Consider the following 103,168-nt stretch of genomic DNA (forward strand, 5'->3'; position numbering starts at 1 on the left):
AGCACACTGCAGTTTCTCTCATCATATGCCGCTCTAATAATGCGGCGGAAATCTGAACTCGGCGCACTGTCCAAAATGATCCGCAAGGTTTGATGTTGTCAATACAGAAGGATCCAGAGCGGAAACCAGCCTGCTATCTGTTGACAAAGCTTTCGAGATAGTCCCTGATGCTTTCCAAAATTATTTTAGCTATTATCTTTGCGACGGCAAGGAATTCGCAAATACCCTTCCAATCATCACACTGAAAACAGATGACCTTCTTCGGAATCTTAACAATAATCTTCTTCTACTCTTTGCATAAGGTCTCGGATTCCCAGAATTTCCGTATAAATGGAAGTAGCAGGCCTGTGAAAGCAGGCAGCAATGAATAGCTCTGGGGAGAAGAATTATGTACATCTTTAGAGATTGATTTATCAACAGTAGGAAAATGTCTCATATGAGAATGATCTAGGAGGAAAGTCACTGGGTTTAATATAAATTGAAGTGGCGGAGTATTGAGAAGCGTTTTTGACCTGTGAACTCTTGCCTCAATGGAAAAACAAAAAGGACTTTTAGATTGGATTGCCCCTGCTGATTAAAAATGGATTGTATATCAAGACTAAGCTTTCTAAACGAATTGTATGTCAAGACTAAGTTTACTTCCACTGGCTCTATCGATTTTGATAGATAAATCAAATCAATAAACGGAATCTTCTGCTACAAGGCGATTCAAATTAATCAAGTTACTGCATCACCCATTTATTCGCGGCTTCTAATCGCATCCAACAGGATGTTGTCAATCCTTTACATTTCAAAACCTGCAAAGTGAGTCTCTAGAGGCATTTTTAAGGCTTCCTTTTCAGTTTTTACGTATGCGGTTTTACCAATTTACGAATGACTTCTTGATTAGTACCCCAAACTGTTGCAACGGAAGGTTGTGATTCAAGTTTCACTCGTGACTAAGGCGTCGGTATTATAAGGAGGAGGACGTCAATCTGCTCATCTATGAATAAGTACCTACATTAAATCAAGGAACCAATGAAGGAACCGGAGCACGCAACCATCAAGCCAAGTTGGTTATAGGAAGTTTTAGAAAAATCACGGCTGTAGCACAGCGAAAAAAAGAATCTGAAAACCAACGCTGACATAAACTACATATTTTTTTCCACCATTTTATTATTTCTTTCAATTACAAAAGCTCCTGCACAACATGTAATAAACAATAAAATGCATGTTTGTTCCTTTTTGGCAATATGTGTTTATAAGAAAATATATATACAAAACCCTACATCATACAAATCAACTAAAATTTAATAAAATCATCAAAATTTGACGAAAGTGATCTATCATCATAAATTGATTTGTGTTATAAAATTGTTTTAATTTTTTTTTCATCATTTTGATTGCAGGCTTTTTTTATGCGAAAATGAACTTGTAAATGTTAAATTATTTCATTTTCTTTTAACTATCCCTAATTGTATGATATAAAAAAGCATTCACAGGATATATTTGCAATTAATGTTTAATATAATGTATTGTGTTGTATTTTTTCTATCAAATTATGTTTAGAAAGGAGGAAGATTCTGACTTAAAAAGTAGCTTCAAATTTTCAATCATATTTTTCTTGTTGATAATTTAATGTGAACTCTCATTCGGTGCGAAATTGACTTAATACAATAAAATAGTGCCACCTTGAATGATTTAATAGTTCATTGGTCATTTTGAATTTATTATTATAGTTTATATGCAATATATTGATAGAAATTCAAGTCTCTCATCTGCAAAACAATGGATTTTGTTATGCAAAACAGTATTAAATTTATTTATAAGTTTAATTTATAAGTATGAACAACATAAGGATGAAATCATTGGTTTACACAACTCGAAATAAAATTTCAACATTTTCCTGAGCATATCAATGGGAAGAATGTAAATAAAAGCGTTGCCAAAACCATTTTGAAGCCATATTTCACAAGGCCAAATTATGATTCATTTAATAATAATTTTCGAATTTAATTGTAACGTTCTCATCCCTAACGAATTTACAATCACCTGAAATCTTGCATTTGAAAAAAAACTCGCAGCAATTCAAAATAAATATCACTTCGGAAAACGGGACGAAAATAAAATTAATCTTTACATTTTTCTATGTACAGTTCAGTGCCAGCGAATTATGGACACCACTGATTCCAACGCAACTATGGAATTTAGGGTTTGCAGTTTTATAATCATAACAAGCCTGACGTACTGTTAGTACTTCTGCGCGCGTATGTCCGCGTATATTATTGATGTTGCTATCCCATAATAGCAACATTGAACGGAAATACGTGGAGAAGAAGGTGAACTATGAGCCATTGGCTCGGGAAATCAAAGAAATTTTTCGTCTCGAGGTTGTAGTTCCCATAATACTGTCCTCTACAGGTGTTGCACCTAAATCCCTCATGGCTTCCATTGATGTCCTGGGACTTTCGCACAGTCTGGTTCAAACCATGCAGAAGTACACCATTCTGCATACGTGCTCGATATTGCGGGGAGTTCTCGACGGATTCTCCCATTATCCTACCACCGGCCACCACCACCAGCGCCCCTTTAGTTTTTAAGTAGGTAGGATCGTCCGAGCCTAAATGCTTGGCACTTAGTGCTAGTATTAGGTAAATTCGGCATCTGCCGAGATTGTGATAACTCAGATAATAATAATCGTTAACGCAACAATTCATGTTGAATCAGGGCTTTGAAGTGTGTTAGAGCACTTTATTCAAGACCGTACCGGTACACTGTAGGAGGCAATGTGGTTTTGGCTCAGGTACTCATTTACAGCTGAGTGGGCTAGTATCCGACGTCAAATCACGATACAAATCCATCTGCCACCAGTGGAATTTGAACCGCGACCTTCCGTATGACTGCCTTGTGCTCTAACCACTCAGCTATCCAGGAGTTTTATAATAGGTAAACTTTTTTAATATGCATCAGCTTCTTATCATTTGCCCACTTCAGTACTCTCTGCTGACACTAGAAAAACATTGTTGCGTGCCGCGGTTTGTAGCATTATCATACATTAGAGCGACCAGTCAAGTCTGCCACCGAACTATAAGGGCAAACGCAAAATCCCGCAGAGAAAGAACCGGACAGTGGCTCGAAAATTGTTGGAGAACCTCAGAGCACCTTCTAAGACAGTCCAAAAAAATCGGAAACTGCTGGGATCTTTTTGTTCTTTCGAACTTTGAAGCGTCAAAGTATTGAAACTGCTCTAAAATCATATCATCCCACAAAAACGGCTAAAATTCACCAACGACGATGAAAGAGATTCATTTGAATTTCACATAGCGGTAGAAAACTTTTACTGCAGCTGACTGGCAAAAGGTACGTCTTAAATTAAAAGTAATTTCAAAGAATTTTCTATTACAAAAACTAGCTGCCACGAATTTTGGTTTTTTACCCGTTGTTTAGTGTCGAACCCACTTTGAAGGCATTGACAGACCATTTTATTTCCATTCGACGACGATCACGAGAAGTACTAACCCTCCTGCATTCAAGCAACTGTTAAATGCCTTCCTTCAGTGATGGTTTAGGAAGTGGTAGTGAAGGAAATCCTGGTCCCTTGAGCTTTGTGGAAGGCAACATAAATCAAAAACAATATTTAAAAGCCTTAAACGATGTTCTTCTGCAACTTAAACAACGAATGGAAGCAAATGGAGAGAGATTCTACATATACCGGATTACTATCAGACCTGTATTACTGTTCTGCTGTGAAACTTAGACCATCACAAAATAATCTAAAAAAAAACAGTTATTATCTTTGAGCGTCAAATCCTGCAAACCATATATGGTTCGATACAGGACTAATCAGGCTGGCGAATCAGGCACAGCGTGATGTTGTACGAAATCTGAGAGCATGCGGGGCATATGGACGACACAAAAATCCACAAACGCAACCTGAAGGGTGAAGCTGAAATTTTAATCTAAAAGTATTCTCGAATGAGCGCAACCGAAGTAAAATCGTCCTATCTGAGGCAGGGTCCCGTTTTATTTTTCTATCATAGATACTGCCTTTATATACTTTCCAGGTTGGACCTTCTTCAACCATACGGATTAGATTACCCACCCACCGCAGTCTATTGAAGCATAACACCGTTCATAGATTTTTTCTTTACATATGCACGGAATCGTTCATTCTCCTACGGGGGGCCAAAAATTCTTCGAAAGATTCTCCTCTTGAATACAGCTAATGACTCGCAAATTTTCTTGCTAAGAAACCAAGACTCAAAAAGGAGTGGCAATAAAACAATGGTTTTATACAGTAAATCATTTCAAAAAGATATATTTGAACATTTTGACAATCTTGTGTGCGCTCTTCGTAGAGACATAAAAAATAGTGGTTTACAAAAGGTGTTTAAATCGACATATCCCACTATAGGGTCAGGGTTGTGAGCTCACACAAGATTATGGAAATGTTTAAATATATCTTTTTGAAATAGTAGTTCCTCGACGAAATGGTTCGAAAATAAGGATGACAGTAAATGGAGGCAAGTAATCGAGAAATCTGGAAAAAAATATAGCAACGCGTTCATATAAGAGCTGGAAATAAGGGCTATTATAAAACTGTATTAACTCAAGTAAATCCTACTTTTATTAACGCTAGCAAAAAAAACAAAACAATGGTAAATTCCTTCGTCTTAAAACAGCATAAAATAACCGTATTACGCAATGTGGACGCAAAAAAATCTCACATAATTATACCTAGTAGTGGAAAACATTCCTGCAAAAGTTGCTATATATAAAATGCAAAACCTTCCTTGAAATGTGAAGAAATTTGTTAGCCAACATTCAAAAGTTGGATGAAAAATTAAAAGAATTTTCCGTTTTTACCTAAATTTTACTTTATTATGCAAAAGCCGTATTTCGGGAGCCCGCTCCCACCTTCAAAATGTTTGTCGAAAACAAAGTTTTTTTCCAAGAAAATCTTCCTTTTCAAGAGCTTTCAACTTTCCTTGTTTTATTTATATAAATAAATTTATATAAATACTTTGAGCGAATACGGCATGTCATCATCTTCAGATTCTCCCTTTAAACACTTTTTCAGGTTGATACCGATTACAATTTATGATTCGTAAGTTTTGACCTCTCAATCTTCTGAATTAAAATTCTGTTAAAACAGCCCTTCAACTGCTCTAAAGGGCTGTTCAGGCCACTTCAGGTAAAAGAAATCAAGACCTTTCATCTGAATTCCTAAAACGCAAGGCACTCGAACGCAAATTCAAACCCTTTGCGCATGCGTGAATACATCATGTCAAATCGATTTTCATGCACAGGATTTTAAGGACAGAAAAACTATGGAATTGCTGAATGAATAGGGCCCACTTTCAGTTTTCCACAGGTACTGATATTTCGGGGAGAGCAAAAAAAGCACATGTACATCTGAGCGATTTGTTACTGCCGACAGCGGCATTGAACTTGATGCCATTCGATGCATTAACAACCTAAATTTGCCGAAACTATTACTCGAAAGCTGCGAAATCTCGTCCACAACTGTGTGTATCGTATCATAGGGATACTCTGATCCGACACATTATCCAACGAAGAACTTCGTCGGCATTCGGGACAGATACCTATAGAGATACATTAACAAGCCTAACGCGAGTAATGAAGGGGATGGTTCCTCAGAAATTTTCTCGAGGTCCAAAATAGAGATTTCAACCAAATTATTGTAGCTAATATTTCGCTAACATACCAGGGGCTATATTCGTTCTCCGTTCGAACTTTGTCCCTACGCTCCTGCTCGTGTTTGAATACTTCGCGAAGGCATGTCAAGAGTAACACCGTCTCCGTTGCTATTAGTGATTATTTTATTAAGCAAATATCAATATTTCAGGAACAACTTGTTCCCTTCTTCAGTGCACGGGTATACATACATACATACATACTAGCGACGGATACGGTGTTACGTTTTATTTTCCTTAAACCTGTTCGCTAGAAACACCGCGAATCACACATTGAATGTAAAGAGTACTTATCGGTCCACACAATGTACACGTTGTGAGGATATATCAATTCCAACTTGCGCAAAGGATACGGGGTTTGCATAGTTGATACTGGCCCCTAATAATGACCTTTTCGACAGATGTTCACTGGAACTGAAAAATAAAATTAATTCGATCTGACCCTTTGAAGAATCACTCAGGATTTCCATTTCCGAACTACTTCTAAGGCGAACCTTGCAGGAATTTTCGCAATGACGTATGGATCACGGCAACTTTGTATTAACCATGGTGGGAGGGACATATGTATGTACGTTTCTCCAAGTTTTAATTTGGCAGAGTTCCAGAACATATTCTCCTACACGCTGACAATTCACACACACACCTAAGAAACAACAGTTCATGGTTACTTTTGTTCAGTTGGAAATAGTGCTGGCCAACGAAAATCATATGAATAAGAACCTAAAACCTGGGGTTGGTTCATTTGTAAGATTGGTCTTTATTAGCGGTGTGAAGAGGCAGAAAATCTTACCACTTTTTGGAGGATTTTCAGTAGAGTGTCCATTAGGCAATTTTATCCCAACTAGGGACAGAAGGGCCCGAAAGAGAAAGACATGCTATTCAGCAAAAACGTTGAGCCAAGAAATTTTTGCAGAAGGTCGTTCAATTAGATAATCTTAGAAATAGAGCTTTCTATAGAACAAAATGCGATTCAATATCAAAACGATATACATTCCCAGCAAAAAAACGAACTATCGATAGAATAGTGAATTGGCTGACTCTCGTTTGGGTCATCGTCGAACTGAACTGAACAGACGGGAGTAGGTAAAAACAAACCTATTAAGAAGCCTGAAGAAACTTAGGTTAGTCGTGTAGCGAAGTGAGGAGCCTCTTAAAAGAGCTCTATTCAGAGACGAATATAAATTCGTGGTAGACCTCTAAAGGTGTGCCTGTTCAATTAAAAGCTATACGAGAAAACAAGTGCCCTAATTTGGATGGATTGTGATTGCTATAAAAAATACTAGTATTAACCGCAGTCTTCTTTTTCTTCAGCCTTTGTCCCGTTCACAAGCGGGGTCGAATCGACTAGTATTAACCGCAGTAATAAGAGAAAAATCACTACAGATCATCATCACAATCACACTAGATATATACCCTAGAAGCGAAACTTATACAGCCTTCAAGCTTGCGGTAGAAACGAGGCTGGACACGTTCACAAAGTTGTGCGGAATATACATTGTAAAGATCTTACCTTCAAGAACCTGAGCCATTTACCGTCCCAAACAAATTTTAAACACTATAGGGAAAGTGCTGAAGCAAATAATTACTGTTCTGAGTAGCTGATGACCTCCAACATTTTTGTGAAGCGATCTGACTATTAAAATCATAAAATTAATTATCAGCTTCGTTGAAAATGTTTGAAAATGAGGAATGCATCAAATTTGGCTAACACTAATATTCACAGTTATCTTGCTTTTATCGATAGCTACTCGAAGAAAAGACAGCTCTGGTGCGACACTAATGAAGGACACAAGGAGTATACTGTATCCGCGGGCATCAAATAGAAATATATATTGCAGTAGTGTGGATCGTGTTAAACGATGAGACCAATCGTCAACAAGCCACGGTAGTGGATAACGCCAAAGACAGCATTGGGTATAGTTACAAAATATTTTAAGAATTAGATGAATTGCCTGAGTGTAATTACGCGGTGTTTCTAGCGATTAATTATGTGAAATAATAAAACTTGGTTTTCCTATTCGGGAACCACTTGTTCCCTTCATCAGTGCTAACAAGTGGTTCCCGAAATATCGGTATTTGCAAAATAAAAATCAACACTAGCGAATAGGAAAAACAAGTTTTATTATTTCAAAGAGATGAATTGCGTCCAGGGCAGAGGTAACACATCAGACGCTACCTAACATTTGTCCTAAGAGCAGCGCGACTTATGACGCCTCAGTCTTAGGCTACCGCTCAATTTGCAGAATTAGACGAGTTGCGATCTTCGTGAATCACAAATAGTATAAGTAAGTTGCTTACCAACTTTTCCTATCCGCCATAAAATGGATGGTGGACTCAGAACTCCCTCAATTTCCTAAACAAATGTTAAGGTTGTTTAGTTGTAACCATGTACAGACAAGCTCCTGGAGAAAAAAAAGGAAACAGTATTCATCATCACAAAGTACTGTAAGCGAAATTGTTTTCATTAACGTTGAGAATCACATTGTCACTTTAAGCTGATATGTGGGAGTGGTAATAAGCGTAACGCTAAGTTTCAATTAGTTCCTGCACTACGCTCGTTACAAAACCTACATCGACAGTGTAATCCAGGCGAAGATGATGCCGAAAAGGTATGTGGTAGACTATTAGGTTGCTCTTACCTGAGGAGAGGAGATAGGAAAAGGTAATCTTTTACAGATCCATAATTTACTGACGATCCGGAATAGGAACACACAACAATATAGTGAAACTTAAAGGATAATAAAGGGCCCCGCATGGTTGGATTTCTTTTTAGCCGAGATGAGTGTCGATGCGAACGAAAGTGCTGATGAAGATGTAGTCTCTGCTAGTCTCCAGTTCAGTCGGTTTCCTGAAGTTATAAATCGCATCAGGTGTAACCAATCAATATTGTAGTACCTTCCAGCGGCCTACGGATACGATATGTGTTGGTCCGTCGCCACAAAAAATAAGACCAGAGATTAGAAGCTGAAATTTTAAGCAAGCACGCCTAACATACTACCTTGATCAAAAAGTTCCCGGAATGATCGCCGTGTGGCGCTCTTGGCACTCGGCTGTCCTTCTTTTTGTATGTGTGTGTTCCGTTGGAGTTCCGCTCTCTTGGCAAATTTTTATTTATTTTGGTCTGCCCTTCAAGCATCCGCTTCGGAGGTTTCTCTTTTCTCTTTTGTACGGGCATTTAGGGGTGCGGTCTGCCGTCGTCAAATTAGGGTCTGCTGAAATTCGTAACAGCCGCGTCCTCGACCCAACTCGCGTCGTAAAAACTTAGCTTTTGTCATGTCGCTAGGCAACAAAGACGCGGCAGACTCATCGAACCCTCAGGTGACCGCCATCGCTGTGCGCGTCCCGCGTTTTGGAGAAGAAACCCAAAGCTGAGGTTCGTCCATCTGGAGGCGCAATTTCAGATGTCCAGAATCACAGCGGATGCGAAAAAATTCAACTACGCCATTGTGGGCCTGGATGAGGAGTCCATCCTCTTGGTAGCGGACATCGTAAAGTCGGCCTTCTACACCGTATTGAAAACGGAGTTGATCAACCGCCTGTCGGGAAGTGAGTCAGTTAAGCTGGATCACTTCCTGGCAGGTTTGACGTTGGGCGATCGAACTCCCACCCAATTGCTTCGCGAAATGAGGCAATTGCGTAGGAGCAAGATCGACGACGACCTGATGAAATCGGTCTGACTGCGACGACTTCCGGAAAGCACTCAGGCGGTCCTCGCGTGCTGCTCAGTGGCGAGTTTGAAACTTTTAATTCGATTGTTAAATTATACATTAAATGAATGAGACCAGTTTTTGGGTAAAGAAAACATTCGCCACACAGGAACGGTTGTGAACTAACTTTGAGATAGGCGTGAATTTACATGGGAGCGTACATCTGGTACCTTTATCGCCGAATCTACGATGGTACCAACAAATGCTTCAGCGTCACCCTCATCTCTGTCATTCTGGCCACAACAGCGGTCACGCTTCAGCCCGCCTAATTCATCTTAAGGCTTCTGAACGGCCGCTATCGTGGGACGCGCGTGGCCCTCATGTCCCTTGTCAGCCGCAGCTGCCAGCGCCTCCAAGAAACCGGAGACGCACGCTCTGGAATTGCACCTCCAGATAGACGAACCATAACTCCGGGTTCCTTCTCCAAAAACGAGGGACGCGCACAGCGAGGGTGGCCACCTGAGGGTCCGATGAGTCTGCCGCGTCTTTGTTGCCTAGCGACATGAGAAAAGCTAAGTTTAACGACGTCAGTTAAGTCGTGGACGCGACTGTAACGAATTTCAGCAGACCCTAATTTGACGACGGCAGACCGCACCCCCACTTCGGAGCGGGTGCTTGAAGCGCAGACCAAAATAAATAAAAACTTGCCAAGAGAGCGGAACTCCAACGATGAGTTTTTTTTTAAGAATATCGTCGCCGTCTCTTGCGGCGGTTTTATTATGATTATTAAGGTTAACCCTGCTGCGCCACAAGATCAAATTAAGCTTCCCTGCATTCGTCAGATACACAACATAAAACAAATAAAAAGCCAAACATTTCCATTTGATATGCTGATCGAAGCAAAAGCGTTGACTTAACTACATACAAAATAAACCATAACAACATTACAATTTGTGTTTGTTTTTCTCTCACATTTATACTTATTGAATATATAAAAAGTTATTCACTATTTATAAATTTGATTCATTTCTTTTCGTTTTAATAAAATCGCATATAAATTGTAAACTAGAAAACAAATAAACAATGGTATTATGTTTTTAATATACAAAGTAGAATATGATTATAGAAAAGTTCGAGCCAAAGACAGGAGGACAGAAATATGTAATTGCAATCGACTTTTCTACAGGTTATTTCCTCTATAATACAATACTAAACGAAACTGCTATTCTAGCTAGTATGTCTGACCTATCTTTGAATTGAAATCATATAATTAGCCTTGGGACTTTCATAAATAGCTTGTAACTGTTCAATTTTGCTTTTCATGTATTGGCATTCCGAAAATGGTTCTTTTCGATTATTTCATTGTTTTTTTTTCTTCTTAATCATTTTTTTTTTGTTTCAGTTATAAAAAATATTTAACAATTGCTTTCATTTTTCTAGTGTTTTATCTTTGTTTTGAGTTTGTGTAATGTCAGTCGTTCCTATGCGCAAAATAAATATACATTTAGTTAAACAAACATTAAAATGATTACAATATGTGACTACGTTTTGCTTGTTCCATTCTAATTATAAAAAACATGAAAATCATTAAAATTTATTTTATGACATGAAAAATTTAGAGATGACGACTTATAAAAACACTTTTCAGTAAAAAATGTAGAACGTGAGTTATCCTTGCTTCTGTTTTCTTTTGCACTGTTACGTGCAGATGTGGAACAAAAAGTTTTATACAGATGACGAGGAGGGATTTCAAGGATCACTTTTCCATCATTTATATTTTTAGATATTTATTGACGGTTGATGTCTTTACACCAGAATCATATGGTTTGGTTTATTCTGGCTGACTTAATTGGTTTGTTGGCTTTGTATTGTTGAAGCTACTTATAATTTAAAAAAAAGTGATGAGTATTAAATCGACTCCAATGTAATGTTTAGGAACAGCAACGTGAATATGCGGGTGCCTTCTCTTGTCCCTGACGATGTACAACGACTCGCTCTAAGTTCTCATTCACTTCTTTACCTGATGTCTTATCTAAAATTGCTTCGGCTAATTCGCAGAATGCACGATCTATATTGATATTTGATTTTGCCGAGGTTTCCATGAAGCGGATGCCATGTTCACGGGCTATCTGCAGTTTCAATTAATTTGAAAAATATTAGTAAGGGCCCTAAGTATAATGGGGGAGTAAAAATCTTACAGCTTCGCCACGCTCTCTGCTCACAACACGTTTGTCTGTCATGTCACATTTGTTGCCCAGAATCATTTTCTCCACGTCTTCATTTGCATGCTAGAGGGAAAGGTAATCATTATCAATTTCAAATTTATTAGGGATATAATAAGAAAATAATAAGTAAACAAGTCGGGAAACCGGATGCTTGATGCTTCGCTGAGCGATTTAAATATCCCGAATTAAAGCTATCGCCAATAGAGAACTGCGTAATGAAATTGGTTCACACATTAACGCAACCTGGTTGAAGTGGCATTCCACAACTGGTGTTCTTTGTGATCGACGTATCAGCGCCCGTCTCAAATCTAAAATTTACCGGAATGTCGTCCGTCCTCTCTATGGTTCTGAATGTTGGCCGGCTATAAAAGACAATAAACCGCGTCTTACAGACGACTAAGAGGAGAACCTCGAGACACGCTGTAGCGCATTAGCTTGCCGGCCGTGATGCACTAGGCGAATGCCCCAAGGCTTAATTAATGCGATCAGACCCGAGTCTGCACGGGGACTCATCTGAAGTGGCAATAGTCACGAAACCTTACCAGGGGTATACTGGTACCATGGGAACCGGGATAACCCTTGGATCCACATACTTCAGGAGAGTTCCTGTTGTATGTGCGTTCAGCTCGGTTGTTTGCGGTTGATCCCTTAGTGGGAGCTTCATGGGGGTTGTGGTTGCGTTCAAGCGAACAGAGACCTTCGGGTCCCAGCGTGATGTCTTTCAACACGGGTGCCGTACTCCTTAGTTCGGTAGAGATTTTGGTAGGTCTTGCATCCACCAGTATGAATGTTGAGCCATGCACTCGGCATTGACTGGTACCGTTGTTGCTGATCACAGCGGAGCTCTGATTGTAGTCACAAAATCAATCCGTGTCTTAAAAAGACCGTGGGATTAAGTCCACGAGACAGGTACTCACGTAAAACCCCCCAAAGACTCACATCCGAAATGAGAATATCCACGATCGATATGGGCTTGCACCGATCGTCGAAAAACTATGACTGAGGCGTTTTGGATGATTTGGTCACGTTATTCGCGCTAACGAGAATTCACTTACCAATATTAGTCTGATCATCGAAGTCAATGCTAAACAACCAAAAGGCCGGCCGAAACAACGGTGGCTTGATACGCTGGATGGAGATTTAAACCCCTCGCGATTACATCCAGATCGGGCATTTGATGAAATAAAATAACGAAACCGACCCCGATTGTGAATCGAACAAAGACTAAAGAAAAAGGAGATGTGAGGAGCGACGAGTGCATGAGAGCTCCGTGTTACATAGCTAAAAATTCCATTGCCCTCTGTTTTTTAAAAAGCGATTTAAATAAATCCTTTGCCCTATATTGTTGATAGTCAAACTCATACGCTTTACACTCTTTAATATTATTAGTGAAGAATTTAACCTAAATCAGATATAAACAAGTCGAGAAACTGGAAGCTGGACGCTTCAGGTACGAAAGATTTTGTGTATTTTTTAGTACGTAGCACGTAATATATGCATATAAAGGGGATAACCTTTCGGGTGATATTGACATTCATAGTCTTGAATTTTCAAAGAAGCAGCAACTTTGATGTATTACAACTTTGTTAGTAATGGTGCGATTTCCACTAAACTTGGCAAAATCTTGCTCTATATTATAGCCTACATCACTGCAATTTCGTAATGCTAGGATGATCTTAAGGGGGATTTTGCTGCCAATTACTAAAAATTATACTAATATACTATTATTATCTTTATTTGAACAGGTATCGATATGAAAAGTATTTCGGAGGCCAGGCACTCTATAGTAGCAGCCTCCTGATTTTTTTCATATTTTTCGGTTGGGTAGTTTTTGAGATTGGCCCCTTTAAAGAAAGTATCACTTTCAACCCCCGCACCTTTCCAACAAATGTCAAAACTAAGACCGGCCTCGAAAAGTATTAACCGAGACCTTTAATTTGATACCCCTCTTCTGCATGTATGGGGACCGCCCCTTAAATTCGATGTAAAAGAATGGAACTCATTGTATGGGTGAGCGTTCGCAGTCTCCGCCTTTCTACAAAATGGTGGTGTCAATCGCTATAACCGTCTCAGAGAAAAATGCGTGTGACGGACAGACAGACAGACAGACAGGCAGTTTTGTTTTACACAAAACCTTAAAAAGGGCTGGGGGGAACGAGATTCTTCAGGCATGAAATTTTAATATTTCACTCGAATGTCAATTATTCTCGTTGATTATGACGTCAGCATCAAGCTTAAGATGCTGTTAATTCGCACGAAATTGATAAGTTTGAACTGCTATAACTTTGACACTAATAGTCGGTTTTTCATGCCCTCATGCCCTCTATGCCGTTACTCCTAGGATGTACTTAAGGGTAATTTTTCAGTCAATTTCCAAAAATTTGGCAATAGACTATTAGTAAGTTTATTTGAACAGATCTCGGAATGGGACATATTTTGACGCCTAAATTTCAAGCGCACCACCCGAATTTTTTTCGAACTTTTGGGTTGGCTAGTTTCCGAAAATGAGTCCTGTCTCACTTTAAGTGTGTACATTTTGACTCCTTACTCGCACACTTTACAATTCATGTCAAAACTAATATCAGTTTCGGTACTAACCGAGACCTTTCATTTGATACCCCACACGACTATATCCAGTGAAAAAAAAATTTAAATCCCCTTTTGTTTGTATTTGTATCAAGAGCCCCCCTTTAAACTGCATGCAAATTTATGTCACACACTGTATGCGTGGGATTTCATAGTTCCCATATATTCACCAAATTCCGTTCGGAAAAGTGAGTCTAACAGACAGACAGACAGTGAATCGATTTTAATAAGGTCACAAAACCTTAAAAAGGTTAATTTTCTCGGAAAAGAATTACGCCCTCTTTTCTGAGGCGACAAAGTTTCTCAAAAACAGGTTCTATTCTCGAAAAAATTCCCTATTTCATGAATAAATATTTCTTAGGAGTCTATCAGTAATTTTACCTTTACTTTGACATCATCAACAACGAATCATGAATATTTTTTGGAATTTAATCTAATTTAATAAGAAATGAAATAACGCAAGATTATTCGCTTACCTCGTCTATATTTCGTAACCACTTTACAATATTCTCGAAACTTTTCTCATTTGTTATATCGTAGACTAACATTATACCCATGGCACCACGATAGTATGAAGTTGTAATTGTGTGGAAACGTTCCTGTCCGGCTGTGTCCCATATCTGAAGTTTGATCTTTTTACCGCGCAATTCAACGGTTTTTATTTTGAAGTCAATTCCTGCAAAATTAAACATTACATCAGACTATATTTCATGAAAATGAAGGGTGATATCAAAATCTTCTGAATCAGTTTATAGTCAAAGTGGGAAACTTAACAGAATCACATCAAAGTTAAACGTCTCGGATTAGTGAAATTTACTCAATAAACCACAATAAATTTTAGTAGACAGACGCAGAATATTGACCTGGCATTTAGTTAGCAAACTCATCGCAGAGCTCAGGATTCATCCTGCCCTAAGGTAGGTTTTTTTCGCTTTTTCGTATTTTTGCCGATGACCTTACGATGATTGTAGACGTAAAGCACACCGAAAGTATGGAAACAATGCATGCCACCTAATTATGGTCGCGAATATTCAAACTTTTAATTTAGTTCTAATATTTTCATCTTATATGAATTGTGTCTGATTGGACCCAATTCGTTACATACACAAGATATCTCTCTTTTTCAATTTCTTTTACCCACTGGGCGAACGCAAGCGACAGGAAGATCGCAGGAGTTTTGTCGATCGCTCTTGAATTCAGGTGGTAAAGAGCGTTTTCCAGAGAGGAGCGCCCGTGCTGTGTGTGCGAATTTTCCAAAAACAATAGTTCTGCCGTTATAGCGCGGCAAAAATTTTATAATTTTTATCAAATGCGTCGCATTAAAAAAGGAACAAGTACTCAACTCATTAAAACATGAGTACGAAAATTTGAAAAAACTGGATCAACCGTAAGCAAATCTCGGACGGAGCGACTAAGATCATTTTAAAGTGAACAAAAAATGTATAGAGGCTACCTCAGTCCATTAAAGCGAATCCCTTGCAAAGGGGCAAGTGTCTTAAATTTTCCCAAAAGTTGCATACATTGCATAATGCATAGAAACTTGCGTCTCCACCCTTACAAGATACAATTGGTCCAAAAATTAAAGTACACAGATGGTGCTGATAAGCTTATCTTCGCTAACAAAGTGGTTGATCGATTATCGTCCTTCAACATTTTATTTTCGGATTATTTTCACCTTAACGGCCACATTAACAAGCAGAACTGCCATTACTGCAGTTCAAAACATCAACATGAAAAAAAACACAGAAGGCAATTGCCAATAAGGTCAAAAGAATTCTGACCATTTCTCGACAACTTATTGTAAAATTAGATTTTTGTTCTTATTGTTTCTCTTCTTTGCCTATAAACCGTTATCAAAAAAATTTGAAACCCTACAGTGGCCATTAGATTTAAGTGTGATGTCGGTACCAGTATTAATTGGCCTGTAATTTTTCGCTGACCAAAAAAATCGTACAGTAACTCCTGCATTCAAAGCTATCTGTAAGATATTGTTGGTAATTCCAATAGGATAAAGTCGTTTTTCTTGGAAAATTAATATCCAGGGAAAGTGGCATAAACTGGCGTCCATGCAGCCCTGTTTCGGCAACAAAGGATCTTTTTCTTTCAACTAAAACAGAATATCCGCGAAAAATGGCAGCGATCAGGGAGAACACGTGCCGAATAGTTTTCCGTTCAGGTGGGGTCACTACCTGGAGGAGTATGAGGAGTGGAGGTTGAGTATTGACTCTTCCTTGTGTTTAGACGAAGTAGATACCCCAAGCGCCATATAACAGAAACTCGAAACTATTGTACTAGTATCAAATTCCCAGTTGATATGCAAGCCATTGATGTTATGAGAGAGCTGACGCTATAACTATAACTCCGCCATGCTATTAACATAGTATGCTGGTCCCAAGCCCAGGTAAAGGAGGAGGGTTTGAGGCAACGTACTTTGTACTATCCTCAGTAAAACAAAAATAAAATGCTGAGATCAGGCAAAGAGATAAATAGAGTATAGTTGGAGTTATTCTACTATGCTAAATCCTACCTGATTTCTCTTGGTGACAGGTCCCGCGACAGGTCGACCAAGAAAATGCATACAATGTCGTTACAAACATAATGATCGGATTGAGTCACAAGCCTCGGAGAAATACTAGGGCGTCCACCTCAGTCGATGCGGCAGGACGTAAATAAATTAGTCCGAACAAAACAAATACTCAATATGGTGTTAGCATTGCCATCTCAGAGGGTTTCTGTGATGCCATTAAAGAAGTCGAATGATTTGATGATCGGCAGATGAAGCTCATCATTATATCAGCTGATCGCACTATTTACTTCTTCATCGCGTACGCACCACAGACAGGTCGACCTGATGCCGAGAAAGATCTGGCAACTTCTCGATGAAAAGACTTGTCACGTGCCTGCTGACGACTCTATCATCATTGCCGGCAACCTTAATGGTCATGTGGGTAAAAAGGCAGATGGTAACAGATGCCAAAGGAAAGGGGCTCGGAGCGCTGCCGTTCTGCGAATTAAGCCACCGATAAAACTGCGTGATTAACGCAGTGACCCGCCGGACATTAAATGGTGGCCATTTCGTGAGAAAAAAGAAAAAACGATCTCATGAGATTACCAACCATTACGGATGTGGAAGAACCGTGGAACCAAATGAAACAGATTCACAAAGCGGCCTCGGCAACCCTCGGAGTCACATGGCCAGGTAAAGGGTACATCAACCGAGATACTTGGCTCTGGAATAAGGATCTCTAAATGAAAGTCCGTGAAAAGAAATGCCTCTACCGCAAGTTTCTCGACGATAAAACCCTGGCCAATTGGCAAATTTTACAAATTCTTATAGAATGCCAACCGGGAAGCAAAGAAAGCGATCACTATCACCCGAGCGGTCCATTACAAAGATCTTTACGATAAACTGGACACTCGGAATGGCGAGAAAGAACTGTATCAACTTGCCAGAAGCCGACACGACGGCACACAGGATATCGAACACTTCTTCCAACCGTCGAGCCACGACGGATCACAGATGGCGAGAATATCTCGAGCAGATTTCAACTGAAGAATTTGCTGATCCTCCACTTCGACAATCATTGCCGACATTTGAAGCAGCTCTCCTCCTCTCAGCCCAATGAAGTCAGGCAACAAAAGGAATGAAACCGGGGAAAGCCATAAAATCTGACGACATCGCATTTCAACTCTAGAAAGGGAAGAGCTGAGACCCAACACTGTGGCTCTAGTCGAGTTACTCAAGAAGGTGGAACACCATCTGGACTGGCAAGAAAGTACCACAGTTTTAATAAGGAAAAAGAATGTTTAAATTACCGTCCAATCCGAAGATTTTTTAACGCATTCTTGACAACCATATTCACGGAATCGTTGAAATAACCGTGCATTAAGCTGGAACTACTAACGCAATACACGCTGCGCGGTTATTCATGGAAGAACACCGTGAGAAGCATCGCCCTCTTTACATTGCATTTCTGGATCTGGCGAAAGTATTTGACCGTGTGTCCCACGAACTCATCTGGTATGCACTACCACAACACTTTGTGCGAGAAGAACTTGTGCGTTGGGTTCAAATGCTCTACCACGATCCGGAAAGTAAAGTGTGGAGGATGTATCAAACCGATCCGTGTCTCTGTTGGGTGTTCATTCAGGAAGCGCCCTCTCACCACTCCTCTTTGTTTTTATTATGGACACCGTCACACGGAACATTCAACGTCCAGCGCCCTATACACTGCTTTATGTTCCTAGCGTCTAATAGCAAAAATTATCTCGAGCAACTTGTCCAAAAATGGAATGATCACTACATGTAACACGGTCTCAGTTTGAATCTGAATAAAATTGAGTTTTGGATGACCGATCCCCATGAAACGGGCACAATCACTGTCAGCGGCAGTGACCTGCCTAGAGCTGAGCGATTTAAATATCTCGGCTCAATGCTATCAGCCAATGGAAAACTGTCAACCAACATCTCAAATCTAAAATTTACCGCAATATCGTCCGTTCTGTCGCTCTCTATGGTTCTGAGTGTTAGCCGAATATAAAAGACAATGAAAGGCGTCTTACGGGAATGAAGACGAAGATGTTGCGTTGGACTAATGGCGGGTTGCCGTTGTATAATGCGTTCTTTATGGTCTCTTGTTGTTATGTTGTGTTATGTTTTGGTTAGGGCTTTTGATCTCTTTTTTCGGAACACCATTCTCCATTAGTAAAAGAGGGACAAAGACGGCTACGGTTTCGTACCAGGGTAGAGGCAACTAATCAGACGCTCTGCACTGGGAGCAGCGTGATCGAAGCGGCTCGCAGATGTTATACGCTCCCATTTATAATTCGCAAAACACGACAACGTAGATCCGTTCACAATTCAGACCAAAGCTTGACCGGAGCCAGACTTTTTTTTAGGAATTTGGGAGTCCTAAGTCCTCATCCACTTGATGCCGGACCGGACCAAATGAAGAGCAACTTGCTCCCAATCTTTATGGTCCCCGGACTCCTCCTTTTGAGTTTAACACCGAAGGTTCAAAAAGTAACTTTAAAACTAACTAAGTAAAGTCCGTTGACCATAAAGAGTGGGAACAAATTGCTCTTCATTTGGTCCGGTCCGGCATCAAGTGGATGCGGACTTAGCACATCCAAATTCCTAAAAAAAGATTCTCCATTAGAATTCGTAATAGCCTGCCTTTACTATCGACAACACCACGCCACTCACTGTGAGTGCTCTGAGTACTAGATTGTAAGCAACTTTGATTCTATTAGCAGAAAAAGGTCATAGTTCAAATCTCACTGGTGGCAAAAGGATTTGTTATCGTGGCTGGATGTCGGATACCAGTCGACTCAGCTGTGAATGAGTTTCTGAGTCGAATCTGGTTAATAAACTCTGGCGAACGCAATGTTGTTCACATTGCCTCCTACAATGTACTGTAATGCACCGCTCTAAAACACTTCAAGGTCCTGATCCAATTGGATTGTTGCGCCAATGATTATTATTGATTCTGTAGGTAATCCATTACGATATCGGCAACCAAACTTGAGCCTGTGCTGCTATTGAAATTTCGAATAATCACTTGTACGCCACATTGATACAATGGGTAAGCGGATGGATGAAAAACCGAATTAGTCATTCTAAGTACCTCGGATTAAAGATTGACTGGAAGATGAGCTTTTTCGAGCAAATAAAAGCAGGCTGGAGCAAGAGTTTCGACATTAAGTCAGCTAATAGCGAGCGTTGGGTATTCTATATCTACCAGGAGGCGTCTTCTTATAAATGCAATACAGTCCGTTCTACACTACAACCCGTTGTCGTTTTTGTTGCGAAGAAGATGAAGCTCGATCAGTGGAGAGGCTGAATGGCACGGAGTTCCTTGAACTAAAAATTCTCCTGTCGTTGTTAACAAGAAATCCCTAACCTGAAGACTCCCTAGCGCGTTTCAGATTAGTTCTCTGATAACACAAAGTGTTTAGTAGTTCAACGGCTGTAGCAATCCAACATTCTATGCTTACTTGCTTACTCTACCCAAAAAATACTCGTTTATACATATTCCCATAAATTCCGGGAATTACGTTGTGGTGGAGAGGGAGAGTGGGGGCACCTATTGTTTGACCACATGTCCGTTAGTGTTGCGCCACCTGTGTCAGTGTGCGAAGTTGCGTCGCTGTGAGTGCATCGGTTCGCCTGTGAGATTTTTTTAGTAAAACAACTTTTTACATTTCGGCGAAAACGTAATAGCAGATTGTCGAAAACAACGCGCGGCTGTGAAATTTTTTTTCCTGTTGGGAAAATCGGCCACGGAAACTATTGTAATGCTTAAGACTGCTTATGGGGATGCTGCCTTAAGTAAAACCAGAGTTTACGATTGGTTTTCACGTTTTAAAAATGGAGAAATGTCTATTGAAGAATAAACTTCGTTCAGAACGCCCCTCAGCGGCAAGAACTGATGAAAACGTCGACACCATTGATCAACTCCGTGAGATGTCAGGAATGTCATGGAGTTCAATTCAGAGAATTTTATCCGAAGATTTGCACATGAGAAGAGTTGCATTGAATTGTGGTGCTATGAATACGACCCCGAAAAGAAGCAGCAATCAAGCCAGTGGAAGACAGCTGGCTCTCCTCGTCCCAAAAAAGCTTGCCAAGTGAAGTCAAACATCAAGACAATGCTCATTTGTTTCTTCGATTGCAGAGATGTTGTGCACGCGTAGTTCGTTCCTTAGGGTCAAACTGTCAACCAGAAGTTCTACCTGGAGGTTTTGAAAAGATTGAGGGAGAGTATCCGGAAGAAAATGGAAGATCTTTGGTGCACAGGCGACTGGTTCTTGCATCATGACAAGCGCTGGCCCACACCGTCCTTTTCGTGAAGCAATTTTTGACAAAACCCCCATACTCACCGGATCTAGCCCCCTGTGACTTCTTTTTATTCCCTAGACACAAAAGGAATATGAAAGGAAAGCGTTTTGCCACTGTGGAGGAGGTGAAACAAAAATCGCTGGAGGGCTTAAGTGACATCCCGACGAGTGAATTTCAAATATGTTTTGAACAGTGGAAGAATCGTTTGGAGAAGTGCGTTCTAGTCAAAGGCGAATACTTTGAAGGTGATCAGAATTTGGTGTAAAAATATTGAAGTTCTGGCGAAATTCAAAATGAACCGCTATTCAAAATGAACCGTTGATACTCGGACGTTTTGGATGGCATAAACTGACATTCTAGATGGAGGGCGAAAAATCGTAAGTCACCTGATAAAGTAAGTAATAAAGTGCCTCAAAAAACGATTCAGAAAAGAAAAAGGGGCATAGCTCTCTCGCTGACACCAAAGCTCCCAAAGTGCGACAAAAAGAAATCAACGATATATACAACTTATGTAGTTTCATTCATTGCAGATTTACAGAATAAAAGCAAGCATTGCCTTCTTATTTGGGCCAACAAGATAAAGCCAGAAACCCCAATATAAGATGGGATTTCGGAGCTGATATGAAATTTTTTAAACACCCATTGAGACGTAGTATTCAACTTACATGTCATTTCCTAGCGACAAACGATATACAGACCGCATTTTTCACAATTTCCGGTAGAGTAAAAAAGAAATAGAATTTCAATTGATGATAAGAACCCAAGCCTTCATAAATTTGTGTACTTTGTTCGCTCTATCCCATCAAAGGCGAACATGCAACGCTGCCAAACGATAAGCGCACGGGGAAAGAAGAGTTGAATCATCGCCACTTCAGGTATAAATAAATTAGATAAATTATAATTCCCAATCTTATCAGAAAAAAAAATGCGAAACGACAGCCAGCCATGCATTCGTGCACTTGGGCATGGGCCGCTAGTGGGAGGTATGAAGAGAGTGCTGTGGGTTAATATACCGGCATTCTCATGAATGATGCACAGCAACAAAAAACACACCTAGGAACTGACGCAGCTATTTTTCTGAAAGCGTTGCTCTGGGGAAATGCAAAGTATTCTCTCTGGCAATCAGCCGACACCGCCAACCAAAACAACGTTCTGTCTAGTCATTCGACGAGCCTTTTTTCGAGACATTATGCAGCGACAACTATTATGTTACGCAAAAACTAAGATACAGAGGAAGAGACGAAACCCGAGATTTAACAAGCGAAAAAACCGTTCCAACTGCACATTTGCCTCATGACTAATCTCGATTCATTCACCACACTCGAGGCTCACTTGTTACGCCTTTCTAACTCTGTTTCGAGTCAGTCGAAACAGGTAAATAAATTCCAAGCACTGGGGGAGAAAATACGCCCAAAGAACCATTATCCCGGCACTTGGACAAATTACGGCTGCACCCTCCCCGAAACACTTCCACTTCGAAGACATTCTGTTCGTTCTTGACGACGACTCACCTATCGTTGAAATAAACGTTGACGTAAACGCATCGTCCGAGAATCGAAACAATATGCATGTTTTTCCAACGCCCGAATCACCGATCAGCAACAGCTTGAAGAGTAGATCGTATGTTTTCTTTGCCATTGTCCCGCACAAAAGGTATATCGAAAAGACTTGTAAGAATCGTTCTCCTTGTTTCTACACCGAAAAAATTACGATTGGAATTGTCAAATTGGAGAGCTCAGAGCTGAACTGGACTATGAGTTGAGAGACAGTTGGTGTTTGCGCGGTTGGTAGGCTTGGAGGGTGGTATACGAAGAGTTGTCCGGTGCTACGCTGGACCGTGCAACCTTCGCAAAGGCAAGTGCAGCTGGTTCTCAAAACGTTTGGTGAAGTTCCGAATCACTGCTAAAAGGGATTCACGAGCCCAGGCCAATACTTATTATATAAGTAAGTTTCAGATGTGGCCAACGAAAAGTGGCTGTAAATTCTGGCGGAGTCTGTTGATAAAAATGTAATTATGAGTGGATGTTTGAGAACTACTGCAATTGCCTTCCAGCCATAACAGACTTCTGATGAATTATTCAAATTCATTGTTAATTTATTTAATATCACTCAGATTGTCTCTAAGATTTAATAATAATAATAATCGTTGGCGCAACAATCCAATTTGGATCAGGGACTTGAAGTGTGTTTGAATACTTCATTGAAGACCGTAACGGTACACTACAGTAGACTGTAGAAGGCAATGTGGTCAGCATTGCGCTCGCCCGAGATTATTACCCTGATTTCATCCAGGTACTCATTCACAACTAAGTCGACTGGTACCCGACGGCAAATCACAATACAAATTCCATTGCCACCAGTGAGATTTGAAGCGTGACCTTCCGTACGGCAGCCTTGTGCTATCAGCTATCCGGACAGATTTATTCACGTTTATTATATCAAAGTGCTGTATCAGTTCCTATGGGTTTGCAGAATCCATTATCCAAGGCAAGTCAATTTGAGAAATGCTTTTTGCTGGGGAACGCTTCAGCTCTGCAATAGTTGTTCTAATAAACTCGTCCCCAAAAAGGCTTCATTTTGGACTTTCGTATCCGTAGTTTCGCAACCCTAACCTCATGAGAACATTCATTTGTTTGCATGCAACATTTTTTCCTTTTCCTCCTACCGATCATCCATTTGCACCTCCATTATCCTCTTTGAAATTTCAAAACCCCATCCCGATTTCGCATTACACAAATAAATCGACATATTTCAAATACTCAGTTATATATAAACATTTTAATTCCTCTTCGAAATTCCTATCACAAACCCTTGTGGTCAAAGGGTAGTATAGGCCCCAGGATTAGTACCCACGATGGAGCATAAAACCTGGGGAACGCTTGCTGAACCAACACCAACAGCTCTACTACCAAACCCTGTCTCTTCCTCCACGTGGTGACCGCTGAGACCTTTTTCTTAACGGGAAGCTGCAGACAGAGAAGGATGAAGGCCTGTCTGCCGCGCCTAAAACGGGACAAATTGTACCAACTGGTCCTCCAGGTTAGGGGTTGGGTAGAGCCCTACACGGGAAACTGAAGTAACGAAACCACAACAGGAGCCTCGGACTGGACGGATTACACAACGACGAACCCAGCAACGACAAAGGAATAACAATTTGCGCATTTTCTCATGGAACGTGCGCTCCCTGTACAAAGATGAAGCTGCTGAGCAGCTAACCGATACCCTGTCCCAATATAGGGCTGATGTAACAGCGTTACAGGAGATGCGTTGGACAGGGATTGGTTTCCTGGAGAAGAGTCGCTACACCATATATTATAGTGGCCATCCAGCAAACCATGTGTTCGGAGTAGATTTCTTAATCAGCCAAAAAAATCAAACCTGCTGTTATCGGCTTTGAAAACATAAGCAAACGGCTATGCACTCTGCGCTTGCGAGGCAAATTTAAAAACATAAGCCTCATTAACGGTCACGCCCTTACAGAGGAGACTGCAGAGTCGGAGAAGGATACCTTCTACGAGGCAGTAGAACAAACCCCCAGAACATATAGGGGGGCCAATATAGATTCGGACCACTATCTCGTTGGCATGGCGCTCCGAGCTCGAATGACAACACCACCCAGAATCCCCTCTGACAATCAGGTGAGAGTTAATACTGAATCCATCCACAACACAGCCCTCCGCAACACCTATAAGAGGGAAATGGATGCCGCAATAACAAATGAACTGCACAATCACCTGAAGAACGTTATTATAAATACGGCCACAATCATACTTGGTCCCCCTTCACAGACGGAAAAAGGAGAACCAACAGGTCCGTGAACTAGAAAAGTACAGGGAGCAACCGCACCAGGCGCGGAAGTTTTACCAACAAGTCAGCAGCATGAAGCCTTATAAACCTCGATTCTCATCCTGCCGAGACAAAGAAGTGATTTCCGACAGAATGAGCATATTGGAGCAATGGGTTGAGTACTTTGATGAGCTACTGAACAACCAGAACATCGGCGTTGGAGGTCCCGCCAACTGAAGACGACGGACAAATACTGCCACCACCAAGCATAGAAGAAACAGTCCGTGCAATTCATCGGCTAAAAATCAGTCGCCAGGAGCCGATGGAATTACAGCCGAATTGGTTAAATATGGAGGTGACCAGTTACACCAAGTAGTTCATCAACCTGTGCTCAAGGTATGGGACAGTGAATCAATGCCTGACGACTGGCAAAAAGGCATTATCTGTCTCATACATAAAAAGGGAGATATCACACAGGGCAGTAATTATAGAGGTATCACGTTGCTGAGTACCATCTATAAGATATTCTCCGCTATCTTGCTAGGCCGGATAGCCCCATACGCCCAGAACATCATTAGCCCATACCAAAGAGGCTTCACTCCAGGCAAATCAGCAACAGATCAGATTTTCTCTCTGCGGCAAGCGATGGAAAAACTGTTAGAATATGAACATCAGTTGCACCATCTTTTCATCGACTTTAAAGCCGCCTATGACAGCATAGCCGACATAATTCGGACGCGGCCATGAGAGAATTCGGTATCCCGACGAAATTGATCAGACTGACTAGGCTGACCCTGATCAATGTGCGAGGCCAGATAAAAGCACCAGGATCACTCTCCAGACCATTCGACAACAACAACGGTCTACGACAAGGGGATGCCCTATCATGCGTCCTCTTTAACCTGGCCCTCGAAAAAGTGATCCGTGATACTGAGGTAAATGCAAGAGGTACGATCCTCTTTGAGTCCACCCAACTACTGGCCTATGCTGACGATATCGACATCATTGGAAGAACGACCCGAGATGTACAAACTTCCTTCATCCAGATCGAGCAGGCGGCAATCGGGGTGAGATCTTGGGCTGCACATCAATGAAGGCAAGATAAAATATATGGTGGCAACGTCAGCACCAAAATCCAACCAACCAACAACATCAAACCGCACTGGTCAAACGGGAAGAATCAAGATTGGAGACTACAACTTTGAGACCGTTGATAATTTCTCCTATCTAGGGTCGAAAATCACAGCAGCCAACAGAGCCTATTTCAGCTTACAAAAACTGTTCCGCTCGAAACGTCGCACCATAGGGTCAAAGCTGTTACTGTACAAGGCAAATGATCTTGCCAGTCCTCATGTATTTCTCGGAGATTTGGGTTCTTAGCAAGAAAAATTGTGAACTCTTGGCCGCATTCGAGAGAAGAATCCTCCGAACAATTTTTGGCCCCCTACATCAGGATGGACGATTCCGTAGCATACATAACGACGAAATCTATGAACGATACCATGACCGTCAGGTTGTGGATAAAATCCGGCTTAATAGGTTACGGTGGGCGGGTTACTTAACCCGTATGGATGAGGACGATCATTGTTGACTAAAATGACAGCTAAGCACTGATGAAAGGAGTTCCCGAAATACATATCTGCTAAAACATTATTTTTAAAAAGGAGAAACTACGTGTCTTTAACATTAAAGTTTCTATTTCCAGGCCACTGAAAAGAATCTCTCTGTTCTCCTTCTTGACAGCTATGCCTCTCGTAGCACTGAAGTAGGTTTTCGAACTTAGCATAGAGTTGTACTTCTTTCTCTCCAAGTTTTTTTTTGTCGAAATACTCGTGTCATTTAGAACTTTCCAGTTTCAAGTGAAACGGCATTAATGACAATTTTTCCAGATCTTACGTCCTTTTGAATGTTGGGATTATACCTATGGGTATGTAACAACCAAAACACCCATTTCTCCCTCAAGGCTCACTGATCCAGATATTGTTAAGGATCACTACCTCACATAAAGTCGACTTCAACATTGTTACTGTCACAAAAAAGGTATAATAACTGAAAGGAATTAACGGTGGTTGATTGATTCAGACATGCATTGTGGATGTTTAATGGAAAAACAGGAATCTTCATCATTCCAATTATTTGCTCAGAATATTTTAAATGGCCAAACAAAAAATCTCTCTAAACTATTACAATTTATTAAAGGTAAGAAACACTTGTACACAGTGCATTAACATAATACGCAAAAAATACGTGCGTTTTATTGTGACTTTTTCTCGTCAGCTTTCGGTTTTCCTGCATCCTCCTTGAAATGTAGGAAGACGAACGAGAAAACAAACACTCCGAACATCATTGAGAACGCGCTGACGTAGTATGGATAGGCACTTGCAATGAAGCGCTCATACTGGGTGTGTTGAAGCGGGCGCACAGAAACCTGGAAAACAAATAAATATATCTAGCCGTTTATCGTAGAATAAGATAAATCAATCATACCTGTGTTGTGCTGAAAAGATGTGTATAACCTACACGATTGTAATCAACCTTAAACTGGTAAACACCATACACGTCAGGTATCTTGAATTTAGCCACATACACTCCATCCTTCAAATACGATAACCTCATGCGAACGAACGGATCAATTCGTACAAATTCAAGTTGGATGTCCTTTGCCTCGAATGGAATCCATTTTCGATCCTGATAAATTTCAATGGCGATTTTATATACAACTGGATCCGTAATCGTATAAGCGGTTGGCGGTACAATTTCACCTTCACGATGATGTTCTACGGATTTTACTCTCAATCGACCATTCTCCCCGAATACCCACTTGCTGATGGCTGTTGCAACTTTCTCATTTCCAGATTTCTGATATTTAACTTGTTTGCCACCTTGGGCGTTTTCCAGTGATGAAATGAATGCTTCGTCGGAGAAGAAATACAAAGAACCCGAGAATACAACGCGAGCATTGTTACGAGCTTGCAGGGCAGCAATCAATATTGTTCCGCGTCCAACAGCATGAGGGTACTGTGTCACCGGATCTTCTGGGTTACTGTAGCTGTAGGCGGAACTTTCTGCAGTCAACAGTTGCATAACAAGCGGATTTTCCCGATCGGCAATCAAACCAGTTCCCTTGAATATCAACGGATCCGTATTCTGGGCTTTAGGTCCAACTATTACTTCCGAATCAATGAGATTCTTTGGTCTTGTAAGGATTTTAGTGTGATCTCCTGTATCGGAGACATCATGGTTGAGATGATCGACGACCATAGCATTCTCATCGTCTACTTCGAATCCACATTCTGATGCTAATTCGCGAAGTACAAATCCGGATTTCTCACTAACGGCAACCAACACGTTACCACCTTCGTCGATGAAGTTGACAATCTTGTTGGCACTCAATTCACCACCAAATTCCTCAACCGACGGTGCGAAGAGGATAAGATTTTTGTAGAGATATTCGCCATATTTTGAGATTACCAAATTTGGATCGTCAGCTAGTTTGAAGGTCAGTTTATAGTTGCGCTCTGTAAATATATCAAAGTAATCGTAAGTTTAGAGTAGCAATATTCTCTAAATACTCAATTTCAGTGTCAATAGAAACAACGAAATGTATTCAGTAAAAGGATAAATAGTGTTACAATTATTTGCGCTTTATATATCCTATTATCAGTCATTCAGACTTAACAGCTGCGACGCATGGACGGACCGGCTTACCATTTGCTCTGTTCCCACCTGCGCGTCCTTACTTAGGGTGACTTATTTCTATAGGTTTTAAGGCCGATTTACGCAGACTTATCAACAGATGAATCATTAGAGAAATGCACGGGTGCAAACATTCAAAGTAATAATGAGAGTTTCAACCATTGCGTTTGGCAAATTGCTCTCAAACATATATTCTGCGGGAAACAAATAATATAATTATCGAGACGATAGAAGTAACGATTGCACAGGCAGCGGTGAGTTTCGGCGCGAAATATAATGAAAGGTGCATCGTTGCTAACCGCCGCAGTTCTTTCGATAATGATGCCAGGACAGCTCTGCTAAGTGCAATTTCTATTGATAATGATAAATTCGAGATAGCAGAAGGGATTTTATATGGACTTGAAATGGCTGATTGACGGTAAATTGACAATTTATATTAAAAATTCCTTCTCGAAACTTCAAACGTTTTATTTCGAAATGCCTTTTATTAAAAACGGTACCCACTCTCAGAGGAACAGTTTTCAAGTTATAAGTTTGAGATTTTGACAGAAAATTCTTTGTTTCATTTTTTATGTACTTATGCAAGCTTTTCTTTTCTTCAAAATCTATTTTTCACGCTTAAAAGTAGTTGAAAAAAGTGCTAAATTTTGTACTTTTCATTCAGATCGCTTCCATGCTTTCAAATTTCAAAAAAGAAAAGAAACCTTTCATAGGTATAATACATAGTGGCTTATCTACACATTGATAATCTAATCAATGTCCTACATCTGAAGTGCATTGATCCCAAACTAATAAACTTTATGGCGACGGTCATGGAAGGGCCGCATACACCCTCATCAGTGCGCTTTAGAGCTTATCCGTATACATAGGGACATTTCCCAGGGGGATTTGTTGAGTCCACTTTAGTTCTACAAGAGACTGAATCCCCTTTCATGACTACTGAATGATGCTAGAGGGTTAGATGATTTTGCAATAAAATATGGTTTACGTGCTAAGTGCGAGCTGATACACTTGATGTACTTAGATGACATCAAGTTGAATGCTGGTACTGACGGCACCCATAGAAGACTGATGTGAAAATTAGTCATGTTTAGCTGTGATATTCGAATGGAATTTGGATCAGACAAGTGTCGAATCCAAACCATACGCAAAGATCATCACAAGCCGCATGTCGGATATAGCATTGATAACCTTCACATTCAAACTATGGTCGAGACATACTTCTACAAATGCCTGGGAATTCTGCAAAGGGCCCATGCTGGTGATCTGAAGGATGCTTAGCTATCCGAATTCCTGCGATGTGTAAAGCTGGTACTGAAATCGTATCTCTCGGGGAACAAAAAGATATGCGCATTGAATGTATTCGGAATGTTACCGTGGACGGAAACCGACCCGGAAAACGTCCAGCGGCGGATACGAACTATTTTGTCCAAATTCCGAATGCATCATCCAAACTATGCTGTGGAGCGGACGAACGTGTCTCATCACATTGGAGGTAGAGCCGTGGTTGACATGCCGGCACAACATCACCACCAAATCGACTCGCTACGTACTTATTTTTACAGCAAAGAGCAGGCGAGTCCCTTGCTTGCAGCTGTTTGTAAGACAGACTGTGGGCTGACTGCACTTAACTTGAAGGATCCATCTCTCAATCCTCTGAGTGGGATGAAGTCAGACCAAGAGCGGATCGATAAATAGAAGTCGAAGTGAATTGTCTTTGGCAGCCATTTGCCGATTTTAATTTTTCGAACAGATGGCTCTGTGCTGAGTAGCCAACGCGATCCCAGACCGTTTTTTTTTTCGTTTTGAAACGACAATGGTCAAATGGCTCAAATGACCATTCAATTGTTCAATTGACAATTTATAGAGTTCCAATATCGAATGTACCAATGATTTACCTGGCCGAACTTAATTCGATTGTAGTTTGCAAACAAATCGGGAAACCGGAAGCTGGACGCTTCAGGTATAAAAGGTTTTGTGTTTCCCTATGTGAGGAGCATAACGCAGTTCTCCATTGGCTGATAGCATTGACTCGAGATATTTAAATCGCTCAATTCTATCAATGGCAGTAACCTGTCCAGAACAGAGCGATTTAAATATCTCGGGTCAATGCTATCAGACAATGGTGAACTGCATAATGAAGTTGCTCCACGCATTAACGCAACCTGGATGAAGTGGCATTCCACAACTGGTGTTCTTTGTGATCAACGTATCAGCAAACCTCTCAAATCTAAAATTTACCGCAATGTCGTCCGTTTGCCGCTCTCTATAGTTCTGAGTGTGGCCGACTTTACGACTGATACGTTTTGATCACATCCGAAATGAGCATATCCGCGATCGATATGGGATTGCACCGATGGTGGGAAAACTGCGAGCGATGCGTTTTCGACGTAATTCGCGTTAACGAGAAATCACTTGCTAATATTGGTCTGAACATCGGAGTCAAAGGTAAGCGACCAAAAAGCCGACCGAAACAACGGTGGCTTGATACGCTGGATGGGGATCAGGTAGTTGATAAAATAAAATGGCGAGCCGATCACGACGAACCGACCCCGCTTGTGAACGCTGAAGAAAAAGATGTGCGACGAGTGCATAACAGCTGCGTGACATTTATCAATTAATGGAAATCAATTATAAAACAATGTCACTTTTTTTTTTAATTCAAACGAGAAAAACTTATCTCAAATATTTTTCACCCATCACTAATCAGTGAATTTTCTGTAATCTTCGATTGCTTCTCCAGCCTCGCTACCCACAGGTAGGCGAGCCACTCAGGCGAGACACTCCGTGGTGAATTGCATCTTTCCCGTGCGGAGCCCGAACGAATCCTCGCTAATTAGCGTGTGCCTCCACAAAGGCACGTGATAAAATCTCTGTGTTTTGACAGGGAGATATTTGAAAACCAATAACCCCGGTAAATGCAGGAGACACCATCCTCTTTAAGTCCACCATACTACTGGCCTACGCTGACGATATTGACATTATGGGAACAACCCGAGATGTACAGTCTGCCTTGATCCAAATCGAGCAGGCGGCGCGAGATCTCGGGTAGGACATTAATGATGTGGCAACGTTAGCGCCAAAAACTAAAGAACGAACAACATCGAATCGCACTTGTCAAACGAAAACAATAAAGATAAGAGACTACAATTTCGAGACCGTTGAAAATTTACCCAATCTAGGGTCGAAAATCACAACCGATAACAGCAATGACGATGAAATCCGCGCACGGTTGTTGGCTGCCAACAGAGCCTATTTCAACTTACAAAAACTGTTTCGCTCGAAACGTCTCACCATAGGGTCAAAGCTCTTACTTTAAAAGACTACGATCTTGCCCGGAAACCTGGGTTCTTAGCAAAAAAAATTGCGAACTCTTGGCCGTGTTCGAGAGAAGAATCCTCCGAAGAATTTTCGAGGATAGAAAATTCCGTAGCCTATAGAACGACGAAATCTATGAGCGAAACCACGGCCGTCTGGTTGTGGATAAAATTCGGCTCGACAGGTCGCGGTGGGCGGGTCATTTACTCCGTATGGATGGGGATGATCCAACCCGAACAGTCTATAAGGGTAATATCTATGGTCGAAAAAGGAGACGAGGCACACCATGCCTGAGATGGAGCGATGGCGTAGGTCAGGACGTTAGGCAGCTTTTAGGGATATCGAACTGGTGGACCTCGGCGCAAAACCGGAATGTCTGGAGTTCTTTATTAAGGCAGGCCTAGACCGGATACCGGTGTTGCGCTCTTACCGTTGCGTCGTCATCTCGCTGAACTGCTAGCATTCGGGTTAGCTCCAGTACGTACCGACCGGTTATATACATTATCGCGCGCAGTCGATGTTCACGACTGGCAAACCTGTTAGGGGTGTTTCGTTGGTTGACATCCTAGGTGACCGCGTTGGTGCCACGCTGGACGCTGGAAAAAAATCGGAGTGGTGGTCTCGACTTTATGCAGCCAATGTGAGTAGGGGGAAGATACGGCCTAGCACTTCGTATGCAGCTGTATGGCCTCCTCAGACCTTAGACGAAGATACCAGGTAAGGTTTTCTTCAACGAAAAGTCTGCGCATTTCCTGTCTCTGTAAAATGTTCTCCGATTCGTGAAAGCCTATGAACGCCATAGGCGAGAGGCTGTTGAATAAGCGATCTCCGGGGATAGTACAAGTGCTTGGAGCTGCGCTGAGCTCCCCCATTAAACTAAATTAAATTCTAATAAAGCAGACAATCACCGTAAATGCACATCTTCCCGAAAAACATTAGTTGCTATAGTTATTACAGTGGAAATTGGTCAAGATACTTTCCTTCTTTGGAGTTAATTAAAGGCCATGAATACTTCCTTCGCATTTAATTCAATTGCAAAGGTTTTTTCAAAAGTCTTTCCACCAGTGGTAGCTTAAGCACTGAGGAAGAGAGTAAGTAGCTCTCGAAATAGGTATTTACTAACTATTAAAATATATTGTAGTAGGAGGAAGCTACCTAGTGTTATTTTTATAAAGAGATATCACCTCTGGTTTTGTCTAATTAGAAAGTATCCTTTGCAATCACCAAAAAATCATTTCAGTTTGGATAGACCATATCAAACGTTTACAAACTCTCCTTTCCCCAAATCATCTTAACCCAAGCAAGTTAGTAATTTCTCCATTCTTTACTCTAAAGGAAATTTGGTAAGAAGCTATAAATCCTCAAAAATCAAGGAACATATTTAAGCTGTTGGTTATGTTCAGTCAGTAGTGCCAGCCATTTCTTTGAGTTTTGCTATTATCAAACCAGAACGGCAAAAGTACACGTCGATTATTCAAAACAACGATCACAAATGTACTTCCGCAATTCAGAACGATCGAATCCACCTACAAAACTTTATCAAAAGACACGTCACACAAATCGCTTGCCGGCGTTTTCACGTTCCTCAATGACAGGTTGGCTACCAACATCAAAATTTACCTTGCAGTGATTTGAAAAAAATTGAATGTGTTTCTCGGATGGCCAAGTTGTCCAGCAAAACCAGTGTTTCTTCCGGAGGTTCCGCCGTATAGCAGAAAACCGCCAAAGTTAATAAAATTACAAAACTCTTCCACATTTTCGCCGACCACTGACTACTCCTAGTTGACAAACCCGACACCTCTGCACTACCGCCCTTGACAAATTCCATTGATTGAAACAGTGGCCGACAAAACCGATAAGTCAAAGTGTGGAACTTGTGCAATGCTTGGAAAAGTCGTATTGTTTACAAGTTTTTACTGGGAATTAAGTAATTTTTTCTTCTTTAGCATTTGAAAATAGAGCATCGGATATATAAAAGAAAGAAAAGTCGTTGATTTCAATAATTTATTTAAATATTTTCCTCGCCACAGTTATTCAACCTGTCTGACTTTTGACTAGCGGCCAACTTAAGTTGGATTCCTGTGCGACTTTCCTCTTCTCCTCACGTCGAACGGGGTTTAGGTGTACCGAGTAAAAAAAGAGTATTGAATGAAATTTTGCACATGTGATAAGAATGTCGATAAGACGCCCCATATCAATCAATACGAATCGATAACTGTGCTTGTCCGATAACGTGTTTTGTTTGTAAACGACGGTGCCCGCAAACCGCGGCACGAGTGCAACCCAATTTCCAAAATAATCGTACTATTTGGGAAAAGTGGCATTTGGATGCGTATGTGTGTGTTGCGTGCATGTACAGCATACGGGGTGCGCGAGTGTGTATTGTGTGCAGTTTCGAAGTCAGTAGAGGCTGCCGTGAGTTGTCAATTTCCAATCAATCGCTCCTCTAATCAGAAAATTCGGTTTACACTTGATATAAAATAATCTCGGCTGAAACGATCGGTCTGTGGGTGTGCGCAACTACGGCTGCATGCTGTTATCGCGTCGCTTGAAGCGCGAATAATGCAAATATCACTGCCAGAGCGTTGGAGATTCGGTTTGTCGTGTCCAGTTGCTGCAAGGAACCGCCTTCACATATCCACTGCGGCGGCTGCGGTGTGTCATCATCGATTTTAGTTCGAATTCTGGTTACGAGCAAAAAAAGTAACCGTCGCAGCTGTCTGCAGCCCTCCCGGAACTGTTGTTGCATTTATTGGTAGGTATTGGCTGGTCGCCGGAGCGCCGTACTCGACGCTTTTAAGCCACATTTCACAGGTTAAAATGCCTCCCACACAAATACCCAATTCTGGACAAAATACCCAGAAAACTGACTCAAGTTCGCAACGTCCGTGACTTGCGTTATCTCAAATCGATTAACATAATAATCATCTTTTGTACAAATAGTCGATTATCTGTTGAGCGGGCGAATCGCGCCCAAATTATCGATGATAAAATTAATCGCTCGTTTGCATGTACTGCTCCTAATTCTCGGTTTCCCACATTTGCTGCAGACTCCATTCGCCTGTGCGTAACCGGCAGCCAGTGGTACATTATCGTCTTTCTTATGCAGGCCAATGATAGCTCCTATGTCGCTCGATTCCGAGACAAAACTTTCTCTAAATTTAGAAACGTTTCAAAGTTCTCAATAAAGACACTGAGGCACTAGGCAGAACGAAGCGCGACAGCCGCAGCAGTCGCGAATGTGTGAATTCAGGTTTATTCGGCAGAGAATCTATTTTCTGTGCTTAAGACATATGTAACTGAGCAGCGTAATGCGCACGGATGACGTCGAACAAGGGTTCTATCATTGCTGCTGGGAACGGATTATTTGCAAGTAATAATGCTAGCAATTGCCTTGCCGGCGCTGGATCTGTGCATGTCTTGGGTGGCCGGGCTGATCATATCGCGAGGGAGATGGCAGACAACTCGTCCGTCTTCCCACAAATTAGAGCAAAATGATATATCGCAGCTTTTGCTGCGGGAAAACTGATAGCAAAACTTCCTGTAAAGTCATAGTAACGAAAGTTTTTTCAGAATGCAGCAGATATTTCAGATAAAGGCTACACCAAGCAATCCATCGTATTAAACAAGAGGAATTTACTTCTGAGCATTGTCTAAAGTTGCATTTTCCGTCGAATTTTAGGGGTGATGATAATGAGACTGCGCTTCAGTTTCCTTATCATCCCACTTAATACGGTGCAAGTGACAAGTTCAGAGCACGAAAACGAACACGAACATCTATGATGACCGAGATTCGAGCCCAGGGCAACGAGCTTGATAGGCTAACGTTCTACACCTCAATAATTGCACTGTCAAATGGAAATGGTTTCCAATTAGCTACAAGTAAACCGTGCATGGATCTGTACGCACCAGGCAAGCAACATGAAATCATACGAAAAGCAGAAAGCAGGGGGTTGAACAGGAGGCAAAACGTTTTATTCATAACTCATCATCAATGGCACAACGACCGGTATTCTGTCTAGGCCTGCCTTAGTAAGAAACTGAAGACATCCCGGTTTTACGCCGAGGTCCACATAATTGATATGATTAAAAGCTGTCTGGCGTCCTGGTCTACGCCATCAGTCCATCTCTAGGGTCTGTTACATCTTTTTCTACCATGTAATTTTTAGAATTTCCGGGCGAGATACGGATTAAGTGACTTGTCCACCGCAGCTTATTCAGGTGGACTTTATCCACAATAAGACGGTCTATAAATTTCTTTGTTATATTTGCCACAGTAGCGGTAATCCTCATGTAGCGGGCCAACCATTTTTCGAAGGATTAAACGCATCTAAGAGTTCGCAATTTTTGTTGCTAAGATCTCTAGTATTTGAGGAATATGTGAAGACTGGAAAGATCATTGTCTTGTACAGTAAGAACTTTGACTCCTCGCACAGTGCATCGTCCAGTGGGCGAAATCGAAATACAGTATCTGTCGATTGAATTATGAACGCTAAGAACATGTGCGAAGTTGAGTCCCCTTTGGTTTTGTATGGCACTGAACCCCCTTTCATGCTACTGAATGATGCTAGAGGGCATAGTTTTGCAATTAAATATGACCTACGAGCTAAGTGCGAACTGACACACTTGATGTACTTAGATGACATCAAGCTGTATGCTGGGACTGACATTGGCATTGGTGACCTCCACATCGAAGCTATGGCCGAGACAGACTTCTACAAGTACCTAGGAATTCTGCAAGGAACCCATGCTCGAGTTGGTGATCTGAAGGATGCTCTGCTGTCCGAATTCATGCGAAGTGTAAAGCTGGTACTGAAATCGCATCTTTCGGGGAAGAATAAAGTAAGTGCGTTGAATGTATTCGCTACTTTTTCACTGGCTTATGCATTCGGAATATTGCCGTGGACGAAGACCGATCTGGAAAACGTCCAGTGGCGGATACGGACAACTATGTCTAAATTCCGAATGCATCATCCAAAGTCTGCCTTGGAGGGTTGTGACATTGGAGGTAGGGGCGTGGTTGACGTGGCGGCACAACATCGTCGCCAAGTCGACTCGCTGCACGCTTATTTTTACAGCAAAGAGCAGGCGAGTCCCTTGTATGTGGCTATCTATAAGGCAGACTGTGGGCTGACTCCACTTAACTTGAAGGATCGATCTTTCAATCCTCTGAATGGGGTGAAGTCGGACCAAGAGCGGATCGATGAATGCAAGTCGAAGGCAATGTAAACACGTGAATTGGCAGCCATTTGTCGATTTGCATTTGTCGAACAGATGGCTATGTGCTTGGGAACTCTTTGCTGAGACGGAGGGGTTCATGTGTGCCATTCAGGACGGCGTGGTCGCCACACGAGCTTATAAAAAACTCATCATGAAAGAATGGGTGGAGAACGACCAGTGCAGGCGTTAGAGTCGTTGGACCATATCATTTCTGGCTGTACTGTTATTGCACCGGTGCAATACATTACCAGGCATAATGCTGTATATAAGGTTATCCATCAAAACCTTGCATACAAGCATGGGCTGATCACGGGAACATGCCCGGTTTACCGATATGAGCCGCAAGCAGCACTTGATAGTTCTGCTTACAGCATGTATTGGGATCGGCAAGTTCTGACTGACCGCCACATTCTAAATAACAAGCCTGACGTACTTTTAGTTGACAAGACGGGTCGCTCCGCGTATATAATTGATATTGCTTTTCCCCATAACAGCAACATCGAACGAAAATACGTGGAGAAGAAGGTGAACTATGAGCCACTGGCTCGGGAAATCAAAGAAATTTGGCGTCTCGAGCAGGTGGTTGTAGTTCCCATAATATTCTCAGCTACAGGTATTGTACCTAAATTCCTCACGGCTTCCCTTAATGCCCTGGGACTTTCACACAGTCTGATTCAAACTATGCAGAAGTACACCATTCTGTTTTCGACGAATTCTCCCATTAACCTACCACCGGCCACCACCACCAGCGGCTCTTTAGTTTTTAAGTAGATAGGATCGTCCGAGTCTAAATGCTTAGCACTTAGTGCTAGTATTAGGTAAAATCCGGCATCTGCCGAGATTTTGATAATTCGGAATAATCGTTGGCGCAACAATCCAATTAGGTCAGGCCTTGAAGTGTGTTAGAGCACTTCATTCAAGACCGCAGCGGTACACTACAGGATTATATTACTCTGTAGGAGGCAATGTGATCAGCATTGCGCTCGCCCGGGATTATTATCCTGATTTGGATCAGGTACTCATTTGCAGCTGAGTCGACTGTATCCGACGTCAAATCACGATACAAATTCCACTGCCACCAGTGAGATTTGAACCGCGACCTTCCGTTCGACTTTAGGCAGCGATAAAAACCAATCAAACCAGTTTCAATTTAGATTAAGAAAACATGACTTTATTATTTGAGTGACATCATCATCATTAACGGCGCAACAACCGGTATCCGGTCTAGGCCTGCCTTAATAAGGAACTCCAGACATCCCGGTTTTGCGCCGAGGTCCACCAATTCGATATCCCTAAAAGCTGTCTGGTGTCCTGACCCACGCCATCGCTCCATCTTAGGAAGGGTCTGCCTCGTCTTCTTTTTCTACCATAGATATTGCCCTTATAGACTTTCCGGGCGGGATCATCCTCATCCATACGGATTAAGTGACCCGCCCACCGTAACCTATTGAGCCGGATTTTATCCACAACCGAACGGTCATGGTATCGCTCATAGATTTCGTCATTGTGTAGGCTACGGAATCGTCCATCCTCATGTAGGGGGCCAAAAATTCTTCGGAGGATTCTTCTCTCGAACGCGGCCAAGAGTTCGGAATTTTTCTTGCTAAGAACCCAAGTTTCCGAGGAATACATGAGGACTGGCAAGATCATAGTCTTTACAGTAAGAGCTTTGACCCTATGGTGAGACGTTTCGAGCGGAACAGTCTTTGTAAGCTCTGTTGGCTGACAACAACCGTGCGCGGATTTCATCATCGTAGTTGTTAACGGTTGTGATTTTCGACCCTAGATAGGAGAAATTGTCAACGGTCTCAAAGTTGTATTCTCCTATCCTTATTCTTCTTCGTGTTTGTGTTTGACCAGTGCGGTTTGATGTTGTTGGTTGATTCGTCTTCGGTGCTGACGTTGCCACCATATATTTGGTCTTGCCTTCGTTGATGTGCAGCCCAAGATCTCGCGCCGCCTGCTCGATCTAGATGAATGCAGTTTGTACATCTCGGGTGGTTCTTCCCATGATGTCGATATCGTCAGCATAGGCTAGTAGTTGGGTGGACTTGAAGAGGATCGTACCTCTTGCATTTACCTCAGCATCACATCACTTTCTCGAGGGCCAGGTTAAAGAGGACGCATGATAGCGCATCCCCTTGTCGTAGACCGTTGTTGATGTCGAATGGTCTTGAGAGTGATCCTGCTGCTTTTATCTGGCCTCGCACATTGGTCAGGGTCAGCCTAGTCAGTCTTATTAATTTCGTCGGGATACCGAATTCTCTCATGGCCGTGTACAGTTTTACCCTGGCTATGCTATCATAGGCGGCTTTAAAGTCGATGAACAGATGGTGCAACTGTTGTCCATATTCCAACAGTTTTTCCATCGCTTGCCGCAGAGAGAAAATCTGATCTGTTGCTGATTTGCCTGGAGTGAAGCCTCTTTGGTATGGGCCAATGATGTTCTGGGCGTATGGGGCTATCCGGCCTAGTAAGATAGTGGAGAATATCTTATAGATGGTACTCAGCAACGTAATACCTCTATAATTGCTGCACTGTGTGATATCTCCCTTTTTATGTATGAGACAGATAATGCCTCGTTGCCAATCGTCAGGCATTGATTCGCTGTCCCATACCTTGAGCACAAGTTGATGAACCACTTGGTGTAACTGGTCGCCTCCATATTTAACCAATTCGGCTGTAATTCCATCGGCTTATGAGTGACAGATGTGTGTAATATTGTTGGAACCCAACATCTCCCTACATTTACTACTTTGTAACCCCGCCCCATTTTTAATTGCATCACTCATGCCATCAGGTATACTACGAATACAATTTCTAATAATTGCTTTTAAATCAACGTTATTATACCATACATCCTTAATGTTTTTTTGAAATTTGTTAACGTAGTGTTTCTGTGCTGACAAACCTTGGATTTCAGATAAGCCCAACAATTCTCTATCGGGTCTAAGACCGGAGAATGTCCGGGCCAAGGCAAAGATTCAGTGATCGAGTGAATTTAGATAATTCATGCTAGCCATGGATGTATGGCAAGGTGGTATCCTGCATGAAGGCATATTCTATACGCAAAAGCTGCAGATTGTTGATATATCACACAAAGTCCCTTTGGATTACGTCTATGTACTGCCCAGATCGCATTATAACTTCAAAAGGTCTTTCTTCTTACTGCTGGTGGATATTTAATCCTTTTAAGCAGCAGGTATCAGACAAGTGTTCATCCTTTTTTCTCCAAATATAATTTGTTGTCACCTAAGTCACCGCCTCTAGACGACATTCACATACCTACAAATACTTAAAAAAGGCTAAATTTTAAATTGGAAAAAAATCAGAAAAAAATTTAACCAATGTACCTTGCATTTTAACCAGTTTTCATAGAAACGCCTGCCCTTCTCTACTGTGAACAATTTTGAACCTCGTTTTCCTGATAACGTCCCACTTTCGAAAATTGTGTGAGACTTCTCGCGGCTGAAGGAAATTTTTAAAAGGACCAGTCAGTCAGTTGTTCGTATGCACGGCCTAAGCCTCTTCATTCTGTTGCTGTGGATTGTGTGAGTTTTTATGAATGACGGGTTGTAAGCCTATCGCTCCTCAATCCACAGCTTGGAGTAGTAGTCGGAATATCGTTTTCGTTTTGAATCACGGAAAACTCACCTTTTACTTTTAGGCGCCTTTCACACATATACGGTTCCATTCGGTTCAGTTCGTTTTCTGTTGGAACCCTTTCAAATATGCACGGTTCCCATTCGGTAAACTGCATATTTCACCCGAATAAAACGGGACAAGTTTGTAAGCCTTGATTCCTTTTTGTTCTCTGGATATGAATTCGAATCGTATTGAAACCTGATAAAATCAGTGTTAAACGAGCCTTAGTCAATTGGAAATCGGGAGAGGTCCCAGGGGACACTAAGTCAAAGTTGAATATATAGGGTTTGGTAACAGATCTCTAGGTATTTATTTACAATTTTTTTCCGACTTTTTTTGGGTCAGGAAGCCCTTTTTGGGGTTGAACATCCAACTTTTGGTTGGCCCGATTCATCATCAAAAGGGTGGCCGGCTCAATCCTAAAAAAAAATATTTTATTCGTTTCCAAACTATGACAACTGGCACTAATGTTAATTTTGTGATATTGGGTTATTGGGGGTTATTTTCTCAAAAGGCGCAACTGACGCATCCGATTATCAATTTGTTTATTTGGGGTTTAAAATAGTTAATTACGTTAATTTTGAAAAAAATGATAATTTTTTGTTTATATGAGTCAGATGCACTTTAATCTCGGAAGCATGCAATAAAATAAGCCATTGTATTCCCAAAGTATGGTTGTTGTGTGTTGTGCTTGGGGAGTGGCGTATCGCTATCAGCGAAAATGATAACAACTTAAGGTTACTTTTGAGCGCTTAATTTCCCATCTGAGACTCATCCGATTTATCGGTATGCACTATTATGCAAGCTAGGGATATTCAACCCACCGTAAGCGCGGACATTACAGAAGTATTGCTAATTACCTATTATAAACTTCGACACTCCTTCGAACTCAATTGACTAGAATTTAATTTTAGTCAGGTGGGCATTCCTCTTCATTTTCCTTATGCCAGTTGTATTGAATATGGAGGTTAGGAGAGGCTCAAAGTCGAAATCCGAATGGATTATTGTTAACCACTATTGTAGAGCTAACCAGCAAATCGAAAAAGCTTCGAATTTTCAGAACCTAGGCGCAATTCCACTAAGTGCCCACAAACTAGAGCCTAATCACCACTTTGCCATGCAATTCAAGGAGGTGGGTCAAATTATTCTCACTTCATCACTAGAAATTACGTGTTTTCAATAAGTGTATCTTAATTCGAATAGGTAGTAAGATGCTAAGGAGGGGTGAGGTCCCCATAAACAGCCTGCTTGAGATGTTAGCAAAAAGATGAGGATGCAATTTGTCCTGGATTTTCCATTCTTCAATCACGATGTCCGAATTAGACAAATGTTCGGATCCCAAGCCACTAATTTTTCCGTATCCTTTTATGTATTTCGTGTTGGTCCTATCAAATTTCATCGCGATCGGGTTGAAGAGTTGGATGTTACGATCCACGGCGGTACAAATTCCAGTACCTCGGATTAAAGACAGACAATTTTTGTTAATAACTTCTGAGGATTCTACACACTACCAATGCGGCACGCAAGTGTGTTTCGATGAATGGTACTTCGGTACTTACTTCGGATGCTACTTACTCCCTTCATAAGTGCTTAGCAATGCAGGCGATCATTTTGATGTACCTTGATGGACAGTTTCCTTCGTCGGTTTTTAGTAGTTTTTTTCGGGTCGTTCCCCGTTATTACCAGACTCTCTCGCGCATCCAATACGTAAGCCTTATTTACATATCATACTGGTTCAACGTTGTCCGCTGTTACTGAATGTCCTTTAATAATGTGTCTGGCATGTGTTTTTGAAACTTCGTCGTGATGAGCCGTTTAGTCTGTACTATGTAGATTTTGTCACAGTAATTACAAATTGATTAGTATATGCCGCTTTTCGCTTCCTTTTTTAGTGGATTCTTTTCGCTATCTAGTTTTCCTTTGATCGTGATTTCTCTGCCTGAACCGATCACTTTCACGTTAGATTTTCTCATAAATGTTTTTATCTTATGGAAATTGTTAGACATCGATATGCTTTTCCATTTTATCTCACATCTCATGCTCGCTTCTTCGTACAATGTTGTATGATCTCTCTTCTATATTACCATCAATAATGCCTTCCTGTATCCGTTCTTCTCCGTTGTGCAGAGGATGTTTTTTTTTTAATCAAATTGTATGTTGAGTCAGCGATTATCTTTCTCATTGTGTACGACGACCAAGAGGAGAAAACTATCCCCAAAACCTAACAAGATGACGAAATTGACCGTGAAGGTCGGCCCGCAAATATTGAAGCTGCATCGAAGTGCCCTGTCATATAGTCAAGTCCGATTCTGTCGTTAAGTTCGTATAAATTATTGGATCCGGACATATCGTCAAGTCTATAACAGTTAACATTCCGTCCATCGTCATGTCGGTCTTTTCTATAAGCCACGCGAATTGATGCAGGCTGATGTTTGATGCACTGAGTGTGTATTCGGGTTCGAAGCTCGAATCGCAGCTAACCACACTCGAACCAATCCTTAAACTCAAGAAGCGATAAAAGCGTCCGTCACTCTTGCATCCTGCGTGAAAAAATCAACCCAATCCACAGGTTCTTATGCTACCGTCAGCTCCATTGATCTGGAGGTAAAGTAAGAGAAAGGTGTCGTTGATCGCGTGAAAAATGATCTTATTGTGTCGTGCTTATTATAATATGTCCTGAAATCGAAAATGATGAGAGAAAACAGAAAACTAAACTGAAATTTCAGGTTGAAGATATCGTGTATAAGCGGCGCTTTGACTTAAGCAGTGTAGCCAAGTGGTACAATGTCAAACTGGATCAGAAGTTCCTGAAAGCAAAGGTCATCGTAGGGTCGGAACGGTTCAATACGAGTTGGAAGACATGGACGGTCGTAATCTGAGTGTCGTTCACGCGGAGGACCTCAATGTCTACGCCAAAGCTAATTGCGATTACTTTTTCACTAATTACCCAACTACTTTTGAACTTTTAAACCTGCTAATTACCGCGGCGACTCTTATATAGTTCAGTAGCTTTGTACTGATGAAGGTGATGAGTCGCTCCCAATATATATATTTACATTTAAAACTAAAAATTGTAGTTTGGAAGTCTATCAATTTTAGGCTAGACTACAACAACAAAAATCTAACCTCTTAGAGTCTTATTTGTTTCATGGTGGCTTCCTTATGCTGCGAAGATAGTGTTTTATGGGCATGCCTATTGTGTTGTTTGATTTTCCTTACGATCAGGTTCTCAATAGTATGAGGATTCTGATTCGCTAATCTTAATAGCGGTGTCAATAATGTGCCGTTATTCCATATTGAAACCGTATTCGGAATGAGGGTATGTGACCAGTCGGGTATGTGGTATGGAGTGAAGTTGTTGGTATCGTTCTCTGATTTCGAACTCAAGCTTCCCGCTAGAGGTTGATATTCAGGTCTAGGAAGGGTAGAACACTATCCTTTTCCGCCTCTAGTATAAACTTGATTTTATGATACATCTTGTTTATCGAGGAGATGACTTTGTCGATATCATCTCTTCTAACAATCGGCAATACGTCGTCTACGTACCTAAACCATACTTTAGGCATTATTCTATTATTTCTCTCGAATCAATTTCTTCTTTAATTGACGTCATGAAACTTTCAGTGAGTAACGGCGAGAGGGGGTTCCCCATCGCAATCATTTTTAGTAGCTTTGCATTGAAGAAGAGGATATGTCGCTCCCGAAATATATATATACGTTCAAAATAAAAAATTGTAGTTTGGGGAAAGTTACTTCTTGTCAATTAATTAATTTTACTTATTTTTTTTTTAAAAAAGAAACCTTACAATTGGTCGCTTTCCCCTTAACCTAAGAACCCATTTTTGTCATGACAATTTCGTTACCCTCCTTTTATATTTTCTATTGACATTTGATCGTTGGTAGCTAGTTGTTGTCGAGTGTCTAAACTGCGTTGGCGTTTCCTCAAAAAGTTCCTCCAGCAAATTTTTATTGCCCGTCAAAAATGTCGGCGTACGTACCGAATTTCGAGCATATGCGCCATGCATTGATTTTCATGTTCAATCAAGGAAAAAAAGTATCCGAGAGCCACTGTGCGCTTGTGGAAGTTTATGGCGATCGTGCATTAACACTTCGAACATGTGAAACGTGGTTTCGACAATTCAAAAATGGAGATTTCGACCTGAACGACGCCGCGCGCTCCGGCAAGCGAAAATCGTTTGATGACGCCGAATTGAAAGCATTATTGGATGAAGACAATACGCAAACACGACAGCTTACAGATACGTTGGGAGTTCAATAGCAAGCAATTTCGAAACGATTGCGAGCCATGGAAAAAACTCAGAAGTGTGGAAAGTGGGTGCCGCATGAAATGACCGAGAGACAAATGGAGAACCGAAAAGTGACGAGTGAAATGCTGCTTCAATAGTACAAAAGAAAGTCTTTTCTCCATCGTATTGTTACGGGCGACGAAAAGTGGACTTCCTTGGAAGACCCTAAACGGAACAAATCGTGGGTGAGTCCAGGTGAAGCATCGACATCGACGGTACGTCCAAATCGTTATGGTCTCGGAAGGTCATGCTGTGTGTGTGGTGCGACCAGACCGGTGTGATCTACTTTGAACTGCTGAAACCTGGTGAAACTGTGAACGCCGTTCGCTACAAACAACAAATGAAAGATTTGAATCGACCAGAATATCATGAAAGACAGAAGAAGGTGATTTTGCTCCACGACAATGCACCATCGCATAAGTCGAAAGTCGTTCGCGACACGCTGGGAAAACTCAAGTGGGAGGTGCTTAACCATGCGGCTTACTCACCAGACCTGGCCCCATCGGATTACCACCTCTTTGCTTCTTTGGGCCACGCACTTTCTGAGAAGCGCTTCGACTCCTACGGAAATTTGCGGAAATGGCTCACTGAGTGGTTCACCTCCAAACAGAGTCGATTCTACTGGTGTGGTATTCACAAATTACCAGAAAGGTGAACAAAATGTGTAGAAAGCGGTAGAAAATATTTCGAATAAAATAACTATTACGGTTCCCTTGGAATTATGTGTTTTATTCACAAAAAAAAAACGGAAATTAATTAGGAGTACATCTGGTATATTCCTTAAGTTTTTATCTCTTCTGTTGTGCGTATTCCAGACCCTCAAGAGAACTCCCCTTTCTTTACCTCCCTCCCATCAGGCCCGCTTATTAACTTTCTATTAATCTATTAACTTTGATTTTTATCTGTAAATGTAAATATATAAGATTAATCTACTTGTGGCTTTCAAATCTCCTGAAATCGTGGAGAAATCAACGTGTTCTCATCGTTAGCCGATTGATATGGTTTGTGAAGTGGCGCCGTTATTGACCTATTTTTCTTCGAACATGTACATGACAATGAAACGAAGACCAAAGATATGATAACCAATTCATTAGCGAACTACGACTGTAAAATTTACTAGGTGTTCAAGAATCTATCTTTTACACATTCAATTCAATAATCGTATAATCAACTCTTCTTTTCGTATGGCTTTGATCATTGGAGGTGTTTGTAGAGTGCCGCTCAACTTCGGCATTTAATAAAGAATTCAAAAACAATTCAGTTATTGACCACAATATTGAATGAACTATTTTTGAAGTGTGGTTTTATAACATCATTAATGCACTACTTATTTGGACTGATAGGATAAGATAGTCAAGGCGATAATTTGAATAAAATTACTTTTCGTGAGTGAAAAGGGTGAAGCAAAGAAGAAAGAAAACTGTTCATTTTGTGTGTTTGTTTGCCCTGATCGCAATCAACAATTTTCACTTTCATTTTACATATTTTAGAGTTCAATTTTTTATACACATTGAAACATACAAATATTTCCTGATATCCATTTCCGAATTTCCTTTCCTCAATAAATGTTTGTAGCGTCTTACGTAACTAACTGAGTGTACATTCTTTCTTTATCTTTTCTGTCTTTCTCAGTGTCTCTTAAGAAAACTTCAACAACACGGCTGATAATATCAAAAATACAAAATTACACAACCACAGTGTTGTAGGGACGAAGACATATCTAAATTACACACAATTACCCAATTACAACAACATGGAGAGTCCCGGCGCTGTTGGAAGGCGTCGAGGCAACTCTCGAGTAAATGCCGAAGACCAGGCACTTGATCAAATTGCCAAAGAGGTAAGTACCTGAATGATTCTTTAAGTCTTTTTAAGCAAGTAAGATAAAATATTGGCTTCTTGGCTGTTCGCGAGAAGTTCCTTGTGATAAATTTCACAGGTGAAGCCAACACCTTTTTTAAATCAATTAGTTTTTTTATGAGTCAAATTGTAGGTAGCTCTGCTTTTCAATATGACTTTCCACAAGTGATGCCCTTCCAGAGCAAGATACTAAGACGGATCGATACTCTTTTATTCTCCAAGCAATAATCGTTTAGTTAACAGATGCAAGCTCAAACTATCAATTTTTGGATGTATGCAATTTGAAGCTCCGATATCCAATATCATTAAATTTGAGTAATATGATCCAGCTCTTATGGTTCCTTTGCTCTTTTCCGCTCAATGAGGTGAACATAATAAATGACCGCAGTGCAATATAACTTAAATGAGTCTCCTTCCCAGTCATTAATTTTTTCACACATAGCAGCAAAGGAAAATCTGGAATACCTTTCTAAAAATTATTAACTGCATGGCTTCGTTAAATTAACCGTATATACATACAACTTACCCTCCCTAAACACTCAAGTCCGCCCTCGGGGAAGAGACCCAAAGTCCCCCTTAATTAGCTTCCTCAAGTGTCATCGTATCATTTAAAAATTTCTAGTGAGTGCGATGAATTCGGTGGCGTCATCCAGTGGCCACACTGATGTTTGACGATCAAGGGGACTTTAGAAATACCATTCACGTAGGTAGGGAGAGATAGACTATTATACATGCACACGGTTCTTTTTTTAAATGTAATTCTACCGGATATACAATAAGACAAGATAAGGTACATTTAAATTATTTCCTTCTAAATTTACCAGAAAGAATATGGAGGAAAAAGTTCAAAGTTTTCTGATCTCCCCCTTCGAAAGTTGTACGTGTTGCGCGAACACCTTTTCTTCTTTCGGTACGTTCCTTTCGGAAAAAACGTATTAGTCTAAATGACATTTCGTGATGGATTTCCAAGGCATGTATGGTATTGTATGAATCGGGTATTGGTATCAAAAATAGACATAGGAGGAAACTATTGGTTATTCACGGCTGTGGGGAGAAAGTCTTTTAAATACGTAGAATACTGAAGGTGGAAGGCAAATGTTAGTTAGAATTTCATCAAAGTATAATATAGTACATATATCAAATTATATTGAATTACTTCCATATTGAGGACATGTATTTTCGGTAAAGTGTATATTTTGAGTAAAATTATAATTTTCAGTTGTTTTGTATGAGTTGATATAAAACGGTTGATTGACAATATAAAGTATGAATGCCAATATTCCATTGGAAGCCTAACAATAAAAGAAAATAAGCAAATCTGAGCAAGGGCGAGTACAAAAGATACGGCCTTTGAGGTTGAATACCTTGTTGGAAAGCTGTCCTAGCCAGAGCCCATTTTAGTTTAGGAAATGTAGTAATTAGGGAATTGAGAGCGGTACATCGATTTCAGATGGTAATAGCAAAAGATATCCGGAAGAATATAAAACTTCCACAGTGAACTGTAAAGTACTTCAGGTAATGATACAAACTTATAAATTTGTCGAATTTAGTATCCTGATGACAACTAGGTTTCTAGTAAGTTACGTGATTTCCAATACCACTGGGAATGGTCAATTATGGTTAGTAGGTAGGTATGAGAGACCTCTCCGAGAAATCGAATTAACGCTGTGGTGCGCCGTTTTGATGCCACAAACTCCATAAGACCGTGAATGCTGTGGGAAGAGCAAAAGGAACAAAGGACAGCCGGCTCAGATCTTCAGAGAAAGCGTATAGCATTCACGAAGGATAGCAGCTGCTCTCCTGCCCTAGAGATTTCTTTGAGATCATGAAAAAATTGTTTCCTTAGCTTCCGCAGTTTCACCTCCCCTCTGCAGTTTTACTTCCCCTCCGCAGCTTCAGCAATGCGAATTGTAGTATATGCCGAATCTGGCGGCATAGTCCTCTATAGGGCAGTGGCCCCTACAGACAATCGTCATCTTGTTCGCATTTACGCGTGCTTAGCCCAACAGCTCTCGAGATGGCGTCTTGTTATAGATGGGCCAAACCCTACTTGACTTGGGGCAGATGATGAGCCTTCGCCATCTCAAGTCAGCGGATGTTAAGTAGCGCAAGTAGATTCCAGACTGCGCCCACCGAGGAACTGTCAAGTTCATCAGCCCTCCCATTCCCCTTTATGTTTGTATGACTGTGAATTCAGTAGAGAATTACTCTGAGCGTACCACCCGGATTATTCAGCGGGAGCCTGGAGAATGACGCCACTGAATACATACTCTAATGGCTGCCTCGCTGTCGTTCAGAGTGGCTATATTACGCTTACCCTCAAAGGCAGTACCTGCATATGAATGATATTAAGCTTGGTTTTGTTATACTTCTTGCTCCGCACTTACCACCATACAATAGAACCGCACGTTAAGATGGGACTCAATTTCGTTACAAAGGTCCTCTTGCAATAGAACAGAAGGATATACAGGCTTTCTTAAATCTATGTTAAGGGGACGTGACGGGTTCAAAATTTGATTTTTTTTACTTTTTCAAACGGTTTATTTTCTGAGAAAAAAAAACATATATTTTGATGAAATTTTGCACAGATATCATGATGTTAAAGTTTAAAAAAAAATATTTTTGAAATTTCTTGGGCTGCTTTATGTTTACTACAGATTTTTTAATAAAAGGTAAAAAATTGACCGCGTGGATGATTTCGAGTCACTGAAACGTGTGAAAGAAAACAAAACAACAAAAACAGGGTTAGATATTGTCTTCTATTTCTAGTTAAACCTAAAATTGATAGACCGGTAGCTTACTCCAAACTACAATTTTTATTTTACGGGGTTTTACTCTTTATATAATAAATTAAAAAATTAAAATTGGCAAAAATAACAAAATGGCGGTTATTTTTTAAATTTTTGGTTTTTGGCGTCAAAAAACCTGATTTAAATCAAAATATTTAGCACCTATCTCCGTCTCTGAGGCTCATTCTATTGCTTTGAATGTGTACAATGACACATTAAAGTTTCAAAACGAATGATCCAGTGTTTTTTTAATCCTCCCAGCCAACCCAAAAAACCTTTTTGAGTAAAACGCGTTTAAAAATTTATTACAGTATTGACAGTAGTGCCTTTTCAGTACAAAAGCCGAATCATAACCGGCAAAACCAGTTTCCAAAGTGTTCCCTTCTATTTATACAACATGCTAACAAAACGAGAATGTGTAACACACACGTATAAAGCAAACGGTTTGAAGAGAAAGGCTCGATACAAGAAGTAACAGGCTCAAAACGCGGTTTTGACCCGCCTAACAGTGCTAACTTGTTAGCACTGATGAAGGGAACAAGTGGTTCCCGAAATATCGGTATTTGCAAGAATAAATATTCACACCAACGAAAAAGAAACAACAAGTTTTTATTATTTCAAATAATTAATCTTTGGAAACACCGCATAATTTCACTCAGATACACATCGGATGTATTGTCAACCAAAATCAATCATAAAAAAAAAATTTTCAAAAATTGGACCCGTCACGTCCCCGTAAGTCTCCAATTTAACTTAGGACCCAATTACTGTACATTGGAGGAAAGAGCCGATCTTTGTGTAATTAGCGGGAGGTGAAATTGGATTTATGCCGAGTTCGCATTTTACATCCCATAGGCATACTTTCTCCCACGCGCTCGCCAAATTTCACTCATAAGCGAGGGAAACATACCTAGCACCAATATCACCAAGTCGTTGGCATAAGCCACCATCTCCAGCCCGCTCCTGCCCAATGCATGTCAAATTTGATTCATCAGTACGGAAGGGATGCTGGGAGCGTATCTCTGTTCACAGCTCTGGTCTAGTGGCTTTCTCCCAGAGCAGATTGGATTGTCCTGACTCTTAGCATGGATACTACCCAATGTCCCGTCAAGAAGCTTTCCGACTTTTTAAAAAATGTTAGGTTGAAAACCTCCATGATCAGCTTGGACACATCTCTATTCCACCACGGTGGTAACGTCGTTTTGTTATATTTTGCAGCACAGCACAGGGCTTTGAACGCGGTTTCAAATAGCATTTCCAGAGCCGCGGTCTTTGACTCCAGTTCGTCCACTGTGCCAATGTTCATAGCAAATTGAATTGAATATCGGGTATATTCAATCTAAATACATTGTGAACTATGTATAACTTAAACCGTCGCGTACCCGAATATTCTTACATAAAAAATCAACCAAATCGTTCATACCTAAAGCGCCGAGAGTCTCCCACTTGTAAAATTCAGAAGATTTGAATGTCTTCAGAGCGTCTTTGTAAAAAAAATTCCTTGTTTTTAAGTGATTATCTAAGAAGCTGAGCAAGTAAAAATCTATAAAGACAACTCGACGGTACTACGGGTGTCGAACCAACTGCTGTCAACCTAGCTCTGTAAGAGTAAGTGCAGCAGTACAAGGAATAGCGCTATCATGGTGAAATATGATGTTACTTTCAATCATCAGAGATGGACATATTTCCTTCAACGTTGCCTCTAGCTGGGCACAGTAGGCTTTCGTTTTTAGGGTTTGGTTGCATTATTGCAATAATTCATGACCAGCGACTAAATAATAGGAGTTTTTAGTGCAATTGTTCAATTGACCTTCCTTGTTCCTGAGGGATAACCCGTGGAGACCCAGGAATCTAATTTCACATGGTGGTACAGTGCACCATAACAGCAACGGTTGATTTATTCTCCAATGCCACTAACAATTCATCACCAGTTTTAAGTCACTATAGTGTTTCGATAAGGTAACGGGTGTATCATGTATTTTGGCACTAACTTCAAAAGCATGTCATTCGAAAACAAACAATCGATTTGAAAAATCCTTTTAATCGTACTTTATTCTGTTCATGATTCGTCGAAAAATACATTTACAGTACACTTAATGGACCATGGTCTTCGATTTTTCGTAGTGTGGAGCGAATGTTCCGAATCAGGTTTTGGCGGACCGATGGATCGATTTCCTTCAACTTTCTCTTGATTCGACCAATCAAATGTTGCTCGTTTCGAGCCTCCCAGCCACCGACGTAGACCATACGCTTGAGAACTGCCCAAAAATTTTCGATTGGACGTGCCTGAGGTACGTTTGGGGGATTGTCCTTTTTCGGCACAAATGGTATATTTTGCTCAGTCAACCAATTCAATGTTTTTTTTTGCATAATGACAGCTTGCAAGGTCCGGCCAAAACATTATTTCGTCACGACCATGATGTTTTTCGATGAATTGCTTCAATTTCGGCAAGCATTGGCCGATATAAATGTCAGCATTGATCGCTTCTGATTTGTTTGATCGAATCAAAGGCTCTGAAACACCCTTCGATGAAATGGCTGCCCACACCAACACCTTTGGTTCAAATTTTGATTTGCCGGCATATTTAACATCATCTGCTGTTGCTTCAATGTTGTCAGTATAAAAACATGTTGGCGACAGATTTCCGTAAATCGAGCTTGTACGGCATTTTGAATGGATCTAACTGCACAATTTGAGTTTGACAGTTCAGTAGGAGTACAGTTAAGGGTGACTAGTGCATTGGTTTACATTTGTGTGTTTGTTTATGCAATCAAATAAACGCTTGAAGTTAGTGCCAAAATACATGATATACCCGTTAGTGGAGGAGGATTTGGTGCCATTGATACATGGAACTAAGTGGTACAGTCAATCGCCCAAAATCCTACCTGAATAGACAAAACCGTTGTTGCCTTTCATGTTTCACGCCCATCAGTGCGAATAATTTGATTTATCATACTTAATTTTCCTTGTTTAGTCAAGCTCTTCGACATTCTTTACTCAAATTATTGAATTTCTCTTCCTTCCTGGTCCGGGGGAAGGGACGGGACTTTGGCCATAGTAGTGGAGAGAAGAATATCCTGGGTCTACCCATTTGGAATATATGTATGTATAAAATCTGGTGATTGGCTCGACCGGCTAACTAACGGATCAAAAATTAAAACCATCACCGTCTGCATCTGTCAACATATCGAGGATCTTTTTAAGATTTATGTAAAACAAAACTTTATTAAAATCGATTCACTGTCTGTCTGTCACACGCATTTTTCTCCAAAACGGCTAAACCGATCCGAACGAAATTTGGTGGACTGATGGGAACTATGAAATCCCACGCATACAGTGAGTGACATAAATTTAGGTGGAATTTAAAGAGGGCTCCCCATACTGTCAAGTACAATGTGCCAACACGGCTTGAGTGCTTAGAAGCTGTACCTTCTCCCCCACCATACACACCCCATACTTGCAAAGGGGGGATTTAAAAAAAAATTTCACCGGAGATAGTCAAATGAAAGGTCTCGATTAGTACTTTTCGAAACTGATATAAGTTTTGACGTGAATTGCAAAGTGTGTGAGTAAGGTGTCAAAATGTACGCACTTAAAGTGAGACAGGACTCATTTTCGGAAACTACCCAAACCAAAAATCCGAAAAAAATCAGGAAAGTGCGCTTAGGTTAAATCTAGGTCTCAAAATATGTCTCATTCCGATATCTGCTCAAATAAACTTACTAATAGTATATTACCAACTTTTAGAAATTGACTGAAAAACTCCTCTTAAGTTCATCCTAGGAGTACTAAATTTTGCACCGATATAGAGGGCAGTATCGTGCATACGCACCCGATAGCATTGACCCAAGATATTTAAATCGTTCAGTTCTGGGCAAGTTACTTGACAGAACTGAGCGATTTAAATGTCTCCAGTCAATGTTATCAGCCAATGGAGAACTGCGTTATGCTCCTCACAGGAGTTTGTATTCTGTCCAAGGTAAAGAGTATTTTCGATGCCAACGTACTCCCTACGGTCCTATATAGGAACATCATGTCAAATGTGACTGTCACTGGGTATCAGTGAAGAACCGACGATCAGTGAAGAAACTGGTTGGGCGTACGAGTTAGATACCTGGGGACAAGTTGTTCAGAAGGTGATAGTGGCAGTGGATAGGTCATATTTTGAGGAAACAGTGTATCTACTACTCTACGATGACCGATGAGTATCCTAAAACTTTACACAATAGTAGAGGAGAAGCGCAAGCTTCCTGGAAAGTCTTGGGAGTATTTTCTCGAATAAATTTGCACGCTCTCTAGTCTAGGAAACTATCAGCAGAAACGTACCTGCGAATAAAGTAATGGGTCTAATACGACATGAGAGTTTGAAATCACCGTTTTATCAATCCAACCACGTCAAGTAAATGTCTTTTTGTCAGAATCTACCTTGAGAGCCTTTTTTATGATTGCATTGAGCCATATTTCCATATCTACTATTATTAGTGGCATTGAGTGTTTCTCATCCATTCAGGCAATAGTAGTTCGTCCCTACCACCTTTCTCACAGGTGTTGACACGCGACCTTTACGGAGTTACTCTTTGTTCCATTAAAACCCTGCATTGTTATAATAATTTCCGGGTTCAACAGATATATAAATTGAATAAGTTCTACATCTTGTGCCAGATTTCACTTCAGATATTTGCTATAGCAATCTACAAATCGTTTAATGAGTTCCTTGCTCCTCGTGAGGAAGCTCTTGGTAATAAGTCAATGAATGAAAATGTAACATAAGAGCTTAAAAGATCGGGGTGAAGCTTATTTTAAAATAGCATCTGAAAAACACACATTCAAATGGCGAGAAATGTATCTGAATTGTTAACAGACTAAAATTTAAATATCCAATTATTTAAGAAAGGAAATTCCTTGAGCTCAAGGGGGGATTGGAAACGCTTCTTAAAATTGTCGAGTAAATTGCACGAACAATCATGATCTATATAAAGGCAAAAGTACACTTGGATACAATTCGCGCGCTGTATTACGACATCTTACAAGTGAGCTCGTTTGCCAAGATTTGCATAGATCATGCCGTTTTCGTCGTCGTAATCATCGTGGACTTTGCACTCGCAAATATCTAGTTGAAGTGGCTTGAACTTCCGTCTAGACAATTTTGACTGCAACATGGGGTGATTTCATTGCTCAGGACTTTGTCTGCGACTGCTCGCATTTTCATTCTCATTCCACAATAAACTTTTATGTACATGTGTATATTTTGCTTTCGCCGGCGCTGGATCTATATCAAAAATACCGTCAGGCCAAAGAACTTTGGCCAACCCACAGCGAGCCATGGGGGGTTCTTGCCTAGAAAACATACAAAACGACATCCCCCTTGCAATACTACCGGCAGCAGAGGATGTGCAGTGCTGGCGCTATTTTCGTAAAATCCTGGCAAGATAGGAAGGAAGTTGTAGGTAATTTTGTCCGCCAACGAGCTAAGAAATGTCGAATACCCATCGGAAAGATGTATTTTAATGACTACAATGCGTGGAAGTTAACCGATCGCGAAGGGAAGTGGCAGTTTGAAAGTAGCTCTCAGTTTTTAGAAGAACTGGGGGCCGCCTTCTAAAATTAGTGCCACGTCCCTTTCTTTTGTTCAATCGTTTTCGTCGTGCTGTTGTTGCTTTTATTGCCATCGTCATCGTCGCCGACAAGAAACTCAAAATTCCATTTGTGTGATACATTCGGCATTTGAGAGAGTAAGAAACCCTAGTGAGGTGTTGATGATTTCGAGGAAAATACACAGGAGATCTTTAGGGAATGCAGAGTGACGAACTGATATTGAATATGTGTACACTTAATGAGAATAAAATAGTCCACGTCTTCCAGATTTTATCTAATATCTTGAAAATTTAAATTTCGCTGGGATTTATTTTGAAAATGGATTTGGGAACGTTCTTTTTCCTATTTTTTGATTCTGGACGGTAAACGAAACCTAAATGAAAATATTTCCCTCTCATTCGTATGTTACTTGAAATCTTTTGGTGCGAAATTTTTAAAAGATTGCTGATGTGTAGAGTGGCCGCATTTATAATAAAGTTTCCCAAACCACATGTTCATTCGTTCCCGTTCAGAATTTCCATCAGAATATTCATCCCACGTACTTTACGCTCCAGCAGAACACATTGACACGTAGGGATCAAAACTAGGCTTTTTGTATAAAAGCGTTTCGTTTGCGTCAATCGTACAATCAGAGCTAAATTTAGAGTTGGAACGTAAGCGCGAAAGATTAGAAAAGACTAGTTAGGGTGGCGACGGAACCACAGGACATTCCATGGGGCTGCCAATATTTGTTTTTATATTCCATAACTTTAGCCCGTAGTGTATACAAATTTAGCGAAACGCCGATCACTATGGTTTATTCGACGCAGAGGTATGAAAATAAATTGAAGCATTTCTGAGTTTGGACTACGAGGGGAGCCTTTCAGATCTGTCCATGGCATTGAAGATGAGATTGGGCCCCCTTTTTGTTCAGTACCTTATCTCGCTTTCCGCTCTTACGCTCGATATGTATCATGTAACGCCGGAAGCAAAAATTTACGAGGAAATCAAGAGTGTCATTAACACACTTTGAAAATGTTTTTATTTTCGATCATTGACACTTAAAGTCGAATGTCATATCGTTCGCGCCCAAGGGAGTATTTGAAAGCTACACAGAAACATAGAGAGGGAAACAGTATGGGGGCTTGTTACGTGGAAAATGTACTTGAAGACTTTTATAGTTTTTTAATTGTTAGCAAGCTGCCATAAGAAATGATAAATGGACCAGGCAGGAAGGAAGAATGCTATGTGCAGTACTGACATCTCTTCATACGGAGGAAATAAAAACAATTTACTCTGACTGACAGGTACAGTTAAAAAGATTCTAAATTCTGAAATGACCTTGTTTTATGTTTGTTTTATTTATATTGCTCATTTATGTGGTAACCATAAACGTTTAGAAACTTGATTTAGTGTGTATAGTTTACACAAATCCGTTTTCAGTTACAGATTTTTAAATCAGTTTAAGGTCGTTTTACAATTGAAATTTCTCGTCCTTCCAATGCGCATCACTTCGACACCCAAACTGTGGTGAAAATTGCTACCTTCGAACATTTGTAGTCTAGTTGTTTTTTAGACCATCCCCACAACAAATCAAATGTGTAAGGAAAAAGTCAACAATTTTAAGTTTTTATTTATGCAAATATCTTTTCTATGCTCAAGGACTAAGTTATTTTCAGTTTCCAGGATTTTCTATAAGACAAAGTCCTTTATACTTCAGTCTAGCTTGCACAAGATCAAATTTCTTACAAAAGGTTGAGTTGTTGACTTTCCGCCTCTATGTGCCGTTTCTAGGTGAATCTTTTATCAAAATGCATTCCCAGGTATTTAACGTCATTTGATTCGGGAATGACGACGTTATTAAGCTTCACTTGAAGACAACTTTCTTTTCGTGAAATATTTACCCATAATACGGCTGATTTACCTTCATTTTCCGCATCTGGAGTCAGTTTTCTACTTACCTGAGATGCCATTGCAATTAGCAAATTTGCCGTTTTTTCTGGACATCTGGAAAGTCAAGTCGTGTTTGGGGTTCGATTTGTCTAAATTCTTCCTTCCTGGAATACTGTGTCAACAATTGGAATTCAAACCTGCTTCAGTCGCACCGTTCTCTTGAATCTTAGTTTGATTTCGTAATAACAATGATGAGAATTCCACCCAAGTCCGGCGTTTTTTCGAGGGATCGAAATAGAAATGTCAATAAAAAAAGGAATAACAGAGAACCCCCATAATTTTCAACCTGGACCTGGTTTTTACGTTTAATCAGCACTTTATTTCATATTTGGTTACGGATTAATTTAAATTCCCTGTTGTATCAGCATTGTATATAATTAACTATATTTTGAGTTAAATACAATTGAAACAATAAATTGCAGGACAACTCTCCGAAAATTGATGGCTTTTAACTAATTAACTATATTTTGAGTTAAATACAAGTAAAGCAATAAATTGCAAGACAACTCTCCGGAAATTGACGACTCTTTTTCTCCTACTGACAAAATACATACTAAATTCATTTTTACAAATTTTATTATTTTTTAAAATCACGGCCTGCTCCGCCACGGAGAACACCGATGGTGGCCACTGTCAATCGAGTTAACAACATTCGAAATAAATTGTTGTTGAATGTTGTTAACCCGCTGCGCCACATCACTTCGCCCCCAGATGAAACCTAGGGGTTTCAGCGACCGAACTCGGAACTGCGTTCTCCATCATACGGCGAAGCGAACGTGACGTTGATTTGGGGTGCAAACGGGCTTCAGCCTGGATAAGGAGACAGCCTTTTTCTGTCCTCCGATCTCAAGCTGGAAGAAATGCTCTCCCCGTTCGAGAACACGGTACGGGCCTTCGTATGGAGGATGCAGTGGCTTCCGGACAGCATACGTCCTGACCAGTACGTGCGTGCACGTGTCCAGCTCCCTGGGCGGGCAGGCAGGTGCGGACGAGTGTCGTGTGGGAGGTGTGGCTTTCATGTGGCGAAGGTTGTCTTTCAGCACGCGCAGCAATTCCGAGTCTGTGAGATCCGATCTCTTGTCAAAGACCGGATCACTTGGGAGTCGTGGGCTCTCCCCGTATACCAGCTCCGTGGGGCTGGCAGCAAACTCCTCTCGGCGGGTTGTTCATAGGCCGAGTAGGACGATAGGCAACACCAGAATCCAGGACGGATCATCGCGTGCCATAATGGCGGCTTTCAGCGCCTGGTGCCAACGTTCTAGCATCCCATTGGATTGCGGGTGGTAAGCCGTAGTTCGCTGACGTTTAAATCCCAGGAGTTTGCTTAACTCCGAGAAAAGGGTGGATTCAAATTGCATTTCCTGGTCAGCGATGATCACTGCAAGGACCCCAAAGCGAGGGATCCACTCTCGCCAGAGGGCTTCGGCACAAGATTACGCCGTAATGTCCTGATTGTAAGGCAATACCTGTAACCGTTGCAAGTCTCGCAAAGGTCCTACGATGTCGAGGTGTATGGTGTGGAACCGCTTGGTAGTGCGGGGAAATGAGCCCACTTCTTTTCTTACATGCCTGATGACCTTACACTTTTGGTATGCGATGCACTCTCTGGCCCAGGAGTTGATGTCCTTACTCATGGAGGGCGAGAAATACTTCTCGGTGATTAACCGATTTGACGTCCTGATGCCTGGATGCGTTACGTCGTGAACCGCGTGGAACACTTCCTTGCGAAAGGTGGCCGGAATGTATGCCCGGGGTCCCTTTTCCGAGTATTCGCAGCAGAGAGAGAGATTCGAGCCGAAAATGGGCAACTCTCGAAATTTATATTTGGGGTTGGATTTGAAGTTTTGAAGTGCTGCGTTATCTACCTGCGCCTTGGCGATAGCCAAGAAGTCAAGTGATGTTAACCTCGGAGACACGTGACAAAGCGTCAGCAACTATGTTGTCCTGCCGGACACGTGCTGTATGTCAGACGTGAACTATAAAGCTCAGGTGTTGAAGCTGACGAGGGGACGCTTTGTCGGGCTTTTGTTTCAAAGCATATGTGAAAGGCTTATGGTCCATGAACACTGTGAACGGCGTGCCTTCAATGGAGAAGTAGAATTTCTTAATGCTCAAATACGCGGCGAGCAGTTCTCGATCGTAAGTGCTGTAGTTCCCTTGAGCGGGGTTTAACTGTCCGAAGAAGAAGCTACCAGACTTGATTCACTTTTTGGTGAAGAGCAGCACCTACTGCGATGTCAGAGGCATCAACAAAAACGGCTAGGGGTGCTTCTTGTCGAGTGTAGCATCAGCCAGTTGCTGTCGGGATTTATTGAACGCGCGGACAGCCTCTTCAGACCACACAATCTCTCGTGTGTCCTTTGTTTTGGGACCAGACAAGCATGCGTTCAAAACGGACTGGTGTTGGGCGGCCTTGGACAGGAAACGACGATAGAAGTTTAGCATGCCCAAGAACCTCCGCAAATCCTTCACGGTTTTCGGATGCAGGAAGCTTGAGATCGCTTGCACCTTGTCTGGGTCAGGGTTGTATTCCGTCAGAGGAAATGAAGTGGCCGAGGAATCTCACCTGTGTCTGAAGGAACTTGCATTTCTCTACGTTTGGGACCAAACCGGCCTCAAGGAGACGTTGAAAAATGCATTCGAAATGGGCTAAGTGTTCAAACTCTGAGGAAGAAGCGACCAAAACATCATCCAAATATGCGAGACAAAAGTTGAGGTTTCGCAACATCGAGTGGATGAACCTTTGAAAGTCATCCGTGTGAACTGAAAGAGTCTAAAGGGTGTGCATATTGCCGTCTTTGGAATGTCTTCTGGAGCTACAGGGATTTGGTGATAGGCCTTGGTTAAATCCAAGGTCGAAAAGATGCGGCAGTTTGTGAGATGATGCGCAAAGTTGGATATCGGTCTTGGACAGTGCGCGTTTAGCCTTATGTATCCCCCACAGAGACACCATATGGCTTAGGGACCATATGGAGTGGGGAAGATCAACAGTTGTCCGAAGATCTCCAGATACCCTGTTGCATAAGTTGTTCAAACTCTTTCCGGGCAATAGCCAGCTTCTGGGGCGGTAGGGGACGTACTTTCGAGAAGATAGGGGAACCAGTGGTGTTAATCTGGTGCTGCACATTGTGCTTCACTGATTTAGAAAGACTACATTCGTAGTAATCTGGCTGAACTTTTGGAGGAGTGTCCGAACACGAGAGTCAGTAATGTTCTCCAAAACTACGGAAAGATTGTTGTTGGGGTGAGATGGGATTCTGCCTGAGAATTAAGGTTGGTCGTGGGATTTGAAAGAGACTTGTTTTGCAAGTCCACCAACAACCCATAGTGACACAAGAAGTCTACGCCTAGTATGGGGAAGCTGACATCCGCCAGGATGAATCGCCACGAATACGTCCTACGCAAGCGAAGACTCACGTCCACTTGCCGTATGGGCTAATTCGGGAGGAATTTGCTGCCGCCAGTTTCAATGGTTGCGGAAATAGTCGATGGTGCTGGGATACGGGAAGAACCGAAATCTTCGCACCAGTATCTACGAGATAACTTCGCCTGCTGAGAGGGTCATATATTGTTAGGCGACGTGGTGCTGCGTTCTGGGTGGCCGTCGCCAGGACCCCCCGCGGATCTAGTTTTTTGAAGTAGGCGCGAATTTACACGGGATCGTACATTTGGTGGCTTTCTCGCCGAATCTGCGATGGTACCAACAAATACTTCGGTCCGTAGGTTGTCCTGACCACCTGCTACCTGATCTTCCTTTTCGACCAGAAAACCGCGAGCGAACTCGCGACCTGGCGCCCGAACGCTGAGCGTCCAGCGTCGCCTACATTTCAGCCATACTGGCCACCAGCCCGGCTATTTCACGCTTCAACTCGCCAAGTTCGTCAGAATGCTGCTGAACGGCCGCTATTTTTGGACGCGCGTGCACGTCGTGCACCTTATCGGCCGCAGTTGCCAGCGCCTCCAAAGAACCGGAGACGGACGCGAGGATCGCATGGGTGCCCCTCGGGAGTGGTCGCAGCCAGAGTGATTTTAACAAGTCGTCGTCGATCTTGCTCCCACCCAATTGCCTCATTTCGCAAAGTAATTGGCTGGGAGTTCGATCACCTAACGACAAACCTGCCAGAAAGTGATCTAGCTTAGCGGACTCATTTACCGATGCACAGAAATCGCCTTTCGAAACTGACAAGTTTACTTGAATACAAGAGCAGAGTTCTGCATGAGGAAGAGGCGCGACTATGCGCTGTGCATATTCTAGAAGAGATTTCAAAATTCGTATCTAAGAAATTCACTCATGAATGAGGCATGGATGGCGCTTCATTGACAGCAAAAACTTAAAATTCGTTGTTTACTGTTCCACAAAATTTTTGTGTGGCTGTGAGTATCTCCTTAATCTTCATAATGTAATTGGGTTTGGAATTTTAACCATTTCCTATATAATCGCAATCCAACTTAAGTTTAGGACTCGAGGTCATTTTTGGTAAAGTTGAGGTTGAATTTTTTTTCCACAATCAGCTTCACATTCGGGTCCTTCATAGTACAATACCCGTTCATAAAGCGGGGTCGGCCACTCTTGATCGGTTGCGCCATTTTGTTCTGGATGGAGTCGAAAGGCTTTCAAATCACCATCTAGCCAACAAACCAGCTTGTTTCGGTTGGCCTTTTAGTCGTTTTCCATCGGCTTTGATGTTTAGATCAATCTTGGCAGGCCAATTTTCATCAACGCAAATTACATTCCCTTACCATCGAAGACGCCTCTCACGCAATTTCTCAACGTCAACGTATGTGGTCATAGCGTGTTATGCCACTGGTTCAACACATCATTTTTGCCTCCATTACTGCGAGGCGACGTTCATTCTTAATTTCTATAATTTGATTATTAAACACTATACATTTCGTGCTTTCATACCAATATTAATTCTCTACTTACAACTCCGAGATCAATTTAATTTGCCTCCAGGGATATTCACTTCAAAATAATTAGATTTGTATAATATATACAATTCAATTTATTTAGCTATTATTCTTGTTGATCTTTCTCTTTTCGTTTGTTGTCTCACATTTTGTGCCACAAATTTTATTATATTATCGAAATCAAATTTAAATCATCGTCGGACAAAATAGCGAATTCAAGGGTTGAAAATTTAATTTTTCCTCCCTTTGTAATCTTTGAACGATCGAATCGTCTGCATAAGTTGCTTGTCAATTAGAATCTCATAATTCACCGACACATTCATTAATTTGTGGCATTAACCCTCAATTCTGCCAGAATATGGTCCCATCACATGGGATCCAGCGCGTGCCGCGTATGTAGAAACCATATGCACCCCCAGCGAAGATCTTCAAAAGAATCTGTATTGCGAGCATATACAGAGTTGGACGAACTGCTGAAGGTGTCAAAGCCATCATAGAACCAGGGGTATTTTTTTACACTCACACCTATCAGACATTCCGACAAAATCCCCAACAACCTATCTTTCGTCGCGGCAGCCGGTTCATCTTCCTTCCTATTTATACTATGTGGGGTCGTCTCCTTGACTATAGTCATAGTCGATTCTATATATGCTCGCATTCGCACGTAGCGGAAAGCACAGATACACTTAGCATCGACTGCATCCCCCTTTCAGGGATTTCTAGTTCTGTCGGTTCTTACATTCGTAGACGAAATTTTGTAGGATTTTAATGATTTTTTATTGTCTACTATAGAAATGTATTTTTGTCGGGTGGGTACCTTGACGAAATGCTTAGATAGATGCACGGGACGCGGTGACACGCGTCGTTTCGGGGCGCATGTGTGCTTATTTCAAGGGACTTCGCCACTTTGAATCGTTCAGTTGCAAGTCGGCTGCAGCATAGAGTGCAGCTAAATATCTGAAAAATTCTTCTAAAATTCCATATGTATCGAAGATACTTCGGTACAGAAATACTTTAAAAATTCCTTGTAAATTTTCGTCTAGTAGTTAGTGTGTAATTTCCTTCCTATCCATGTTAAGTGGTGTGTAAAATTCTTAAAACGTTTTTACATTATTAAAATGCTTAAATTGCAAATTGTTAAAATCGAACGTTAATTCATCAATGACTAACGCTTCCAATCGGAGAGAGAAATAAAGACTTAAACAACGACCAGGATTAGTTTCCTCCTTATCCAAACCAAACGAAAGGGGAATTATTATAATAACATTCTTGTAAAAAGTTCTTACCAATTAATAAACTTTAAAAAAAAAATGGTGCAATTAAAACTCGAAAGTTCGATATTCGGAAAATTTGCACGGCAATGGGGCCCATCGCTCAGTGACTGTCTGGAAATATCAGCGACTTTTCAAAAAGGAGTCGCAAACAAGGGTACATGGAAATGTGTAAGTACTTTTCAGTTTCATAAGTGAATCAGTATTGACGATTGCACAGCATCTCTGTAGATCTGGAAAATCGTATTTCTACATTATTATAAAACGCCGTCTATTTTTTATCTACCGGCAACGAATTTTAACATAATTGAAATCATTTTTTCTGTCTGGTTCGACGACCCCTTTGCCATTTCGGCAAGGAAAAAATCGATATATTGTCTTTGTCTAGGGCAAGGATGCTAGACTGAATGGGTGGAGGCCAACATTTATTTCATTGGGATTCTCCTTAGCCTATGAAAAAGACTGAAATTTGCAAAATAAATGGCACCGATTCATACTCGTTTATGAATATATAAATTGGAAGCAGTTGAAACAAGTTGAATGATTTCGTAATTAGATTTTTTCACAGTACCCTTGGCTTTGCATTTATATCTGTAAGTTACCTAAAATTAAATATAAACCGCAATGGCACCTCAATTTTAAAAGTGATTATCAAGGATTGTCTTTAATTTGAATTGTGAAAGTATCATCACACTTACAATCTATCTTAGACAACAGAAGCATTAAAACTGCAATGCTTTTCAAACACCACATTTTCTTATTCTATAGTTTATTTCGTCCAAAGTTTTATCTAGATAAAATAGACGGAAAATAGATCTTCGGGATAAAAAACTCATAGCTAATCTTGAGTATTCAATGGTCCATTTTCCTAAATCAGCTTATAGCCAAATCGTTCTATTTTATGATGAAGATACATCCCACATAATTTTTTTCCAAACCTTCACTTGATTTTGTTAAAGGAAACGTGGTGAGTGCATTGCATCTAGCTTTAGTCAACACGATGCAACCACATATCAAAATGGAGAAACTTTTCTTTTTGCGGATTTTTTTTTTATGAATGCTAATAAGTTTGTGAAGTGCCTCATGTAACTTAATATTGTTTCATGCATCAGGCCTTTATTTATTATATCTCCTTAAGATTTTGTTTGCAAAGCAAAACCTTGTTAAACTCGGTTCAATGTCTGTCTGTTCGTCTGTATCTTTTTTGCCGATGGAAGCTGGAAAGCTTCAAAAGCTACCGCAGGCTCCTGCCACATGGTTATGTGCGACTCTTACCCGCTAAAACTACCTCCTTCTCCTTCCACTCTCCCCGCGAGACTCCCATTTGGTATTACGTCGCGGGGCTGGATCAGAATTTATTCTGCGCTCATGTTAATATTCGTGTTTCTCTGGCGTTCATTCTTTCGGATGACTACTTAATGCCTAAGCTTCTTTCCGATGGCTGCAATCATCGTCTATATCCCCTTTGCTTTCACCATAAATTCCATTATATTTTCGAGTGTAAAGTGCACCCCGGTTGTAGATTCTAATGCAGCCCTTTGGGCTTCGAATCTGGGGGAATGGAAAAAGACGTGTTCCACGTCCTCTGCAATATTTGGGCAATATGGCGAATCATCACGCCCAAATCGATACAGATATGCTCGATAGCCTCCGTGTCCGCTCAAGAATTGAGTTAGGTCGAAACCTACTTCGCTGTGATCCATTTCCGGATATCCCATATAAGTTTGTGAGTCTAGCGGCATTTTTCTAACTTCTTGCCATTCCGCGACAGTTTCAGCTTATGCGAACTGTCGCCGACGAGCAGGAGATTCTCCGGTGAGATACGTTCGATCGTAAAGTCGTTGTATTTCTTCCACCAAAATTTCAATCGGGACCATCCCTGCTATCACGCAAGCTGCTTGATTGGATATTGTTCTGTAAGCGCGACATGTTCGGAGTACACTTATGTGATGCGCAGCGCCAATCTTTCTCTTATTTGATATATTTTTCAGTGCATCTGCCCATACTGGGGCTGCATACAGTAGGATCGAACTGACTACCTTCGAAATAAGGAATCGACGGGTTGGCCTTGGGCCACCTATATTTGGTAGCATTCTCGCAACCTACCAATCATTACACCTAAGTACTTAAATGCAGGCTTCGAATGAATTGGTTGCTATCCAACTTTGATCTTCATGGAAGTGCAATTTCTCCGCTTGGTGATAAGTACTTCCGTCTTATGCTCTGCGAGCTGTAGACGCATTCTCTAACCAGGATTTAATCTCATAGACTGCTTCATTTGCATAAAGCTCGATTTCTTCGAGAGTGTGTGCAACAACCGTCACACCATTATCCATCGCGAAACCAATGGAGGCCACACCAGTAGGAAGGTTTAGGGTCAGTACTCCGTTATACATAATAATCCACAAGAGTGGCCCTAGGACAGACTCTTGTGGAACTCTGCATGTCGTTTGGTATGATTTCATTCCTTCATCTGATTCGCAGCACAGAATCCTATCGATTACGATACGCACCAGGTACTTCGCCACGCCTAAGTTGATTAGGGACTCAAGTATCTTGCTTCATCTAGCGGAATTGAAGGCATTCTTCACATCAAGTGTAATCACTGTACAACATTTGCCCTCGTCAAGTGCGGTTTTAGCTGTGTTAGATACTAGGACAAGTGCATCCGTTGTAGACGTCCTCTTTCGAAAACCGAACTGATTTTCGGATAGACCGCCATCTTTTTCGGCAATTCGAATTAATCTGTTATAGATTACTCGTTCGAATAGTTTGCCACTATTATTGAGAAGGCATATCGGCCTCTAGGACGAAGCTTCACCCAAAGGTTTGTTTGGCTTGGGGACGAGTATTAATTTCTGCTTCTTCCATTGTGTAGGAAATGCTCCTTCTTTAAGGCATGTGGTGAACGCAAACATATTTGGAGCTATTTTGACTGCTGCTTTGAGAGCTTTATTGGGGATGCTATCCAAGCCAGGTGGTTTATTTCCAACAATTTTATCCGCAGCTTCGAGCACCTCCTTTTCACTTACCATAGGAACTTCGCCGGTGTCTATCTCGACAGTGGGAAGGTTAGCGGTATTCACATTCTGTGGGAAAAGATCCGTTTTATTTCGTCTGCCTGTCTGTCTGTTTGTCACCCGCACTTTTCTCAGAAACGGCTATACCCATTGACACGAAATTTGGTGAGAAGGTGGGCACTGTGGACGCCCAGACACACCGTGAGTGATATCCTTCTACATTGAGATTTAGGGAGGTCCCCATACATGTAAAAGGGGGGTATACAAATTTCTTTCATCGAATATAGTCATGTGGCATATCAAGGTCTCGATTAGTACTTAAAAGGGCGGGGAGTGGGAGAGGTGGAAAGTGATTATTTCTTTAACAGACCCATTCTCAGAAACTACCCAACCGAAAAATCTGAAAAAAAATCATGAAGCTGCCTCTATATGGTGCCCAGGCCTCAAAATACTCTCCATATCCCTTCAAATTAAGTTAATAATAGTATAATACCATATTTTTGGGGAAATTGAGTAAAACCCCCCTTAAGTTTATCTCAGAGTTATAAACGTAGTAGTATAGAACATAACATCAAACCGCACTTAACAAACAGGAAGAATAAGGATAGGAGAATACAACTTTGAGACCGTTGACAATTTCCCCTATCTAGGGTCGAAAATCACAACCGATAACAGCTACGATAATGAAATCCGCGCACGGTTGTTGTCAGCCAACAGAGCTTATTTCAGCTTGCAAAAACTATTCCGCTCGAAACGTCTCACCATAGGGTTAAAGCTCTTACTGTACAAGACTATGATCTTGCCAGTCCTCATGCATTCCTCGGAAACTTGGGTTCTTAGCAAGAAAAATTGCGACCTCTTGGCCGCGTTCGAGAGAAGAATCCCCCGAAGAATTTTTGGCCCCCTAAATGAGGATGGACGATTCCGTAGCCTACACAATGACGAAATCTATGAGCGATATCATGACCGTCCGGTTGTGGATAAAATCCGGCTCAATAGGCTACGGTGGGCGGGTCACTTAATCCGTATGGATGAGGATGATCCCACCCGGAAAATCTATAAGGGCAATATCTATGGTAGAAAAAGAAGACGAGGCAGACCCTGCCTAAGATGGAGCGATGGCGTAGACCAGGACGCCAGACAGCTTTTGGGGATATCGAATTGGTGAACCTCGGCGCAAAACCGGGATGTCTGGAGTTCCTTATTAAGGCAGGCCTAGACCGGATACCGGTTGTTCCGCCGTTGATGATGATGAAACTACTAACACCGTGACTGCTATTATGGGAGCAGGAAGGCAGTGTCTAGCTGGCTCGGATCTTCAGAGCCAGCCCGTAGAATTCACGAAGGAAAGCAGCTCCCACGGGTTACGGTTTCGTATCAGGGCAAAGGCAAATCGTGAGACGCTGTCCAGTCTGACATCAAGTGGATGCAGACTGACGGTCCGACATCAAGTGGATGCGGATGCGGAAACCATAAAGCCGTCATCGCCTAACATTTTGAAAGTTGGGGTGCTAAGCCCTAAACGAGGGGTCCGTGGACCAAAAAGAGGGAGTAAGTTGCTCCCCATTTGGTTCGGTCCACATCAAGTGAATGCGGACTTAGGACCCCGCAATGCTTAAAAAAATATTTTCCAGCACTTGGATGAACTTGGAAAGGAAAGTACCTCTAGCACTCGCTTCGGCTTCACGGATCACTTTTGTCTAGAGCCACGTTGACGATGTAAAAGCGAAGTTGGTTCAGCGTCAACTTCTCAATCCGTCGTCATGGATATTTGCATTCGGCTTTGTATTTTCAGGCTGTTGTTGGCTTATCACATGAACAGAATTGAGTGGTATGATAATAAACTGAAGCACAGTGTTATTGAAAGTTAAAAAATAACAATACGATCTGTGTGAATGTGCATATCCCATAAAAGGGTGAAAAAGAGATATGAAGATTAAAAGGTCGTAGTGGTGGAGGTCCTGTTGCTTCTATCTCGCCTCACACATTGATAAGGATCAGTCTAGTTAGATATCGAATTCTTTTTACTTATTCTTCGTTACTCTGCTATGCTATCATAGGTGAGTTTAAAATCATGTGAAATTGGAATACGAAAACAACAAAAGGGAAGGAACATCTTTTGGGGATGCGTATATTCTGATAGTTTATGTTCTGCGAACATTTGATACTTCTAGATCGCAACAATGGCCCTAAAGTCTTCACCAAGCTGATGAAAAAATACATCGACCGCAATAACAGTCTTGCTTGCATGATCTTCCCTACCAAATATATGTGGTGAAATTCTCTTATTTTCAACTGTGAACGTATAACAAAAATAAAATTGCGTCTCAATAGCATTGTCTTGAAAGAGTTTTGAAAGTCGAGGAAAAAGATACGAAGGCAAAATTTAGTAGGGCTGCAGTTAGCATGTTCACTGATCATTTGATAAAAGGGTCTTGGTAACTGTGCCCCCATGATATCAGGACGAAAAGGGAGGTCAATGTCAAATATTTTCACCCTGAAACTAATTTTTGGTTATGCTTGCTGTATGAATAACCTTATTTAAGTGACAGAAAATCTTAATACAATTCTGTATTTTGAACTGAACCACAAAAAGCAGATATTTGTACTTCTCTGCTATTTATCCGTTGACAAGTGCCATCAAGCCTACACTATTATATCTTCTATTCTGCTGTCCCGCTCACCTAAAAAAAGCTACCACTTCCGTAGATCATAGAAATAATAATGCCTATCCAATAAAAGATGTTTTTCATCAGAAAAGATACCTTCAATTTTGCCCAAACGAAAACTGACTTTGCTTGCAGCGTTGGGTTAACTTAGATTTCTTCTTCAGTTGCAAATGGCGAACTGCTCGCTTTTCTTGTTATTTGTCAAGCTAACCAGGAGAAATCAGAAGCTTCTCTTAAACTATTGCACTGCTCTTTTCTGTTCGTATTTTTTTCCATCCTCACATTTGCTATTTTCTTCATAATTCTCAATAGTCTGTAAGAAATGAAGATTTCCAACTAAGTGTATTCTTCGAAGCTTCCAGCGATTAAATTAATGTAGATAATTGAACGATTTTTTTCGCTAGTCGTTATTTATTTTGGTACACGTATATCGATATGGCGGAAAAAATTTGTTTGCTTCAGTGCTACATCCTACGATGTATATCACTGGAAAACTCGGTGGCGAAATATCGGTATATGCCTACCAGAATAAATAACCACTAGCGAAAAAGAAAAATCGTCTATTCACATTGATGAAGGGTTATGTGCAATTTCTGTTTGAAAAACATTTCGAGTTCAGCGGATGAACCCAGGACCCAGGCGATTCCGCCAATGGTGTTACCAAGCGAACCAGGGGACGCTCCAACAAAGCGTTCACGAAGCGTCAGGTTCACTCGCTAACATTATTAGCGAAATCACGTCCTAGGTTCTTCCGCTCAATCTCCGTGGTTTCACCTGGGGTGGAGTAATGTGACGGTGCAGTGGAGACACGAACTTAACACTGCCTTACCGTCGCACCCATCGTCGATGCACTGAACCATCGCCGACACATCTGGCACGAGGTTCGAGCGGAATCGTGCTTCCTTCTTGCCGCAATCTCTTAGGAGTGAGGATCCGTTATCATTCTTCTTTTATTTAATATTTCTGTTTTTTTTTAAGTATAAATTAAAATAATTATAAGAAAATAAATATATAGACACTCCTATAATCTTTACACATTATTTTCTCCTCTCTATCCTATTTTATTCATTTTTAATATGTTCCTTTTCTCTCCCTTTGTTAGCATATGCGGTATTGGAAGTGGTGTGTTGCCAACCAGTAGGGTCGATTTTGGACATTGGGTGTAAATTTCCAACACCTTCATCACTAGATATCTTAATTTGCTCATTTTTTTCTCTAATCAATCATTTTCTTTTAGTCACTTTAGATGAAAAAAACCCAAGATAACTTGAAATTGAATTTCTATGACTAGAAACTGTTAGCATCGCGATTGAGTGTGGAGTGGACCCCGGTCTCCCGCGATCGCTCAACCCTTAAACAAAAGATTTTCTTCGACAAAGCTTCGGTTTGAACAAGGCATTTTCCCTCTGGTTATATTATAATCTATTTAAAGGAGCGATCGGCACCCGTGATCACATCCGATTATGTTAGCTTCAGCCAGAGGTGAAGCAGCGCCTGATGAGTTTCCAGTGTCCTGAACAAAACTGTCAGTTCTGTTTTTAAATTTAGGGTTCCCAAAAAAAAGCGGTCGATGGACCAAAAAAAAGTGTAAAGTATAGATTAATATGCACTAACCCAATCTTTGTATAGTTAGATTGTTTTTCTTACAAGCCATTCGTTGCAAAAAAAAACAAACAAAAAGTAGGAAGAACCGAGGGGAAATGCATTTATTATAGACACATCCTGGGTATAGGTTACATCAATATTGATCATGATCGTTTCCCACGGAAATTGCAAAATAAATGTTCACAAAGTTACATTCGAGGCCGTTCTCCCAGGGCAAGCCAATAATACTCTCTTTACTCAAACGTAAATATATTAACACTATCTTTGACTTTATATTGAATGAAATTAAGGTTCAAATTATACTTCAATCCACAATAGAGTTCACGAAATTATAGTGAACGGACAAACACTCTTCACCTACTCTGTGTGCAAAGATAATTGTTGGTTTTCAAATCCCGGTAGAATTCACTGTGCTTAAAGAGGTTTTCGAGGAGAACATCAACTATTTCAGATGTCGAGATGATATGATCTAGCTATCTAGATAGGATACATAATTGCAGGAGCTATTAGATTGATTGATCAAATTCAATCAAGGGGAAAGTTAATTGAACACAAAAGAACAAAGAAAAATGTATGCTTTCATATATTTCTCCATTTGTATTCAATTAGAAAAGTAAGGAACATATTTCAAACTATGATCAGGTTTTTGCACTTCTCCATAGCCTCTTTCAAAATAATTTTATACCTTCTTCAGTAGTAGCTTGAAAGCTATTACAATATCCATTTCCTGCCCACATATCGATGACTGATCAGATGGATGCGTATTGTGTTAGTCATAGCACTCAAAATCCGGCAATAAATAATAATCATATGCATGCCTCTTGGCAACATTGAATCTCTTAGTAAGACTCAACTACTTTATCTCGCACACATTATGTCTAGCATGCAAAATTGGTCAATCAATTTAGATACTTTCGAATGTCATTCACATTCGCGGTTTGTAATGTTTTGTGCTAGCCATTCACTAATAAGGTGGATGTTAATATATGTAAAATATGAGCTCATATGTATATGGAACTTAATCTTGAATTGAATTGTTGGAAGGAACGAACTTTTCAGATAAATCTTCGAAATGAAGGCGGCGATTTATTTGACTAACTGAAGGGCTTCTGTCATTCAGTGTCTAGTGAGTTCTCATAAATAACACTGACCGATGATGAACGTGGCCTGAATTTGAGGCAAGATTACCTCAACTTATTCTCCTCCCTCCTAATGAGGCGCATGTCATGTAAGAAGGGAGTCAATTTATCGTTCTACATAAAAGTCAGGTCCAGGGTTCGATACAGGGTTTAGGTTATCAGTGAGTATCAGTTAAATATCAAGCTTATAAAGTTTAGAAATAATACTAGAATACTCAAACGACCAGGTAACAAAATGCCCCTTTCAAAGCAAGAAGTGAAATAGGTTAAACCACATCAACTAACTCTTATCCAGCAGAGACGAACAAACCTTAGTAAGAAAAATTGCGTTCTGAGAAAGAAAATATACACATTTCTATTGAAATAATTCCTAATAGGGAAGAAGATATTAATACCAAAGTTGGAAGCAAACAGTGTCCAACCTTCGGAAAGAATACTTGTTACTCTTGGCCAGCTCGACTAGAAGCTACTTTGCACTTCTTCTCAGTGAAAGCGTTACATCCAGGGGTTGTCACCGCCATGTAACCACGATCAAACAATAAAACGAAAAAGCAACAAGTCATAGATAGCATAGTATCTCTTCTAAAGATATAATTTCATTGATAACACTATTCTATAAGAAAATAGTAAATCGTTATCGACTCGGTAACACTGAATCGAATGTAAATGATAACACGGATTTCTGTGAGGTATCACACTTTCTTAACAATCGACATGCCACCTACTTATCTAGAGCAATGGGCTTTTTGCTTAACTTAACCCTAACTCAAAGATATGCGTGTTCTAGTTGTACACATCACAGCTGCATTACATTCAAGATTGTTGTCTGTCTGCATATTTGTTGCAGTTGGCTGTGCATGATTTGGATTATCACACTTGAACGTTTATTACGAGCTAAAGAAAGAGATTCAATGTTACAATCGGTCGAAGTAAAGTGGGACAATCTGATAGAATTACACTGCTGCTGGCAAGTGTTGAAATCATTTGATATGTTGATTAAACCATTTCAAAATCTTTGGTATTGCTGCATAGTTACAAAAGTTGGAAATGGAAAATTTAATTTTTTTTTCCTTTAACATTAGAGACATTAGTTTTGGGAATGCGAATAATTTTTTGGCCCTTAATAGCAAAAAATAACAACAAAGTTTAAATAATCATAAAGCTGTGGCAGTGAATAGGTCACATATTGAAAAAGGGCGACAACTCCATTCTGTTTTATGCCATACAGTGGACTCACTACTCCAGGATAGCCGCCGAGTCGGTCGTCCTAGAGCTAGGATAGGCGCAGAACCGTAGAGGGATAACGCAAAGTGCTCAGAGACTTGTAGGGTGAATTGAAGCCCACATAGTGATTTATGAGAAACGAATTTATAATGCTATGCAAGTGCTAAGTGCACAACTAAGGGACAGTCAACGACAAATGCAAACATTTAAGACCGAAAGCAGAATTTGAACCAAGAACACGATATTAAGGGTTGATACTCAACTATATCCACTCAACAGTGCAAATATGGTCGCAACAGAGCAATAATGAGGTAGCACACTCTCAAGCACTCTCAACAGACTGCAATATCCTTATCAGCATATTTAGTTATAGATTTTATTGTAGCACAATATCGACCAACATTGGTAGCTGAATCGCCCTAAGTACTGATCCACCTACAGGGTGTATTATGAAAGTAATGCGCAGAGATTGTGGAGGGGGTTCTGCCCTTTCAAATGCTTCAGTTTTCTCTGAACAAAGGGAGTGTTAGGACGTGTCTTTGCGCGAAGTCTTTTTTTCGATTGTGTCACTGCATAATGGAGCGCTCACTGGAATAGCTGTATGCGATCAAGTTTTGTGAGCAGCTTGGGAAGAATGCAACGGAAACTTATCAAATGCTTCAAGAGACTTTTTAAGGAGGGATGTTTTTCGAGATCCCAATGCGGAACGTGGCACAAGGCCTTCAAGAATGGCCCCAAACAGCGCGCATGAGTAAGTCTCACATCAAAACAATGCTAATTGTCTTCTTCGACTTCAGAAGAACCGCCAGTTTTGAGTTTGTATCGCAAGGACAAATTTTCAACGCAGCCTTTTACTTGGAGGTGCTCAAAAGACTGAAACCACGGATTGCACGCGTCAGGCCCGATATCAAAAAAGTTTTCAAGCTCCATCACGGCAATGGCTTCGTCGTTCCTGACCCAGAACAAAACCTCCGTGGTGCCCCAGCATCCTTACAGCCCTGACTTGGCTCCACGTGATTTTTTTTTGTTTCCCCGGCTGAAAAAAGAGCTGAAGGGAAAGTACTGAGAGTTGGTGGAGAACATTCAAGCTCAAGTGACAAGGTTCCTGAGAGGCATTCCAGTCGAGGAGCTTCAGGGTGCTTTCCAGGCGTGGCTGAAACGTCTCCGCACTTTTATCGATGCAGGAGTAGACTATTTTGTAGAATTTTAACCATCTCTCGGATGAATAAATCTATTTTCCCCACTAAAATCACATTACTTTTATAATACACCCTGTATGTGTATGATTGTTCTAATTTTTAGCCTTTATAGAAGCTATCATAGAGCAATAATCCAGTTCAGAGTGGAGGGTGTTTCAAAAATGTCTCCACCAGCTAAAACAACAACACAGAAAATAAAGGAAACGCTATCAAAAGCAAATACTATGATGGATAAGCTATTTGATAATCCTTGCTGCAAAGCTATCAAACCCTTCATTGAGGATTTCAACGCAAGAGTTGGCAATGAGTCCTATCGTATAAACATAACGGGAGGTAATAGTCTCTCTGGTAGTGCAAAGCGCGAGGCTTTACGGTTTATAAGCTTCGGTCACAACAAAAACTTTCCGATAATTTTGACCTGCTTCCCACGTTGCAATATTCGTAAGATGGCATAGGACTTTATCGGGCGATCAAACATGCAATCAAATTAAAGAGGACTTCATTGAGAAAACGGCGCCATTTAGGATCCTAAATCTAAAAACTCAAAGGGAATCAATTGCGACTCAGGCCGATATCTTATACGACGCATGCATCAATACTAGATAGAAACAGAGCCACACAAACTGCATAACAACACGAAAACTTCATACTTGATGACACTCGAGATGCATTTTTACGAAAAGCATTCTACTGTCCGGTGTCCGGATTGCTGAGTGGTTAGAGCACAAGGCTGTCGTACTGAAGATCACGGTCCAAATCCGGATCCCAAGTTTTGGGTTAAGCATTGGTTTTACCGGAAGTATAGACATTTCATCAGATCCCACCTTTATGCTGGGAATAACGTTATGAAAAGCGGTCGTTAGGTGCTAGTGTGGGAGTGCCTCGATAAACAAAATACTCTCTATCTGTACATTAAAACCTGGGAGCATTGGATTCCAGGCAAAAAAAGCAGACGAGCAAGCGAAGAAAGGAGCTGAAATGCCGTTCTTTAGACCCTTTTATGGGATTGGAGTTCTCTAGCTATCAAACTCAAGGAGTAAGAAAAACTATTGAGAGTCATGCTGATCGGGCGATTTTTCAAGTATAACCAAGAAGAGTCTTTGGATTATAGCGGATATACTCAGGACACAGTAAGATAAGTTTCTACCTATCGAAAGTAAGATTATAAGAGGACACCATCATCCACACACGACAATATCCAGCACTCATGAATAGTACGAAAATACTCCTGGAAGCCTATTATATGAACACTCTAAAATTTTTAATCGTTAAAAGACTGAAAGGTACGAGGCACGTTCAGAAAGTAAGTGTACTGTCATGGTTTTTTGACATGTTGGCAATACTGTCGTGTGGCTTGACTCCTCCCATTAAAAATGAGACCAATTCGAGGATAGTATGTTGAAAATTCTCTCTCTCTCTTCATGATCATCTCTTCCTTGCTGTGAAGGGCAAAATCAGTTGGGTTTTTTAATTAGGCTAAAACTGTCCATGCTAGTGAACTGTGGCTACCCACTACGCGCTTGAAACAAAAAAAAATGAGGTTATATCTTTTCACCCTTTGACAAAAAATTATGCCATTCGTGTTTTGGACCATAAAGACATAATTTTGATTGAATATATGGCTCAGAGGGAGATCATCAACGCGGTAAGATAATAATTGAAAATCGCGATTCAGAATAAAAGAGAGGGCATACTGACAAGTTCACACGGCCAAGGCCACAACTCAAATCCTGGAATTTTTTGGATGGAACATTTTGAACTACCCCAATATTCCCTGGACCTTGCGCCTTCAGATTACCATCTGTTCACCTCCCTGAAGAAGTATATGGTTGGAAAAGAATTTCCAATAGATGAAGAAATGAAGGGTGAAGAACTGGGTGGGGGAAACTGGGAAGAAACTTTTTCGAGGAGGTAGGCATCAAAAAATTTATCTCTGGCCTCACAACCTGCATCGAATAGATGGGCTATGTTAAAAAATAACTTACTTATGTAAAAATGTAACCATGCATTTTTTTTAAATAATTTTTTTTTTTTTTAAGTCTACACAAATTGATTACACTTACTTTCTGGTCGTGCCTCCTATATAGTTGTGATCATAAGTGTGCACCCCTTTATCAAGCAATGTTACCTGCAGAGACGGGAGCTTTGCGAGTGGCGTCTGCTCATCGACCTGTCTCAGCACCGGCGGTGATGGTGATCGCGGAAGTGGCCCCCATTGCCCTCCTTGCCAAGGAGCGTAAAACTATCTACCGTCGTAAGGGCGAAAACTTAAGAATGGAAAAATGAGCCAAGGGGCAGATTGCGCGGCTCATCGACAATTTAGACCTGTGGCTGAACTGAACGCATGGTGAGATTGATTGCTTCCTTACCCAAATACTAAGCGGGCATGAAGGTTTTCAGTATTACCTGCACAGGATTGGAAGGGGCCCCATCTTCTAATTCTGCAATGGAGTGGCGGACGACGCTGAACACAGGGGAGCTCTCTCCAAACAACATCGTCAGAAAGGTACTGAAGAGCGCTGGCAGCTGGAGTCGTGTTGCGCATTATGTGCGGGCTCTTCTTATTGCCAAGAAAATTGAACTCGACCGGTAGGGGGACTGGATGGCAAGTGTTTCCCTAGACTAACAACTCTTCCCCCCTCCCTTACTTGAAGGCTTCCGAAGCCTTAATGTGTCAAACGGCTCCAGGCTAGTTCTCTGATGACAGGGAGTTTAGTTGATAGTCCCACAGTTAACTGTTGCGGGAGTCCAACACTCTGCACATTCACCTAGCCTACTCCCAAAAAAAAGTTACCTTACGGAGAGACGCAGTTCATCCAATATTTTTAATTAGCTTTCGTTGTTCAGCAAATAGTCCCTTGTGTTAGAAAGAAAGTTCGAGGTTGATGCAACTTATTCAGAAAACAACTAATACTGTCAAAATACTTTTTCCGTTTAACTGTACACTAAAAACGGTGGCTCTCGTACGAAGAATGACCATGATGACTACATTTTTGTTGTTATAGTTTTCTTGAATGGTGATTGTAGGAGATGGAGACAAGACAAATCACATTACCGACTTAACCGGCATCTTAGAAGCTTCGGGGTGTTGATGCTGTCGTGTTGTTATTATTGTTTTCGTCGTTGGTTCGGCCACTTAGTAGCAACTACAGAGCTTGGATTGGGATTTAAAATGACTTCAAGAGCCAGTCTGTTGAAAACTTGAACGCTGAAATATCATTGACGTAATCTCTGAATACTTGCGCGAATGGGTTAGCAATCGAAGTGACATCATTTTACATTTGGATGGAGTCGACTTTCGCAGTTCAGGGTCCCACAGTAGAGTGCCGGCTAGCTCAATCGCTGTACACTGGAGTGTCGCACTTTGCCAGGCCTGATCAAGTTGTTTTTTTGATCAGAGAAGATCCCAAGGAAGACATTTCTAAGCCGCTACTACTGCATATTTTCATTGGCTTCAATTTTTGTTATTCAACCGTGAATATGTACTTAATCTAGAAAAGTCACTTACGCTCTCTGGGTTCGTGTATGTTTCTCAAAACTTTTGAATAGAATAGCACTCGCGCTGATAAGGCGGTGAGAATCTGGATTCCTTGTGATTCACAGTACCAGCTGGTCCATTAACAACCCAATTGAATAAAATGTTTAGTGCGAACAGCAGTTGCTCCGAGTGCTAACAATTCCATACAATGGTCAAGTGCAAATATTTAACAACAATCGTAACAATAAAGATTTAACTGTGCATTATACGGATCCATTCGTCCGGCAACCAATCAGGGTTCTAATTAAAACATGTTGTGCTTCAACTGAAACATTAATATCGCATTACTGTCCGACCCAACAGAAATCGTGTTTTGAAATGTTTCAGATATGCCCTCAGTAGTCTACAGTTTGTGTTTGGGGCCAATATAATAAACGCGCAACGCAAAAGATAACAAACATTGTGGGCCATACTTTATATCTTATCAAGCCTGAAATTTTTTTGATAACGTGTTTCCCATAATACATCTTATATCATGCCAATGAAATTCTGTGAAATCATTCCAGGGGAAAAGTTCGTTACTTGAAGTATTTGCGGTTAAATGTTTCATTACGTGGCTTTGTTCGGCTCAGATTCTTAAAAAAATTGATTGGAAATTATTCTAAGATGGAGAAAATACAAGATAGAGGTGCACTAAACGACGGTGAAAGTGATGGGAAAGAACCAAAATCGGTATCCGCCCCTGAGCAAAATAATAACATTTTGATAGATTCTAAAAATTCGGTAAAAGAGAAAAGTGAAGGTGGTGAAATAGAAAATAACGAAAGCAACGAAGTGTTCGATTTCGATGATGATGATTTCAATTCAGAAAGCGATGATAATGTCACAATGAATGAATCATCTTCTGATGGTGAAAATAAACCAACCGGTGTTAGTACTGGTGCCAAAAATCCCCAGACCAAAGATCGTTCTGAAACCAATGTAACTGACGCTCAAAATATAACTTTAATAGAAAGTCATGTTGATTGCGAAGAAAAAACAGTTGATTCAACAAACGGAATTTCTATGGCCTCGCGAAACCGAAACGATAACGCCAATGATAATGATGAGTGTAGATTGGATAGGGTTGATAGTTCATTAACAGATCCAAAGAGTGCCGAATGTCTAGATGCATGTGTAACAGATGATGACAGTGTTTTTTACAGTGATGAGGAGCCTGATTTACTAGTGACATTCCTGGATAAATCGAATGAAATTGTAGGTAGTATTAAATTGTTATGAATCTTTATAATAATAATAATAATAATCGTTAGAGCCTTAAAGTGTGTCAGAGCACTTCAGTCAAGACCGTAGAAGCACACTACAGTACACTGTCGGAGGTAATGTGGTCAGCATTGCACTAACCCGAGATTATTACCCTGATTTGACTCAGGTACTCATTCGCAGCTGAGTCGACTGGTATTTGACATCCAGTCATGATTCCAAATCCCTCTGCCACCAGTGAGATTTGAACCGCGACCTTCCGCTACGACAGCCCAGGGCTCTAACCATATCCGGACACTAAGCTACATTCAAATCAAAGAGATTAGCATATGTTCTGGTCTGATTATTAACGCAGTCTGTTTAATATGAAGTAAAACTTTCAGCTGCCCACACCTTTTTAATAACAAAACTTGGAAAAACGTGCGATCCCCGATTGTTGAACTATTTAGTAAGCATTTTCAACAACTTACTCTACCGGCCATTCAGAGCCCAGTTCATTTGACCGTAAATTTGCCTTCAAACATTACCCCAAGAATGATAAGGGGGCCCACTACCAATGTTAGTCACTTAAAATTTGTTTCTCCATCACATGCCCTAGCAAGGAATCAGAAACAAATTCTTAACATGCAGATGTTACGTGAAACCGGCATAAATCTGACCACGCCCATATTGCCAACTTATTACTATTTTTTATATTACAGCTTGTCCGCTTCCAAACATAGCAACACGATGGAAGCAAATTGAAACTCGGATGTAATATAGGTTTTGCTATGTGTTTGGTGGGATTGGAAGGGAATCATCCACTATGAGCTGCTCAACTATGGCCAGATCCTGAATTCGGTCCTCTACTGTGAGCAACTCGACCGTTTGAAGCAGGCGATTGACCAGAAGCGGCCAGAACTGGTCAATAGGAATGGTGTTGTGTTCTACCAGCACAACGCTCGGGCTCACACATCTTTAATGACTCGTCAGAAGCTACGGGAGCTCAGATGGGATGTCCTATCGCATCCACCGTATAGTCCGGACCTGGCACCAAGTGATTATCATCTCTTCCGGTCCATGCAAAACGCTCTTGGTGCAACTAAGTTGGCCTCAAAAGAGGCTTGCGAAAACTGGCTGTGTGAGTTTTTTTGCAAATAAGGAGGGGGATACGATATTTCTTTTGCCCCAACCCAATATATAAGTTGGCCACAGGTTGGCAACATGAGCTTACTAGAATTAACATTCGCTTTGCAATGACTGTGTTCCTTTTTAAGGTTTTGTGTAAAACAAAAATACTCTCCATATCGATATATGTTCAAATAAAGTTAATAATCATATATTACTACAATTTTTAGTATTTGGCTGCAAAACGCCCCTTAAGTTCATCGCACAACCACGAAATGTAGCGCTGTAAGCTATGACATAGAGCATGATTCCAACAAGTTTGGTGGAAATCGCACTATTACTAACAAAGTTGTAATAGATCAAAGTTGTCGCTTCTTTACAAATTCAAGACTTTGAATGTCAACATCACGTGAAAGTGGATATTCTCACATAATGTATGCATATATTACGTGCTAGGTACTAATGGGACAAATGCATACACAAAGGGTTTTATAAGAGAAATACACAAAATCTTTCATAGCTGAAGCGTCCAGTTTCCGGTTTCCCGACTTGTTACTTAGTTTGGTAGTCGACATATCAAAGGCTCTGTCGGAAACCAACTTCTAAGTCATTGACCAGTATCTTAGATAGATAGCTTTCTTAACTTTAGAGGATTACAAAAAAGCAATACCACTGTAAAGAAATGAGTGTCTTCCGAAGCATTCTCGTATTACCTTGCTTTCGTCTAAAATGTTCAACCTGAACTTATATAATCCTCATTCAAACTAATGAGTATTTTTTTAAGAGCTTGTCGCGGCTACGAGTTACATAGTGCATTCGATCAGTCCAATTTTTTAATACTTTTTCCAATAAATCTGGTCGTATTCCGTCAGTGGTGGCTTCAACATTGGCTTTCAATGCTTCAAGAGTTGCTGGTTTGTCGGCATAATCCAATGACTTGACATAATCCCAAAAAAAGTAATCGAGGGGCGTTAAATCGCGTGAACAAGAGGGCCAGTTAACAGGACCACCTCTGGAAACAAAATTATCACCAACTTGATTTTATAATTAACCGATTGTTAACCATGCTCTATGGCACGTTGCGCCGTCTTGTAGAAACCAAATGTCGGCGATGTTTACCTGACTAATTTTTGAAAACAAAAATTTACTCAGCATGGCTTGATAGCGCTCGCCATTCACCGTATCGGCAGCTCCTTCGTCATTGCGAAAGAAATAGGGACCGATGATGCCGCCAGCGTGTTAATCGCACCAAGCAATCAATTTTAATGGATGTAATGATGACTCGTTATTGGTTTGAGGATTGCATTCGCCCCATATGCGGCAATTTTGTTTATTGGCGTAGCCATTTAACCAGAAATGAGCTTCATCACTAAACAAAATTGTTCGATAAAAATGCTCATCTTCGGCCAATTTCAAATGAGCCCAATAAGCAAAAATGCGTCGCAAACGATGTTCATTTGGCTCCAGTTCTTGCACGAGCTGTATTTTATAGGCACGTGAGCTGAGATCCTTACGCGAAGTTTTCCACGTAGTTGAAGGACAAAGTCCAATAAGTCGAGAACAGCGATGAATCGACATTTCGGCGTCTTCTTCAACACTTCGCGCTACAGCGGCAATATTCTGTTCGGTTCGCACATTTCTTTGTCTTGTTGATGGTATTGAGTCAAAAAGAGTAAAATTAGTTCGAAAACGATCAATAACTGCACGAATTGCTTGCTCGCTAAGTCGATTATGTTGATCGCAAAATGGACGAAGTGCTCTATGTTAAAAAGATTGACTGACGGTTTCGACTACGCTACCTCTGCCCTGGAAGCAGCGTGACCGAAAGCGGCGACAGTTGGTAATCACTTCATTTATATATAATCGCAAACACGACATGAGTGCGAATTATATTGAAGTGGAATGTTCAGACCTAAACTAGGCCAAAATGATTTTTTTTTTGTTGAGGATGCAGGGAGTCCTGAGTCTGCGTCCACTTGATGACGGAGCGGACTTCATACTGCTCTATGTTCTTCGCGAACGGATTTATTAAAAGTAAGATTCCACAGTTTGAAGGTCTTGTTCTGGCGTTAAACGATTCATGATGACTTATCAAACCTTACTGAACAGAAATGTCAACACAATTTGGCATTCTCACCTTGGCATCTGACCATAGTTATCGATATTCAAAATTCTTATGCAACTAAAGAAACACTCATTAGTGGATGCCAGCATTTTAATAACTATCCATATCTCCGCTCGATTGTAAACCTACCAAGCCATCGACTTTGGAAAAAAATAATTATAAAAGAAAGCTAAGCTCTATATTTTCTTTTTACTACATTGTATGGCATAAAACGTCCATATCCAAGTTTATCTAAAAACGAAACACCAGTCACAGCGGCATTCATCTTGCCCAAAGGTCTAATATCTAATATTACTTTCATGTCGTTCATTTGCACTCGGATATCAGCTTAGACATCCTACTATGGTTCCGTCATAGTTGGTTTAGAAATCCCATTGAATGATGCCCACCTAAATTTTCAACTTCGAAATCATGCTCTCTCATATTAAAGCTGAACGGAGGAAAGGAACGGATTTCATGAGTTTTGTTCACAGACGTCCTTTCCAGAATCAAAAGCTGATCGCCAAGGGCATAGAGAGAAGATCCAGGAGCGGGGTAGAACAGTTATACAGTTCGCCTTATAAATTTTTGTGCAAAAAACAAAACCTTATTAAAATCGGTTTACTGTCTGTCTGTCTGTCACACACATTTTCTCGGATACAGTTATATCAATTGAGACCAAATTTGGTGCAACGGTCGGAACTGTGAACGCACACGCACGCATACAGCGTGTGACTAGTGGAATTTAAGGGGGAGTCTCAATATATGCAAGAGAGGGGTACACAATTTTATCACCGAATATAGTCATGTGGGATATCAAATGAAAGGTCTCGATTAGTACTTTTCAATTCTTCATTTAATGTACAAGGTGGAAGCCGGAGGCTGAAAAGTGGTCATTTTTATCACAGGCCTATTCTCAGAACCTACCCAACCAAAAAATCTGAAAGAAATCACGTAGTTATAATAGCTCAAAGGTGTCGCTTCAGTTCAAATCCTCAAGCGTTGAATGCCAGTAACACGTGAAAGTGAATATTCTGATATAATATATGCATATACATTACGTGCCAGATACTAATGTGAATACACAAAACCCAGCATACTTGAAACGTCCAGCTTCCGGTTTCCCGACTTGTTTACTGAAATTTATATTCCGGACCCAGAAGGAATCCCCTTCTTTTCTCCTACTTCTAGTCAGGGCTGTCCATATACCATTACATTATCAAGCTTTCCAAATGTAGGTTGTATTTATCAGATTAGTCTCGAAAAATTGATGACATGGGTCGTTCTCTTAACAAAACTTTAAAATGATAACCAAATTATTTATATTGCATTTCCGTTTTATTTTTTGTGTTTTCTGTAACATGATCGATACTTCTATATGTCATTTCAATCGTTTGTTCGTTATGTTTATTGCAATTCTTCATTTTTCTCGCCTGATAACGATAAAATTCAAATGCAAACAAACAGTTGTTTGCATATCATATTGTGAAGCAATTCAATCATGACGAGATACTCTTTTAAAGTTAGTTGCCTTGAAGTTCGATGCCTTGTATTTTGACTGTTTTTTCCTTTATTGAATATATATATATAACATAGAGTTGCTCTTTCTACATAACAATATAATTTGCCGATAACATTTTTCAGCGAAGATATGCTAATATGAAATTCACACAACCCGCCTCACATGATTGCCTAATGAATTTCCTCATGAACATGCTAATGAGGGAATAGTTACGCGATAAGTGTCATCACGTCATCATTATTGAAAATTCCATAGACATGATGGTGGTTTAGTCATTACTAACAAAAGATTAAAATTTCAGATCTTATTTAACTGCTCAGTATGACCTCCATTATTTTTTATTTTCTCGGCGGCTATAAAATTCTTGCAAATTTTTGCTATCTAAATAGCATGAAACTTTGATTTTATGCATAGTATAATTTTCAGCTCCAAGGTCTCTAATATAATGAAAAACCTCAGATTTTTTTTTTGCACCCAGTGACCGCATTCACGCTTATAGATTGAGCTCGATTTTTTGTAGTTTAGTTATCGCCTCTTTCAATGTGAATTTGTTGAATTCAACCCTAGTGCTCACTCAGCATGAACAACTCATTTTTCACGATAGCAAAAGCAAACTGTGGCTCTATTGACAAACAGGCCAACAGATTATTACACCAAATCATGGTCTTCCGTATTTGATGCCAACAACCTTTTTGGTCTAATGGTCGCATTCACAAAATATTCAGTCCTTACCATTAAGCTTTTTCTATTCTCAATATTTTCCGATGAAAAACATATCACCTTAGCATTTTATTAAACATTAAGGGGGTGTCGGATCCGCGGAATCGATTTTTTTTTGGCATCAATTGCATCTAGATATAGTGAATATATGGGTAACGTTATTTTTTGATATTCAGAGTCGTTCGGAAATGATAGTGTTAAACACATGATAAGTCACATGCCAGATTTATGTCGATCGTCGTAATAAAGCTCGTATTTGTCGGTCTGAATGACGTTCAAATGACTTCGCTAAAAGGACAAGAATTGAAGCCGAGGTTGTACATGTGTTTCTTGAAGAAACCTAAGGTTTATGGAGTAGGTAGGTATGGCAGATTAATAGTCAGTTTAGGTTTTATGGCTAAAAATCGCATTCTACTTTTTAAATGCGTTTTTCTCGAAACCGCATGTTGAAAATCGGCTGCCACCATAGCCCAAAAACTATCCAACAAAATTCTTTGACATACTCACGGCTTATTCAGAACATATTTCTACGGTCCGCAAACTAGGATAATTGCGATTCATTCAGCAGTTTATTTTTATTCATTGAAGAAACCGTGAAACACCAAAATTCACACGGCACCAAAAATTGAACTTTTAATATTTTTTTTAATAATCCTAGTTTGCGGACTGTAGTTAAGTCTGTACGTTAAAATGTTGTTTAATTTTTTCCTTAAGATGATTGTAGCGCCCTCTAGCGTGACCGCAGAAAAACACCTTTTTTGGAGATGCTCTGTATTTCAATAATGAACTATGCTATCGGTCTGGAAAAATTATTACGCATGTCCACGATATTAACAAATATATGATGAAAAACTCGTATTTGTATATTTATCCAGTTCTTCACACAAATTGCTAAAAAAAGCGAAAAAACAACTTTCACACGGGATGACCCCTTTAATAATTTTTTTTTGTAAAGTAAAAGTATTTTTTTTTTACTTTTGCTGTGCCTTTATTTTGCACGAGGATCCTACTAGTCTTACAAGACAGGAATGAAAAAAGAGAAATGCTTCAATACCCGAAGCTTCTATCTGCTTTTGGTTTCCACATTCGGGCAGTGGATCAGTTCGTACTTCACTCCAAAGTTACGAATTGCAAACAGAGAACGAAACAACAACAAGCCCCTTATGATCCTAATTTTAAAGGAAAAGATTGGACCAATCAGAATTTAGTGATTCCATTCGAGTCGTGGACTTATCACAGTAGAAGGCGGAGTTTATAACATCAGGTTTTCAGCAATGTAATATTTTTCAATACGGGATTTGTGTTCTGTTTTTTCGAAGAAATCTTATTTTTTGCCCTGATATTAATGGTGTGATGAAAGTGTATTGCTTCAAAAGGGCAACCGTTTTCCTTCCATTCCTATTCGTCATGCAGTTCACATGAAGCAAATAGGGATAAGAAATTTGAAGAAAACAAGCCTGCAGGAAATCTCAACTCTAGTGAGATCTTCGAGCCTCGATTTGAACCGGGCTTAGCTAATAATCATAATCGTTTGGCACGACAGTTAAATTGGATCTGAGCCTTGAAGCCTGTTTGATCTCTTCATTTAACACCGTAACGATACATTACAGGACTTCTATCACTATTTGGGACAATGTGGTCACCATTGTTCTCGTCCGTGATTTTATCCTGATTTGACTCACGTACTCATCCATAGCTGAGTGGACTGCTATCTGACATCCAGTGTCGAAATAAATCCCTTCTCTACCGCTTTAAAAACTTCTGATACTTCAGAGAAAAATTTCATATATTCAGTGATGCAAAAGCCAAGAAAAGGATAATTGTTAGGCCATAACTATATCGTAAAGCATCCTTTGTTGGACCTTGTTTTGGAAAGGAAAGAGAATAATGGCCGAAACAAAATTCTGTTGCGTCCGGCACGCAGATGAGAGAAGTTGCGGCCGGTACGCAGCTTCAATGTACAGTGAAGATTTAAGGTCGGCAAAGATCGCTCCACGTCGGCAAGGTTCGCTCTGAAGACAGATTACAGCCGTTTGCAGTATGGCGGCGCTAATGGGAATAATTAGCATGAATTTGTTTAGCAAACTGTCGTAGGCACTAATTGAATTGCAAGTGCCAATTAGGAATGTCACTAGTATTATTTCCAAATCTTCCATTCATAAAAATTGAATTTAAGCCGGAGGTAAATGCACTCTTGCCGGCATCAAGTACATTTCCCGCGCACAAATTCGCGGCATTGCAAGTAATATTCACGATTATGCTATTACCGAATACATTTTGCTACTACTTTGATTTGCAATTCAATTAGTGCCTACGACAGTTTCCTAAACGAATTCATGCCAAATAAACCCGTTTCAAATGTAACAGCCGAAAACGAAAAGTGCCGCCATATTGCAAATGACGCAATAAACTCTCTCTCACGCAACGCAAGAGTTTGATTTTCCGAACTTTTCTGCGTGTTGCATTGCGCACCGCACTTATTTCATATTGCCTCATACAAGTTCGTGTAATGAACTTCATTTGACGGCTCTCTCACTGCGGAAGAACGCAGTCACTCCGCTGTTGTGTTTAGCCCAGAAAGCTTGGGAGCTCTCAAGGGAGTTATGCGCGGAAGGGAGGGGGAGCAAAAATACAATCAACTCGCATACACCATGTCCTAAAAAACCATTTTCTCTACCCTTATCCCGATTTTTCCCCACCTAGTTGTGGAGCTGTCAATGACAAGTATGAAGAAAGGGTCGATTAGCATATTTTTGCGATAGAACAGAGGTACCAGAACCCTGAAAAGAAGCAATGTTTGCGGATTTCCCCTGGTTTGTGTGTAGATGCTACAGAACTTACAAGTGGAAAGGCAAAAGACAGCGATCCCATGGAGCCCACCAAGTATTGTTTTGTCCTAAGACGGGATTGAGTTTTTTTATAAACAAATTCCGAGCGGCAGCGGTGCTACTTTAACTACTTAGTGTCTGACCACTGATTTTGTGTTTGTCATAATAAATGAATAAATTTTCTTTTTTTCGCGTCAAATCTCTAGGCTGTCTTGTGCACCTAATTTGCTGCTGTTGTTACATTCATTAATTCGATATGATTTATCGTGGTACCATCCATTTCAGGGATGTGCTCTCCTTTTATTTTTCCGGACCGTTTCCGCTTCTATCGCGTAATATCGCTAACGTACCGAAACCAGTCTTTTGGTGTCTGTACAGGTTAATTTATATGTACATATGCGCCACTGGATTCGTGTTTTAATTTTTGGTCTGTGGGGATCCTAGTCTCGTTTTGATGTGGTGTGCCCTACTCGATGACGCCAAGTTGTTTTTCAAGCCTTTCATCAGTTTAGTTTTTTGAGTTTCAACGAAGGATATCAGGACCTGCACCTCTTAGCGTTTCGCTTATAAGGGCCATACCAACCAATAGTTGAAAGCAGCGCTTAACCTCGGTGTCGATGATATATTCTTTTCCTTTTCGAATCTTTCTGCACTGAGGATCCCGTTCTCTATAAGCGGAAGTAGCTTGAGTGGGTTTCTTATAGATGTCAAAGAGAATCCCCTTTTCTTCTCCAAATAAAAACAATTTTTTTCCGGAAATAACATGAAAAAAAATTAAGTATTCGATTTGCATATTGTCAGATTTGTCTAGATAGATTCCAAATACCAAATATGCTTATCATTTGCAATGCAAACTGTTTCTTGGGTAACCAGTTTCTCTACATCTATAAAAGGGGATACTCATTTAAATTTTGTCGATCTATTGACATATTTTCTAATATTTTTTTTTATTGTTTTGATTGGTTTCACATTAACATATAATTTATTATACAATGCTTTCTAGTACTTGTGGGCTGCAGCTCTCTTCAAAACAAAAGTAAAAATCACAAATTGAGAAATATGGACTGCATAATTCATTTTATCGCCTCTAATGGACAGCGTGTGTTGATTTTCGGTGGGAGGGTAGAAATTCCTCGCACGGTATAAGTGTGTCGTTTTGTAGAGGATTTTGAAAAAAACAGAAAAACTTGCAGGGAACGCAATTACTTTTCAATTTGTAACCTCGTTGCATACTTGATGCTTCTGTGAGAATACAACAAAGTATTCGTACATTTTTTTTCATTGCATTGAATGCAGGCATCGCATCTGTTCTTCACATTTTTTTAATCTGGAACTACGTTACAGGAAAACAGGGCGACATTATGCATTTAGAATTTAAATGTTTAAAAGAGACAAATGGGAACTACCTCGATGAAACTGGTTATGGTTTGCTGCTACTTAGAATTCCATTTACTCGGATTTTTGACTCATCCAGTCACATTGAGTTAACTTGAATGCAAACTTTTTATTACTGTTCGTCTCCTATGCTTAACTGTCTGAAATCATTTCCAAAATTAGTGAATGGTTCACTAGTTACCTCGATTTTGGTAAATTCAATGATTTCAATGTCATTTACAATGCAATTTTCATTGTTAACCAAAACAAGTACTGTGAGCGTTGCCCGCTTATCAGTTCATCTACAAACAATCATTTAGCGATCTCTAAGTAATTGCTCTTAGTGGTATCTGTAATTTGCGTGTTGTTTACGCGAAAATATCTCACACCCTTAGTATAATTACACTACAATTTACCGCCCAGCACATATATATATAGGATACTGATAAAAATAATTTTTTTTATCAATTACAGGCCGAGGCGAGATTAGCAGCACGTCGCCAAGCGCGTGCGGAAGCACGCGAAATTCGAATGCGTGAACTGGAGCGGCAACAGAAAGAACAGGAACAAAATGCCGACAGAGTGTTCGATATGCAAACAGCGGCTGGAATTGATCCGTTGTCCCGATCGCGGCACACTCTGTCTGCAAATTCGGCAAGAGGTAGCTCCTCGTTATCATCACGACGAAGTAGCGAAGATTCGCTGGAGGAAGAAGGCCGAAGCTTACGAGATATTCGGCATGAACTGAAGGTATTTACGCTCAAATCTCACATATTTTCTACCTTTCTCCCCCTCCATACTTTAGTGTTTTTGGAAGAAATTCAAAAACATCAGAAAATAACCGACAAGGATAATACCTCCGAACTAATCAAAACAGTATTAAAATCAACTTTAATTTTTTTCATTCACACAGGATGTCGAGGAAAGGTTTCGTAAGGCTATGATTGCTAATGCTCAGCTAGACAATGAACGAGCTTCTCAATCGTATCAAATACAACTTCTCAAGGATAAACTTGAGGAGATGGAAGAGAGTTATGCACAGTTACAGCGTGAATATAAAGAAAAATGCCGCGATCATAATGCTTTAAAACGAAATTTAGATAAGGTTGAAGAAGAATTGAAATTAGTACGTGGACAGTTAGATGAACGAGATACTCTTATAGCCGAACAAGGTTTAGTTATAGTTTTGATAGAAAATGAAGATGGCTCAGATGCCAAACGCGCTCTAGTCACTGTAGATAACGCACAACTATTAGGATCTGTTCAAGGTTCATTAGGTAAGTTAATTTTAGAACTGAGTAGTTACAAGTACTCGCATTCGTCCTTTTGTCCTCATGGCAATATACTTATTTTTCTACTTCCCACCAACTCAGATGTCCGGCTCAAAAAATTCACCGAAGAAAAGCAAGAACTCCAAAAAGAAGTGAATAATCTCCAACAGCAACTTACTGACTTAAAATCACAGCGAAGAGGTGGCTCTATGAATGGACCAGTTGGAAATGATGATGAGTGGGATGCGCAAAGTAATTTATTTTCAAGCAATCCAATTAAGCACATTTTAAACTCAAATTTTCACTTTTATTACAGGAGAAGCAAACAAATTGATATCAGAATATAAATATAAGCTACAGAAAGCTGAACAGGAAATTGCTAGTCTTCAAGCCAGCTTAGCGCGATCCGAAACGCAAGTTATACGTTATAAAAGCACAGCAGAGGCGGCCGAAAAAGCTGAAGCTGAATTGAAAATTGAACGAAGAAAATTACAGCGAGAGGTAAGCGGATTATCCCATCTTGATCCATTTTTTTTTGTCATGAGATATTAAGGAATCTGAAACTGAGTTGGTTTCAATTCATAATTACAGGATTTCTGGCAAAAGTAATTTATTTATTAAATTCTTCAAAATGTTGTCTAGTCATTCCAAATTGACTGGAAGAATTAGTCGACATTTTTCTTATTAAATTTCTCAGATGGTTTTTTATAAAAGAATATATATATATGGGTTTAAAGTGAGAAGTCTTAATAATAAGTCGGTGTTTCAGAAGTAGATATTATCGAGTTTCGTATGACGTCTCTTTTTTATTTCTTTACGCTTTACAGCCTTTAGTTGCTAGTAATTGGGATGAATGCCATTGCCAGTAGGCATTTGGAAGGATAACGAACATTACAGTACGATAAATGTTGTTTATACTTCCCTTGTGTGTCTTTTGACTAATCATATAAGATAATGTTTGAAGTAATGATTACATATCCAACATTCCTCGTAACATATGTTATGGATCGGGTTGAATCCATATATTATGAGTTTTTGCTAACTAAAAACAATATTTCCCTTATCTGTTAAGCACTTTGTCCGGATGGCTTTAACTTTTGCCCCTGCTCATTTTCATCGATTGCTATTTTGTATTATTGCGTGGGTTCATTGTGTATCTGCATTACTAAATGATTTCATTTATATCAACTCCGAAAGCCTAATAGAAGCATGCAGTGGTGCTATATACGCTATTTGCTGATTGTGCTGACTGAAAATAATTCAAGATAAACACAAACGTCGATACCAGTAGGTTAAGTTTGTCCAATATCTTCAGTTAAAAAAGTCTGGCATATATTTTACAACTCCGGGTATTAAACGAAAAAAATGATTATCATTTGGCGTTTTTTGGAGATAGAAGAAGTGGGCCCTAAAGTGCGGATTGGTATTACATTTCCATAATCGTTTCTTGACAAGGCGACAACTTTGTACTCTCTTCCACGTAAACTTTGTCGAGTTGAGCTTGCAGTACGACGTGAATTAAATTGTTGATATTACAATCAGAGCGCAGTTCTCTAAAAAAATATTTCGATCCTTTTTTATTTTGTTGTATACATCATCATCATTAACGTCGCAATAACCGGTTTCTGGTCTAGAGTTGCATTAGCAAAAATATTCAAAAATCTCGGTTTTGTGCCGAAGGCCACCAATTCGATATCCTTTGTAGCTGCCTCGCGTCCTGGCTTTCACTATCGCTTCTCGATTAATGTTTAAATACTCCTAGTTTAGCGTGTGTACTCAGCTATCCTAACCTCGAAGCATTTACAATCTTGAAGCCAAATACGGAGTACAGTCGAAGAGCCGCGTTAATCGAACGTTTTCGCGTTGTGGCCACGTGATGCAGAAATCATTCAATTGCTCGGGTACACGAGATCGACCGTCTAAGATGTCTTTGCAATGTGCAATGAGTCGGAGAAGTAGAACGAAAGTTTTGCGAGGAAAACATACTTAAAGGAGCATATTGCCAGAACATCCGCCATCACTCAACGGGCTCAGGAGCTAATTTTTGAGGATTGAATGCTGTCAATCTGAAAATTGTCATCCGTTGTTAGTGTGAGCGGGGAAAACTATACGGCGAATCGTCGAAAACGATCTTCGCTATAAGTCATACAAAACTGAAGTGAGGCAGATGCTTTCCGGAGCTACCAGCACAAAGCAAGTTGAACGTTGCCACTAGATTTGTGTTCCTTAAGGCGTTTTTTTTTTCTGACGAGAAAATATTTACTTTAGATACAAAAATCAATCACATGAATGAGCGCTGGTTCACCCATGACCCTGAAGACGTGCCTATTGTTGCGACAACGAAATTTCCGGCGAATGTTCACGTACTAGGTATCGTGTTCAGTGAGGATGATGTGATGCTACCACATTTCTGTAGCAAAGAGGAAAAGTCACAAAAAAAAATGTAGTGAAGCGCTTGGATACTGTGCCGTCTTGAAATCCATATGTTTTCCAGCAGGATGGTGCGTTTGCCCACCTCAAGTCATTTGGTTTAAAATTGGTTGTCAACGTTCACAAGTTCTGGTCGAACGGATTCTAACATCTTGACTCCTAGATTTGAGTCCTTTGGACTTTTATATATGCTGAGTAGTTGAAACATTTCTGAGAGCCGCAAGGATCGATATGGACCGATACATGTGCTGCCCGCGCACGCTTTAGACCGAGTTTCAGACAATCATAGAAACTGACGCGGGATATATTGACTCAATGTTTTCTGTATAGCCTTAGAATGCGGTGATTTGCGAAAAAAAAAAACTTTTTCTTTTTTTTAGGTTAAAATTTGTTTGAAGAAAAATATAATTCGTCCAAATTTTGGCTCTCACCTTGGAGATATTGCTTCTAAAGGACTTTCCAGGTTGGGCGATTTTCATCTATACAATTACACAAATCGTCCATGCTATGAGGGACAGCATTTGTCCATCGTTTCCAATTGGCGGGTCCTCCAACTCGCCGGTACTTTGCAAAGTTTTTCTTTTTCTCTTCAAGACCATCTGAGCAACTGTACAGATTGAAGTTATAAGAATAATATTGGAAAAGAACAATCTACCTCCTGTTCAATCAAAAAAAATACTCGAAGAAAAATCTTCTTTTTTTTAAATGCGGAATCTTCTCAGAGTTTCCAAATAGAGGAGCCGAACGGTACTGTCAAGAAATAAGAAGTGGTTCTTGAGGCATAAATGGCGATAGGAAGTAAGCACTGGTCCAAGCCGTGTCTGCACGTTTGTTGCACTCTAAATATTGATTCCCGCACTGCTCAGACGCAGGGACTTGCAAAAGGCGTTCGAAACTACGCATCGACATTTTCGTTCCGCAAGGAACTCGATGGTATGGTAGCAAGAGCTATGACGTGAAATTGGTGTGCCGAGAAAGAAGCTTTCTTTCGACACAAAGACTCAATTTTGTAATGAGAACACTAAACCGCAAATCGAACATATCCTCATATGACGTCATTTTCTCACCGTCGCTAACTGCAAAGCCGTTCCCTATGAGACCGTCACACTTCAACAGCGGACGTCGATTACGGTCCTGCGAATCTAGTCACCGCACTATCCCCTCGCAAATTAAATGGTGGCGTAAGAAAAGTGAAGATATAAGCTCACACGATGATTGACTATTACGAACTTCAAAGAAACGCTAAATTAAGCTAAAAGCGCGAACTACAAAACCTCGAGGTCACCAGGCCTGGCAATCGGTTCACCAACCGATATGCTTGGCTTTGGAATAACGATGCTCAAATGAAGGTGCAGGAGAAAAAAATGCCTCTATCATAACTTGCTCATCATGGAAACACGGGCCAATTGACAAATTTACAAAAATGCCAACCGGGAAGCAAAGGAAGCAATCAGGACGGCGGAGCAGACCTTTATCGGCTTGAAGAAAGCCGAATCCATCGCATATAAGATATCGAACACTTTTGTTGTGTCAACGATAAAACGACATGTTGCCTACCGATGGACGAGCCCAATTATTGAGCAAATGGTAGAAATATTTCGTGCCGATTTTAACGAAAGAATTGCCAAATTGGGACAATTTTTCCCTGTTGGTACCAACCAAATTTGAAGAGGTAATCAAACAATTGATATAGGGGAAAACAACAGGACCTGACAATATCTCAATTGAGCTCTGGAAATCGAAAAGCTGGGACCCAATACTCTGGCTTAGTTAATTCTTCATTTGCGATATTGAAAGTGAAAGAACAATCGGTTCAATATGGAAAACGAAAGGCAATTCTTTGAAATTTCCTAATTACCGTTCGATTCGGTTGTCATTCCACACCATGAAGATTTTTTAACGAATTGTTGACAGTCGTGTTGTTGGATCATACTTGGATTCAAAAAAGTCAAGCGATGACGGCTTTACGGTTTCTTACCAGGGCAGAGGCAAATCATCAGACGCTGCCTCACCTCTGCCACCTCTATGGTTCAAAGTGTTGGCTGATTACCAAAGATAATTATCACGTCCGAAATGAGTATATCTACAAATGAAGAATTTGGAGAAAGTCTTCTGTAATGGTGACGAAAACTAGCTAACAAAGATTGACCTGAACATCGATGTCGATTGGAAAAGACTAAAAAAAAAACCGACCGAAACACAGGTGGCTTGATACGATCGATTGTTTTTTGAGAGCCTCCCGAATCTACCCAGTCCGAGTCTATATATGGTGACCAGTATCTTCTAAATGAATCATAGCACATCCACCACGCTTAACTTCTCTCCGGGTCTTTCTGAGAGCTCCACACACCCCTCGACTTTTCTACGCAATACGAATCTAGGGCGATCAGCTCATCGGCCACTCTGGGAAAGTGACCACCAATGCCAAGTCGATAAAAGCTGCAGAAATTCGCAAACCTCTTACCATTGTCGTTACGGTCCCCGAAATCGAGTAAGGTTTCATCAGAGCTCGCATTGAAATTCGGATCTTTCATCAGGATCACAATGTCCCCTTTTGGAAAGCCTCTCCAGAACTGCATTGAGTTGCTCATACAAAGCATCCTTTTCTTCTAAATCGAAATTATCCGTTGGTGCGTAACAGTGCAGTTAATATTCCGTATAATGCTGGTTTCGAGGACAGGAGATGGCGCCTAACAGATGCAGCAGACAGACATCGGATTCACGCTTACTTCCTGCAAGCTGACCAGAATTCAACAGCACAGTACCGTAGGGTGGATTAGTTTGTTCCCCCAGTTCCACTATCTTACTTTGATTAATCTCAGAATCTCCAGCCTGCATCGCTGAAATTCTCGTTGAAGTTGAAACAAGCGAGTATTCTGGGGATCCTCGATGCCGTCGTTGAGAAGCGTTTTCACATTCCAAAATCCAATTATAAACCGGTGACGAAAACGAAACGTCGTAGTCGAAAGAACAGTCAATACAAGCCTATGATCGAGAAAAATGGTGAATTCTATGTAGACGTCTCGATCCCGCTACAGAGATAAGGGCGGCTAAAAGAGAAAAAAGAGGATGTAAATGCACAGAAATTTGAGAATTTCCCATATTCTCGACCTAGCTATGGAGCATGCAAGCGTATGTCAATAAACATTTTATGAAGCTGCATTTTTATAGCCACTATTTGTCATATTCCACAATGAGGTACAATTCTACCCTCATGTTTTACTCTCTCCATGTTTATTATAAATGGCACGCAGTGTGGTGGTTTGAAAACATTCTGTTATTATTTAGCCAAGGGGATGTACAGTGTATTCTGCGGAACTATATCTGAAAACACCTATCAGTTGAGAAGTTTTACTTTTATTTCTTTTTTGCTATCTATCTTTCTCGCAGTTGTTGATATTTTTTGGGCTTCAGGGGCCACTATGTTGCAGATCCCATTTGCCACAGCTGGACAGTGATATTTTTAGTAAAAGAAATTGAGAGGCAGAATTTGTCCAGGACTCAGCAAAAGGGGCACGTATCGACTGAAATTTCTGCGATACCGCACTTGGACGCGGACAGAACTGCATGGCTCATGTCACTAAATATTTAATTATTTCTTTGATTTTATACAGTCTGTTTGCTAAAGTAGTTTGGCGACCTTAATTTTTTTTTTAATTGCAGTCATTTATTGGCAAAACTCCTCATTTATGTTTCCCTCTCCTTTTTCCTTTATAATGTTTCGAACCCCCAACTACATAACAATCTTATTTGCATGGAACAGTTTTGTTCCCAGTTAATAAAGCGAAACAGTGCATTTTTTGTTAGACAATTTTCAAGTGTTTAACTTCGAATCTCCTGTAAAAATCTCGGAAACGTTGCAATGTTTCTTTGTTCCTGTGCACTACTCACGTGCACAAACTACTTCCACGAAATCTACCTGTCGACATGATTTCGAAAACCGTTTTTTATTTCACATTCAAAACAAAGTTCTGTCTACGTCTCTATTGAAGTATTGAAGTTTATATTGAAATTGCAGTCTGGGTCGGTGTCTTCTCCATTGCAGCGTTAAAATGTGTTCAATTTCATAGTTGAAAGTATCGGCAAATACCAAAAAGTCCAGACACTACAAAATTTCAACACATTTTAAATTATATTTGTCTGAAAAGGGGGTAAGTGAGATTCTGTGCCAGCATTTTTAAATGTTGGCATTGAAGTGAGCTCCAAGTGTTTGAATTTATTTACCTGCACCCGGTTTTCCTCGTGAAAAATTTTCTACCAAATGGATCAACAAAACAATTTCCATCTATTACATAGCGACCGCCGACATGTTATTCGTTCATGTTCAGATAACAATGGCTTTGTTGTCCTACAAAAGATTCCAAAACAATAACTATCTCCCAAGATTGTTAATAACATATTGATTTTGATCTATGTTTATATCATTCATTTTCCACCCTTGTTTGAATTGTGAAGAAATTTCAACACAAACTAACTCTCGGAATATATTTTGTTTATTATTACAGAATCGTGAAGCTATGGAACGTTTAGAGGAGCTAGAAACATCCAATAATCATCTATTAAAACGCCTAGACAAGTTGAAGAATGCAAAGAGTGCATTACTCAAAGACCTCTGACAAACCTCGAATGGTATCTAAAAAATAATAAAACAAAGAAATGGAATAAAAAGTTACGAATTAACAAGAAAAATCAATGAAAGTTTATGTTGAAAACAGAAACAAATATTTAATAATGAAATATTTAAGTTTTTTGATATATATATTAGAAGAGAAGGAAAAAGTAAAGCAAATGTAGTAATATATTGAATTCGATAGGAGGGGCGCGGCGAGGTCTAGAACCGGAGCTCTATTCGTCCCACGCAATTTGATTTGTATATTGACCTTGTAATCAAAAATATTTTTTGTTTCTAACCAGCCCTTTTACAGCAAAAATTAGACAACTTACTTACAAACCTTTAACTTTTGTTAACTTTCATAGTAACTTTTGCTAATGCAAGGGCTCTCTCATGCTCTATTCTGTTCGAATAGGCACGCGAAGCGAGGAAACAGTCCAATAACATCTACTCTACTCTTTCATCTGGAGAATGCTTGTTGAAAATTTTGTTAAAATTTTTTTACTAGAAACGTGTACTGTACAGATTTTTACATATTAAACCATAAGTGGAAATTTATTATTAAATATATATATTTAAAGCGGAAAATAATAAGCAAAGAAAGAGATTTAAAACAGAAGAAAAAGTAATATTACGAGTAAAGTTAGTAGAATTTAATTTATTTAATGAAAGAATAATGAATTTTTAAATAAATCAAAGATATGAACAATCTTTATATAAATGTGTATAGAAAATGATAAGCCGATAATTTCAAATGAAAATAGAAAATATAAAGACGCAAAAAAGATTATTCTTTTCTATTAAACAAAATGCGTATTGCCTTTAGTGAATAAGTTGAAGCATGGAAACTAGCGGACGAGGGAGAATTAGAGCAAAACAAATAAACAACTTCAAACATAGAAAATATCAACATAAAACCCAAAATAAATTGCAAAAATGCGTCAAACACACACAGACACATCTTATTGAGACTAACGACAAAAAATCAACTTTTTCTAATGTTTTATAATGAATAATATTTTATAATAATGTGTATTTATTTATATGTATGACAAGCATCAAAATGCATTTTTATATAATAATTTATTGTGTTAAATATTATGTTCTCTGCCATTATTTTTGCTAGCGATCGTCCACCTTCATATCATTGTTGTTAACGAATGCAACAACAACAAACACTCTCTATCTCGGTAAATATTTAACACAAATTTGAAATTTCACATGGTGGATGTATGTATGTTGCATGGAAAGAAGAAATGAGGATGGTGATGGTCGGATCGGTATGTCTTTTGTTTATAGCATGCAAGAAATAGAAAAAACAAAGTCGTTCTCTTGCTGAAGAGATAGTGCATATGAAGTAGCAGCAACAACAGATTATTATGTTATTATAAATAAAGACTACATTTGGATATCAGGCCTCCAAAAGATATAAATAAAAATAAATGATCATTGTTTCATTTCATGAGGCTTATAATATATTTAATAATAATCGTTGACGCAACAATCCAATTGGATCAGGGTGTTGAATAGTGTTAGAGCCCTTGATTCAAGACCGTAACGGCACGCTACAATACACTGTTGGAAGCAATCTGGTCAGCATTACGCTCGCCCGAGGTTATTATCCTAATTTAACTCAAATACTCATTCACAGCTGAGTCAACTGGTATCCGACATCCAGTCACCATAACAAATCCTTCTACCACCAGTGAGATATAACACATTTAGAGAGCAAAAAAAAAATTTTGGAAAAGCAATCGAATTAGAATTTTGTGCTGACTACGGTGGACAGCCCAAATCGGGGGAGGGTTCTTAAAGCTCGACGTGGAGTTACAGTTTTTTCCAAGTGGGATTCAGTGCACAAAATATAGGCCTCACATCTACTAGCATAACCATCAATGGTGCACTTCCCAAAGACTAGTATTTTCACCTTAAGGTGGAAGGGGGGAACTTAGATGTCTTTCATTTCTAATTTTTTCTGACCTTTCCTGGGTGGTCAAGTTATTAGATCTGTTTTTTATGCATTGACTTGAAAATGGCTGAAATTATCATTATAAGAGATCGTCGCTTCGTAAATTCATGAAGAGCGTTAAGAAAGCAGCGAAAAAAGGATTGTTTGAAAAACGAATAGCTGGAAATGCTCTCAAAACGATATTCAAGAGAAAGGTGATGGGCTCAGGTCCCATGGGTTCAATATTGCATTATTATTATCATCATATTATTAGGAGTCAGGGAAAAAAAGAAATATTTTGCAGTCATGACTGGGAATTTGAAAATATTGTATACTAAAACAGGTCGGGAAACCAGAAGCTGGACGCTTCAGGTATGAAAGGTTTTGTGTATTTCGTGGCGCTAGGATGAACTTAAGGGGAGTTCCATAGCCAATTACTGAAAATTATAGTAATATACTAATATTAACTTTATTTGAAGGGATATCGGTATGGAAGGTATTTCGGACGGCAGCCTCTTAATTTTTTTTCAGATTTTTCGGTTGGACAGTTTCTGAGTATGGCCCCGTGAAATAAATGACCACTTTCGACCATCCGAACTGCCCGCCTTTCCAACAAATGTCAAAACTAAGACCAGCTTCGGAAAGTTCTAATCGAGACTTTCTTTTGATACCCCACATGAATATATTTGGTGAAAAAAAATGTATACCCCCTTTTGCATGTATGTGGCCCCCCGCCCTTAAATTCGACGTAAAAGGATGTAACTCACTGTATGCGTGAGAATTCACAGTTCCCATCTTTCCACCAAATTTGGTGTCAATCGCTGCTACATTCTCCGAGAAAAATGCGTGTGATGGACAGACAGACAGTAAATAGATTTTAATAAAGTTTTGTTTTACACGAACCCTTAAAAAGATCACGCTAATATAAAATATATATGGTTGCCATTTACCCATGGGTGAAGTATATCGCGTCGAGAACACGTACACACGACCATCTGCGGTTAGCTAAAATACTGTGCCTGGCCTGTGCGCCGACCAAGTCCTTCGTTTGAGATAGTATCAGCCAAGCGTACTCCAATGATACGACACAGATAATTATTGACGAACGCTTGAAGTTTTTGAATAAAAATGGAGTTCACTTTCCATGTGCTACTCCCACATAGCAACATAGAAAGAACATTAGCACAGGACAGTTTCAACTTGATCTTGATGTTGAGATAACTCCAGATAAGGAGAGTGCGATGACCCGTCAGACTGACTGAGAACCTTGGTTTTGTTGGTGTTTATCTTTTTCAAATCCAGAGCCATTTGGCCAAGATCTATGATTTGGTGGAGGAGTAAGCAGATGACATCAGCGTGGTCGTGGTACTTGAAAGATGTTGTAGTTCATTAAATTCCTTCACGTTCTCCGGTCAAGGCAGCAGGAAGAACGTCATCTATAACAAGAAGAAATAATATCGGTGGCAAGATCCAACCTTGGCGGACTCCGCTTTGGACCTCGGAATCCTCCGAGATTTTACCTCGGTGCAGCAGTTGACATTTTGCGTCATTATATGTCGCTCTGATAATAGCTATTAGTTTCTCCACTTTAGATATACTCCCTTCACGTTATCGAAATCGATGAAGAACAGGAGCAGCGAAGACCTAAACCCCGCGCACTGTTCCAAAATGATCCGCAGAGTGTTGGTGTGGTCAATGCAGACGCGAAAACCAACCTGCTCTTTGTCGATCAAGCTTTCAAATGTTCTTTAATCCATTCCAGGATTAATTTAGCACGCAGATACCCCTCCAATTGTCACACTCAAAACGGGTTCCCTTTTTTGGAATCTTGGCGATCATTCCCTTTTTCCACTATCTGGGAAAAGTTTCAAATTCTTAGATCTGTAGTAATTACAGTTGTAGCGCTATATAAGTCTGCAGGGAGACCTCAAGCCCAACGGACTGCCTTGTGAGTTGGGGCTTAAGAACTCTTCCCTTTTTTTCGTAAGAGGCGAGTAAAAGGAATGGAAATTTGTGGGCTAACAACCTGCAAATTTTGAAACTTTATTGCTACTGAAACGTTAACAACGCCTCGGATAGGGACTGACTTTTGGCTATCGAAAATGGACTGTGGATATAAAAAAGATAAGAAGAAAATGAACAGCAAAACAATGAAGGGGAGAAGGCAATGACCGAGTATACAACTTTTCAACGAATAAGGGTATTTTTTACATTGATTGCGAATGAGATGCTTCCTTTGAGTGGGTGGGCCGCTCTGGTTACATTGTTTTCACAATGCTTACCAAAATATGAGGATCAGAGTGTTGAACTGTATTAGAGCACTTCATTCAGGACAGTAACGGTACGCTACAATACACTGTAGGAGGCAAGGTGGTCAGCATTACGTTCGCCCGAGACTAATAATAATAATAATAATCGTTGGCGCAACAATCCATATTGAATCAGGGCCTTGAAGTGTGCATTTCATTTAAGACTGTAGGAGGCAATGTGCGGCGTTCTTTCTGTGCATGGGACGTCGCGAAGGTGAACACCGGGAGGTTTGTAGAAACTCTTGGAGCTGGTGGGGCTGCGCTGTAAGGTATGCCTGGGGGTGGTGGCGCTGCAGCTGACACTGTCGTAAATTCAGTTATGAATTTGATAACGTCGACTTGTGGAGCTTCCCTGCCCAGGAGGATATCGAGACGTGGCAAACTTTCCATGTGTTGGTGGACGGCGGAAGTTACGGAGCTCCGGAAGGATTGTCACAGACTCCGCTGCTTGACACAACGTCTAAACGACCGGAAGGAGGCCGGTATCATAACGACAGGATACAGATCAGTCAAAAAAAAGACTCCGCAGCGCAATAAAGAGGAACAAAGCTCGCTGTTGGCAGGATTTGGTCGACGAGGTGAATGGGGACTCGGTTACAAACTGGTAACCCGAAAAATAGGCCCCCCCCCCCACGTTCAATTAAGGCCGAGCAGATGGACTGCATTGTACGGGCACTATTCTCCGCGCACCCCGTACGTGATGATCACGTTGGTGCAGAGAGCGCCAAGGACTACTCGCTTTTTTCTATAAGAGTTGGAATGAAAAACAAGAAGGCGCCAGGACCCGATGGTATCCGAGCAGAGGTATACAAACTAGTGTTCCACCACCTGCCAGACTTACTGGTCGGCACATTCAACACTCGCTTGAAAGAGGTTGTTTTCCCTTCTCGTTGGAAGATGGCGAGGCTTGCGCTGATCAGCAAAAGAAAAGGCGATCCTGAGTTGCCGTCTTTATACCGTCTACTTTGTAAGCTTGACACTGTTGGGCAAGAATTCGAAAATCTCTTTGGAAGTAGACTTGCGGAAGCGTTACGGAGACTTATCCGGGACCTCTGGAACGCTTTCTATGGTAGTCTACTTAAACTCGATATGTCAGAAGAGTTGCGCCTGGTGGGTTATGCAGATGATCTCGCGGCACTTTTTGCTGGAGGCACTGTCGCACAGGCGCAAAGTAGACTTGGCATATTGATGCGACGGATAAACGGATAGATGACTGCTAACGGTTTCCACCTTACATCCATATCGTTCAGCGAGTCTATAATCGAGTCAAAACGAACAGTAAAGTACCTTGGACTGACTCTTAACTCAAAGATGGACTTTTTTGAACAAATCAAAGCAGCAGCGAACAAAGTTGCAGCTGGAGTTTCGGCCTTAAGAAGACAAATGGCAAATATTGAGTTTCCTACGCCTAGCAGGCGACGTCTCCTGATGAGTTAAACGCAGTCTGCCCTGCTCTACGGCGCAGAGGTATGGACTGACACTTTCGGCAAGTTGGTATATCTTAAGCATCTCGCACAGGTACAGAGACGCGGAGTTTTGCGGGTGGCATCTGCGTACCGCACTGCGTCTGAACCGGCCGTGATATTGATCGCGGGAGTGATCCCCGTTGCGCTTCTTGCTAAAAAGCGTAAAGCCATATACAAGCACAAGGGAGGTGGTTGCTCGTGAAAAACGGCAAAGCACCGTAGATGAGTGGCAATCCTGTTGGCAAAATGAGACTAGAGGCAGATGGACTGCGCGGTTCATTGATAACTTATGTGCGCGACTCAATCGGAAGCATGGTGAGACTATTTCCTTACCCAGTTCTTAAGTGGGCATGGAGGTTTTCATTCTTACTTGCATAGGATTGGAAAGGCCACGATCTCCTGAATGTGTGTTTTGCAGTGGAGTTGTGGACGACGCTCATCACACCTTTTTTTCTTGTGGAAGGTGGGATGTGATCCGTCAGCGGCTCTATTTAAGCACAGATCTCCCTCCAGACAACATTGACGAGGAGATGCTGCGGAATGCTGACAGGTGG

The 103,168-nt window shown here is 40.5% G+C and overlaps 3 protein-coding genes across 7 annotated transcripts; 1 reads left to right on the forward strand and 2 right to left on the reverse strand.

Moving 5' to 3' along the window:
• Positions 1–10,218: 10,218 nt before the first annotated feature.
• LOC119657002 (ras-related protein Rab-10) lies at positions 10,219–22,729 on the reverse strand. The gene is made up of 4 exons (XM_038063740.1): positions 22,507–22,729; positions 14,631–14,830; positions 11,542–11,631; positions 10,219–11,472 (listed from the first exon to the last, which is right to left on the reverse strand). The coding sequence occupies exons 1-4, from the start codon at positions 22,631–22,633 to the stop codon at positions 11,275–11,277; spliced, it is 615 nt and encodes a 204-aa protein (XP_037919668.1). The 5' UTR covers positions 22,634–22,729; the 3' UTR covers positions 10,219–11,274.
• A 4,222-nt stretch (positions 22,730–26,951) lies between these two features.
• On the reverse strand, positions 26,952–33,638 carry LOC119658409 (dolichyl-diphosphooligosaccharide--protein glycosyltransferase 48 kDa subunit). The gene is made up of 3 exons (XM_038065805.1): positions 33,416–33,638; positions 27,269–28,299; positions 26,952–27,209 (listed from the first exon to the last, which is right to left on the reverse strand). Exons 1-3 carry the CDS (start codon positions 33,621–33,623, stop codon positions 27,036–27,038), a joined length of 1,413 nt encoding a protein of 470 aa, XP_037921733.1. The 5' UTR covers positions 33,624–33,638; the 3' UTR covers positions 26,952–27,035.
• A 244-nt stretch (positions 33,639–33,882) lies between these two features.
• On the forward strand, positions 33,883–98,334 carry LOC119658408 (leucine-rich repeat flightless-interacting protein 2). 5 transcript variants are annotated; one of them, XM_038065802.1, is made up of 7 exons: positions 33,883–34,550; positions 46,600–46,807; positions 89,053–89,328; positions 89,492–89,855; positions 89,952–90,101; positions 90,166–90,350; positions 96,785–98,334. In XM_038065802.1, exons 2-7 carry the CDS (start codon positions 46,721–46,723, stop codon positions 96,893–96,895), a joined length of 1,173 nt encoding a protein of 390 aa, XP_037921730.1. In that variant the 5' UTR covers positions 33,883–34,550; positions 46,600–46,720; the 3' UTR covers positions 96,896–98,334. The 5 variants fall into 5 exon arrangements, with proteins under 5 accessions (XP_037921730.1, XP_037921732.1, XP_037921729.1 ...); XM_038065800.1 differs by lacking the exons at positions 33,883–34,550; positions 46,600–46,807 and adding exons at positions 77,370–78,917; positions 90,677–90,745 and having other exon boundaries at positions 96,785–96,913; XM_038065804.1 differs by lacking the exon at positions 46,600–46,807.
• The last annotated feature ends 4,834 nt before the right edge of the window (positions 98,335–103,168 follow it).

The sequence above is a fragment of the Hermetia illucens genome, chromosome 5, assembly GCF_905115235.1.
Source record: "Hermetia illucens chromosome 5, iHerIll2.2.curated.20191125, whole genome shotgun sequence".
NCBI lineage: Eukaryota > Metazoa > Arthropoda > Insecta > Diptera > Stratiomyidae > Hermetia > Hermetia illucens.

What these genes read in the sequence shown, in the direction of transcription:
- LOC119657002 (XM_038063740.1), bottom strand. Translation starts at nt 22,633, where the DNA reads ATGGCAAAGAAAACATACGATCTACTCTTCAAGCTGTTGCTGATCGGT. An exon ending in GGTTACGAAATATAGACGAG is followed by an intron (nt 11,632 to 14,630) that starts GTAAGCGAATAA and finishes CTTTCCCTCTAG; the next exon opens with CATGCAAATGAAGACGTGGA. An exon ending in GCAGAGAGCGTGGCGAAGCT is followed by an intron (nt 11,473 to 11,541) that starts GTAAGATTTTTA and finishes TTGAAACTGCAG; the next exon opens with ATAGCCCGTGAACATGGCAT.
- LOC119658408 (XM_038065799.1), top strand. Translation starts at nt 78,327, where the DNA reads ATGGAGAAAATACAAGATAGAGGTGCACTAAACGACGGTGAAAGTGAT. An exon ending in ATCTGTTCAAGGTTCATTAG is followed by an intron (nt 89,856 to 89,951) that starts GTAAGTTAATTT and finishes CCACCAACTCAG; the next exon opens with ATGTCCGGCTCAAAAAATTC. An exon ending in GAAGAAAATTACAGCGAGAG is followed by an intron (nt 90,351 to 96,784) that starts GTAAGCGGATTA and finishes TTATTATTACAG; the next exon opens with AATCGTGAAGCTATGGAACG.
- LOC119658409 (XM_038065805.1), bottom strand. Translation starts at nt 33,623, where the DNA reads ATGGAATTTGTCAAGGGCGGTAGTGCAGAGGTGTCGGGTTTGTCAACT. An exon ending in TTTTTTCAAATCACTGCAAG is followed by an intron (nt 28,300 to 33,415) that starts GTAAATTTTGAT and finishes ATATATTTACAG; the next exon opens with AGCGCAACTATAAACTGACC. An exon ending in ATCTTTTCAGCACAACACAG is followed by an intron (nt 27,210 to 27,268) that starts GTATGATTGATT and finishes TTTGTTTTCCAG; the next exon opens with GTTTCTGTGCGCCCGCTTCA.